Consider the following 144,179-nt stretch of genomic DNA (forward strand, 5'->3'; position numbering starts at 1 on the left):
GCAGTATTCTGGCCCATATTTATAGTGTTTTGCGCCGCATTTTTACACCAGGGTGCAGTACCAGAGGTTGTCACTAGAGGTCCCTAATCACGGCACGGCAGCCAGGCTGTACAGTGTATATACACGCTACTGGAGACTACTCCAGTCAGACTCCGCGCCCCAAGTGGACGGCGTACGATGCTGCAAGACAAAAACTGGTAAAATGGCTATTCCTGTGTTTTTTTGGCTTGGGGACGGTCTCTGAATAGCGTTTGCCAGCAATCAAGGCGACAGATTCTGAACGGACACCCTCCTACCCAGAATGCTTTGTAAATATATTCACGCCCCTCCCTTAACGAAATAACAACATTAAAAACTTCTCGTTAAGTAGACCCGAATCTAACTATTCTCTGCAAAACAAATGCAAACTTATCCCTCCAGATTTTCCTGTATTCACCGGACAATACTCGCACATATATTCACAGAAGTCTAAAACATAGGAGTTACAAACATAAACACTATTAATTGTCTGTATGTGACTATGATATGTTGTTCCTCTTCTTGAACTTAGTCGCACGTCGTGTGGTGGTTAATGAAAAGAATCAGGAATTTTTGGAAGGTTTTTTTCAATACGAAAAATCCAATATATGTTGTTAAATAAAAAAAAAATTGAACAAAGAAAGCCATTTCTCTTAGGGTGTTTGGAATGCTACAAAGACCACCCATTCAAGCCACCGTTTTATAACATGAACAAGTTATTTGATTAACTTGTTCGCTTGTTTTACTCTCAGGCCTGTTTTTTGGCTATTTGGGGCAGGGTGCGCTTAAGTCCTCAGAACGTTTTGTTCACATAAGCTACCCACGCCAAATTTACATCCTTTTTTTCCCACATCCTAGGGGTACCCAGACTTTGTGGGATCCCCTGAAGGAGATCAAGAAGTTAGCCAAAATACAGTGAAAAATTCAATTGTTTCAAAAAAATTGGAAAAAAGGACTGCAGAAGAAAGCTTGTAGTTCTTCCCTGAAAATTTCATCAACAAATGGTTTGCGGTGCTAAAATCACCATCTTCCCAGCTTTCAGGAACAGGTAGACGAAAATCAGAAAACCCAATTTTTCAAGACAATTTTTACTGGGACATATCCCATTTTTACTATCTTTTGTGCTTCCAGCCTCCTTCCAGTTAGTGACAGAAATGGGTGTGAAATCAATGCTGGATCCTGGAAAGCTCAACATTTCTGAAAAGTAGACAAAATTCTGAATTCAGCAAGGGGTAATTTGTGTAGATCCTACAAGGGTTTCTTACAGAAAATAACAGCTGAAATAAAAACAAGCATTTGCAATGCAATGGGTCTCGCATTTGCTTGAGTTAGAGTTATTGCCATTGTAAATTCATAAATGGAGTTTTCCTGCCACATAAATTGGTCAACCCTGCCTCATAATTTCTTCTTTTACTGCCATATAATTCCAGTGGACCATGCATATGACAAGCACTTCCATTTACCTTCTTCCTCTATCTGCAACAAAAAATGAAAATGTTGCCATTTAACATCGTAATTTGAATCTGCCAGGCTAATTCCAAAGGAATACCACCTTTACCACCATCATTGTTGCTGGCTCGTTAACACAATTCTCTAAAAAACAACACAAGACAGCTGCCAAGGAGAAATAAACTAAAACAGTCACCCAAACATATCAAGAGTATTCAAACAGCCAAAGTGAAATAAGGATGTTAAGTTGGCCTGAATCATGGACATAAATATAATAAGGAGAGAGTATTAAAACATACAATGATATGGCAACAATGGAGGCTCCTATTATGCTTTAGTCTTTTCTTTATATTTAACAGCAGCTGCAGTCAAGAACAAAACTACTGATCACATAAGGCTAACGAAAGTAGCTAATGAGGATCAAACGCGTCTCCTCTGTGTTAGCAGCATTTTCTGTCGCTCGCTCAGCTGTTTGAGGTGCCATGCGACACGCTTCGTTACACCGCCAACAAATAGATTTTCTCAGCGTGCTTTGAGACACGCTTCATTTCATTTTATTACTTACCGCTTCAAGCGGTCTCGCCTGCCTTCTGCCAGTGCCGGACTCCGCGTTTCTGTGAAGGTTCCGGTTTCTCTTCCTATTTCCTTTCACTCCGCCCAGAGGTGGGCCATATCCTTATCCTCACTTCAGTGAGATTTTTTAACCCTTTCCTCTCTCAGTTTTGCAGTTTTCATTTACTATTCGACAGCTGGAACCATGGACAGCTCTGCACACCCACTTTTGACACAGGAGGAGGAGGAAGACGTCCTCAAAGACAACCTTAATGACTTAATACCGTCTTCAGTGGAACAAGCAATGGCAGTTTCCTGGCAGACATTTTTTAAAAAATTGGAAAATTCTGTTGTCAATCTATTGTCAAAAACCATGCTGGCCCAATCTGCGGGGGAAGGCAGAAAGCGTCAGAATCCATCAAAAATACTAAAGCGATGCTATTAGTGAGTGACAAAAGTTCCCATGTGGCGGAGGACGTGGTTCCTCAAAGGCCTCCTTTTAAGGAGGGGTTAACGGCTAGACCGTCAAAAAAATGCATGGTAAAATCTAAACGTATCTATTCACCTATATCTATATAAAAAATTATGGACACGGATGACGAGGTGCAAGACCCTAACTCGGACTCGGATATTTCCGACAAGGATGTTGGGGATATTATCTCCCCTCCTCCTCTCAAAAAAGTTAAAATTGGGTCTCAAGACTTTACGAATTCTTGCACAATACTGGACGCTGAAGGAGTGCCTATGTTCGATCCGGCTAACATCCAGCATCCAAATTCGACTGAGTGTCTCCCTACAGACCACATAGCGGAATATGTCACAGCCAGGTTGCGCACCCCCTTAGATAAACAGGTGCAAGCAAAACTCAAATCTGAATGTCCCCATCCCGCCCTTTCCTCCAAAACCACGGCAACTCCATCTATTGACACTTCCCTAATTACCTTCTTCACCAAATATGGCAAGGACCTGCGGAAGGGTGTTGACAAAGCTTGGTCTTCTTGCCAAGATAAGCTGTTGGACATAGTAGGACCCCTAACCCACATTTTTGAGTTAGCAGAAACTGCTCGTTTGGAACAAGCTTCAGTGGACCCAGCTGAGCTCTCCTTGTGGACCAAACGGGCCATTTGTTCAATAGGAAAAGCAAACTCCTCCATCACGCACGAGCGTAGGAAGGGTCGCCTCCTGAAACTAGACCCCAAGCTGGTCAACCTGGCATGCACAGATCCCGGTGTCAAAGCAGAGGGTCTGCTTTTTGGCGACTCCTTTATCAAGGAGTTGAGCAAGTATGTGGCAACTTTTTCATCCCTTGACAAAGCGCAGCAATCTTTAAAAAAGATGTTTTCGGCACGTGTTTTTGCCAGGGCCGGCAGAGACAGAAACCGCTTTGCCGGCCGCTCCTATGCCAATCAAGGTTCCCGCGGCTACTATGGTAACACCTCAACACAAGATTACAGACCGCAATTGTACCCCCAAAGGAGCAGGGGATTCGGGAACAAGGGGAACTGTAATTCCAGATTCTCTACGCAAGTCGGTAAATCATCAGATTATTTCACCTATTCTAGGGGGTCGTATTTCAATGTGCCTGTCAAAATGGAAGGAACTCACTGTATATCCCTGGGTCCTAAATACCGTTCAGGGATATGCTATAGAGCTCTTTTCAGAGCCTTCTCAAATAATTTTTCCTCCTCCCCTCACTTCTCTCTCCAAATGACAGACTTAATTTCCTCAGAAATTCAATCCCTTTTACAAAAACAGGCGATAACTCGTTGTTCTCTAGATCCTTCAGGTTTTCTCAGTTCGGTTTTTCTGGTCCAGAAAAAGAACAAGAAAATGCACCCGATTATCAACCTAAAGCAATTCAACCAGTTTGTTCTTTATCGTCACTTCAAGATGGAAATCATTCTACGTCTCAGGGATACCTTGCTCCAAAGAGATTGGATGGTAAGGTTAGACCTGCAAGACGCATACCTTACGGTACCGATACACCCGGATTCTCAAAAATGTCTTCAATTCCAATGGGCCGGTCAGACATTCCATTTCACTTCCTTTCCTTTCGGTTTGTCTTTCGCCCCATGGTGTTTCACGAAACGACTGAAACTAGTAGCAGCCTTTCTCAGAGCGCGAGGCGTCAGATTAATCATCTATCTGGACGATCTTCTGATCATGAATCAAAATCGCTCTTCTCTTCTTTCTCAGGTGCACTTGGCGTGCAATCTTCTTTCAGATCTAGGCCTTATCAAAAACTACAAAAAATCTTACTTAGATCCAATCTAAGAGATCGAATTCTTAGGTTTCCTGTTAGATTTAGTTTCGACTACTCTTCTTCTCCCATCTTCAAAGATCAAATCAATCAAGTCAGAAATTCTGCTCATTTTATGAAACTCTCTTCTTTCCCTCTGATCCCTTGCAAGAGTCGTAGGTCTCCTCTCTTCTTCAATCCAAGCTATCTTTCTGGGTCCTCTTCACTACAGAGCATTGCAGAGACTGAAAATTCATCATCTCCAAAGAGGGCTGGCCTATTCAGATTCCATAGCTCTATACCAGGACTCTCGATCAGAACTGCAATGGTTGATCGACCATTTGGATGCCTGGAACGGCAGGACTATCTTCGCATCAGCCCCAGATCTTGTATTAGAATCAGATGCAAGTCTTCTGGGTTGGGGGGCCCGTTGTGGTCCAATCTCAACTGGAGGCTTATGGTCGCATAGGAGTCAAAACTGCACATAAACTGTTTAGAGATGTTTGCCAGCTCTTTTGCAATGAGAAGCCTCGCAAGAGACATAGTTTCCTGTTAATTTCTTCTCAGAATGGACAATATCTCCACGGTTCGTTACATCAACCGTTTGGGAGGCACAAAATCCAAACCTTTTGCGGAATTGGCGAAAGGGTTCTGGGAATTCTGTTTCCAAAACAGGATCTCCGTCCAAGCGGAGTACTTACCTGGCAATCTCAACTTCGTAGCGGATTGGTACTCACGCCATTTCCAGGACTCCAGCGACTCGATGCTCACCATGCAGGTTTTCAACAACATTCTCCACAAATGGGGCCCCTTTGACATAGATCTTTTTGCATCACGTCTCAACATACAGCTCCCGAAGTTCTTCAGCTGGCATCCAGATCCTCTAGCTCTCGCATTTGATGATTTCTCTCAAGACTGGTTATCCTCCCTCAATTATGCTTTTCCTCCCTTCATTTTGATTTACTGGCACAGGTCAGGCGGTAGCAGGCCTCGGTAGTACTCATAGTCCCCTTCTGGCACTCCCATGTGTGGTTTCCCTCCCTCCTGGAACTGTCAATAGAACCTCCGTTCTTAATCCCCTCATTCCCAGATCTCTTAACCAATCCCCAAGGGCTCTGCCACAACTTAATAATTCAGAATGTCCTCACCCTCTCAGCTTGGAAAATGTCAGGGAATCTCAGCCTGGCACTTCTATTTCGGCAGAAGCTTCAAACTTCATGGTCCTGGCAAGAGCTCCAGGAACAAGGAAAGCATATAGATCAGCTTGGTCTCTCTGGCATAGCTGGTGTGTGGGAAAACAAGTTGATCCCTTTACAGCAAATGTAACAATGATTATTAATTTTCTGGCGGCGGAAGCCTGCAAAGGGAAATCGTTCCATACGATTAACCTGTATAGATCTGCTATTTCTTGCTCACATTCTTTTTCCAGGGAAAACCTGTTGGAGAACACCCCTTTGATCTGCCGCCTTTTAAAGGGAGTAAAATTTTCTAATCCTCCAAAACCTAAATATGGTTCGTTATGGGATGTTAACGCTGTGTCAAAACTGTTTGTGTTGTGGCCAGACAATGCGTCGTTATCATTAAAACATATTTCTGCTAAACTTTCCATGCTGTTATGTTTAGTGTCTTTCAAGCGTTTATCTGATGTTAGAGCTCTAGATGTTACTGCTCGCAATTTTACTCCCTCTGGTGTTATGTTTAATGTATTTATGCGTACTAAAACTAATCTTTCTTCAGTTTTTTATCCCTTTTTTCCAGATCACCCCAAGCTGTGTGTAGGCCAATGCTTAAAAAGCTATGAACAACAGACAGCCCGTCTGAGGAATTTCTCCTCTACCATGCTCCAGATTTCTTTCCGAAAACCTTTCAAGCCTGTGTCCTCTCCAACCTTAGAACGCTGGGTCCGTTGGGTTATGTCCTTAGCTGGCATTTATGTCTCCGCCTTTAGGGCCCACTCGGCTAGGGGAGCCATGGCATCCAAAGCTTTTTGGCCTGGTTCTCGCTCGGAGGATATTCTCAGGTCGGCTGACTGGTCCAATGACAATGTTTTTAAGGTTTTCTATTGTAAGCCGATTCAACATGCCTCTTTTAATCTGATTAATACGCTTTAAAATAGCATAATAGGAGCCTCTGGTCTTGCCATAAAATGTAGATTTTCCTAGTAAATTATGAAGGAAAGTCTTAATTTTATTAAAGACACGGAGGCAAGTATTATCCCGCCGCTACAAAGATTAACACTGTTATTTTGTCTCCCTCCCTTTCAGCATCTACATCAGGACAAAAGCCAGCTTCTTAAGGATCCTTCCTTCGTTTCTTCGTACACTTCGTCCTATGCCACACCCGCCACCACGATCTCTCAACCATTGGATCAAAACACCCTTCTGGAGTTTGCTCAAAGACTGATTTTGCTTTTTCGAGAACTTTTAGCACTCTGCCTGGCTATTTGTATTTGTGGTTTCATTATTCCATTGTTCTTTACTGTTTAATCTCACACAAGAAAAGAGGGCTGTTCCCAGTCAAGATAGGTATTATTAGTATGGATTGTTAGTGATTGGTGCATTACTTCGAACTACCTTTTGATCCTCATTGGCTACTTTCGTTAGCCTTATGGGATCAGTAGTTTTGTTCTTGACTGCAGCTGCTGTTAAAAATAAGGAAAAGACTAAAGCATAATACTCGCCTCCGTGCCTTTAATAAAATTAAGACTTTCCTTCATAATTTACTAGGAAAATCTACATAACACAAATATCATTTGTACGAAACATGGTCATGTATCCATATTGTTAGCCCCTAGAGGGTATAACCCCATGAAAAAAAGAGCTATTTGTGTTGTAAATTCCAAACTGGACATTTCTTGCCACATCAATTGAAAATAAAAAGTAAAACAATAGTTTTTTCACAATCAAAACTATTATCAGCAAAAATGCAATTATCCATGTAAAAGGGTCGATGTCATGCAAAGCGCTTGACTACTGCCCAATGAGACCACGCTGTGTAGGAAACAAATAGAAAAAAGTAGTCCTGAAACCATATGTAAAACTTGGAGCCTTGAATATATTCAGTACTTGGCCAATGCGCTCGAGGCGGGCTAAACATTGGAAAAGGCATGACAAATGCATTCCTTTCACTAATGATATCAAGCGAATTTAAAAGGCAAGCCCATAAACTAACCAAACTCATGGGTGTGTGGTGGGCATAGTTACAAGCCCATAGAGAGATTACAGCAGGGACAGAGCGCTTTGCGCTCGACCCTAAAAATGAAGTAGCACTCTCAAAAAATGTGGCATAATGCTGCGTAATATGCAGCATAATTTACTCAAGCCTGCAGCATAATTTGACCCTTCCCTGCCACATAATGCCAGTGGCCCTAGGTATACGGCACACAGCTGTACTATGCAATGAAGGCTATGTTGTAGTACTCAGAAATGAAGACCACATGGGTGGGCCCTAACATGCAAGGCTGGCTGTGCTCTAACAAATGGAGCAGCAGGATGCGTGGCAGAGGGGTAACATTTAGAACTGAATTAAATACAGCTGCGTAGTTATAAGCATGGGTTTAAAAAGAAAGTTGTAAGAAAGAGTCATTGTCTCTACATGCATTTAACATGCTATGATAGGGGCGAGCTTAAGTGCAGATATAAAACTGAAGGCTGCCGACAAGGCCTCGCTGACTTAGGTACGCCAAGCTGGTGGTTACTTCCTCACCTCCAGTGCTAGCTCTTTTGGCAACAAATGGTCTGAAATAGCCCCCTCCCGTGGCATGCTAGCGTGTGCCAGAGCGCAATGAACAGCTTAAGCCAGCAGCTGAAAGTGAAAGCAGCTGCGAGGCACTGAAGCATTTGAGCTGGAGGAGAGAGTCCAGAGGCGTCAACTTTAACCGCCAGAGACAGTGTGAGGGTTTCAGGGTCAGATGAACTTGGACTCATAGTTTATTATTGTGTTTGTTTATTTTGATATTTTTCTCTAGAGCAAACATGGCCGGAGGGCACTCAAGCGCTTTATCATAGAGTGGGAGATCGGGCCACGTAGTCTCAGTCACACACCTTCAAGTGGGTTAGGGCTTGGAGTGTCGCTTCCACATGTGCCGGGCTCGTGGTCAGTAGCGTGGCTTGTCCCAGAGGCCTTTATCTGTGCTTGGCACCGAGAGTCGCGCAAAGCAGCCCTCTAGCTAGTAAGGAACAGAGTACATCACTGAGAGTGAAGGTGCATACGCACCTATTCTTCCCACTAACATACACAAACGTTTACTTAACGACACAGTGGCCAGAATGTGCCACCCATCAGATAGAATTACAGTAGACCAGGAGACACTGTCCATGAACCACTCCTTCATGGTACGAAGTGGGCGTCGAATCCGAGAGTGTTACAGTGCTAAACAAAGAGTGGAGAGACGGGGCACGAGAAAGAAAGTAAACAAGCATTTGGAATGCAATAGTCTTGTGTTTGCTCGAGTTAGAGCTCATAGCGTTGTAAATTACTGACTGGACATTTATTGCCACACAGACTGAAAATAACAAGAGGAAGAGAACGAGGGTGAGCTGGCCCTGGAAAAGCCCCCCTCTGATGTTAGTTTATGTTTACAGAGGGAGCTGGTGGGGAGGAGGGACTGAACACACACCCACAGTGCAAGGCAAACAGGCCAATACTGAAAGAAAAAGTCCGCTTCAGAAGAGATAAACAGGACATAGCGTAATTAAACAGTAGTTTGTGCTGCTCCCTAAGTGAAAAAAGGCAGGACAAAGAGGCAGAACTGACCACTAGCAAGCAAGGATTTTTGAAGGACACTGCAACTAACAAATCAAAACACTGGAACTCACTCTATTGTATACTTTAGTATACAGCAGGCCGAACGCTAACGCTCAACCTAAAAATATTGAAAGTGAGGTGAAAGAAACAGCCATTTTTCTCAATGCTTTACTCTGTAACATTTTCCTGCAAAGTCAGATTTTTTAAAGCAATATACTGTTACGTCTGCTGCACTCTTCTGGTTGTGGGGACTTGTAGGTTCATCAAGAACCCTAGGTACCCAGAGCCAATAAATGAGCTGCACCATGCAATGGATTTTCATTCTATACCGGGTATACAGCAATTCATTTGCTGAAATATAAAGAGTGAAAAATAGGTATCAAGAAAACCTTTCTATTTCCAAAATGGGCACAAGATAAGTTGTTGAGAAGCAGTGGTTATGGGGGGTGTGGCCAACATGGCGACCGGAGCGGCAGCATAAACTGCAGCTCTGATCCCTGGCCCGCATAAACATCCTGTCAGCGGCGCCTGCACCTCCTTTTAAGGGGGACAGGCGTCGCCCATCTTGCTGCCCGGAGCCCGCACCGGCGGCCGTAGCTGTACACCGGCTGCCGCAGCCGCTCTGCAGGCGGCGAGCGTTCGGCCGGGCTGCTGGGTCTGCTCCTGCGGCTGCGGCCTGCATACTCACCGCGGGAGTCGCGTTACGCCTCCTGGGACCCGGAGCCGGAGCTTGGGTCCGCGGCCGGCCCGGAGACTGTGTCGCACAGGCTCCGGCCTCATTTGATGTGCTGAGATCGGGCGCCAGCCCTTAGTGGACATTTTGGGGCGGCGGTGCTGGGCGAGGCTGTCCTGCCGCGGTGCCGCACCCCATACACTTAGGCCTGTTGGAGCAGGCCTACAATTCTATTAACCTCTGTGTGAGGTTACCGCCACTGGTGGTGGCGCCCCGCCCCCGCTTACCGGGGCCGGGGCTCGGATCCACGGCTGACCCGGAGGCCGTGTCGTGCGTGCTCTGGCCTCATTCATGGCACCGGAATAGGGCGCTAGCCCTTAAGTGTCAATTCAATTTCAATTCATAAAGCTTTATTCGGCACATATAAATGACCATAAAAGCATGAACAAAGAAGAGAAAAAAAAGACAACAGTACATATTTACAAAGACATTGCAATTAAAACTTACAGTTATTAATTATAGTTAATGGCTCATTGAGTAATACATATGGTCATTCATAAATATATAAAAAGAATAATAAAATACATTAAAAACTCATACTTTTCCTGGAATTGATGCACTGATTTAAAAAGGTGGCAGTATAAAAACAAATATCTGCCGATTGCAGATTAAAAATTAAAGCCAGGGCATGTTTAACTGTACGTGTTCCGTATTTAACAAACAGAGGTTTCAAAAATACTATACGAAAACATGTATACAGTTTACAGAACAGCAGAAGGTGCACAGTGCTCTGTGTAGATACATTATCGCACCTACATGGCCCAATCGGGTGTTTCTTAATTGTTGGATGGGCTACTAAACAATGTGCCATCCCAAATCTTAGTCTGGTTAGCACAAATGTATGTGAATTCCTAGTCACCATAGTTAGGTAAGATGGAAAACCCTCCATTAGATTGTATCTATTATAAAAAATGACGGAGGACAATGATCCGGCTATAGTTGCTCGTTTCCTTTCTGCATAAGTTAGAAATATCCTTTTCATTTCTGATTTGGAGATCGTGGTTGCTGCACTAGGATTATTTAAAATATTCAGATTAAAAATGTCTGAAAAACAGACAACAACATATTTAACCCAGGGAATATCTCGATATTTATCCAAACGTAGGCAATCCTCAACAATAGTTCTGTTAAGTAGCTTCTCATCGCCAAGCCAAAAAGACCGCCAGACCATCAATGGTTTAAGTGATATCAGATCAGTTAGATAATTAATGGCTAATTCGTGATGGCTTAATTCAGTTGAGGCAGAGATGGGCAAAAACAGGAGCTTTTTTAAAAACATATTTTCCTCCAACTGTAAGTTGTAGGTACAGCTATAACCCCATACTCCTGCCCCATACAGAGCAATAGTCACACATCTAGCTTGGTAAATCTTGAGCATATCCCTGGTTCGACGATCCCCAACTTTTGCAGCAAATCTATAAATACCATAAGCATTTTTTGCCATTTTATTCCGGATGTTATTAAATTCATTGTTCCATTTCCTGTCGTTAGAGAAGGTAATACCTAGGTAACAAAATGTATCCACCTGTTGCACCTTTTCGCCGTCTATAAAGAAGGCATTTAACGTTTTGGCTTTAGCTCCGCAGGTCATGGTATGCGTTTTTCCCTTATTAATTACTAGTTTTCTATCTTTAATAAAGGAGGAAAAACTATCCATTAGTCGTTGTAATCCGACAGGTGTTCGAGAGAGTAAAACAGCGTCGTCGGCATATAGTAACACCGGCACCGGAACACCGTTGATCTGAGGAGCATCAGCATTAACCTTTTTTAAAATATCATCAATTCCATTAATAAATAAAATAAATAAGAGAGGTGCCAAAACACAACCCTGTCTAATTCCTCGTGTAACACAGATTTTTGGAGTACATTCTCCTCTGGTTCCAAAACGTACGTTGGTTTTCAATTTATCGTATAACCTAGCGAGGAAAAAGATTATGCCTTCTGGGGCTCCTAAATTTAACAGAGTTGGCCATAAAATGGAATGATCTACCATATCGAATGCGCTGCTCAGGTCAGCAAAACAAAGATACAGGGAACCGGGTTTCGCTTCAGTATACTTCCCGATCAGTAGATCAAGATTGATGCACTGGTCGAGCGTACCTCGTCCCTTCCTAAAACCATACTGGCTATCAGCCAGTATGCTATCCTGCTCAGCCCATTCCTCTAATCTTACTAACATCACTCTACTCATAACCTTGACTGAAGAGTCAAGGAGAGAGATCGGGCGGTAATTCTTAGCATCAGATCTACTTCACTTTTTATGAATTGGCACAATGATTGATTCACCCCAAGTTACAGGGGCCTTGGCACACACGGCAACATTAAAAACAATGGTTAAAAGGGGGCCCCAGACATCTGGCGCAGCTTTATAAACGTCTATAGGTACCCCGTCCGGGCCCTGAGCTTTCCCTCCTTTGCTAGCCCGTATACCATATTTGACCTCACTAACGGATATATCCAAAGGCAGAGTAGGCCACTTATTGGGACTAGGATCATTGTCTTTATCAGAGTCAAAAATGCTGGAGAAATGTGCAATCCAACCCTCGCTAGAAACATTAGAAGTCAACTGTGGTGTTTTTTCATCCCTTAGAAAAGGCGAGTTGACCGTGGCCCAAAATAATGTACAATTTGATAATTCAGCAGTTTGGTTGAGGGAATCCCAAGCCTGTTGCTGCAGTTCACCCTTCCTCTGTTTGAGCGCACATTTATATTCCATTCTTAATTTATTTACCAGTTTTTTGTCCCTGGGCCTCGCTGCTAAAGCCTGCTTGAGGCCAGTTAGTGCGGAAGTGCAAAGGTGATTAAACCATCTCGGTCCGTTCCTACTTTGCCTACTATTGCGACTGGTAAACTTGGCATCAATAGCTTTATTAATTTGGTTAAAACAATATAAAACCCTCTCAGAGTCAGAACTATTTTTTAAAATAGAAGCAATGTCCAGCAGGCTCTCATTAATTATGGAGCTAGTTAAATCATCGGCTCTTTCACCAATCCATCTTAGCCTTACACCGTTAGTCCTATGTGGTTCTACATTAGAAATAATAATTCCCACATCCACCGAACTACCGGCCCAAAGGGTAGTGTCCAGAATAATACGGTTGTGGTCACTTAGGGTAGTTACTTCAATTCTTGGTGGATCACAGTAAGAACTAATATTAGAAGATGTGATCACATGGTCAATGACCGAGCTGGTGTGCCAATTTTTAAAAGTGGGAATGGGTAAACCATTAACATCTTTACAGCACTCCACTATTTCCAGGTCAGAGCAGCCCATGAACTTATGCAGTGCTTCCCCATAACTATTATGTCCAAAATGCGGGACATCCCAGCCGGCACTGTTAGTAACCCCACAAACCCTTTGTCATCCACAAGCCAGAGGATCTGCACAAGGTCCCCTACAGGTATATACTTTTTAACCACAATAGGACGACAGATCGTTACAAGTATAAGGAGACCGCCTTTCGCTCTACCTATACCACCTCCCAACGCCGGTAAATTGTAAGAAACAAATCCCTCATAGTTAACTTCATCTTTACACCATGTTTCTTGAAGACATAAAATGTCATGGGCATTAACAAACGTTAACCATCCCGGATCCCTCTCCTTCGATTTCAGCCCTGCCACATTCCAACAAGTAATAGTATCCTTACCCCTAACACAATTACTATCAGGCACCATACCATTGTTTCGTCCCCAATTCGCATTCTGGTTTGAATTGCTTATGTCCCCACAGTCGGACGGTGCCCTTATATCCACCGCCAATTCAATTTCTGTGTTGTTGGGCATCTCTTGGGCCATGGTATTGTCTATACCAATATCCACACAGGGAATAATAATCACCTGGGGTAAGAACTGCCCTCCCTCATTAAGTCAATCATTTGCATCCAGAGAACTTAGGGGTTGAAACCGGTTTTGCATTGAAATATCAGGGTATAGCCTGTGCGTAGCAGGGCATAATCTACTTCCTCTACTCCCATAAGGGGCATTATTATGATGGCTGTAAAAGAAAGCAAGCGAGCAGGCACACACATTATTATCAGTAATTGGTAATAAGGCAGCTCTTAATAATACAGTGGCAGCATGTTGAGGGTGTTTAAAGTTTATAATGACACAGTCACCACTAAAACTTTTCTTAGAGCTCCCTATCCAATTTACCCTTCTGGTAGTCAGAACTTGATCTGAAAGTTCAGTTGGGAATCCACAATACCTGTGCATCCAGGAAACGGTTTTATTTTTTAAAGACTCGTGGGTTTCCTGATGATTCCCCTTTGCAACAGGGGGAACATTAGCTAAAACTACCACATATGGTGCGCAGTCAGGAGGGAGATTAATGGCGCGCCTTCGCCTTACCTCAGTCCAATCCTCTTTTCTATCAGGTATTAAAACAACCTGGCTATCATTACAGGCTAAGGACTGTGCTGTCGGGTAGTTCTGTACAACACTCCTACTAATATCTAAACCTGTAACATCACCGGGAGGAGCAACTTGAGTATCATGATTGCTTATTGTTATTGGGGCTGACACACTATCTGCTTCCACCAGTGTTTTTTTGAGGAGATCGCCTAATCTATTAACCTCCGCGGTTAGCTGATCAATTTTTACCATAAGAGGTTTGACAATACCCTTAATCTTTAAGACAATAATACTTACTAAGTTTTTTGTTTTTTCTACATCTAGTTTAACGTCGTCGATATTTGCCGTATTATCCTCATCCTTATCTGGATTCTTGAGGGGGCTAACTAATGTTTTTTTTGCGGGCCGAGCACCCCCACGTTTAGTCTGGGTCTTTCTACATGCTCTAACCACTCTAGGTAGTGGGGTGGGTGGATGTTGCACTATGGGATTGATGAAGCTGAAATGAAGGTTTTACATTTATTAGCGCATAAACGTAGTGTGAAATAATCATGTATGACTTTAACCGAACTAATAAAGATTGTACGGGGACAAAATGTGCCCCCAGAGTAGTTTGCCAACATTATAAGCGTGCTTTATATAACGTGATGTATTAGAATTGCACTAATCCGACATAATCGTAAACGTGTGCTAGGATTTGCTTGTTTGAAATGCTTTAGCTTAGCATAACTTTAGTGGAGGCTTTGGCCTAGTTGCCTGGTCTCACGGTTTAGATGCTCGTATTTTTCCAATGTGCTAATAAACGTGTATTTTGCTTGAAGCTGTACTTTTCCACTGAGATCGTTCACATGCTTATCTTAAGGTTTCGTGCCAGCTTGGCATTTTTCTTTTTTGCTCCAAGGTCGATCTGCAGGTGCGGACAATGGAAGCTCTGAAAGTGAGTTAATTGGTATAAAATGTTGCAACTTGCGTACCCGTCTCCAAGGATAATGTATGCTTAAGTAAAAGCTTGAGAACTGTTGTTTTTGATTGGACAATTTGAAGCTAACCTATGAACCCTCCAATGGAAGACCCTACTGGATTTGAACTGTTGTCTATTTAAACCAGGTGCACGAGAAGAAAGTAGCCATTACCAGCCATTGCAGCCATTATTGCCGTTACCAGCCATTTTGCAGGACATTGCAGCTATTATGGCCCACCTTGCTGCGACGCCATTTTGAAAGAGACTTTGTTGCTTTCTCTAATCGAGAGAAAGAGACTTTATATGATTCTGGCCCTAGAGACTTTAACTTTGATCCCTTTGCATGAAGTAGTAGTTTTATTTTGCGGCCGTGAGGCAATTGCCCCGTCCACCCCTGCCCCTTTGCCCCGTCCCATGCTGATCGAGAAACGGTACCTGTTGGACGAAGACTTCCTTGAATGCTGATTGTAATTGGTAAATATGAAAGGAAATTGTACAATTGCATTGTGTTTCTTATAGGTAACCAACTGCTGATTTTGACAAGGGCCCTAGCTAGGAGTTTTCCAAATTAATGTTGCTAAATTGTTTTGCATGAAGTCCCACATGCCGATGCTAATTTGAGGTTAGATGAGGATTCCTTTTGTTGCACGATGCAATTTGAGACCTTGTTATGCTGACTAAATGTATGCAATTAGTTCATTACAGATAATACTATTAGTGATTTGCATTGCTATTATCGAATGCCTTGTTATTCAAATGCTGCATAGATTGCATCTGTTTCGTCGTTATGGACAGCTATTAATGTTCATTTATGTTTATCATTTGGTGTTGAGACACATCTATATTGTGCTAGCTTTGTTAATATAGGGAAATAAATTCACTAACTTTGAATAAACTGGTGTGGTTATTCCTGACTGAAAGGTCAGGGTTCGCCGAAATGTATTCTGGATTAATTGTTAAGTGTTATGTTGATCAGGGTATTGCTTATGTTCGTTATTGATTATTGATTTGATTAAATTGACCGATATAGAGTGAGGAGAGTCCCACTTAGCCAAAAGATTCATCGGCCTAAAGAGCGTCCAAATACAGGTAAATTATTAGTACGGAACGCTCTATCAGTAGATGGTAGCAGAGGACGGTTTCGCCTTTTGGGACCCCGTACTCTTAAAGTACATGGTGTTGAATTAACGGTTACACCCTTTGAGACCCCACTCGAGAAGTTGAATTAGATTTTTCTTGGATAAAACAGATTGAGAGAATGATGATGGGCTAAGTCCACCGCAACTTTCCCGGGATCTCGGAGCTTGCGAATGAAGAGAATGGAGGTGTGAGATCAGCGTTGGCGGTACTAGTGATGGTATGAGTGAAGTTAGGGTTTTGCGCTTGCACAGCTTATTGCCGCAGATTGTGTGAAAAGGTTGCGAGGATTTTAGAGGATAGCGGAGGTGCGACTCCGAGTGTAGAAGTAGGGAAGTCGTCGAACTTCATAGAAAAATAGCGGAGGTGCGACTCCGAGTGTGAGAGTAGGGAAGTCGTCGAACTTCATGTGCATGTGGCGCTTTGTGCATAAAAAGGTCCACGTGGTTGTTGTTGTTGAGACGGGCCCTGCGAGGTCAAGAGACTCCGGAGTATGTTGAAAAGTGTATGAGACACTTGTTTTATGTTGTGGTCTGGTCGGTTTAATAGGTTGATCGGGCGTGGTCAACGAGTCGGTACGTGTGTTAAGAGAGTGAAAGAAAACTTCGACTTCGGGCTTTGACAAAAATTCTAAGTGCACTAGAATAGATCATTGACAAGTTGAGAGTAGGTCTGCGGGTCAGATTTACTTGCGAAAGTGGGGACCGAGAAAGATGGAATAACTGCCGAGGCTAGTGAAAAATCCCTAAGGTCCTGAAGCGATTGTGTTACCCTTCCTGTAGTAAATCGACAGATCTGTTTTATTATAATTTTTGGTAGCTCGCGATACATGCAAGAAGTTGTTACGAGAGGAGCTGAGTGAAGGAGGACAAACCGCAAGGCTTTGTCAGCCGCAGTGTGTGACGTCACTAGGAGCCGCGCTGGGATAGGTTGGGTGTAGAAAAGGGTCGCGCACGGATTGGACGCAGTCCGTGGGGCTCGATTGGAAGGGGAAAGGCAAGCGAAGAGTATTCCGGGAATTAAAGTCACTTATTGATTACAAACTTTGTGAAATAAAAGACGAGAAAATGAAATTTTTTAAAGCATTAAGGAGTGCGATGAAGGGGGAGTCTTACATTAAAGCGAGCGTAGGAGAGGAGACGCCACCCAAAGGTACACCAGCTTACATTGTAATGGAGGAAAAAGGGGTAGCTCCGTGCCTTTGGCTAAAGCAATGGCACAAACTGACAGAGAAACATGGGAGCGTAGCGTTCCCGATCCATGGGACATTCAATATAAGGATCCTAGAGAATTTGAGATTCGCGATGTACGACATGAAGGTACCTCCAAGGCCAGCACAGTTTGAGGCTCTAGCAATTTGGGAACTGATGGCTAGACAGCAACAGCAAAATAAGTTCGAGACCAGGATAAGAAAGGTAGAAAAGACACTAGCGGACGCTAGGTGGGATAATGCACAGAAGGTGTGGAGGTCAGATGTATTGCAGGGGATAAAATTGTTTCCCGCAATTACTAAGGAAGAAGAGGAGACAGGTAAGAAAGCTACCTGTAAGACAAACAGGAGGTGTTCCAAGGATAGAGAGGACGAGGAAAAGTTGAGAAGAGAAGAGGAGTTAGAGGATGAGGAGTTAATAATGCAATTGCTGAACGACCGTCCACCACCTTATGCAGAGAGTGGACAAGGTCCAAGTACCAGTTCTGCCCCTCCGGCATCGGTACAGAACAGTGAAAGTCAGAGTTCAGGAGCATCATCGGGATCTAAGGACCCGAGTTTACTGTTCACCCCGCAGATACCGCAGGTTAGGAGAATATATCCAGATGTGCCCATGTTGAAACCAGCAGAAAATTATCAGCCGCAGGTCCCAAGGTACTACAGCAGTGACAACAGTACGGGAATGATTCTAGATCCAACCACAATGGGAGGACAGAATGATCACAACCCAACACTGGCACAAGCTGAACCAACCCAGTTTTTGATGCCTCAAAAGCAGATACAGGGGGGAAACGCACATGCTCAGATGACGGGGAGTCAGATGGGCATGCCGGCAATGATGACCCATAGTTTGGGAATGAACATGTCTCAGAACATGGGAAATGGACAGAACCCAGATGCGATATCACTACCCATTACTGTAGGTCCACCGGTACCTTTGTACAGTCAGCCTAACTTGGGTATGAGCGGCCAGGGATCAATACTGCAGAATGGGACAGAAAGGAGGTGCATAGAAAACACTCCAGGGATAACTCCGATAGCGGCTCAGCCAACTGGATCTGGGTCCTTGATGGAGTTTAGTCCCATATGTGCTCAGTCAACACTGGTGAGGTCGAGTCCCCCACTGATGATACCACTATCATCGAACACTGAAAAGTTGCCGCAACCATCGATGGCAGTCGATGTGAATGCTACACTGATGGGGTTGAATGCGCAACAGCTGACACAGTGGTTCAACAGTCTGAATTCCACACAAAGCTCAGCCAGTGGGAAGGGAGAAGACTATCTGAATAGGGTCAGGTTGAACATGGAAGCACAAGAATTGGTGGAAGGGACTATGGGTGTGAATAGGTTAGAGTCCTACTCGGAAGAAGAGCTGAGATACCTATGTCCAAGGATTACGAAAGAAGTGAATAAGGTACATAAAAGCTTGCAGGAAATAGCTGACAAAAACGGGGTTGATATAGACAAAACAAAACACTTGAGCAGGAGCTATAGGTTGGATTTCGGGACCACAGATTTTGAACACATGAGGTCAGCAGGCATGAAGGCGCACCTTAGAGAATTGCTGCAGAGTGCACAAGTGTGGAGGTGCTTAGACAAATGGGAAAGCAGATGGGTAAAGAGAAGGGAAAAGAGGAAAGACAGTGTCCCAGAGCTCAACGAGAAAAGACCACAGAGTAGTGATGCAGTAACCATGTTACCAATGAGGGAGACAGCAGGGGGAAAATTAATACATGTACCATGGCACAGAAGCGACATTCAGTCTTTTACGGATGATTTTCCCAAACTGAGAGAGAAGCCGATTGAATGGTATCAACAGACTGATAGGTTTGTGAAGCTTGCAAAATGTCTCTGGGAAGACCTGAACACTCTCTTTGAGATTGTGGTTCCGGCAGATTTGTGGGAGGATTGCAAAAGAGCTGTAGGTTGGCCGACAAGTGAACCAGAGAGAGACAGGGATACGGGTGCACCATCACCTATGGTGATGAGTTTGTACTATAAGGTAATTGAGCATTTGAAGACGAAGGTTGCCGCGAAAAATGTGGATTGGCAGAAGATCGATCGAACGGCCCAAGAGGCTAAAGAGTCGATTCATAGTTACTATGAGAGATTGTTGAAGGCGTTCAAGAACTACAGTGGCACGGAAACAATAGAGGCGAAGGACATGCTTCATTTTGTGTTTAGATTTGTGGAAGGGCTGAGACCAGAGATAAGTCAGATGATAAAGTCGCATTTGATTTGTTGGCAGTCGAAACCGATTGATGAGGTGTTGAATTATGCGAAATACTGTAGCGACGAAATTGAAGTGAAACAGAAAAAGTTGAAGGAGAAAGTGATGATGATGCAACTTAAAGCAGCTCAGACAGGTCTGCAAGGTTTGCAAGGGTTGCAAGGGTTCCAACAGCAGGTACCGCAACCGCAGCCGCAGTTGCAGGGAAATATGATGTTTCAGCCACAGGCGAGAGGCAGAGGCAGAGGAGGTTTTGGAAATAATGGTCCGGATTTGAACACTGTTGTGACTCCGAATGGTGTGCAGGCATTGAAAAAGGTGATGCCGTGTCACGTGTGCGGAATTGTCGGACATTGGAAACGCGAGTGCCCGATGGTGGTGCAGGAAGGTGCAGGTGTTGGTCAGCAAAACAATGATGTCAATGCATTTCAGACAATGAGGGGACCGAAAATGAGAGGTCCAAACCCAAATTTTCAGACCATAAATCAGTTGCAGGGACTACAACCTATGCAGCCGCAGCAGATGCAGATGCCCCGTATGCAGATGACGCAAATGCAGCCAATGCAACAGCAGTTTCCCATGGTACCTAATCAGCAAATGCAAATACCTTTGGCACCAATGAGTCAGCAGCAAGTGATGGTTCCTCCACAGGTCTCGGGTCAGGTAATGAATACAAATGGCACCGTACAACAGTTCCCATTACACAGTGAGAGTGGAATAAACAATGTGTGGGAGAGTGAAAGTTCAGGAGAGGAAGGAGATTGTGTGCTTGCAGCATCCTTGGAAGTTGATCAAAAGGGTCCGTACGTGGAGGGAAGAGCAATGGGTCATCGTGTCTCATTCTTGGTTGACACAGGAGCCACACGTTCAACTGTTAAGAGCATTGAAGTACCAAATTTGCCACTCTCAGGGAGGACAGTTCAAGTGGTGGGAGTAGCAAACAGGCACCTGACAAACCCAATTACAGATCCGGTACCAGTCAGCATTGGTAACTATCAAGGGTTACATAAATTTGTGGTATGTGACTCAAGCCCGATAGCACTGTTAGGGAGAGACCTATTGTGCAAGTTGGGATGTTCGATTATGTGTTCGAACGATGGAATTAAAATTCAGACGAGCAGTGATGGGGAAGAAGAGGACAGTGTAGAGGGGGATGAGATGGAAACTGTTGATGAAGAGTATCCTCTGATTTGTCTTTTCCCGATGATAACTGAAGAAGATATTCCAGCTGAATTACGGGAAAGGAAGTGTGGGATATGACAGGGAAAGAGGTGGGATTGATGAAAGGAGTGGAACCAGTGAAAGTGACTGTAAAACCCAATGCAACCTTTCCCCAGACCCCACAATACCACATGGCACAAGACACCCTCATGAAAGTTGCCCAACTCATTGACGAATTTGTAAAGCAGGGAGTACTGAAAGAAGTGTTAAGCAGTCCATGTAATTCACCAATCATGGGACTAATAAAGCCAAGTGGAAAGGTCCGAATTGTGCAGGACTTGAGGAAAATAAATGACATCATAGTCAAGTGTTGCCCTGTCGTACCAAATCCAGCTGTGATAATGTTTCAAGTCCCTTGCGATGCCGAGTGGTTCTCAGTCATCGACCTGTCACAAGCATTCTTTTCGGTGCCTCTTCATGAGGACAGCCAATTTCTCTTTTGTTTCAAATTCTTAGACAGAGTGTACAGTTGGTGTCGAATTCCCCAAGGGTTTTCTGAGTCACCGTCAATATTCAATCAGATTCTAAAGAAAGATTTGGAAGCATTGGAATTGCCATTCGAGTCAACCCTAGTACAGTACATTGATGACTTACTTATTGCTTCAAAGACAGAAAGTGGCTGCACAGCCGACACCATTGCTCTGTTGAACCATTTGGGAAGGAATGGACACAAGGTGTCTCCTTCCAAGTTGCAGTTCTGTCAGAAGAAAGTGAAATACTTGGGTCACCAGATAGAGAAAGGGTCACGGAGAATAATGAAGGAAAGAATAACAAGCGTACTTCAAATGAGTCCACCAAAGACAAGGAGGGAGGTGAGGAAGTTTTTGGGAATGGTGAGCTACTGTCGTCAGTGGATTCCCAACTTCTCAACTCTAGCAAAGCCTTTACTGAAACTGACCCAGAAGGATGCCTTGGATCAAATTGAGCTGAAAGGAGACGAGATGGATGCTTTTATTGAATTGAAAGAATGCATGTGCAGGGCTACAGCTTTAGGTATGCCTGACTACACAAAGCCTTTCACATTGTTTTGTCATGAACGTGATGCATGTTCTTTGTCTGTCTTGACTCAAGCCCATGGTGGCATAAATAGACCAGTAGCATATTTTTCAGCTACTTTGGATCCGGTCGCAGCAGCACTTCCAGGGTGTTTGCGCGCCGTAGCAGCAGTTGGTATCAGCCTCACTCAGAGTGAAGGAATAGTGATGGGACACCCAGTAACAGTCATGGTCCCTCACTCAGTTGAGATACTTTTGACCCGCTCCCGAACGCAACACATGACTGGAGCAAGACTCACAAGGTATGAAACGATAATTCTGGGCTCACCGAATGTGCAGCTGAAAAGGTGCACTACGTTGAATCCAGCAACCTTGCTTCCTGGTGAAAATGCTGAAGTTGAGAACGCTGAAGACGTCGAGCATGACTGCCTTCAGGTGACTGAATTTTGCACAAAACCTCGACCTGACATTAAGGATACTAAGCTTGATGAAAATGACCAAATTGTTTTCGTTGATGGTTCATGTCTAAGAGATGGGATGGGAATTTTGAAAGCAGGATATGCTGTATGTACTGTAACAGGGGTCTTGGAAGCGTCCTGGCTTCAAGGAGTCTATTCTGCACAAGTAGCAGAACTTGTAGCCCTTACAAGAGCATGTCAGCTGTCTGCATTGATGAAAGTCACCATTTACACTGATAGTCAGTACGGGTTTGGGATTGTGCACGACTTTGGACAACTATGGTCACAGAGAGGTTTCCTGACTTCTTCAGGATCCCCAGTGAAAAACGGAGAAAGAATAAGGGAATTGTTACACGCCATTCAAATGCCAGCCGAAGTTGCAGTGGTAAAGTGTAGTGCTCATACAATAGGACAGGACTATGTTTCTCTGGGAAATGCATATGCGGATCAAGTCGCAAGATTTTGTGCCTTGAATTGTATATTACTCAGAGATGAATGGAATTCGATAAGTGAACCAGAACTCGAACCAGCTGAAGCATTTGCCTTGAAGGTCGTAGATACAATAGATGAACTAAAAGCATTACAGAATAACGTCAGGGAGGACGAAAGAGATTCCTGGATTAAATCACAATGTATAAAGAGACCAGATGAGTTATGGGTTTCAAATGAGGGAAAATTTGTTTTGCCAAATGGTCTCTTATCACAGCTTGCGCGGTTCTATCATGGGCAGGCTCACCTAGGGAGAGATGCCATGATAAGATTGTTCAAAACTGATTGGTTTAACCCCAGATTTCGTCAAGCTGCAGAAGCAGTTTGCCATCGATGTGTCACTTGCCAGCAGATGAACCCAGGAAAGGGAACAGTTGTGAACGCGAGCCACATTGGCAGGGCCAGTGGCCCATTTAGTAGGATGCAGATGGACTTCATTGAGATGCCTGTGCATGGAGGTCTAAAGTATGTGTTGGTGATTGTGTGCATTTTTAGTCACTGGATTGAGGCATACCCCACACGTAGAAATGACAGCCTTACAGTTGCAAAGCTATTGTTGAGAGAGTTGATACCACGTTTTGGATTCCCGATCTCTTTCGAATCAGATAGGGGAAGCCACTTCAATAACGAGGTGATAAAGTTACTTTGCGCAGCGCTGAACATTGAGCAAAAACTGCATTGTAGCTATCGCCCTGAAGCATCAGGACTGGTGGAGCAGATGAATGGTACACTGAAATCAAGAATGGCGAAAATATGTGCATCGACAAATTTGAAATGGCCTGACGCATTGCCCTTGGTGCTAATGTCAATGAGAAACACCCCTGATAGAAAGACTGGATTGTCTCCGCACGAAATTCTCATGGGCAGGGCTATGAGACTTCCTGCAGTTCCCGCAAACGCGCTTTTGAATATTACAGATGATATGGTGTTAGACTACTGCAAGGGTCTAGCTGACGTGGTTCGCTCTTTCTCTCACCAGGTGGAAGCGACCACCTTGCCACCGATCCAAGGTCCAGGACACGCACTGAAAGCAGGTGACTGGGTCGTGGTAAAGAAGCACGTGAGGAAGTCGTGTCTGGAACCCCGTTGGAAAGGCCCATTCCAAGTGATCCTGACGACAACTACCGCTGTGAAGTGCGCGGGAGTTCCCAACTGGATTCACGCCAGTCACACAAAGAAAGTGTTGTGTCCCACAGATGAGGAAGTTGAAGCGCTGAAACTGCCAGTGCCTGATAAAACAGTGCTGAGTGCTGAGACAGAGCAAAACCGAACTGAAAGCGAACAGGCAGGAACAGAAGAGAGGGAAACATTCTCTGAGGACGAAGCAACAGACTCACTTGGGGAAGACCAAGGAGAAAGTTCAGACAGCAACGAAGCAGCTGAAGGTGACAAAGAACCTGAAGCAGCTGAGGGTAGTAAAGAGCCTGAAGCAGCTGAAGGTGACAAAGAACCGGAAGCAGCTGAGGGTAGTAAAGAGCCTGAAGCAGCTGAAGGTGACAAAGAACCTGAAGCAGCTGAAAGTGATAAAGAGCCTGACGAAAGTAACGGTGACGAAGGGCTCGAAAAAGGTGAAAAAGCAGGAGAGCCTGATCAGAGGAGGGCTTTCCCAGAAGCAGACGATACAGAAAAAGAAAAAGAGGACGTGATTGATTCCCCAGAAGGAGGGGACAAGGCAGAACAGAATGAAACAGTTCAAGCTTCCACAGAAAAGATCGCAGGTCCATCAAATGGACACGGTGCAAAGAGGAGACTAAGTATATCACCAATAAAACTAAGAACTAGAGAAAATTTGAACGACGGAGAAAGGCCAAAAGTGAAAGAGAAAAGAAAGGAAGTGTCTGTCGTGGTACCAACCTCAAGTGAAGGAAAAGACTTGGCCAAAGAGGAAAGTACCAGTGAGGCAGAATCAAAAAGAGAAGCAAAATTGAAAAGGAAAAGGATACCGAACAGGAGATATTCCGGTCCAGAATGGGCATATGCAGTCAATGACGATTGGACTGACGAATTTGTATCTCTTAGCCTCGAGAACGAAGAAGAAGAGATACCAATAGAAAAGAAAAGTTTTATGGACAGTGTTGATTGAAAGGGTGATAAATGACATTGCTTGCTACAATTTAACGTGATACAAACAACCAGCTGAGACATTGCTAAACCGGATGAGACATTTGCTGAACCGATAAAAGACTGAGTTATTGATTGAACTTTGAGAAAAAAAAAAAAAGAAAAAAAAAGTTATTGCCGAATTGAGACAAATGCTGCTAACCGATAAGTGACTGGCCTCTTGAAGAAGACTGTGTGAACGTTGCGCTCGTTCAGCTTTGTAACTGAATTGCTAAATAGTTTCCTTACAGGTGCTTCTAGCTCTCTGATTCTATACAGATCATGACTACGCAAAACAGTAGAAAGAAATATTGTAAATATGCGTGTATAGGCTTGATAATTGCATGTGTACTAATAATAATGGCAATAGTGCTTGCAATGCATGGAAAGGGTGAGAATGAGAGGATTGATGCTTCTACTTTTGCTCCTGTTACTGTCACTGAACTAACTGCACTGAAAAGACTAGAATTAGATGAGAGACACTTGCATGATAAGAAGGAACTTTCGTATAATGTTTTCTATCGCTTGCTAACAGAATATGTTGAGACTATGGATGCGAAAGATTGTTATGTGTGTACACAGATACCGACATCAGTAAAGGAAGGGGTGACTTATCACCACATGCCTCTTACATACGGGATTACATGTAGTATAGTAATGTCTAGATTTTATGGTCAAACTAACATACAGTATTTTTACTCAAATTATGATGTTACCTTTGCATATGTTCCTATAATAGCGCAACTAAGCCAGATTGCTAAAGATTGGGATGCTAAAATAATGAGGGAATTTTTCGAGCCAATGCAACCTTTTGAAACGGCTCACGCTCATAGGGAAAACCTTACCTGCTCGCTCTCTGCAGTAGAGATAACCTTTTTAGATCGCACAGATGATAGAAGGGCACAAATGAATGCGAAATTAGAAAAAGAGCTAAGTAAGAGGACTTCAGTAGATCATTATGATTTTGCCGCAATAAAAACACAAGGGAGAATAGCTTTAGATGCTTGGCATGTAGGGAAATTTTGTATATATCGAGGTGAATCTTATTATGACAACATTTTCGTAGGAGCGAGTGAGTGTAAACATACGTTTATCTTTAAGGCCAAATGGACATTCATGATGAACGGACTAGACCCTGTCATTCCAGGTGTATATTACATTTGTGGGTATAATGCCTATTATCGTCTTCCAAAGGGATGGTGGGGGAGATGTTATTTGGGTATAGTGTTCCCAAAGGTTTATCAGCTGGATGACCTATCGATGATTCAAAAGACATCTGGATCCCATCGTATCCAGAAAAGAGAGACCGCAGCTGCTGTGGTAGGAGATATATTTGGAGCCATGATTCCTTCGTTGGGAGTTGTGTTGAATTCCATCAAAATAAGAAAGTTGTCTACTATAGTGGATAACATGTTGACAAAGTTTTCAGGTGCTATAATCCTGATAGATGCTGAACTTGCAGCGGAAAGAGCTATGACTCTTCAAAATAGGCTTGCTTTAGACATTCTTTTAGCAAAGGATGGCGGCGTTTGCAAAATGCTTGGTGCGCGCCACTGTTGCACGTATATTCCCGACAACAGTGTGAAAATTAAAACTATGCTTGCTAATCTAACAAAAGAGAGTGCAGATTTGAAGGAACTGAAAGAACCAGGAGTGTGGGAGAAGGTTGGAAAAGGACTTGCTTCAGTGGGAAATTGGATTGGGGGAATTTGGAATGGAATATTACTAAAAATAATACAGGGAATATTAATTGTAATGATTTGTATATTTGGAATTTGGGGAATAAAAAGGGGAATAATAATGATTATGGAAAGAATTAAAAGAAGGAAGGAAGAGAAAATGATGAAAAGAATGGCAGAAGAATACAAAGCGAAAACTAGGGGAATTAAAAGGAAAAGAGAACTGACAGAATTTTAATGGAATAAAATTTGTGGGAATAGTTTGTGTGATGACAAGTAGTCATCAGAGGAGGGATTGATGAAGCTGAAATGAAGGTTTTACATTTATTAGCGCATAAACGTAGTGTGAAATAATCAGGTATGACTTTAACCGAACTAATAAAGATTGTACGGGGACAAAATGTGCCCCCAGAGTAGTTTGCCAACATTATAAGCGTGCTTTATATAACGTGATGTATTAGAATTGCACTAATCCGACATAATCGTAAACGTGTGCTAGGATTTGCTTGTTTGAAATGCTTTAGCTTAGCATAACTTTAGTGGAGGCTTTGGCCTAGTTGCCTGGTCTCACGGTTTAGATGCTCGTATTTTTCCAATGTGCTAATAAACGTGTATTTTGCTTGAAGCTGTACTTTTCCACTGAGATCGTTCACATGCTTATCTTAAGGTTTCGTGCCAGCTTGGCATTTTTCTTTTTTGCTCCAAGGTCGATCTGCAGGTGCGGACAATGGAAGCTCTGAAAGTGAGTTAATTGGTATAAAATGTTGCAACTTGCGTACCCGTCTCCAAGGATAATGTATGCTTAAGTAAAAGCTTGAGAACTGTTGTTTTTGATTGGACAATTTGAAGCTAACCTATGAACCCTCCAATGGAAGACCCTACTGGATTTGAACTGTTGTCTATTTAAACCAGGTGCACGAGAAGAAAGTAGCCATTACCAGCCATTGCAGCCATTATTGCCGTTACCAGCCATTTTGCAGGACATTGCAGCTATTATGGCCCACCTTGCTGCGACGCCATTTTGAAAGAGACTTTGATGCTTTCTCTAATCGAGAGAAAGAGACTTTATATGATTCTGGCCCTAGAGACTTTAACTTTGATCCCTTTGCATGAAGTAGTAGTTTTATTTTGCGGCCGTGAGGCAATTGCCCCGTCCACCCCTGCCCCTTTGCCCCGTCCCATGCTGATCGAGAAACGGTACCTGTTGGACGAAGACTTCCTTGAATGCTGATTGTAATTGGTAAATATGAAAGGAAATTGTACAATTGCATTGTGTTTCTTTTAGGTAACCAACTGCTGATTTTGACAAGAGCCCTAGCTAGGAGTTTTCCAAATTAATGTTGCTAAATTGTTTTGCATGAAGTCCCACATGCCGATGCTAATTTGAGGTTAGATGAGGATTCCTTTTGTTGCACGATGCAATTTGAGACCTTGTTATGCTGACTAAATGTATGCAATTAGTTCATTACAGATAATACTATTAGTGATTTGCATTGCTATTATCGAATGCCTTGTTATTCAAATGCTGCATAGATTGCATCTGTTTCGTCGTTATGGACAGCTATTAATGTTCATTTATGTTTATCATTTGGTGTTGAGACACATCTATATTGTGCTAGCTTTGTTAATATAGGGAAATAAATTCACTAACTTTGAATAAACTGGTGTGGTTATTCCTGACTGAAAGGTCAGGGTTCGCCGAAATGTATTCTGGATTAATTGTTAAGTGTTATGTTGATCAGGGTATTGCTTATGTTCGTTATTGATTATTGATTTGATTAAATTGACCGATATAGAGTGAGGAGAGTCCCACTTAGCCAAAAGATTCATCGGCCTAAAGAGCGTCCAAATACAGGTAAATTATTAGTACGGAACGCTCTATCAGGATCAGTAGAAACCTCTAGATCGGCTAAGGTAGAAGTATTCTGCATAATCATTTCCCTATCAGGAACACCGGAATTAGTGCAGACACTACTACTGTCATCCAGAGCCAATGGAGCAGGTGAAAGTTGCACACTAGATAATGGGGGGGGGCTGCTAAGCCCTAGGGATTGTCTCCTCTCGCAGTTAATTTTACTAACAATCTTCACTAAATAATTATCCAATGTCTGGGGTATAGAGGGGACTTTTTGCTTTGACATGCTTAACAGTCACAAATTATCACTTTAAAATCGAATAAGGCTTTTCCAAATTACACACGAATAATAAGATAATAAGGGCTGCTTGAAAACAAAATGTGATATACACAACCTACATACAGTCCCAAAAAAAAAAAACACTTAATGAACTCTCACAGTGTACAGGTATACAGGTCACAAAAGTCAGCAGCCTGTATAAACCAGAACCTCGTCACAAACTGTCCGCCCTTTATCCGGGCTTCGTCCTGGGCGCAGCTGTAGGCTACCTGCAATATAGGGAGTCAACAACCAATGGGCAGATGGACGTACACGGCTGAGACTCCCCATGCGCTCCCCATGCACTCCTGGGAGCTGTAGTCCCGTGTAGCGCTTCACCAGCTCCTTCCCAGCAGTCTCCAACAATCGCACCCCCTCTAGGGACTACGGCGACACAGGTATCGAGATGCCTCCAAAGCGCTCTGTCCTTTGCCGCCCACCTCGGCTGCTTCCTCACTCTATGCGGCTGTCTCGACGGTACACAGACACCGACAGAGCCCGCTCTCGACGGCACACAAACACCGACTGAGCCCGCCGCACAGACACCGAAAGAGCCTGGTCTCGGCAGTATACAAACACCGACAGAGCCCCTTGCTCTGCTCCGTCTTTGCTCCGTCTTTGCCTCCACACCTCGTCACTGTCTCCCTTCCCCTGCTCGGAGCCCGCGATCCTCGCAGCCGTCATTTTGGGGTGGTGGCGCCAGGCGAGGCTGATCCGCCGCGGTGCCACGCCCCACACATCGAAGCCTTCCGGAGCAGACCTACAATTTTACTAACCTCCGTGTGTGGTTGCTGCCGTTGGTGGTGGTGCCCCGGCCCTCCCGCTTACTGGGTGGGGGCTCGCCTGATATTCTGCTGTGCCCCAAGGCTTGGGGTTGCTGTGGCCTGCCTGGAGGGGGCATTTTAGCGTGGCGGCCTAGCGGAGGTCGTTTTGCAGACACGCAGTACAGCACCTGGATCTCCACTTCCACCAAAGACTCCACAAACCCGAGACCTCGCCCAGTACCTGTCCGAGCTTCACCACAGGAGTGGTGAGGCGGTAGGAATGCAGTCGGAGGTCAAGAGCACAGAGGGAAACTGGACGCGACGGAAAAGTGAGGTGAGCCTTTCAGCGACATTTATCGAGTTGCAGTGCACAAATGTGTTGACCACCTCCCCCCCGGACCAATGAACTTGGGGCAGCTATAGCCCCAACAAGGCACATGGGGCTCCGCCCCCACCCCACCAGACTCTATATATAATTTCCCACCAGCGTCACAATCCCTAAGCTGCGCAAGCAATAGCCAATACATTAGGCCATTGCTTACCATCTATCACTGGCCTACTCTCGCTTTGTTTGACCTCAGCGCCCATGCCGGACTGTACTGTGGTGCGCCTCCTAACCCGGACGTACACGTCACTTCGTGCTCATCTACTGCTGTGTCGCCCTTGTGTGGATGTTGGGCTTGGCTATTTTATGTGGTTGCAGAAGCATAACAGCCTGACCCCTCCGCTGCCTGGAATCGTGAGGCATGACGGGCACGCGACAAAGCCACTTGGAACTAGCCAGATAATCTCTTCATCACAAACCTGTACACTCGCCCGAAGGGGGAAGAGGTGTCTCTCAAATTCCGCGCACCACCCCATTGTCGCTAGTATTTCACTTCTGGCCTTCAATAGCTATCTGCGGCCCTCTGGTTCTGTACCTCTTCTTTGTCGCAGATTGCTCCTTTGCTCGCCCTGCCCACATCGCCTCCAACCGGCCCTACCCGTTAATGACCACTCGTAACCGCACTTGCCAAATGGTCAAACCAAAAACCCCACGTGCACCTCTGGGCAGAATGGACCCCGACACCCCTCCCTCCTCTGAGGCCCACGCCACCATGCAATTGGCTTTGCAGAAGTTGGAACTTACCTTACAATCTGACACGTCACAGTTTGAAAAGATATTGCAAGCCATTCTAGACACCAAGACCACCCTAGAAGCCAAAATAGGCTCGGTAACAGAAGACCTCAACATACTTCGTACTGATCAACACACATTGGCTGACAGGGTGTCCGAACTAGAAAAAGACTCTGCAACCCTCCCCCGGACTGTGAAAGATCTCCAATCGAAACTGGCTCTTTTATCAACAGAGGTGGACCTCTTAAAACGTAGAGCTGAAGATGCAGAGGGCAGGTCCCGGCGCAACAACATTCGCCTGGTGGGGTTCCCTGAGCGCGTCGAGGGTCCCAGCACAGAATTATTCATAGAACAATGGCTTACGGACACATTTCTTAAAGATAATATCCCGAAGTTCTTCTCCGTCGAACGTGCCCACAGGGTCCCCGGCAGGCCCCCTCCACCTGGCTCACAGCCTCGCCTGTTGATAGCAAGACTCCTTAACTATCGAGATAGAGACCTCATCCTACAGTTATTTCGCAAATCTGGACCGATACGCTTCGAAAACGCAGAAATTACAGCTTATCCAGACTTTACAGCAGAAGTTCAGAAGAAGCGGAGCTCTTTTTATCGTGTTAAGGTATGCCTCCGCAAACATAACATCAAGTATGCGTTGATGTTCCCAGCCAGACTCCGGGTACAAGATGACACTCGGACACATTTCTTCACTACTCCGGAAGATGCCTGGACCTGGCTGCATGCCAAGGGCCTTGCCGACCCGATAGACACAAGCACCCTGGGTGAAAATTGGTCTTCTCCCATGACAAGGCGTAGGCAACGCAAAAAACAAGGCATTAAACCCTCACCTGAACAGTCACAAACCGAACGCTCCCTGCTCCTGCAGGCCACATCTAGATTTGTTAACACGTCGCCAACAGCCCTGTCCACACAAACTGACGGGGATCCGGAACATTACGCAAACTCTGACTTAGCGGAATACACACGAGGTCCTACTCTCACTCTGCGCACAGCAGATGACATTTGTTAAGTCAATTAAGCACCACCTACTCCTGCTCCTCAGATACAACAATATGGCTTCCCCCCTCGGCTGTTCAGTAGCAGCCTGGCGGCACCACCGACCCTTTATTGCAACGCGTATCCTGCTTGTGTTCTTGGGCGGCGCACTCTGCACCATGAGTAACTCGGGCAGGGTAAATCCATGACTTTGAACTAATGCCCTTCGGCACCCCCTTGCTCCATATGGACCGTTCTTCCAAGCCGGCAATCGCTGGAATTTTTTTCTATTTTTTATTATTTCAGTTGTTATATATTGTTTTTGAGTGCATTTTTTTTGGTTGTTGGTTTTGTCACACGTTAGTTAGTCGCAAACACAGTAGCAAACGCACATGTCATATTTACCATAGTAATAGGTTTACATCTTACAACATTACGGATATTTACTGGCTAGCCTTGGTGGGTAATCGTCACAATATCTCCATAATGGGGACGGAGGACATACATCTCTCTGGTTTTGCTAAAGCTATAATAGCCTCATGGCCTCCCAAAATCAACAAGGTATCTTGAAATATAAGATACTCACATGGAATATTAAAGGTATGGCAACGCCGCGTAAGTGGCAAAGGATTCACACCTTTCTTAAGAGGCATCAGGTACACATAGTCATACTACAAGAGACACATCTCTCTAAATCCACGTTGGAAAGCACACACTCAAAATGGAAAGGTCAATTGCACGGCACCACTTCCTCGTTTTTCGCTCGGGTGGCGATCTGGATTGCTCCTGGGGTCCCATTTATCATATCTTGCACACAATGCGACCCAAATGGTAGACACGTGATACTAGAAGGCGTCCTTGACGGGTCCCCCTTAGCTTTGGTAGCGCTATACTCCCCAAATTGAAATCAACGTGATTTCCTGAGCACGCTCACCACTGGCAATCTCAGTGACCCCACACTAGAGTGCATATGGGGGGGGCGACTTTAGCAGCGTCCTAGATACTCAAATAGACCGTTCATTTTCCCCACTCGCCACGGCCTCATCCAATCGTGCCTCACAAGCACTAGCAAACTGGGCCTCTAATAGCGGCTTGAGAGTCATTTGGAGGGTGGGCCACACAACCCACCGCGGATATTCTTACTACTCCTCTGTACACAAGCTACATACCAGAACAGATATGATTTTTGTATCCGCAGCCGTAATTCAGAAAGTGTGCTCGTCCGAATACCTAGCACACACCATATCAGATCACAACCCTCTCTGTGCAATAATGGCCTGGGGCCACATGCACACTCGTATACCAACATGGCGATTGCAGTCAGAAGCTCTCTTAGACCCCCCCTTTCACGCAGAAATGTCCAAGCGACTGGCTGATTACTTCTCACTGAATAAAAATAGAACCTCATCCCGCGCTATAGAGTGGGATGCCCACAAAGCGGTAATATGCGGACATTGCCTTGCGGCCACAGTTGGGGTAAAAAGTATACTAATCAAAGAACTACAACATTTGGAGGTAAAACTCCGCAAAGCGGAGGTTGAGGTCTCCAACAACGAGTCCACACTAGCAACACTGAATTGTCTTAGAGCTGCCCATAGAGAAGTAGACACCAGACTATGGGGGTGATTTTAACCTTGGTGGACGGCGGAGGCCGTCCGCCAAGGTACCGCCGTGAAATGACCGCACCGCGGTCAAAAGACCGCGGCGGCCATTTAAACATTTCCTCTGGGCCGGCGGGCGCTCTCCGAAAGAGCGCCCGCCGGCCCAGAGGAAATGCCCCTGCAACGAGGACGCCGGCTCAGAATTGAGCCGGCGTAGTTGCAGGGGTGCGACGGGTGCAGTTGCACCCGTCGCGTATTTCAGTGTCTGCAAGGCAGACACTGAAATACTTTGCGGGGCCCTCTTACGGGGGCCCCTGCCGTGCCCATGCCATTGGCATGGGCACGGCAGGGGCCCCCAGGGGCCCCGCGGCACCCCCTACCGCCATCCTGTTCATGGCGGGTTTCCCGCCATGAACAGGATGGCGGTAGGGGCTGTCAGAATCCTCATGGCGGCGGAGCGCGCTCCGCCGCCATGAAGGATTCCCCCGAGCAGCGGTAAGTCGGCGGGAGCCCGCCGACTTGCCGCTTCTGACCGCGGCTGAACCGCCGCGGTCAGAATGCTCGTGGGAGCACCGCCAGCCTGTTGGCGGTGCTCCCGTGGTCGGTGGTTATAAGCACGACTACAGACACTACATGACAAGACAACACGCTGAAGGGGATAAATCAGGCAGACTGTTAGCGTGGCTGACCCGTCAACCCTCGCAACCATCACCCATTGGTGCGATACGTCTGAACCCCGACGTCATTGTCAACACCCAAGCAGGTATTAACGAAGTCTTCTCCACATATTATCATGCCCTTTACACGCCTCCTCCCCCCCGTCGGAGCAGCAACTAACTGACATATTATTACTCGTCTCCCAAAACCAACACATTACTGACAATACCGCCAATTTAGACGGTCCCATTAATATAGAAGAGCTGCGCTCAGCTCTGGCACAAATGGCACGTAGCAAAGCCCCTGGCTCGGATGGCCTACTGGTAGAGTATTTTAACTCCCATGCTACCCACCTCCTAAAACCACTCATAGAGGTATTTAACGAAGCGCGCAATAAATTACAACTGCCAGACTCCATGCGCAAAGCTTTAATAGTTGTCCTCCCAAAGGCGGGCCGTGATCCTCTTGACGTTAAATCATACAGGCCGCTCTCTCTCCTCAACACAGATTGCAAATTATTGGGGAAAATATTGGCAAACAGGCTATTCCCTTACTTATCAAGCTTAATACACTATGATCAGTCTGGCTTTATTCCAGGGAGAAGCACCTTCTTAAATATTAGAAGGCTGCTCCACATAATGCACAGTAATATAGAATCAGAAGCGGTGGCCCTCTCTCTAGACATTGAAAAAGCGTTTGATACATTAAGCTGGGATTATCTTCTACGCACACTCAAAGCGTTTGGTTTCGGCCCCGGTTTCATTAGATGGATCAAAATGCTCTACTCCACGCCCACAGCTCGTGTCAAAAATGGACGCACTATCTCTGAAGCATTCCCCATAGGCAGAGGTACCAGACAAGGTTGTCCATTGTCCCCTTTATTATTCGCTATAGCCATGGAACCATTAGCAATTAAACTACGTAGCTACGCACATATATAGGGCACCCCTGAATCTAACACACATCATATTATATCCTTATACGCAGATGATGCCCTGATATACCTGCGTAATCACTCCACCTCTATGGTAGAGGTGTTGAAAATGCTTGATTCCTTTGCTCTCGCCTCTGGTTTACATGTCAACTGGTCCAAGTCAAGTATGTTCCCCCTTACCCCCATACCAAATGACCTTCACATGGCATTACCGCAATATAAACTACCATGGTCACATACTACCTTTAAATATCTTGGGATACAAATGTATCACTCCATTGCCGATCTAAAAGAGGGCAATATTGACAGAGCAGTCAGTTCCACCCGCAGCTCATTGTCGTTTTGGAGCTCACTTCCTCTATCCCCTATGGATCGGGTAGCCAAGCCAAAATGCTCATCCTCCCCAGGTTCTTATATTATTTTGCTGCCCTTCCATTATGCTTACCACGCTCGTTCATTTGTCAACTGCACTCATTATTAACTGACCTGCTCTGGGGCAAAGATAGACGCAGAGTAGCGTTAGCTATAACACAATACCTGCAAGAGGCGGGCGGTCTGGGCATGCCTAACTTCGAAAGATACTATGCAGCTGCTCAGCTGTTGTGGTTATCCACATGACTTCAGGACACTCCTCCTCCCGAAGGCATAATGTTGCAGGCATATATAGCCCCGCAAACAATACTGTCCTCACTGTTATCTGGCCCTAACCGTCTACCCTCAAAACCCATATTGTTGGAAGCAACTCGCTTCTGCTGGTGTAGATACGTTCAAAGTAAGACAGCCCTCTGCTCCTTACTCCCCTTTATTACCGCTGTTTCAATTGCAGGGCACCCAAATACTTTCAACACACCATGTCACACAGGATATAAGCACACTGAATGTGGGCGATTTCTACTCCAGCTCCACAATGCATACTTTTTCGGAACTAGTGTCCGCTGGTGTTATGCACATTGGTGCCTATCTGACATATAGGGCCATATTTATACTTCTTGACGCAAAGCTGCGCCGGCGCAGCTTTGCGCCAAAAATGTTAACGCCGGCTAACGCCATTTCGATGCGCCGTGCGGGCGTCAAATTTATACTTTGATGCACAGCGGCGCAACCAACAGGTGAGAGTCATTATTTGGTGACGCACACAGCGGCGTCACGTCGTAAAGAAAACCAACGTTTACGCGACGCACATCACTGTGGGTCGATTTACGACAGCGCAACCCGGAAAGCGCTGTTTTTTTTTACGCAATAGCGTCAAATTTATCCGCGATCACTGCCCTTTCAGCAGAGGAGAGCCAAAATGGATCCCAGATGCCACAACAGACCCCAGGAAGATGACAGCAGACCAGGAACCAGCCAGGAGGACCCATACCGGATCCAAGACATTTTCAGAAAAAAAAGAAAGTGTCGCTTCAGTGCAGAGGAGCAGGAAATCCTGGTTAAAGAGGTGACGGAACACCAGCACCAATTGTTCATCACCTCTAAATTGCCAATCAGTAGGAGAGAGGCCATATGGCAAAAAATTGTGGACAAGATCAACAGTGTGGCTGAAGAACGCAGGACAGTCACCGAGTGTAAGAAACGCTGGCATGACTGCAAACGTAGGACAAAAGAAAAAATGGCCAGAAACAGGAAGGCAGCACTGCAGACTGGAGGGGGGAGTCCAGCACAAAAGGAGGCCCTGGACCACATGGAGGAGATGGTCGCAGCCGTCATCCCTGAGGAGATCGTCACAGGGATTTAAGGACAGGACAGCGCAGACTATCACGACACAACGCACATGCAGGGTAAGTCGCATAGGGAATTAAAATGCAATAATGATACATGCTACCGGAGGGGGGAATACCTACTACCCAATGCATGTAAGTCAGCATATATATGAAGTGGCATGGGTAAAGGGGCACGGCAGGGGGGCATGGCCAGCACAGACTGAAGCTGGGGCACGACAAAATACAGCACCAACAACAGTCCCATGGGGCCATCCTGTAATTACAACAATAGAGCCAAGGGAAAGCAGCGACAGGTGGGAAGGCCACTACGTCTAACTCACATCCAGGCACTCGTCTGTCAAAATGTATCCTACATCAACTAGGTCCCTATCAGTAATCCAGTAGCCAAAACAACAACTGCAATGTAACTGCGACAACAGTTGACAATAACACCTCTGATCTCTGTGCAGCTATAGTAGCAAATGGCAGGAACCTCCCCATGGAACATACACACCTAAATTAGGGGGTGAGGATGACATCTGCAACTATTTATAGAAATAAGACAAAGGCACCAGTACACTCAAATGCCAATGCCCATACTTGACACATACATAAGCCAAAGTAAACAGCAATAGGAGCCACACAGCACTAAGGACACACACATGCTGCATACGTCAGGGTCCCTCACATGCCTGGCTAACAAGGCAACATCACTAATGTCATACTGCTCAGACAACAACATTGAGGAGGGGACACATGCAACTGGTCACTGAAACACACCTGCACAGTCTGACAACCAAATAGGACTTTGATACGATAAACAGGGCAATCCAATTAAACACACATTACCCAACATCATCTCGAAACATCAACAATGTTTACATCCATACCACATCCTAACATTGCCATGCATAGGATATGCCACATTACGTGTACATTTCGGTCAATGTGAATAAAAAGTGTTTGGGGCAGGTCTTGAGAGGCAAGTGTGCTGCCAGGGCATTCACAACACCCACAGCCAGTCAAAGTGTAGTGTGGTAAGTTTTACGTATACTTTGCGCATTAGCTTCGGGCTTTAGGCCTTTGTGCACCTTGCCCTGAATGTACTTTTACTCATTTGCTTACATCTAAGAGCCTCTGAGCACTTTGCACTAAATGCTTTTTATTAGGCTTCGTATCAGTTAATTTTGCAAATAGCCAGTTCTACGGTGTTGTTTATTAGTCAAATCACACTGTTTTGCCTACTTCAGCTATGGAGTTCGCCAGAACATATTCACTCTGTGCCCCAGTCAAGGATACAGTCTGGTACATTGCCGATAGACGTGGTAGGGGTTTAGATTTGGCATTCCTGCGTAGGGACACTTTGTCATCACAATGACATGTTACTTATAAAATCACTTCCTTGTCCCAAGACACGCAAGAGGGAGTTTCCGAACAGAGAACCACAACTAGACGCTGCCTGCCTTGCTGCAGATGCTGAACCAGATCACATGCCATTGCTCAGATATGAGGGATGATGTCTCCCCAGTGATTCAGACAGGCAAGCTTGAAGCTTAACATGCTGTGCTCTAAATAGAACAAGCAGAGGGATAGTAGAAACAGTTAGGCACCATGATAGTTTTGTTCTAATATTTTACTCTCCTGCTGACTATTTCAATTCTACCATGTTGCATTGTTTGGGTTATTGTGGCTCACACCTAAATATCTACAAGTCAGTTGTTCAATGAAAATATCATATAAAACAAATACTGTCTTTGTCATTTGTGTATGAGATCATACTGGAAAAGAGAGAATTGGTTTGGATCTGAGTGACCACGACTTCCCTGAGAAGTTCCAAAGATGTCATGCGCTCGGATGTCTAATCATTCCTTTGCCGTGGGAGACATGAGGCACTGCTAGTTAGCCAGAGCAAAAAGAAAGAATCAGGGTGACAGAGTTATTTACAAGTGGGTCAAACTCAGTCCCCCACACCATTAGCTATCTTGCTGCCTAGAAAGCCAATAATCTCATGTTGGAAAATGAGAGCCCACGCAACAAAATGTCTCTCCATAAGAATAGATATACACGGAGGGACGAGTAGGACAAAAAGATGGCTATTCCTAAATTGTTATAAAGCAACACCTAGAGGCAATTAGGCAGACAAGTCTGATAACTCTATATCATACATGTGACACACAGGTGGGCCATAGGCCTATAACAATGCCCATATGAAGGACAGCAGATACCAAGACAAAAACAGAGCACAAAGTTAAGGCATCCAAAGGCTTGCATCTTATTGCAAAATTGTCACAACACAGACACACTAATTGTACCCTGTTTCATTGCAGAGGAACATGGATCTCCTGCCGATATGCCTGTCCCTGATTTCCCTGATGACATGGATGACGAGCCCATAAACATTCCACAGGAGACCATCCAAAAGGTCCTTGAAAGCCTCCAAACCCCACCTTCAGTCACAAGGAGGAGCACAGAAGAAGCAGCCATCACAGTAGAACCACCCGCCACCCCAATTGTAAGACCTGCCAGCTCCAACACAGCTGAGGACTCTGACGACACTGGCACCAGCTTTGAAAGAACCGTAGTTGGGGTACAGCGGGAGCTGGCCAAGGAGGTGGGGGTGGGGATGCAAAATATGGCAGCCAGCCTTGAGGGGGTGCGTTCGTGCATGATGTCTTCTGCAGATCAGGCAGCTGCTATGCAAGCCCTAACATCTCTCTTGCAGGAACTTGCCAAAACACAGAAGGAAATCAGCACAGCTGTCATCCAGTTGACACAACATCTACAACTGCAATCCAGTCAACGTGTGCACGAATGCAACATTGAACCCCTCAGGGCCGACCTGGCTGCCTACCATCGTGATGTGGCTGCCATTCTCAAAAACCAGCAGGCCCTCCTTGCTGCAGTAATGCCCTTAATAACTCCACAAGGAGCAGCCCCCGGGATGTCTGCCTCCACGTCTTCTAACATTGAGGTGTGTGTTGCCCCTTCACAACCAACAACAACAAGGACAAACCAGGCAACACACACATCAGAAGAAGAAGACATGGAACAGATCACATTCTCACGGAAGAGTACCCGGAAGCACTAGTCCCTGCACCATGGCCTACTTTGACCAAGGTCCTACGTTTTGTCAAATGCCAGTCTCACTACAACTAGACTCAATGACTGTTCTGCAATCCACTGTATGACTTGTCAGCATTGCCAGTGAATGTCTCTCTCCTACTATTTGCCAATTCCTGTCCCTCTGCACTGTCTGTGACATCACCCCAGCATGTCAGGAGCATCATCCACACCCCTTCTGTAGGATCACCATGTAAGAATGCACCAGAACGGACCCAGCAAACATGGACAATGTACATTTTGCACTACAGCACCTATAAATAAATAGCACTTGCACACCTATTATGTCTCTGTGTTATTTCACACTTCAACTGTGCAGTACATAACTCCAAAGTGCCTGTGTGGCAACCATGTAGATTGTCAATACAACTGTCCTGACATCATGTAGTCTGAAACATCTGTGCAGTGGCCAGGATTGCATCATAGCCTTACCATACTGAGGAGAATAACTGATGAAGGGACTAACCACACACAATCATGCTGTGTTGGACAGAATGATGCACCATCTATAGCAATTCTAGTCAACTAATGGTGGCTGAGAAATGTAGGCACCATGCAATACTAAAACATGAAATTATGCTGCAAATTGTAAGGAAACATTAACAAATAACACTGCATCAATCACCCTTTCTGAGTATACTTCCATGAAGGAAAGTCATGCTGAATTAGTACACACATGATGTAGGTCAGCAATGAAGGCAACAAGACAAGAGTGTTAACAACTCCTCATCTTCAAAGATCTCCCTGAACTTCACACTGCAGTCCGACCTATTAAATGACCCACAATAACAAGTCTGGAAGCACACTTTGTGAAGTAGAATACATACTCACCAACACAAAACCTTGGTGATCAATGCAACCTACCAATGGTGGGTCTCCCAAATGGTGGATGCTTACCAAGTTAGCACACGGGTAGCTGGCATGTTAAACCTCCATTTCCTGGGGATGGCGAGCATAGGACACTAATGTCATACAAAAACATTCACCTACACTGATGTCAAGGCCATGATAAAGTAGCACCTAACGCATCATGTAAAGGGTTAACTATATATTTATTACTATTTATTAACACAAGAGGCAACTAAGGGAAAAGTAATACCTACACTAATCTAACCTGACTACTACTAACCCACAACTGTCCCTAACTAACCTAAGCTAAACTTACTCTACACATGTAACGAAACGATCTAAACATCAACCCCCCACCCACCATTATGAGACAGGACACATGCAGGACAACACTTACTAACCTACACACATACTATACTATCCTAAACAAACATATATGTTTTTGTAATTTTTTTTTTTTTTTTTTTTTAAACTAACAGGAATCCCAACATTGCCCCCCACCCACCCACACAAAAAATAAAGATAGAAAGAATAAGGCACCCCCCACCCCCTTCCCTAACACTAACTAAGCTAATTACCTATACTAACCTAATACTAATCCCCAAAACCCAACTATCAGTAGAAAATAGGAAAGAGGAGAGAGGGGAGGGGTAAAAGTTCAACACGGCAAATGTCCTAGAGGTTCGCCCTCCGTAGGGTCCGCCTGATGGAGCGAACCCTTTTTTTATATAGGCCACATCCTGGCTCAGCTTGTCCACCTTATTGAACACCTTGTCCAATTTACGGCTCAATGCCAGGAATGCGGCTGGGTCCACAGGAGGGGCTGATGCAGTTTGTGTGCCGGCCGAGGTGAAGCTTGTGCCAGCAGTTGACTGCCCACTGGACTGTCCTGGTTGTAGAACATGGTTGGGTCCAGGTCTTGAGGATGAGCCAGGGTCTACTGTTCCTGACGTTGCTGGGGCCACTTGGGGAGACCTGGTGGATGTGGTGTTGGTGGCTGTTGTGGGCAATGTAGGCCGACCCTGTGGTGGGGCCCACCATGCCCCGGAGGCCCGATCCGATTGATATTTGCGGGCCATCCTCCGGTACCCAGACTGCACCTGCAGGATGTGCCTGTATCGCATGGCACGCCTCTCAAATTGGTGTCTATCTGCAGCACTCATGTTTGCAGCTGTGCAGAGAAATGGCAAATATTTACCTTTGGAATTGCATTGGGTGGAATAGCACAATGGGTTATTTGTACATTACTAGTAATGTATTTGTTGCAGCAATTGTCACAACATAGTTCACTTAAAGGCTCAGAGGAAGTACATGTGAAGCCTGCATACGTAAGGGCATCTCACACCTAGCATATCCATGTCTCTACATGATGGATGACATCACCCTAAACTACTCATCCAAATTATGCCTAAGGCATCTGACATTATGGCTGCACCTCTTCCACATACTGACTTCACTACATATGTCCCTCTATGTGCTAACTATCACAACCCTCACTCAATGCCATTTGTAATTTGTTGTTTGCTAATATTGAACCCATGGGCCATAACCGAATGTGTACACTAGGGGCCAGATGTATGAAGATGGAAAATTGCGACTTGCAATTTGCGACTCGCAGACGGTGTCTCCGACACCGTCTGCGAGTCGCTATGGGGTCGCAAAGTCCCACCTCATTAACATCAATGAGGTGGGTCCCAATTTGCGCCCCCTTAGCGACTATGGGCACTCACGGGGATGGAGGCCTGCTGGGAACAGCAGACCTCCATGTCCGTGACTGCTTTTAAATAAAGCAGGTTTTTTTTTCCCAAGTCTAGCCCGTTTACCTTAAAGGAAAACGAGCTGCACTTAGAAAAAAAACCAAAAACTTTTGTTTTGGATTTTTTCAGGGCAGGTAGTGGTCCCTTGGACCACTGCCTGCTTGGAAAAAAATGTTTTGGGTCCACTCACATAGGGGAAGGGTTCCTATGGGGACCCCTTCCAGTTTGCGAGTGGGTTCCCATCCACTTCAAGTGGATGGTAACTGCGACTCCCTTTGCAACCACGTACTCGGTCGCAAATGGAATTGCATACCACTGCGAGTCGCAATTAGGAAGGGAACACCCTTTCCTATTTGCAAGTCGGAAATGCATTTTGCGAGTATGTTCAGAATCACAAAATACATTTCTGCATAGCAAACAGACGTTTGCAACTCACAAAGGGCAATTTATGCCATTTGCAACTTGAAAACTGTTTGCTACATCTGGCCCTAGGTTCTAAACAAAGTTGCAAAAGGTCACAAGTACGTGTAACATACTGGTTGCTACAGTCCTAGGTACCCTGTTTCCCATTAACATGGCAGTCTTTGAGGGTGGGGTGGGAAGAACAACCAACAATCCCATGTACAATGCACACCCAGGAGTGTATAGAAAGGTCAACAAGTATGTGCCTTCACACACAACACCTATGAAGGGCTAGCAACACGTTGGAGTCAGCCAAACATTGTCATATCCAAGGTCCACACATGTCAAAATGCTCTGACGTAGGCCAACATCACATACTATCAGCGAGGCATGTTTAACAACACACACAGAGGAGCAAGAACACCCATGATCATGAGTCGACAGAACACCTAGGCCATTGCACTCTAGTCACACACACTTCTAGTTCAACTAGTGGAAGTACATGCCCCCGGAAGATCCAACCTACAGTGTACACAGTGCATCCTCAAATAGGAAGATGCACATTTCATCAAAGCCATTTGCCAAAGCTATCTGGGAGAATGTCAGTCTGATATGCAGACTCAGTTCAAGCCAAGTCCCAGAGCAACTCTTACATTAACCAGTGTATTCCACATGACTCATCCCATTCCGCATAGCGGCCCAACTGGAATGACCTACAGCCCCTAAATCTGAGAGATGGCTAAGTATTGGTCCACAGAAACAGAAGTGATATTTGAAATCCCACTAAAGCAACAATGGCAATGAACGGGCAGCGCATCAAATCATGAATTCTGTTGAACACACAGTAGTCCATCATGCATCACTAGCAAAAAAAAAATATAGCACTCAGGCCACACTCACTGTAGGTATCGGGGTCCTCAAAATGTGCCACCTCTCCCACGGTGTACGGTGCTGGTCCACCTGTAAAGCATGAAAGGAAGAATATACTCAGACTCGGTGCTCTGACAAATAATTGCAGTTACTATGACACTGTGTGAATATGACATGGTAATAATACACTTTCCCACATGCTCATACTGCATGGATGAATTTTTAAACAACATTAACATTGGATGAGTCTCCTGCTACAGTTACAGACCCTACTACACACATGCAGTGGCCAGGACAGTCAGGTGTTGTCAAAGATACCCCTCCATTAGAATGCCCCAACAATAATGGCTTGAATACATCTCATCATGTGCATCCCAGAGAGACATCCAAAAGCTGGTTACTTGAGGACTGTATGACCCCTCACAATCAAACAGGCTAGGTGGACATTTTCAAAACACAGCATCCAGACACACATGTGACATATGTGTGGACAACATAGCTGAATTCATGTGACGTGAAGGCACCACACATTTATAGCATCATCATGTGTATACAATTTTCTGTCTAGCTATGGCGTCAACATATGTAGGTATGTTGTTTCTACATGACTTTCTCACTGGCCAATATGACCTTTAGGTTTAAGATAGAGGCATTAACGTGTCGCTTGTCTGACACAAAGGCAACACTAAATTACATACAGCTACAGGCATCCGGTATGTGTTGAAAACATGAGCCATCTGACTGTTAGCATTGGTCTTCCTACACATTGTGCAACAAATACACATTAGCTTTCCCTAGCATTATACACAGTCAGCTACTTATCTAGCAGATTGGGTAACAATCATCACATGTCCCCACACAGATTTCATTTATTCACATGTAATTGATTTGTACTCACCAACATGGCCACCAATCCTGATTCCCAGGTGGTCCATCAGGTCCTGCTCCCTGGATATGAGATCAGCCCAGCGGTGCTTCAGTTGATGCTCATTCCTCATGCTCCCGTACACCCGGACCAGGTGATGGTCACCTTCCCCCACCGGACTTTCCGTGCCTCCGTGTGATACCCCTGTATCACACGGCCCCCAGCCTCCCGCATGAGTGGGAGGAAATGGCAAACAAGCCAAATGAATCCCCCAATTCCTCCTCACCCATCCTGGCAAGCCGAGGCCTACCTGACATATTTACTAATATAAAGGAGAAAAATGAGATAGACAAGTAAAAGTGGGAAATGGGGAAAGGTAGAGTAGTGAAGGAAAAATAAAACTTAAGAAAAATAGCCCAACTAACCCCAAAGTTAAACTACCCAGAACAGACTCCCACAGACAATACAAACAAAAACAGGATTGGACAAAAGTACACTAAACAGACTAAGACAATATTAGACAACAAGACTATGATCACAAAAAGACAAAATACAAGGTACACAGGACACAAAAGCAGTTAAACACAGGACTACACTTTTCACACAACCACACAGTCTAGATAAATCTGAGACTGCAAAGTGAAAGTGAAAGTTAAATCACAGTACAGATTTTGTAAACAGGATATCCTATTACATCACTTCCTGCATAAAATGGCCGCCGTTTTTATTTTCCCGTTATGCGTCATATTTTCACGCATACACATTGTGCGTCATATTTTTTTACGCATAACATTGCACATAATGCAGAGTCAAAATTAATTTCTTCATTGTTACCTTACATTATTGTGAGGCTGAGTTTACAGTTCTAGTGTAGATTTAATAAATTAATAAGGTACATGACATGTCCAACATATTGTCCATGTTGCGTCAAATTTCCACGCATACAGCATGAGCGTCATAATTTTTCCACGTACAGGAGTGCACAGAATGCAGAGTCAAAAAATATGATATGAAAAGTAATAAATTAATAAGGTACATGACATGTCCACCATATTGTCCATGTTGCGTCCAATTTCCACGCATACAGCATGGGCGTCATAATTTTTCCACGTACAGGAGTGCACAGAATGCAGAGTCAAATATAAATTTTCAAATATGTTTCTCATATTTTGCCATGAAATCATAATTTTTATATCATAATTTTTGACTCTGCATTCTGTGCACTCCTGTACGTGGAAAAATTATGACACCCATGCTGTATGCGTGGAAATTTGACGTAACATGGACAATATGTTGGACATGTCATGTACCTTATTAAATTATTAATTTTTATATCATAATTTTTTACTCTGCATTCTGTGCACTCCTGTACGTGGAAAAATTATGACGCCCATGCTGTATGCGTTGAAATTTGACGCAACATGGACAATATGGTGGACATGTCATGTACCTTATTAAATTATTAATTTTCATATCATATTTTTTGACTCTGCATTCTGTGCACTCCTGTACGTGGAAAAATTATGACGCCCATGCTGTATGCGTGGAAATTTGACGCATTATTAAATGATGTCTTCATTTTTTAAAGTTGGGGAAGGAAATTTGTCATGGCCAAACGGTGCTATGTGATACACATTTGTGGTTAGCTATGACACATGTCCCTTATTGGATGTATAGATGGCATTCACACTGTAATAATTATGATACCTTCAAAAAATGTATTAACCATATTTGTACACATATTTTGGGTAATTGCTGATGGCTATTTTGAAATGATGAATGGGATACCATGATGTATTCCTTCTCTAAAATGTGCCCAGAATTATCATGGTAATGCATTTATCTATATTCCAAACAGGGAGTGCAATAGTCACTTACATTTTTTATGGGGCTAACCATGTCCTATTATGATATTGTGTATCTGATTTGTGTTTGACTTTTGACATGTAGGCCACACATGCGCCTTATGCATGTGTTTAGTTCACAAGTACATGATTCTTGTATATTTGGGGGGCGGTAGAGGTGGACTTAGGCCCCCAGCACCCTAGGCATTGCCTTTCCAGATTTGCTGATTTATCCATGGCTTTCATTTATTCTGTTATGCAAAACCTGCAGCAGCAGGCTAATGTAAGGCCATAGGGTATGAATCACTGTTAGCCATTCCTTCATCTCATTTGCCCATTTGACGTTTGCACTATTGTTGATTTGGAGCAATCTGACATACCATTTTGCAATGACTATGTTTGCAAACTCTCAGCGTTCCTCATGTGCTGATGACAAATAGGTTGTTGATGTATGTGGCCCTTTATGCATTACCTAGTTTAGTGGCATGTTACATTTTGCCTGCTAGGTTCGAACTGGGACACTACTGTGATGGGCAGCTTGCAAATATTTGGTTGATTGTATGACATATGTTTATATGTGTGTAGGAATGTGGATCCACTATCACCTGTCTGGGTGTATGTTGTCACTGTAACTTCAAGGTCTCCTCATGAGTTAGTGGCAGCTAATGTTGTTCCAATTGGGTATTGTTTATATCAAAAACTTGAGAGAAGCCATTGAGGACATGGTCACGTACACATGGATGGTCCCACCCTGTCACTGAACACATGTAATGAGACTTTCAAATGATCTACATTTTTGGTCTGAGTGAGAGACTGTCTCAGGTGTCTGGATCAGGCATGTGTAATTGGCACATTTGTACTCCTGTTGGCCTCGGTGGATGGTAATGTATCATGTAACATCCTACCCTCTGTGCATACATTTGTGATGTTTTCTTTTTTGTGTGATGAGTGTTATGTCATTATTGCTCAATGAGACAACATTCTTCTTCAGCAATTTCGAACTAAAGGTGGTCAGAAATGAATAGGCCAAAGCATCATGTGGTGTTTGTTATCTGTGTTTATTTACAATTGTGCAATAAGTGTTGATATAAGAAATTATGAAAAAAAATTATTGACAAGCTGTTGGCGCCTACGCACTCCTGCTGCCGTGTTTTGTTGTTCCCCCTCCTGTTGCAGGCCAGCATCCTCCTCTTCGTCATCTTCAGGCATGTCTGGGTTTGGTTCAAAGAGGGGAATGTTCCTTTTTACACATATGTTGTGCAATATGGCACAAGTGAGTATGATCTTACAGACTATCTCTGGGGAATAGAGTAGGCTCCCGCCAGTGATGTCAAGGCAGCGGAACCTTGACTTTAGGATCCCAAAAGTCCGCTCAACAATGCTGCGTGTCCTCTTATGGGCGTCGTTGTATGCCCGCTCTGCAGCAGTAGTGGGGTTCCCAAATGGTGTCATTAACCAAGGCTGGATGCCACACCCCTGATCAGCTGAAATAGAAACACAGAATGGGATCAATTGGATGTAGAAAGCACTCTTGTACAGACCTTTGATTGCAGTAGTTGTCTTGTGTTGTCTGTGACTCTTTTGTGTACTAATGTGACAACCTATACTTGTAGGGTAAAAGTTTTGCATTGGGTTTTTTCCTTGGCTGAGCAAGTGTTTGTTAGCTAGCCTTTTGTCAGCAGTCTGTATTTTCTTTTTAATAACAGTGTGCCCTCCCTTGCATTGTGACTTGTGATACAGGTGTCCGTGTGTCTTCACTGGGGGTGAGGTGATAGTTCCATGCAGAGTTACAACATGAAAGTGTAGTTGAAACGTTCATATGAAAGTACCCTGGACACCCCATACCTTAAGACTTATGCAATGTGTTAATGTACAGATTATTGTGACACTTCCAATTTGCAAGGTGACATTTAGGCAACCACACTCATTAATGTCTTCACATTAAGCTGTGGAGTACATTCCAATGTGTGACAGGTTCAATGGTGACTTCTGACACATGGCTAGTGATGTGAGTACCTCAGTGTGTTCCTGGCTAGGTGTTGCTAATGTGGTGTATGTGTCGTTTGTCCTAGAGGGTTGCTGTGCAGTGTGTATATGAGTTAGATTTTTGTCCTTACCAACAAGTAGTCCATTGCCATACCGTCCATCCTGGAAGTGTTGGTTAATGGTGCTGTGACGGAAGATGAATGTGTCATGTACACTCCCAGGATATTTAGCCACGATGTTGCTGATCAATCCCTGGTGATCGACTATGGCCTGCACGTTGATTGAATGTGTGTGCTTCCTGTTGCAGTAGAGGTGTTCAGTCGCAGCAGGTGGCACAAGGCGTACGTGTGTGCAGTCGATTGCACCAAGGACGTGTGGGAAGTCACTGATGGCGTAGAACCCCTGTTTAGTTTCCTGCTGCTTCTGCAGTGTGTTAGGGAAGCAGATGTGGCGGGGTGTCAGGCGAATGATGGCATCCAGTACTTTTGGCAGGAATGCAGAGAATGATGGTTGGGATATTCCACCAACCAGGGCACCAGTTGTCTGAAACGAGCCACTTGCCAGCAGGTGAAGTACGGCAAGCAGCTTTGTTTCTGTTGGTATGGTGCGGGGTGTCACCAAAGTGGGGGCCAACTGCTGTTCGATATTTCTCAGCAGCTGCTGAATGGCCTGCCAGTTCAACCGGTACCTGTGGATGATGTCGTGTTCCCTGAGGCCATGCAGGGTTGTTCTTGGGTGGAATATCCTCTCCTGCCTTCTGCGCTGTCTTTGGGGTCCCTGCTGTTGTTGTTGTGGCTGCTGTTGTTGCTGCAGGGCTCTGCGTCTACGTGCACGCTGAAGTAAAATCACCTCCATGTCTCCCTGTTGCTGCTCTGCTGCTCTGCTGCTCTGCTGCTCTGCTGTTTGTTCTGTGTGTTCTGATTAAATACAGGTGTGTTTGCCCCATTTTAACGCCTGCCCTGACCCAGGCGTTAAATTTTGACGCACATCGGGTTTTGTGCGATTTTTTTGCTCCGCCTACCGGCCGGGAGTCATTTTTGCCCAGAAGCATAAATACGACGCGCGGCCGTGTGCGTCGTTTTTTGGACAGGAACGCCTACCCTGCATATCATTAACGCAGGGCGGGGTGCCGCTTCCAGAAAACGGTGCACACTGCGGATTTGTCTTGTGCGCGGCCTCGGGCGTCAGGGTTTAAATATGGGGCAACGTTTGCGCTGATTGTGCGTCAAAATTTTTGACGCACATTCGGCGCAAACGGAGTATAAATATGCCCCATAGTGCCATCAAATGGCTACTCAATAACCTCTGGGGTTCTTGCAACACCGAACTTCCTGAGTCCCAATTACCATTTATTTTTTATTTCCATTTATTTATTTAATTGTTGTCAGCCTATCCGGCCATAACAATAACACACAATAAATACCAATCCATCACACTAGGTAAAAATCGCATTAAATAAAACGTCTCAATAGAAAGAAAAAACTGTACTTGAATTTTTGATTTAACATGTGCCAAAATGTATCCGATTTGCCCTGCATTATCATAAAACTTGGTCTATGACCATAATTTGCATAAAACTCTTAACTTATTCTAGAAAAACATTATAAATCTAAAATTTAAATATCTTATTCTGGCACTAATCATTTGGGACCTTACGGTGCCTGCCAACAGTTTAGTAGTAGCCCAGGAGCTAGCCCAGTTTTACAACAACCTGCACCGATTTCCCAAGCTAATAATAGCTCTGGGTTAACACAAGCAATTATACTTGTGCCAACTGTGGGTGCATTGATAAACGTAACTTCCATGCTTCCAATATGTAAGTTGAAACCTTTGTCACAATGTGTTTATCGTCTGATCGCATACATAACACTTCCGCCTCATTGCACTTCCTAACTCCGTATGATCTATAAAGTGGACGTAAATATAGTTTGCGGAGTTTGAGCGTGAAGTGACATAATAACAGAAAGTGGGAAAGTGTTTCTTGGCCACCATGAAGACATGGACAACATTCTAATCTACCCAGAGGGACGGATTGCCATCTGTTGGTCACCGCCATCACTGGTAGTGTGCCCAGGCGAAATTTAAAATAGAGAACCCTTTTTTCTTCCAGATAAATACTGTCTATGAAAATTGCTGTTTTAAGCTCTTGGGTAAACAAAATGTAACTCTTAAATAAAGGGCTAAGTGTCTCACATGTACTCTGAGTCTTTTGCTCCCAGTATGCCTTTTTTATGACAGATAAACTAGGCCTTCTGATTTTTCCTGGATGGAGCCAGAGGTCTTCCTGGCCGATAGCAGCCAGGGTGGTTGAGATGTGTTTGAACCAGGGCAATTTCCGATGACTTTGTAACTTCATGATGTCCATAAGTACATCTCTATATGGTTTGAGTTCCTCTTTTGCACAAATACGAATCCAGTATCTTATTGGAGCCAGAGCAATGTAGTCCTAAACCTTTCTCATTTGTAGATCAATTCTTATTGCATTCATTGGTGTGGCATTGCCTAAACAAAGTAATCGGCGTAAAAAAATTGGTTACTTGTATTGATGGAGTCTTTCTAAATCCCCAGATCTCTGCGCTGTAAAGTGCTGCGGCCCTTGCTTTTGTTTTATATGCAAGCAGTGCAGAACTCACAGAATGGTTGCCTGTAGCTTTTGCGAATCTGAGTACCACTCCATCTTGTTGTGTTTCCATGTCTGTTTTTCGTCCAGTCTGCAACCCAGGTTGTCATAAGTAGCCACTCGGGCCAAAGGCTTGTTGTTTGCCCTAAAAGTCGATTGCATCGTCTGTTTTTGGTTAAAAATCATAAACTTTGTTTTCCCCTCATTGATTACCATGCTCCTTGAGGTGCAAAATGATTCGAAACTCCTAAGTAGTCGATGCATTGCTATCTCCGTTCTTGCCAGTAATACAGCGTCATCAGCAAAGAGCAGGATAGGTATACTTTCATTGGCTAGTTTTGGCACAGCCAGATTTAGTTTCCTCAGGTCTTGACTTACTTCATTTATATAACAATTGAATAAGGTTGGGGCCAAAACGCAGCGTTGTTTTACGCCTCGCTGGATTGGAATTTCTGCTGTGTAATCATTTCTCGTAGTATATCTGACCCTGGCAGTATTTCCTGTATGCAGTAGAATTAACAGCCTTAATATTTTTCCCTGTATACCCATTTCCGACAATAACTGCCATAATGTTTGGCGATTTACGCTGTCAAAGGCTGTTTGAAGATCCACAAAGACCAAATATAATGGACAATCTTTTAGGGTGGCATATTTAGCGCAGATCATGTTCAACTTAAAAAGTTGATCTGTTGTGCTTTGGCCTCTCCTAAAACCAGCTTGATGTGTTGATATTAAATCTCCATCCTCTAGCTATTGGTCTAGGCGCAACTGAATCAGTTTGGCAAAACAATTTCCAACACTATCAAGCAATGAGATAGGCCTGTAATTGCACACCATGTCCAGAGGCCCTTTTTTGTGAATTGGAACAATTATTGATTTCTTCCAAGAAGTAGGGATTACCTTGTGGTGCCAAACACTGTTGAATAGACGGGCTAGAGCAGGTAGCCATAACGTTAGCTGGTTACGATAAACGTCTGAAGGGATACCGTCTGGGCCTGCAGCCTTGTACGGCTTTTGGAGGAGAATAACTTATTTAATCTCTTTCTCACTGAATTCCGGTATTAACTCCATTGCACGAGGAATGGCATGGGTTACTTGCATAGAATTTGTGCTAGGGAATTCGTTAGGGACTAATTCATTCTGGGTTTCATTTATCGATCTAAAAAAACATTTTGATGGTACTACATAGGTCATTTGAAGTGGAAATACCTTACTTGATCTTTGATTACTGCCTTCCAGCCCTTGAGTAAGACTGTTTAAGTTATTAGTACTCCCGAATGCCGTCTTGACCTCTTCCTGATACAAGGCGGTAAAGTGCTTTACCCAGAGTTGTGGGTTGATATTCAGTTCTAGGTTTTTTGAAGGGCCTTCGCATCCCCACCTGACTATCTCCCAAAACCTTTTGCAGTTTCCTGCCGATATTGCCTGCAGTAGAATTTTCCAGAGTTTATGTGGGAATATCTTCCTTTTGTATCTCAGTAATTTTTTGTACTGTTGCCTGCATTCATAAAAATGTTGCTCATTAAAGTCGTTCAAATGCCGATTCTTTAGCGCTTGTGATAAGGTCTTTTTTAGTTTCAAACACTCTTCATCGAACCAGCCCTCCATCGTATTAGGATTAGTTTGAAGATGCTTGGTCCTTTCCTTTGTTGTTTGTAATAGCAGATTATTAAAATTATGCAGGAGGGGTAAAGCTTCGTTAACTGGTAGGTTTAAAAACGTGCTGAGTGATAGCAACTAGGTTTGACTAGGTACGCTCGTATAAGATTCATCCACATTTGACCTTAATATGTTTTTCCTATTTGGTCTCATGGTTATTGTTAAGCTATTTCCGTTAAATGGAGACTCAGCCTTCCCTGGGCTTGTGTCCGGATGGACTATCTCCATTAGCAATGGGTCATGGTCACTCTTGATCCTGTCCCTTATTTCCATATCGATGACATAATGCCAGGCTTTGATGTTTATTGCCATGTAATCGATTATAGTTTACCTTTTTCCAGTTCGAAAGGTAGATTAGAAAGTTCTATCTGAATTTGTTCTTCCATTTAATGTGCGGATTTCTCCTTCTATTAATGCTTCAAAGATTAATTCTCCTTTCTTGGAGTCTTGACAACATTGGATGAGGGGCGTTGGAATATTCCAAACGTGATCTTCCTCTACTACTTGTACATCCCAGAGGATAGAATGGGGTTTAGTGTTGAAATCACAGCATATCAATAAAAAGGTTTTACAAAGCTGGGGAGAGCAGTTGTTCGTATGACCTAGTGCTGGGTTCCTCCAACCCTTAGTTCTTTTGTTTAAGATATGTTCCTTAATGAGCTGCACACCTGGCATGACTTGGACCCGGCTAATAGGAGGGAAATACACATTTACTATTTCAAGTGACCACTCCTCATATTTTACTGCAAGAGTCTGTATTTCCTTGCTTAATACAGCATGAGTTACTAAGGAGTTTCCCAGTAGTGAAGTTCTGATCCAAATGATCAGGCCTCCCGATGGTCTTCCTTTTTTTTGTTTGATAGCAGGTGAATGGAAAGTGGAGAACCCATCTAGGTCAATGGCATTAGTAGACCAAGTTTCTTGGAAGCAGCTGATGTCTTGTTTTTTAATGAATTCAACCCAGTCCTTATCTACCATTTTACTTTTTAAGCCTGCAATGTTCCAGCTTAAAATTTTTAATGTGGGCCTAGTTCTATCTTTTGTGTTCAAGCCGTCCATTTTTTGCTACAAGCTTCTAGATGGTTGATCTTCATAATTCTGTAACTGTGGGGGGTTGCCCCTGCTGTTTCTAGGGGAATTGGCCAACAGGCAGAACCTCATATTGCTCAGATTTATTCGTTCAGGGAGTTGTTGTTTGGAGCTAATTGCTCCCTGGAGTATCGAGCCAGAATTGCCTTTTACCTCTTGCCTACCCGACACGTTTTGCTTTGGAGCTTTTTCAAGAAATATTGTTGGATATGGTTCCTTTTGTGGAATAGCAGTAGATATTCCCCAGGTCTTCATCATGTTAGAACATTTTAGGATCTGTTTTGCTATCCAAGATGAAGCCCAGACTGTTTCTGTTGATTCCCCGTTCTCTAATTCTTTTCTTTGTATGAATCTTACTGAGAGGAGGTCTTTAGTTTTTACGTTCTGCAAAGCTGGCAGAGAGTTGACCAAATATAGGATATTAGTCCTGTTTAGGATGTCATGACTTCCTCTTGAGGAGTACTCAGGGATAAACGTGATCGTGGCTTCAAGCTCTTTAGTTATTTCAGTGCGGATCTCGGTATGCCCGCCACCTCCCTGCGACCGTCTTCCTTGAAGTTGATTATCTTCCTTTTGTTTGTTATAAGTGGTAGCTGCCCAACTAGTCAATGTTCGTTCTACCTGGCCGTTTTCCCTCCCAAGTTGCAACTCTTTGTTCCTATGTTCTTCATAAGGTTGCCTTTTTGGAGGCCAATTATCCCTTTTTCCTTTAGTTTCGAGGTCAAGCACTGGGCGCGGAAGGGCAAGCGAATCAGTGACCCACCCAGGCTGGCTACTGAGGTTGTGGTTTCCAGGGCTAACCTGAGAGCAGTATTTTACTTTTGTCCGAGGTGCGGGAACCGGGGCTATTGTATTGTCCACGCACATGGTTGTTCTTATACTTTGTTCGCTTCCTATGCACTCCGGGCTCTCTGCCCTTCTGCTTTCACTTTTGCTGTTTTCTTGTTCTACCCCCTCAGTAATGGAGTTCGGAGGCTGCTGGCGTTTTCCATAGTGGTCTCCTACTGTATTTAAGTAATGTACCTGAGCTGAGTGTTCTCTTTTTATAGCTGGGAGGTACTTGTCGATGCTGGTACTTAATTTTGATGTCTCTGGGCTCCATTTGGGTTGTCCATTGACTAGGGAGTCGTTTGCCTCATTTGTCCCATGATTTGTACCTGGATCTTTTTCTGACCTCCTTCCTTTATCTAAGTCATGCCCAGATGCTTGGTATACCCTGGGGCCAGTGGGTATACGGTTTATATGGGAATGGTGAGTGCAGCTTTTGTCACACAGTAATCCAGGATTTTTATTTATAAAATTAATGTCTTTGTCAGTAGGTTTCTCGAGACTCTCGGACTTAATGTTTTGATCTCTATGCTGCTGTTGGGCAGACTCGTCACCTATGTTCCTCGTTTGTGCTGTTGGGCTTGTCTGTTGTGGCATATTTGGAGCCTTTTTTGCTGGTACTTTTTTATTTCCTCTAGCTTTTTTCCATGTGTTTTTCCATCTACCTATTGGTTGAGGCCTTTTGCTCGGGGTCCTTTTTTCTACTGTATTTGAGGCTTTGAGCCAAGGTACAGGACTTCCGTTGATTCTCTCCGTCTTGTCTATATGGGTTTTTGCGTCTGGGCAATCCTCTCGTCCTGGGCCAGAGGGCCCTTCTCTATCTTCTCTGTCTATTGGCCTTTCAGTTAATCTGGATTCTGTTTCTGCTTACTCGTGATTGCACACCTGTGTGCTTTTGAGGCTATATTTGCAATCTTCGATTATGTCTTTGATTACTTTCGGGACTTCCAGTAATTTTTCCAGCAGTGGGCCACAGGCTTGCCTATCCAGCTTGTCCATTTTGTCAGCCACTGCCTGGTGCAACAGGTTTTCCCTTATTACGCCCTCTACTAAGGCCATCCTGTAATCTATAGTCTGTATTGAGGTTGTAAATTGTTTAGTCAGCTCAAGTTGATCGTCGAATTTTTGAGACTGGACCATGATCGTTGTTGCAATTGAGTCCAATGTTGTACATATAACTTTCATGATGCTAAGAACTGGTTGGTCTAATGAGAGATCATCTCTGTTTCCCCAAGTTTGCCCACTTTGTTAGTTAATTATCTCGTTAATCATCTGGCCTTCTGAGTTCTTATCGTCCTCTCCTCTGTGGCCTTGTATTATACTACCTTCCAGGAAGTTTAGATCTTCTGATGTTATACTGTTTAATTGGGGCTCCATATTTCCAATTACGGAGTTGTCAGGCGAGGAAAGCTCTAGACTAAAGGAACTACTATCGAGTCTGCACAGCGTTAAATTAGTTTTTACAGTTTGGCTTTCGCAATGAAGCTGTGGTGCTGAAAGCTTATGGGTCTGTTTTGGTGGTAATTGTTCTATTTCAGGACCCTTTATGTTTTGGAGTACTATAAGTTCTGCTTGGGCACATCGTGGAGGGAATGTTAGTGGGGAGCTGCCGGAATTTAATGGTCCCATTTGGGCTTCGGGATAAGGTGATTCATTGCTTTTTCTGTGTTCTCCCGGAAAATTGCCCCACTCTGGGAAATTATTTGACTCCACTTCGCCATCCCCGAGGGAGTTATTCATTGGACAGGGTAGTCGCGATGATCGGGCAGATCGCTGCTGGAATAGGCAAGTATCCTGATGCCCGGTCTCTGAAAGCTCCAGTTCACCCCCCCCACGTTATTGCCACCTTTTTCCCCCGATGACTGTAATGGGAGGTCACTAGCTTTTGAGCTTTGCATCTGCAGCCGATCAGTGTTTAGGTTCACTTGATTATAATAGTTAGTGATGGTGTTTATCTTTGGTTTAGTTTTCCTTACTCCCCTGGTTCCACCTGGGCCTGGGTGCGTCGGTGTATACTGTTGTCTCCTACTCAGAGGACTTGCAAGGCCCCCCACAGTTTCTCCTGCATTCAGTATTACACACCCCATATCATCGGAGTCAGTACGGGCTAGCAGCAGAGGCACTGGCGCCACTTCAGGTGTTGCACCCAACTCTTCTCCTGGTTCTCTTTCGTCGCCGGGAATCCCGATTTGGACACCCTCTGCTGTGACCTCTCCTTGATTTATAAATTCCCCTTGGGATAACTGAGTGGTTGCAGGGTCCTGGTCCTGGTCTAACCCCAGATCTTGTGAACTGTTGGGTTTCTGCTCTGATCTTTGGAATTTTGCTAGGTGAACGAGTACCTCGTTGGCCTCCCGGGCCTTCTTTGTTTTTCCTCTTGTTCCAACCATCTTAGGGGGCTTCACCGTCCTCCGTGCCACCCTTGGTTCCTTACTGAATCTTTAGGAATGACTTTTATTATTCTTTTTGCTAATGTCTTGTTATATCTCTTTTTTTTTTTAACTCTTGCTGTGTGGACAGACCAGCAACTTCAGCGGCTTCAGCGGTTTCTAGTCTCTGTAGATTGTTCTCTAGGATGTAGACTGCTTTTGCGGAGGCACACAATATACACACAATATGCTGCACACAAAGGCGCAGTACACGAATGGTGTTTATCCCTCCGGCACCGTTAACATCAGCTCCTCTGGTCCTCCTCTGATCCTCTCCGCCCCCCCTCAGCTACTGGTCTCAAATGTCTTTAGTTAGATTAATAGAGAATAGCAGGTAAATAACAGGTGAATTACAGGTTGGGAAGGCCGCTTACTTGCGTTGGTTTATGCAGTCCACTCGCGATCACTCGCGATCACCGGATCCACCGGGGTCTAGAGTCACCTAGAGTCACCTCTTTTTCCAGTTCTTCATTTATTTTCCTGTCTCCAATCTCCAATCTCCTGAACACCAACTCCTTGGAGGCCACGTAGACCGGGCAACCACCAACCACCAGCCACCAACCAGACCACCAGCAGCACTGTCGCGTGGGCTCTCATTATCCTAAATGAGACTACTGGATTTCTAGGCAGCAGGATCGTTCACGGTGTGGGGGACTGAGTCGGACCCACTTAGAAGGACCTCTGTCACCCTAAACCTGGTTTGCTCCGGCTAACTAGCAGTGCCTCATTTCTCCAAAAGGGAAGAGATGATTGGGCAGCCGAGCGCATGACATCTTTGGAACTTCTCAGGGAAGTCGTGGTCACTCAGGTCCGAGGCTAGAGCTGAGGCAGGGGTGGGGCTGGGCGAGGCAAGGGCGACGAAACACCAGCACCAGGGCTGGAGCCGGAGCTGGAGCTGGAGCAGAGGACAGAAGTGGGGGATGGCCAAATACCCATAAGGTGACCCGCACAACAAGATCCGCCCAGGGTACGGCGGGAACAGCAGGAGCAGGAGCAGCGGGACCCCCCGGCTCACCCGGTCTGCGAGACAGGGCAGCAGAACTCCTTCTGGCGCTCCTTCTGGCACCCAGTCCACGCCAAAACAGCTAATCCGACGCTGGAAGGGAGCAGGGTGGGCTGCCTCAGCCGGAACACACACCGGCGAAAAAGCAGTCCTCCCCGGCTAGCGGCACCCCCAAACCGCCGCAGCAGTGCGTCTCCGCGATCCGCGGCTTGCACTCCCGCAGCCGAGCAAATCCAAGACACGGGCTACCCGGCACCAGCGTCCAACATTCTGCCGATTGAGAACTTCCTGGCTTCCCCGTCAGAGACCACTCGTTTGTTCGCAGTCATATAGGCTTGTCCCAATTACTTACCACCATCCTTACCTTAGGTAGCACAAAAGGCATCATAACTAAACTAAATAAAGAACTACTAGCAGCAGTTTGCTCTATCCTGCCGATTGCTAAGGCACACTGGGACTCCATTCTCCCTTCACCATTACCACAAAAAACCTGGGTCGCGGCTCTCACAATGATCAAGTCAATATCCCGCAATCCTCGACTGCGTTATACCCAATTCAATTATATTCACCACTCATATCTATCCCCGGCCCGCATCCAAAGAATATACCCAAGCACAAACCTGTCATGTCCCAGATGCGCTACTCCGGCAGCAGATTTTTACCATATGGTCTGGAGCTGCCACTCAATAAACTCGGCTTGGCACTGCGTTACGGACGCCACTGCAGACATTTCGTCCCACACCCTGTTGCCCACCCCAGACTCCTGTTTACTTGGCATACGCCACCGTACCAAAGAGGATAAACATTTACACAGATTTATCGATCTAGCATTTGTTATCTTCAAGCGTCTAATAGCTACGCACCGGAAAGCCCCACACGTTCCATCCCATTCTGCTTGGCTCCGCGACTTACATAGTCGCTCACAAGCCAAAGCTCAAACACTTCGCTTATTACAACACAAAGGCCTAATTCAGGATGGCCCCGAAGTTTGGGACACTTTTGTGGTAGCAATAGAAGCTAGGGATGACACATACCCCCCTAAATTGGGTACCATATATAGGTATTACCGTTTTGGTTAATATCTTTATCACGCTACTCTCAGCTGCCCCTCCATCACTCACTTTCTGTATTAACATCCTCATCTCCTCCCTTAATGCAACAACGTAACATATTAGGATGCTTCTTCTGCGGCTATGCTTATATGCAACCCATACCTAGCTTGCTTATCACTAGATTGGCTCTGCGCCCCTTCATGCCCCACAATGCATAATTCATACCTCAACTATGACTTCCTTTCCCCCCATACACAATAGCTGTATCCTTCTTTTTTTCCCCCCACCTTCCAATGGGTGTAGCCAGCACTAGGTATGACATTAGCAATGTTTAGTTGCGACTTTAACTAGTTATCGCACAGTTTCAAGTTGGATTATTTTTTTCTTTTAGCAACTCATTGAGCAACTGCGTTGTACAAGCTTATAAATGTGTGTAAACAGATCGCAAAATTATTAATAGCAAATGTACTGTTGAGTGAGTGTAATGACTAATAAACAGATTTAAAAAGAAAAAAAGAGAAGCAGTGGTTATTTGCACATCTCTGAATTCCGGGGTGCCCATACTAGCATGTGAATTACAGAGCATTTCTCAAATAGCTGTCTTTTTTACACACTGTCTTATATTTGGAAGGAAAAAATGTAAAGAAAGACAAGAGGCAATAACACTTGTTTTGCTACTCTGTGTTCCCCCAGGTCTTCCAATAAAAATGGTACCTCACTTGCGTGGGTAGGCCTAATGCTCACGACAGGAAATGCAACATGGACACATCACATTTTCCCAAAGAAAACCTATCTGTTTTTTGCAAAGTGCCTAGCTGTGGATTTTGACCTCTAGCTCAGCCAGCACCTAAGGAAACCTACCAAACCTGCGCATTTTTGAAAACTAGACACCTAGGGGAATCCAAAATGAGGTGACTTGTGGGGCTCTCACCAGGTTCTGTTACCCAGAATCCTTTGCAAACCTCACAATTTGGCCAATAAAACACTTTTTCCTCACATTTCGGTGATATCTGAGAGGAGCCACACATTTCCTTTCACCCAGCTTTTCCCCAAGTCTCCCGATAAAAATGGTACCTCACTTGTGTGGGTAGGCCTAGTGTCCGCGACAGGAAATGCCTCAAAACACAACACATTTTCCCAAAGAAAACAGAGCTGTTTTTTGCAAAGTGCCTAGCTGTGGATTTTGGTCTCTAGCTCAGCTGGGACCCAAGGAAACTTACCAAACCTGTGCATTTTTTAAAAATAGATACCTAGGGGAATCCAAGATGGGGTGAATTGCGGGGCTCTCACCACGTTCTGTTACCCAGAATCCTGTACAAACCTAAAACATTTGGCTAAAAAAACACTTTCCCCTCACATTTCAGTGACAGAAAATTCTGGAATCTGAGAGGAACCACAAATTTCCTTCTACCCAGCATTCCCCCAAGTCACCTGATAAAAATGGTCCCGCACTTATGTGGGTAGGCCTAGTGCCTGCAGAAGGAAATGCCCCCAAAACACCATGTGGACACATCAAAATTATCAAATACAAAACTAACTGTTTTTGCAGCGAGGGGCACCTGCGTTTTTGGTCCTGGGCTCAGCAGCCATATAGGGACACCTACCATACCCAAACATTTCTGAAAACTAGACACCTGAGGGAGTCCAGGGCGGTGTGACTTGCATGGATCGCCTAGTGTTTTCTTACCCAGAATCATCAGCAGACCTCAAATTTAGCTAATAAATCACATTATTCCCACATTTCTTGTTTTGCTACTCCCTGTTCCTCCAAAACCCCCGATAAAAATGGTACCTCACATGAGTAGGTAGGCCTAATGCTTGCGACAACAAACACAACATGGACACATCACATTTTTTCATTGAAATCTGACATGTTTTTTGCAAAGTGCCTAGATGTAGATTTTGGCCTCTAGCTCACCCGGCACCTAGGGAAATCTACCAAACCTGCACATTTTAAAAAACTAGACATCTGGGGGAATCCAAGATGAGGTGACTTGTGGGGCTCTCACCAGGTTCTGTTACCCAGAATCCTTTGCAAACCTCAAAATTTGGCCAAACAAACACTTATTCCTCTCATTTCAGTGAGTGTCTGACTATGGGGGCTTATATAATCTTCTGTTGAGAGAGCATATTTTGAATAAGTGTGTGTCCGACTTGTTGCACCAATACCTTGTAGACTCAGATCTGACCTCTCCCCAAGAATTGGGAAAGAAGGCAGACAAATTGGTCAGAACAAGAGCGAGTGAGCAGAAAAGCTCATACAGGGGTGACAAGGAAAGAAGAAAGATGGTGGTAAGGCTCAGGACAAGGTTGGGGACAAAGACAAAATTAAAGGTAAACAAAACCCCTCTGGGGTGGTAATAAAATCTCTTCTTCTTCTGCACACACTAAACAGCCTTGGTGCTATGTGTGCAGAAATAAAGGCCATAGGCCAGGAGTCAAGTCCTGCCCAGGTAAAGCCCCTGAGCCTACACCCACTTCCACTTCTAGTGCCCCTATTAGTAGTAGTAATAGTGGTCGGACTACTGGCAGTAGTCAAAGCAAGGGTGTAGTTGGGTTCACATTTGGGTCCATAATAGAAAGTGTGGTAGGTATAGAAACCCCCAAGCCAGTTTCTGTCTCACCAAGTGGCACTTAATATGAATAAGTACAAGCAGCACATTCAGATGAATGGTGTTGAGGCCCAGGCCTATAGGGACACAGGTGCCAGTATCATTTTAGTTACTGAAAACCTGGTGTCACCTGCACAGCACCTCTTTGAACAGAAGTACCAAGTTACTGGCCCTAAGCAGGTGGTGGGGTCACCTAGCTTATCTGTAGACTGTCTTTTAGGAAATGACCTAGAAGCCTCAGATTGGGCTGAAGTAGAGTTCATACCCATGCATCCCTATGGGCATACTCAAGGAATTATCTCCTTTAATCTCAAAATAGATTAAAAATTAAAGAAGGGAAGGAGCCCTGAAGCCTCAGGATACTTCTAAAACACAGGCATGCAGGATGTCAAAGTATCTCTGCCCACCCTAGCACTAAGGATATCATTACTGTTAGGGGGGATACCACCGCCTAAAGTGGAACATGTACCAAAGGAGTCAATAGCTAACACAACTAGACTCCCAGAGGTAAAAGTACCTCTCTGTGTGAAAACTAAAACAGAAAAGCATCTCTGCCCTGCCTTAAAAAACTTGGAACAACCTTCCAACCCACCAAGAGAAGTGGCAGAAGAGATATAGTAATTCTGCTGGTCACTATTGATTAACAAATAACGCCATTATATTGTAATTTCAAAAGTTTTCTTTAAATCCGATCATTCACAGGCATTCAATTTCATTTGTACCAAAAGGGTGTTGGGAGAGCGTTGATAGGACACCGTCCTGCACAAGAACAATCACAAGAGGCATTTTCCTCTTTCTATGTGCACTGCAGAATGCAGGAAACATAGAAAAAAGAAAAAATGAGGCAAAATAAATGTATTTCTCCTTGTGTCTCCGTTACGCCTCCCCTGAGGAGGCGTAGGCTTTTGACGCATACCGAGGTTGCCAGGGAACACCCACGGTAACACCTATGACACGCTTCTTTATCACAGGGTGAGGCAATGCAGTGACTTACATCGTGAAAGGGCAGCAATGCATCTTATTTACCAATATACGGAGCATTCCTGTCCTTTCCTAGCACTGGTGCACTTTTGGTTGCCTAGTGCCCATGCAAGCATCTTTGGCTCATGGTGCAGGGGTGCGTGAGTTGTAAGCAGAATTGATTTTGTGCAGAAAGGGACACCTTCTCACACAGAAAAATCCAGAGAGGTATTTTCCAATATCTATATGAGCACATATAAAAAGAGGAAAACAACAAAGAGGCCAGTAATGACAAGGCGAGCAGACAACAACAAGCACAAAGCCCTGACCTTCTGATTGGGACGAGGGCCACATCCTGGCTGGAAGTTTAGGGCCCATATGAACCCGAGGTGGGGGAGGTAGTGGAGTTTGATGGAACAATGGTCACGGTTCGTGAGGAAGTCTCTCAGCTGTGAGAAACTATTGTGGTTCCAAAACGTGGACGGAACAGAGAGCCCTGGAGGAGATGACTGGAGGAAGATGTCAGAGCTGATGTAGAATACCCTGCAGCACCTTCACCCCAAGGAAGGGGCAGGGCCCTCACACCCAGTGAGGATCAACAGAGAACTGCCAGTCACCCCGGCTGGGGAGCGGCAATGAAAACACATCCGGAAGCCAGCAATATGGACTTAGGCCAAATTCCGCTTCCAGTCAGAGGCTGAAAGAATTTGTTTGCCTTGTGCACATTGGGTAAACAACTGTTTGTCAACTAATAAAAGATGGGAGGGATGTAGACTGCCACCCAGCCTCTGGCATAAAATGTATCCATTTCTCCCTCCAAGGGCCAGGCACAGTCTGAGGGGAAAAATACACGGGTAGGTGGTCACTGGGGGGTATGCAGTATTCTGACCCATATTTAGGCCCATATTTATAATTTTTGACGCAAAACTGCGCTAACGAAGTTTTGTGTCAAAAAAAATTAGCACCGGCTAACGCCATTCTGAAGCGCCATGCGGGCGCCGTATTTATTGAATGATGTTAGCCGGCGGTGTGCGTTAAAAAAAACGACGTACACCAGGCAGCGCCAGCGTAGGGGGATATGGGGCTTAGGCGTCAAGAAATGGGGCAAGTCAGGTTGAGGCAATTTTTTCGCCTCAACCCGATTTGCGCCATTTTTTTTTCACTCCCAACCCCCTTAGCAAAGACAGGAGTCATGCCCCCTTGCCCAATGGCCATGCCCAGGGGACTTCTGTCCCCTGGGCATGGTCATTGGGCATAGTGGCATGTAGGGGGGCACAAACCAGGCCCCCCTATGCCACAAAATTAATAAAAAAATACACTTACCTGAACTTACCTTAATGTCCCTGGGATGGGTCCCTCCAGCCTTGGGTGTCCTCCTGGGGTGGGCAAGGGTGACAGTGGGTGTCCCTGGGGGCATGGGAGGGCACCTCTGGGCTCCTTCAGAGCCCACAGGTCCCTTAACGCCTGCCTTTTGCAGGCGCTAAAAAACGGTGCAAAAGCAGCCGTACGTCATTTTTTTTGACCCGCCCACTCCCGGGCGTGAATTTTGCCCGGGAGTATAAATCCGACGCACATGCCTTGGAGTCGATTTTTTAGACGGGAACGCCTACCTTGCATATAATGAACGCAAAGTAGGTGTCCACGCTAAAAAATTACGCTAACTCCATGGACTTTGGCGCTAGACGCGTCTAACGCCAAAGTATAAATATGGAGTTAGTTTTGCGTCGGAATTGCGTCAAAAAAAACGACGCAATTCCGGCGCAAACGGAGTATAAATATGCCCCTTATTGTGTTTTGCGCCGCATTTTTACAATACACCAGGGTGCAGTACCAGAGGTTGTCACTAGAGGTCCCTAATCACGGCACGGCAGCCAGGCTGTACAGTGTATATACCCGCTACTGGAGACTACTCCAGTCAGACTTCGCGCCCTAAGTGGACGGCGTACGATGCTGCAAGACAAAAACTGGTAAAATGGCTATGCCTGTGTTTTTTTGGCTTCAGGGACGGTCTTTGAATAGCGTTTGCCAGCAATCAAGGCGACAGATTCTGAAAGGACACCCTCCTACCCAGAATGCTTTGTAAATATATTCACGCCCCTCCCTGAACGAAATACCAACATTAAAAACTTCTCGTTAAGTAGACCTTAGTCTAATGATTCTGTGCAAAATAAATACAAACTTATCCCTACAGATTTTGTTGTATTCACCGGACAATTCTCGCACTAATATTCACAGAGGTCTTAATCATAGGACTTGCAAATAGAAATATTAATAATAAACCTATACGTGACGATTACATGTCTCTCCGTTTCTTGAACTTAGTCGCACTTTGTGTGGCGGCTAAAGAAAAGAATCAGGAATTTTTGGAAGGTTTTCTTCAATAAGAAAACCTATTATATACTAGTTGAATAAAAGAAATTTGATCAAAAAAAGCCAAATCGTTTAGCGTGTCTGATATGCTACAAAGACCAACCATTCAAGCCAATGTTTTATAACATAAACAAGTTATTTGATTAACCCGTTTACTGCCAGCCAGTTTACTCTCAGGCCTGTTTTTTGGCTATTTGGGGCAGGTTGCGCTTAGGCCCTCAGAATGTTTTGTTCACATAAGCTACCCACGCCAAATTTGCATCCTTTTTTTCCAACATCCTAGGGGTACCTAGACTTTGTGGGATCCCCTGAAGGAGATCAAGAAATTAGCCAAAATACAGTGAAAAGTTCAATTGTTTAAAAAAAACTTGGAAGAAAGGACTGCAGAAGAAAGCTTGTAGTTCTTCCCTGAAAATGGCATCAACAAATGGTTTGCGGTGCTAAAATCACCATCTTCCCAGCTTTCAGGAACAGGTAGACGAAAATCAGAAAACCCAATTTTTCAAGACAATTTTGGCATTTTACTAGGACATATCGCATTTTTACTATCTTTTGTGCTTCCAGCCTCCTTCCAGTTAGTGACAGAAATGGGTGTGAAACCAATGCTGGATCCTGGAAAGCTGAACATTTCTGGGAAGTAGACAAAATTCTGAATTCAGCAAGGGGTAATTTGTATAGATCCTACAAGGGTTTCTTACAGAAAATAACAGCTGAAATAAAAACAAGCATTTGCAATGCAATGGGTCTCGCATTTGCTTGAGTTAGAGTTATTGCCATTGTAAATTCATAAATGGAGTTTTCCTGCCACATAAATTGGTCAACCCTGCCTCATAATTTCTTCTTTTACTGCCATATAATTCCAGTGGAGCATGCATATGACAAGCTCTTCCATTTACCTTCTTCCTCTATCTGCAGCAAAAAATGAAAATGTTGCCATTTAGCATCGTAATTTGAATCTGCCAGGCTAATTCCAAAGGAATACTACCTTCACCACCATCATTGTTGCTGGCTCGTTAACACAATTCTCTAAAAAACAACACAAGACAGCTACCAAGGAGAAATAAACTAAAACCGTCACCCAAACATATCAAGAGTATTCAAACAGCCAAAGTGAAATAAGGATGTTAAGTTGGCCTGAATCATGGACATAAATATAATAAGGAGAGAGTATTAAAACATACAATTTTATGGCAACAATGGAGGCTCCTATTATGCTTTAGTCTTTTCTTTATTTTTAACAGCAGCTGCAGTCAAGAACAAAACTACTGATCACATAAGGCTAACGAAAGTAGCTAATGAGGATCAAACGCGTCTCCTCTGAGTGTTAGCAGCATTTTCTGTCGCTCGCTCAGCTGTTTGAGGTGCCATGCGACACGCTTCGTTACACCGCCAACAATTAGATTTTCTCAGCGTGCTTTGAGACACGCTTCATTTCATTTTATTACTTACCGCTTCAAGCGGTCTCGCCTGCCTTCTGCCAGTGCCGGACTCCGCGTTTCTGTGGAGGTTCCGTTTTCTCTTCCTATTCCCTTTCACTCCACCCAGAGGCGGGCCATATCCTTATCCTCACTTCAGTGAGATTTTTTAACCCTTTCCTCTCTCAGTTTTGCAGTTTTCATTTACTATTCGACTGCTGGAACCATGGACAGCTCTGCACACCCACTTTTGACACAGGAGGAGGAAGACCTCCTCAAAGATAACCTTAATGACTTTATACCGTCTTCTGTGGAACAAGCCATGGCAGTTTCCTGGCAGAAATTTTCAAACAATTTGGAAAATTCTGTCGTCAATCCTTTGTCAAAAACCATGCTGGCCCAATCTGCGGGGGAAGGCAGAAAGCGTCAGAATCCATCAAAAATACGAAAGCGACGCTATTAGTGAGTGACAAAAGTTCCCATGTGGCGAAGGACGTGGTTCCTCAAAGGCCTCCTTTTAAGGAGGGGTTAACGGCTAGACCGTCAAAAAAATGCATGGTAAAATCTAAACATATCTATTCAGCTATATCTATATAAAAAATTATGGACACGGATGACGAGGTGCAAGACCCTAACTCGGACTCGGATATTTCCGACAAGGATGTTGGAGATATTATCTCCCCTCCTCCTCTCAAAAAAGTTAAAATTGGGTCTCAAGACTTTAAGAATTCTTGCACAATACTGGACGCTGAAGGAGTGCCTATGTTCGATCCGGCTAACATCCAGCATCCAAATTCAACTGAATGGCTCCCTACGGACCACATAGCGGAATATGTCACAGCCAGGTTGCGCACCCCCTTAGATAAACAGGTGCGAGCAAAACTCAAATCTGAATGTCCCTGTCCCGCCTTTTCCTCCAAAATCACGGCAACTCCATCTATTGACACTTCCCCAATTACCTTCTTCACCAAATATGGCAAGGACCTTCGGAAGGATGTTGACAAAGCTTGGTCTTCTTGCCAAGATAAGCTGTTGGACATAGTAGGACCCCTAACCCACATTTTTGATTTAGCAGAAACTGCTCGTTTGGAGCAAGCTTCAGTGGACCCAGCTGAGCTCTCCTTGTGGACCCAATGGACCATTTGTTCAATAGGAAATGCAAACTCCTCTATCATGCACGAGCGTAGGAAGGGTCTCCTCCTGAAAATAGACCCCAACGTGGTCAACCTGGCATGCACAGATCCCGGTGTCAAAGCAGAGGGTCTGCTTTTTGGAGACTCCTTTATCAAGGAGTTGAGCAAGTATGTGGCAACTTTTTCATCCCTTGACAAAGCGCAGCAATCTTTAAAAAAGATGTTTTCGGCACGTGTTTTTGCCAGGGCCGGCAGAGACAGGAACGGCTTTGCCGGCCGCTCCTATGCCAATCAAGGTTCCCGCGGCTACTATGGTAACACTTCAACACAAGGTTACAGACTGCAATTGTACCCCCAAAGGAGCAGGGGATTCGGGAACAAGGGGAACTGTAATTCCAGATTCTCTACGCAAGTCGGTAAATCATCAGATTATTTCACCTATTCTAGGGGGTCGTATTTCCATCTGCCTGTCAAAATGGAAGGAACTCACAGTATATCCCTGGGTCCTAAATACCGTTCAGGGATATGCTATAGAGCTCTTTTCAGAGCCTTCTTAAGTAATTTTTCCTCCTCCCCTCACTTCTCTCTCCAAATGACAGACTTAATTTCCTCAGAAATTCAATCCCTTTTACAAAAACAGGCGATAACTCGTTCTCTAGATCCTTCAGGTTTTCTAAGTTCGGTTTTTCTGGTCCAGAAAAAGAACAAGAAAATGCGCCCGGTTATCAACCTAAGGCAATTCAACCAGTTTGTTCTTTATCGTCACTTCAAGATGGAAACCATTCTACATCTCAGGGATACCTTGCTCCAAAGAGATTGGATGGTAAGGTTAGACCTGCAAGACGCATACCTTACGGTACCGATACACCCGGATTCTCAAAAATGTCTTCAACTCCAATGGGCCGGTCAGACATTCCATTTCACTTCCCTTCCTTTCGGTTTGTCTTTCGCCCCATGGTGTTTCACAAAACGACTGAAACTAGTAGCAGCCTGTCTCAGAGCTCGAGGCGTCAGATTAATCATCTATCTGGACGATCTTCTGATCATGAATCAAAATCGCTCTTCTCTTCTTTCTCAGGTGCACTTGGCGTGCAATCTTCTTTCAGATCTAGGCCTTATCAAAAACTATGAAAAATCTTCCTTAGATCCATTCTAAGAGATCAAATTCTTAGGTTTCCTGGTAGATTTAGTTTCGACTACTCTTCTTCTCCCATCTTCAAAGATCAAATCAATCAAGTCAGAAATTCTGCTCATTTTACGCAACTCTCTTCTTTCCCTCTGATCCCTTGCAAGAGTCGTAGGTCTCCTCTCTTCTTCAATCCAAGCTATCTTTCCGGGTCCTCTTCACTGCCGAGCATTGCAGAGACTGAAAATTCGTCATCTCCAAAGAGGGCTGGCCTATTCAGATTCCATAGCTCTAGACCAGGACTCTCGATCAGAACTGCAATGGTTGATCGACCATTTGGATGCCTGGAACGGCAGGACTATCTTCACATCAGCCCCAGATCTTGTATTAGAATCAGATGCAAGTCTTCTGGGTTGGGGGGCCCGTTGTGGTCCAATCTCAACTGGAGGCTTATGGTCGCATAGGAGTCAAAACTGAACATAAACTGTTTAGAGATGTTTGCCGGCTCCTTTGCAATGAGAAGCCTCGCAAGAGACAGAGTTTCCTGTTAATTTCTTCTCAGAATGGACAATATCTCCACGGTTCGTTACATCAACCGTTTGGGAGGCACAAAATCCAAACCTTTCACGGAATTGGCGAAAGGGTTCTGGGAATTCTGTTTCCAAAACAGGATCTCCGTCCAAGCGGAGTACTTACCTGGCAATCTCAACTTCGTAGCGGATTGGTACTCACGCCATTTCCAGGACTCCAGCGACTCGATGCTCACCGTGCAGGTTTTCAACAACATTCTCCACAAATGGGGCCCCTTTGACATAGATCTTTTTGCATCACGTCTCAACATACAGCTCCTGAAGTTCTTCAGCTGGCATCCAGATCCTCTAGCTCTCGCATTTGATGCTTTCTCTCAAGACTGGTCATCCTCCCTCAATTATGCTTTTCCTCCCTTCATTTTGATTTACTGGCACAGGTCAGGCGGCAGCAGGCCTCGGTAGTACTCATAGTCCCCTTCTGGCACTCCCAGGTGTGGTTTCCCTCCCTCCTGGAACTGTCAATAGAACCTCCGTTCTTAATCCCCTCATTCCCAGATCTCTTAACCAATCCCCAAGGGCTCTGCCACAACTTAATACTTCAGAATGTCCTCACCCTCTCAGCTTGGAAAATTTCAGGGAATCCCAGCCTGGCACTTCTATTTCGGCAGAAGCTTCAAACTTCATGGTCCTGGCAAGAGCTCCAGGAACAAGGAAAGCATATAGATCAGCTTGGTCTCTCTGGCATAGCTGGTGTGTGGGAAAACAAGTTGATCCCTTTACAGCAAATGTAACAATGATTATTAATTTTCTGGCGGCAGAAGCCTGCAAAGGGAAATCGTTCCGTACGATTAACCTGTATAGATCTGCTATTTCTTGCTCACATTCTTTTTCCAGGGAAAACCTGTTGGAAAACACCTCTTTGATCTGCTGCCTTTTAAAGGGAGTAAAATTTTCTAGTCCTCCAAAACCTAAATATAGTTTGTTATGGGATGTTAACGCTGTGTTAAAACTGTTTGTGTTGTGGCCAGACAATACGCCCTTATCATTAAAACAGCTTTCTGCTAAACTTTCCATGCTGTTATGTTTAGTGTCTTTCAAGCGTTTATCTGATGTTAGAGCTCTAGATGTTACTGCTCGCAATTTTACTCCCTCTGGTGTTATGTTTAATGTATTTATGCGTACTAAAACTAATCTTTCTTCAGTTTTTTATCCTTTTTTTCCAGATCACCCCAAGCTTTGTGTAGGCCAATGCTTAAAAAGCTATGAACAACAGACAGCCGGTCTGAGGAATTTCTCCTCTACCATGCTCCAGATTTCTTTCCGAAAACCTTTCAAGCCTGTGTCCTCTCCAACCTTAGAACGCTGAGTCCGTTGGGTTATGTCCTTAGCTGGCATTTATGTCTCTGCCTTTAGGGCCCACTCGGCTAGGGGAGCCATGGCATCCAAAGCTTTTTGGCCTGGTTCTCGCTCGGAGGATATTCTCAGGTCGGCTGACTGGTCCAATGACAATGTTTTTAAGGTTTTCTATTGTAAACCGATTCAACATGCCTCTTTTAATCTGATTAATACGCTTTAAAATAGCATAATAGGAGCCTCTGGTCTTGCCATAAAATGTAGATTTTCCTAATAAATTATGAAGGAAAGTCTTAATTTTATTAAAGACACGGAGGCGAGTATTATCCCGCCGCTACAAAGAATAACACTGTTATTTTGTCTCCCTCCCTTTCAGCATCTACATCAGGACAAAAGTCGGATTCTTAAGGATCCTTCCTTCGTTTCTTCGTACACTTCGTCCTATGCCACACCCGCCTCCACGATCTCTCAACCATTGGATCAAAACACCCTTCTGGAGTTTGCTCAAAGACTGATTTTCATTTTTCAAGACCTTTTAGCACTTTGCCTGGCTATTTGTATTTGTGGTTTCATTATTCCATTGTTCGTTACTGTTTAATCTCGCACAAGAAAAGAGGGCTGTTCCCAGTCAAGATAGGTATTATTAGTATGGATTGTTAGTGATTGGTGCATTACTTCGAACTACCTTTTGATCCTCATTGGCTACTTTGGTTAGCCTTATGGGATCAGTAGTTTTGTTCTTGACTGCAGCAGCTGTTAAAAATAAGGAAAAGACTAAAGCATAATACTCCCCTCCGCGTCTTTAATAAAATTAAGACTTTCCTTCATAATTTACTAGGAAAATCTACATAACACAAATATCGTTTGTACGAAACATGGTCATGTATCCATATTGTTAGCCCCTAGATGGTATAACCCCATGAAAAAAAGAGCTATTTGTGTTGTAAATTCCAAACTGGACATTTCTTGCCACATAAATTGAAAATAAAAAGTAAAACAATAGTTTGTTCACAATCAAAACTATTATCAGCAAAAATGAAATTATCAATGTAAAAGGGTCGATGTCATGCAAAGCGCTTGACTACTGCCCAGTGAGACCACGCTGTGTAGGAAACAAATAGAAAAAAGTAGTCCTGAAACCATATGTAAAACTTGGAGCCTTGAATGTATTCAGTACTTGGCCAATGCGCTCGAGGCGGGCTAAACATTGGAAAAGGCATGACAAATGCATTCCTTTCACTAATGAAATCAAGCGAATTTTAAAAGGCAAGCCCATAAACTAACCAAACTCATGGGTGTGCGGTGGGCATGGTTACAAGCCCATAGAGAGATTACAGCAGGGACAGAGCGCTTTGCGCTCGACCCTAAAAATGAAGTAGCACTCTCAATTTTTTTTGCATAATGCTGCGTAATGTGCCGCATAATTTAATCAAGCCTGCAGCATAATTTGACCCTTCCCTGCCACATAATGCCAGTGGCCCTAGGTATACGGCACACAGATGTACTATGCAATGAAGGCTGTGTTGTAGTATTCAGAAATGAAGACCACATGGGTGTGCCCTAATATGCAAGGCTGGCTGTGCTCTAACAAATGGAGCAGCAGGATGCGTGGCCGAGCGGTAACATTTAGAACTGAATTAAATACAGCTGCGTAGTTATAAGCATGGGTTTAAAAAGGAACAATAGAAAGTTGTAAGTAAGAGTCATTGGGCCTGATTCTAACTTTGGAGGACGGTGTTAAACCGTCCCAAAAGTGGCGGATATACCACCTACCGTATTACGAGTCCATTATATCCTATGGAACTCGTAATACGGTAGGTGGTATATCCGCCACTTTTGGGACGGTTTAACACCGTCCTCCAAAGTTAGAATCAGGCCCATTGTCTCTACATGCATTTAACATCCTACGATAGGGGCGAGCTTAAGGGCAGATATAAAACTGACGGCTGCCGACAAGGCCTCGCTGACTTAGGTGCGCCAAGCTGGTGGTTACTTCCTCACTTCCAGTGCTAGCTCTTTTGGCAACAAATGGTCTGAAATAGCCCCGTCCTGTGGCATGCTAGCGTGTGCCAGAGCGCAGTGAACAGCTTAAGCCAGCAGCTGAATGTGAAAGCAGCTGCGAGGCACTGAAGCATTTGAGCTGGAGGAGAGAGTCCAGAGGCGTCAACTTTAACCGCCAGAGACAGTGTGAGGGTTTCAGGGTCAGATGAACTTGGACTCATAGTTTATTATTGTGTTTGTTTATTTTCATATTTTTCTATAGAGCAAACATGGCCGGAGGGCACTCAAGCGCTTTATCATAGAGTGGGAGATCGGGCCACGTAGTCTCAGTCACACACCTTCAAGTGGGTTAGGGCTCGGAGTGTCGCTTCCACATGTGCCGGGCTCGTGGTCAGCAGTGTGGCTTGTCCCAGAGGCCTTTATCTGTGCTTGGCACCGAGAGTAGCGCAAAGCAGCCCTCTAGCTGGTAAGGAACACAGTACATCACTGAGAGTGAAGGTGCATACGCACCTATTCTTCCCTCTAACATACACAAACGTTTACTTAACGACACAGTGGCCAGATTGCGCCACCCATCAGATAGAATTACAGTAGACTAGGAGACACTGTCCATGAACCACTCCTTCATGGTACGAAGTGGGCGTCGAATCTGAGAGTGTTACAGTGCTAAACAAAGAGTGGAGAGACGGGGCACGAGAAAGAAAGTAAACAAGCATTTGGAATGCAATAGTCTTGTGTTTGCTCGAGTTAGAGCTCATAGCGTTGTAAATTACTGACTGGACATTTATTGCCACACAGACTGAAAATAACAAGAGGAAGAGAACGAGGGTGAGCTGGCCCTGGAAAAGCACCCCTCTGATATTGGTTTATGTTTACAGAGGGAGCTGGTGGGGAGGAGGGACTGAACACACACCCACAGTGCAAGGCAAACAGGCCAATACTGAAAGAAAAAGTATATTTCAGAAGAGATAAACAGGACATAGCGTAATTAAACAGTACTTTGTGCTGCTCCCTAAGTGAAAAAAGGCAGGACAAAGAGGCAGAACTGACCACTAGCAAGCAAGGATTTTTGAAGGACACTGCAACTAACAAATCAAAACACTGGAACTCACTCTATTGTATACTTTAGTATACAGCAGGCCGAACGCTAACACTCAATCTAAAAATATTGAAAGTGAGGTGAAAGAAACAGCCATTTTTCTCAATGTTTTACTCTGTAACATTTTCCTGCAAAGTCAGATTTTTTAAAGCAATATACTGTTACGTCTGCTGCACTCTTCTGGTTGTGGGGACTTGTAGGTTCATCAAGAACCCTAGGTACCCAGAGCCAATAAATGAGCTGCACCATGCAATGGATTTTCATTCTATACCGGGTATACAGCAATTCATTTGCTGAAATATAAAGAGTGAAAAATAGGTATCAAGAAAACCTTTGTATTTCCAAAATGGGCACAAGATAAGGTGTTGAGAAGCAGTGGTTATGGGGGGTGTGGCCAACATGGCGACCGGAGCGGCAGCATAAACTGCAGCTCTGATCCCTCGCCCGCATAAACATCCAGTCAGCGGCACCTGCACCTCCTTTTAAGGGGGACAGGCATCGCCCATCTTGCTGCCCGAAGCCCGCACCGGCGGCCGTAGCTGTACACCGGCTGCCGCAGCCGCTCTGCAGGCGGCGAGCGTTCGTCCGGGCTGCTGGGTCTGCTCCCGCGGCTGCGGCCTGCATACTCACCGCGGGAGTCGCGTTACACCTCCTGGGACCTGGAGCCGGAGCTTGGGTCCACGGCCGGCCCGGAGACTGTGTCGCACGGGCTCCGGCCTCATTTGAGGTTCTGGGATCCGGCGCCAGCCCTTAGTGGACATTTTGGGGCGGCGGCGCCGGGCGAGACTGTCCTGCTGCGGTGCCGCGCCCCATACACTGATGCCTGTTGGAGCAGGCCTACAATTCTATTAACCTCTGTGTGAGGTTACCGCCGCTGGTGGTGGTGCCCCGCCCCCCCGCTTACCGGGGCCGGGGCTCGGATCCGCGGCCGGCCCGGAGGCCGTGTCGTGCGTGCTCTGGCCTCATTCATGGCACCGGAATAGGGCGCTAGCCCTTAAGTGTCATTTTGGGGTGGTGGCGCCAGGCGAGGCTGATCCGCCACGGTGCCACGCCCCACACATCGAAGCCTGCCGGAGCAGGCCTACAATTTTACTAACCTCCGTGTGTGGTTGCTACCGTTGGTGGTGGCACCCCGGCCCTCCCGCTTACTGGGTGGGGGCGCCTGATATTCTGCTGTGCCCCAAGGCTTGGGGTTGCTGTGGCCTGCCTGGAGGGGGCATTTTAGCATGGCGGCCTAGCGGAGGTCGTTTTGCAGACACGCAGTGCAGCACCTGGATCTCCACTTCCACCGAAGACTCCACAAACCCGAGACCTCGCCCAGTACCTGTCCGAGCTTCACCACAGGAGTGGTGAGGCGGTAGGAATGCAGTCGGAGGTCAAGAGCGCAGAGGGAAACTGGACGCGACGGAAAAGTGAGGTGAGCCTTTCGGCGACATTTATCGAGTCGCAGTGCACAAATGTGTTCACCACCTCCCCCCCGGACCAATGAACTTGGGGCAGCTATAGCCCCAACAAGGCCCCCACCCCACCAGACTCTATATATAATTTCCCACCAGCGTCACAATCCCTAAGCTGCACAAGCAATAGCCAATACATTAGGCCATTGCTTACCATCTATCACTGGCCTACTCTTGCTTTGTTTGACCTCAGCGCCCATGCCGGACTGTACTGTGGTGCGCCTCCTAACCCGGAGGTACACGTCACTTTGTGCTCATCTATTGCTGCGTCGGCCATGTATGGCTGTTGGGCTTGGCTATTTTATGTGGTTGCAGAAGCATAACACGCCTGACCCCTCCACTGCCTGGAATCGTGAGGCATGACGGGCACGCGACAAAGCGCTGAAGTACTCTGCTAGCCACTGGGAACTAGCCAGATAATCTCTTCATCACAAACCTGTACACTCGCCCCGAAGGCGGAAGAGGCGTCTCTCAAATTTCGCGTACCCCCCCATTGTCGCTGGTATTTCACTTCTGGCCTTCAATAGCTATCTGCAGCCCTCTGGTTCTGTACCTCTTCTATGTCGCAGATTGCTCCTTTGCTCGCCCTGCCCGCATCGCCTCCAACCGACCCTACTCGTTAATGACCACTCGTAACCGCACTTGCCAAATGGTCAAACCAAAAACCCCACGTGCACCTCTGGGCAGAATGGACCCTGACACCCCTCCCTCCTCTGAGGCCCACGCCACCATGCAATTGGCTTTGCAGAGGTTGGAACTTACCTTACAATCTCAGACGTCACAGTTTGAAAAGATATTGCAAGCCATTCTAGACACCAAGACCACCCTAGAAGCCAAAATAGGCTCGGTAACAGAAGACCTCAACATACTTCGTACTGATCAACACACATTGGCTGACAGGGTGTCCGAACTAGAAAAAGACTCTGCAGCCCTCCCCCGGACTGTGAAAGATCTCCAATCGCAACTGGCTCTTTTAACAACGGAGGTGGACCTCTCAAAACAGAGCTGAAGATGCAGATGACAGGTCCCGCGCCTGGTGGGGTTCCCTGAGCGCGTCGAGGGTCCCAGCACAGAATTATTCATAGAACAATGGCTTACGGACACAATTCTTAAAGAGAATATCCCGAAGTTCTTCTCCGTCGAACGTGCCCACACAGTCCCCGGCAGGCCCCCTCCACCTGGCTCACAGCCTCGCCTGTTGATAGCAAGACTCCTTAACTATCGAGATAGAGACCTCATCTTACAGTTATTTCGCAAATCTGGACCGATACGCTTCGAAAACGCAGAGATTACAGTTTATCCAGACTTTACAGCAGAAGTTCAGAAGAAGCGGAGCTCTTTTTATCGTGTTAAGGTATGCCTCCGCAAAAATAACATAAAGTATGCGTTGATGTTCTCAGCCAGACTCCGGTACAAGATGACACTCGGACACTTTTCTTCACTACTCTGGAAGATGCCTGGACCTGGCTGCATGCCAAGGGCCTTGCCGACCTGATAGACACAAGCACCCTGGGTGAAAATTGGTCTTATCCCATGACAAGGCGTAGTCAACGCAAAAACAAGGCATTAAACCCTCACCTGAACAGTCACAAACCGAACGCTCCCTGCTCCTGCAGGCCACATCTAGATTTGTTAAGACGTCGCTAACAGCCCTGTCCACACAAACTGACGGGGATCCGGAACATGACGCAAACTCTGACTCAGCAGAATCCACACAAGGTCCTACTCTCACTCTGCGCACAGCAGATGACATTTGCTAACTCAATTAAGCACCACCTACTCCTGCTCCTCAGATACAACAATATGGCTTCCCCCCTCGTCTGTTCAGTAGCGGCCTGGCGGCACCACCGATCCTTTATTGCGGCGCGTATCCCGCTTGTGTTCTTGGGCGGCGCACTCTGCACCATGAGTAACTCGGGCAGGGTAAATCCATGACTTTGAACTAATGCCCTTCGGCACCCCCCTGCTCCATATGGACTGTTCTTCCAAGCCGGCAATCGCTGGAATTTTTTTCTATTTTTTATTATTTCAGTTGTTATATATTGTTTTTGAGTGCATTATTTTTGGTTGTTGGTTTTGTCACACGTTAGTTAGTCGCAAACACAGTAGCAAACGCGCATGTCATATTTACCATAGTAATAGGTTTACATCTTACAACATTACGGATATTTACTGGCTAGCCTTGGTGGGTAATCGTCACAATATCTCCATAATGGGGACGGAGGACATACATCTCTCTGGTTTTGCTAAAGCTATAATAGCCTCATGGCCTCCCAAAATCAACAAGGTATCTTGAAATATAAGATACTCACATGGAATATTAAAGGTATGGCAACGCCGCGTAAGTGGCAAAGGATTCACACCTTTCTTAAGAGGCATCAGGTACACATAGTCATACTACAAGAGACACATCTCTCTAAATCCACGTTGGAAAGCACATGCTCAAAATGGAAAGGTCAATTGCACGGCACCACTTCCTCATTTTTCGCTCGGGTGGCGATCTGGATTGCTCCTGGGGTCCCATTTATCATATCTCTCACACAATGCGACCCAAATGGTAGACACGTAATAGTAGAAGGCGTCCTTGACGGGTCCCCCTTAGCTTTGGTAGCGCTATACTCCCCAAATTGAAATCAACGTGATTTCCTGAGCACGCTCACCACTGGCAATCTCAGTGACCCCACACTAGAGTGCATATGGGGGGGCGACTTTAGCAGCGTCCTAGATACTCAAATAGACCGTTCATTTCCCCCACTCACCACGGCCTCATCCAATCGTGCCTCACAAGCACTGGCAAACTGGGCCTCTAATAACGGCTTGAGAGACATTTGGAGGATGGGCCACCCCACCCACCGCGCACCCCACCCACCGTGCATATTCTTACTACTCCTCTGTACACAAGCTACATACCAGAATAGATATGATTTTTGTATCCGCAGCCGTAATTCAGAAAGTGTGCTCGTCCGAATACCTAGCGCGCACCATATCAGATCACAACCCTCTCTGTGCAATAATGGCCTGGGGCCACATGCACACTCGTATACCAACATGGCGATTGCAGTCAGAAGCTCTCTTAGACATCCCCCTTTCACGCAGAAATGTCCAAGCGACTGGTTGATTACTTCTCACTGAATAAAAATAGAACCTCATCCCGCGCTATAGAGTGGGATGCCCACAAAGCGGTAATACGCGGACATTGCCTTGTGGCCACAGTGGGGGTAAGAAGGATACTAACCAAAGAACTACAAGATTTGGAGGTAAAACTCCGGAAAGCAGAGGTTGAGGTCTCCAACAACGAGTCCACACTAGCAACACTGAATTCGCTTAGAGTTGCCCATAGAGAAGTAGACACCAGACTATATAAGCACAACTACAGACACTACATGACAAGACAACACGCTGAAGGGGATAGATCAGGCAGACTGTTAGCGTGGCTGACCCGTCAACCCTCGCAACCATCACCCATTGGTGCGATACGTCTGAACCCCGACGTCATTGTCAACACCCAAGCAGGTATTAACAAAGTCTTCTCCACATATTATCGTGCCCTTAACACGCCTCCTCCCCCCGTCGGAGCAGCAACTAACTGACATATTATTACTCGTCTCCCAAAACCAACACATTACTGACAATATTGCCACTTTAGACGGTCCCATTACTATAGAAGAGCTGCGCTCAGCTCTGGCACAAATAGCACGTAGCAAAACCCCTGGCTCGGATGGCCTACCGGTAGAGTATTTTAACTCCCATGCTACCCACCTCCTAAAACCACTCATAGAGGTATTTAACGAAGCGCGCAATAAATTACAACTGCCAGACTCCATGCGCGAAGCTCTAATAGTTGTCCTCCCAAAGGCGGGCCGTGATCCTCTTGACGTTAAATCATACAGGCCGCTCTCTCTCCTCAACACAGATTGCAAATTATTGGGGAAAATATTGGCAAACAGGCTATTCCCTTACTTATCAAGCTTAATACACTATGATCAGTCTGGCTTTATTCCAGGGAGAAGCACCATCTTAAATATTAGAAGGCTGCTCCACATAATGCACAGTAATACAGAATCAGAAGTGGTGGCCCTCTCTCTAGACATTGAAAAAGCGTTTGATACGTTAAGATGGGATTATCTTCTACGCACACTCAAAGCGTTTGGTTTCGGCCCCGGTTTCATTAGTTGGATCAAAACGCTCTACTCCACGCCCACAGCTCGTGTCAAAAATGGACGCACTATCTCTGAAGCATTCCCCATAGGCAGAGGTACCAGACAAGGTTGTCCATTGTCTCCTTTATTATTCGCTATAGCCATGGAACCATTAACAATTAAACTACCTAGCTACGCACATATATGGGGCACCCCTGAATCTAACACACATCATATTATATCCTTATACGCAGATGATGCCCTGATATACCTGCGTAATCACTCCCCCTTATGGTAGAGGTGTTGCAAATGCTTGAACCCTTTGCTCTAGCCTCTGGTTTACATGTCAACTGGTCCAAGTCAAGTATCTTCCCCCTTACCCCCATACCAAATGACCTTCACATGGCATTACCGCAATATAAACTACCATGGTCACATACTACCTTTAAATATCTCGGGATACAAATTTATAACTCCATTGCCGATCTAAAAGAGGGCAATATTGACAGAGCACTCAGTTCCACCCGCAACTCATTGTCGTTTTGGAGCTCACTTCCTCTATCCCCTATGGGTCGAGTAGTAATAGCCAAAATGCTCATCCTCCCCAGGTTCTTATATTATTTTACTGCCCTTCCACTATGCTTTCCACGCTCGTTCTTTTGTAAACTGCACTCATTATTAACTGACCTGCTCTGGGGCAAAGATAGACGCAGAGTAGCGTTAGCTATAACACAATACCTGCAAGAGGCGGGCAGTCTGGGCATGCCTAACTTCGAAAGATACTATGCAGCTGCTCAGCTGTTGTGGTTATCCACATGGCTTCAGGACACCCTCCTCCCGAAGGCATAATGTTGCAAACATATATAGCCCCGCAAACAATACTGTCCTCACTGTTATCTGGCCCTAACCTCCTACCCTCAAAACCCATATTGTTGGAAGCAGCTCGCTTCTGCTGGCGTAGATACGTTCAAAGTAAGACCCCCTCTCTTCCTTACTCCCCTTTATTACCGCTGTTTCAATTGCCAGGCACCCAAATACTTTTATCACACCATGACACACAGAATATAAGCACACTGAATGTGGGCGATTTCTACTCCAGCTCCACAATGCATACCTTTGCGGAACTAGTGTCCGCTGGTGTTATGCACATTGCCTTTCTGACATATAGTGCCATCAAGCGGCTACTCAATAACCTCTGGGGTTCTTGCAACACCGAACCTGCTGAGTCCCAATTACCATTTATTTTTTATTTCCATTTATATATTTAATTGTTGTCAGCCTATCCGGCCATAACAATAACACACAATAAATACCAATCCATCACACTCTGTAAAAATCGCATTAAATAAAACGTCTCAATAGAAAGAAAAAAACTGTACTTGAATTTTTGATTTAACATGTGCCAAAATGTATCCGATTTGCCCTGCATTATCATAAAACTTGGTCTATGACCATAATTTGCATAAAACTCTTAACTTATTCTAGAAAAACATTATAAATCTAAAATTTAAATATCTTATTCTGGCACTAATCATTTGGGACCTTACGGTGCCTACCAACAGTTTAGTAGTAGCCCAGGACCTAGCCCAGATTTACAACAACCTGCACCAATTTCCCAAGCTAATAATAGCTATGGGATAACACAAGCAATTATACTTGTGCCAACTGTGGGTGCATTGATAAACGTAACTTCCATGCTTCCAATATGTAAGTTGAAACCTTTGTCACAATGTGTTTCTCGTCTGATCGCATACATAACACTTCCGCCTCATTGCACTTCCTAACTCCGTATGATCTAAAAAGTGGACGTAAATATAGTTTGCGGAGTTTGAGCGTGAAGTGACATAATAAAAGAAAGTGGGAAAGTGAAGACATGGACAACATTCTAATCTACCCGGAGGGACGGATTGCCATCTGTTGGTCACCGCCCATGCGAAATTTAAAATAGAGAACCCTTTTTACTTCCGGATATATACTGTCTATGAAAATTGCTGTTTTAAGCTCCTGGTTAAACAAAATGTAACCCTTAAATAAAGGGCTAAGTGTCTCACACATACTCTGAGTCTTTTGCTCCCAGTATGCCTTTTTTATGACAGATAAACTAGGCCTTCTGATTTTTCCTGGATGGAGCCAGAGGTCTTCCTGGCCGATAGCAGCCAGGGTGGTTGAGATGCGTTTGAACCAGGGCAATTTCCGATGACTTTGTAGCTTCATGATGTCCATAAGTACATCTCTATATGGTTTGAGTTTCTCTTTTGCCCAAATACGGATCCAGTATCTTATTGGAGCCAGAGCAATGTAGTCCTCAACCTTTCTCATTTGTAGGTCAATTCTTATTGCATTCATTGGTGTGGCATTGCCTAAACAAAGTAATCGGCGTAACAAATTATTCTCGGTTACTTGTATTGATGGAGTCTTTCTAAATCCCCAGATCTCTGCGCTGTAAAGTGCTGCGGCCCTTGCTTTTGTTTTATATGCAAGCAGTGCAGAACCCACAGAATGGTTGCCTGTAGCTTTTGCGAATCTGAGTACCGCTCCAGCTTGTTGGACCAAGGAGATGTTACTTTTATAAATTTGTGGTTTCCATGTCTGTTTTTCGTCCAGTCTGCAACCCAGGTAGTGATAAGTAGCCACTCGGGCCAAAGGCTTGTTGTTTGCCCTAAAAGTCGATTGCATTGTCTGTTTTTGGTTAAGAATCATAAACTTTGTTTTCCCCTCATTGATTACCATGCTCCTTAAGGTGCAAAATGATTTGAAACCCCTAAGTAGTTAATGCATTGCTATCTCCGTTCTTGCCAGTAATACAGCGTCATCAGCAAAGAGCAGGATAGGTATACTTTCATTGGCTAGTTTTGGCACATCCAGATTTAGGGCCATATTTATACTTTTTGAAGCAAAACTGCGCTAACGCAGTTTTGCGTCAAAAAATTTAGCGCCGTCTAAAGCCATTCTGAAGCGCCATGCGGGCGCCGTATTTATTGAATGGCGTTAGCCGGCGTTAGCCGACCGGCGCTGCCTGGTGTGCGTGAAAAAAAACGACGTACACCAGGCAGCGCCGGCGTAGGGGAAAATGGCGTATGGGCGTCTAAAAAATGGGGCAAGTCAGGTTGAGGCAAAAAAATCGTCTTAACCCGATTTGCGCCATTTTTTTACGACGCCCATCCCCCATCAACATGACTCCTGTCTTAGCAAAGACAGGAGTCATGCCCCCTTGCCCAATGGCCATGCCCAGGGGACTTATGTCCCCTGGGCATGGTCATTGGGCATAGTGGCATGTAGGGGGGCACAAATCAGGCCCCCCTTTGCCACAATTTTTTTTTAAAAAAAATACTTACCACAACTTACCTTTTCTTCCCTGGGATGGGTCCCTCCATCCTTGGGTGTCCTCCTGGGGTGGGCAAGGGTGGCAGGGGGTGTCCCTGGGGGCAGGGGAGGGCACCTCTGGGCTCCTTCAGAGCCCACAGGTCCCTTAACGCCTGCCCTGACCCAGGCGTTAAAAAGAGGCGCAAATGCGGGGTTTTTTGCCCCGCCCACTCCCGGGCGTCATTTTTGCCCGGGAGTATAAATACCACGCACATGCCTCGGAGTAATTTTTTAAGACGGGAACGCCTCCCTTGCATATCATTAACGCAAGGGAGGTGTTCACGACAAAAAATGACGCTAACTCCATGAACTTTGGCGCTAGACGCGTCTAACGCCAAAGTCTAAATATGGAGTTAGTTTTGCGTCGAATTTGCGTCGAAAAAAACGACGCAAATTCGGCGCAAACAGAGTATAAATATGCCCCTTAATTTCCTCAGGTCTTGACTTACTTCATTTATATAGCAATTGAATAAGGTTGGGGCCAAAACGCAGCCTTGTTTTACGCCTCGCTGTATTGGAATTTCTGCCGTGTAATCATTTCACGTAGTATATCTGACCCTGGCAGTATTTCCTGTATGCAGTAGAATTAACAGCCTTAAAAGTTTTCCCTGTATACCCATTTCCGACAATAACTGCCATAATGTTTGGCGATTTACGCTGTCAAAGGCTGTTTGAAGGTCCACAAAGACCAAATATAATGGACAATCTTTTAGGGTGGCGTATTTAGCGCAGATCATGTTCAACTTAAAAAGTTGATCTGTTGTGCTTTGGCCTCTCCTAAAACCAGCTTGATGTGTTGATATTAAGGCCCGTATTTATACTTTTTGACGCTAAACTGCGCTAACGCAGTTTAGCGTCAAAAAGTTTTGCGCCGGCTAATGCCATTCTGAAGCGCCATGCGGGCGCCGTATTTATTGAATGGCGTTAGCCGGCGCAAGCAGACCGGTGCTGCCTGGTGTGCGTGGAAAAAAAACACGTACACCAGGCAGCGCCGGCGTTGGGAAAAATGGCGCTAGGGCGTCTTAAAAATGGTGCAAGTCAGGTTGACGCAAAAAATCGCCTCCACCCGATTTGCGCCATTTTTAACGACGCCCAGACGCCATTTACATGACTCCTGTCTTAGTAAAGACAGGAGTCATGCCCCCTTGCCCAATGGCCATGTCCCCTGGGCATGGTCATTGGGCATTGAGGCATGTAGGGTGGCACAAATCAGGCCCCCCTATGCCAAAAAAAAATATATAAAAAAAAAAAATTCTACTTACCTGAACTTACCTGAATGTCCCTGGGGTGGGTCCCTCCATCCTTGGGTGTCCTCCTAGGGTGGGCAAGGGTGGCAGGGGGGGGTCCCTGGGGGCATGGGAGGGCAGCTGTGGGCTCATTTTGAGCCCACAGGTCCCTTAACGCCTGCCCTGACCCAGGCGCTAAAATCCGGCGCAAATGCGGGGTTTTTTGCCCCGCCCACTCCCGGGCGTCATTTTTGCCCGGGAGTATAAATACGACGCATTTGCGGCGCACTCATTTTTTTAGACGGGAACGCCTACCTTGCATCTCATTAACGCAAGGAAGGCGTTCACGCAAAAAAATGACGCTCTTTCCTCATACTTTGGCGCTAGACGCGTCTAACGCCAAAGTATAAATATGGCGTTAGTTTTGCGCCGAATTTGCGTCGAAAAAAACGACGCTAATTCGGCGCAAACGGAGTATAAATATGCCCCTAAATCTCCATCCCCTAGCCAATGGTCTAGGCGCAACTGAATCAGTTTGGCAAAAAAATGCCAACACTATCAAGCAATGAGATAGGCCTGTAATTGCAGACCATGTTCTGAGGCCCTTTTTTGTGAATTGGAACAATTATTGATTTCTTCCAAGAAGTAGGGATTACCTCGTGGTGCCAAACACTGTTGAATAGACGGGCTAGAGCAGGTAGCCATAACGTTAGCTGGTTACGATAAACGTTTGAAGGGATACCGTCTGGGCCTGCAGCCTTGTACGGCTTTTGGAGGAGAATAACTTGTTTAATCTCTTTCTCACTGAATTCCGGTATTAACTCCATTGCACGTGGAATGGCATGGTTTACTTGCATAGAATTTGTGCTAGGGAATTCGTTAGGGACTAATTCATTCTGGGTTTCATTTATCGATCTAACAAGCCATTATGATGGTACTACATAGGTCATTTGAAGTGGAAGTACCTTACTTGATCTTTGATTACTGCCTTCCAGCCCTTGAGTAAGACTGTTTAAGTTATTAGTACTCCCGGGTGCTGTCTTGACCTCTTCCTAATACAAGGCGGTAAAGTGCTTTACCCAGAGTTGTGGGTTGATATTCAGTTCTAGGTTTTTCGAAGGACCTTCGCATCCCCACCTGACTATCTCCCAAAACTTTTTGCAGTTTCCTGCCGATATTGCCTGCAGTAGAATTTTCCAGAGCTAATGTGGGAATATCTTCCTTTTGTATCTCAGTAATTTTTTGTACTGTTACCTGCATTCATAAAAATGTTGCTCATTAAAGTCGTTCAAATGCCGAGGTCTTTTTTAGTTTCAAACACTCTTCATCGAACCAGCCCTCCATCGTATTAGGATTAGTTTGAAGATGCTTGGTCCTTTCCTTTGTTGTTTGTAATAGCAGATTATTAAAATTATGCAGGAGTGGTAAAGCTTAGTTAACTGGTAGGTTTAAAAACATGCTGAGTGATAGCAACTAGGTTTGACTAGGTACGCTCATATAAGATTCATCCAGATTTGACCTTAATATGTTTTTCCTATTTGGTCTCATGGTTATTGTTAAGCTATTTCCGTTAAATGGAGACTCAGCCTTCCCTGGGCTCGTGTCCGGATGGACTATCTCCATTAGCAATGGGTCATGGTCACTCTCGATCCTGTCCCTTATTTCCATATCGATGACATAATGCCATGCTTCGATGTTTATTGCCATGTAATCGATTATACTTTGCCTTTTTCCAGTTCGAAAGGTAGATTAGAAAGTTCTATCTGAATTTGTTCTTCCGTTTAATGTGCGGATTCCTCCTTCTATTAATGCTTCAAAGATTAATTCTCGTTTCTTGGAGTCTTGACAACGTTGGATGAGGGGCGTTGGAATATTCCAAACGTGATCTTCCTCTACTACTTGTTCATCCCAGAGGATAGAATGGGGTTTAGTGTTGAAATCACTGCATATCAGTAAAAAGGTACAAAGCTGGGGAGAGCGGTTGTTCGTATGACCTAGTGCTGGGTTCCTCCAACCCTTAGTTCTTTTGTTTAAGATATGTTCCTTAATGAGCCGCACACCTGGCATGACTTGGACCCAGCTAATAGGAGGGAAATACACATTTACTCTTTCGAGTGACCACTCCTCATATTTTACTGCAAGCGTCTGGATTTCCTTGCTTAATACAGCATGAGTTACTACGGAGTTTCCCAGTAGTGAAGTTCTGATCCAAATGATCAGGCCTCCCGATGGTCTTCCTTTTTTTTGTTTGATAGCAGGTGAATGGAAAGTGGAGAACCCTTCTAGGTCAATGGCATTAGTAGACCAAGTTTCTTGGAAGCAGCTGATGTCTTGTTTTTTAATGGATTCAACCCAGTCCTTATCTTCCATTTTACTTTTTAAGCCTGCAATGTTCCAGCTTAAAATGTTTAATGTGGGCCTAGTTCTATCTTTTGTGTTCAAGCCGTCCATTTTTTGCTACAAGCTTCTAGATGGTTGATCTTCATAATTCTGCAACTGTGGGGGGTTGCCCCTACTGTTTCTAGGGGAATTGGCCAACAGGCAGAACCTCATATTGCTCAGATTTATTCGTTCAGGGAGTTGTTTGGAGCTAATTGCTCCCTCGAGTATCTAGCCAGAATTGCCTTTTACCTCTTGCCTACCCGACATGTTTTGCTTTGGAGATTTTTCAAGAAATATTGTTGGATATGGTTCCTTTTGTGGAATAGCAGTAAATATTCCCCAGCTCTTCATCATGTTAGAACATTTTAGGATCTGTTCTGCTATCCAAGGTGAAGCCCAGACTGTTTCTGTTGATTCCCCATTCTCTAAATCTTTTCTTTGTATGAATCTTACTGAGAGGAGGTCTTTAGTTGTTACGTTCTGCAAAGCTGGCAAAGCTGGCAGGACTAATATAGGATATTAGTCCTGTTCAGGATGTCATGACTTCCTCTTGAGGAGTACTCAGGGATAAACGTGATCGTGGCTTCAAGCTCTTTAGTTATTTCAGTGCGGATCTCGGTATGCCCGCCACCTCCCTGCGACCGTCTTCCTTGAAGTTGATTATCTTCCTTCTGTTTGTTATAAGTGGTAGCTGCCCAACTAGTCAATGTTCGTTCTACCTGGCCTTTTTCCCTCCCAAGTTGCAACTCTTTGTTCCTATTTTCTTCATAAGGTTGCCTTTTTGGAGGCCAATTATCCCTTTTTCCTTTAGTTTCCAGGTCAAGCACTGGGCGCGGAAGGGCAAGCGAATCAGTGACCCACCCAGGCTGGCTACTGAGGTTGTGGTTTCCAGGGCTAACCTGAGAGCAGTATTTTACTTTTGTCCGAGGTGCGAGAACCGGGGCTATTGTATTGTCCACGCACATGGTTGTTCTTATACTTTGTTCGATTCCTATGCACTCCGGGCTCTCTGCCCTTCTGCTTTCACTTTTGCTGTTTTCTTGTTCTACCCCCTCAGTAATGGAGGTAGAACATATATATATATTTTTTTTTTAACTCCTGCTGTGTGGACAGACCAGCAACTTCAGCGGCTTCAGCGGTTTCTAGTCTCTGTAGATTGTTCTCTAGGATGTAGAATGCTTTTGCGGAGGCACACAATATACACACAATATGCTGCACACAAAGGCGCAGTACACGAATGGTGTTTATCCCTCCGGCACCGTTAACATCAGCTCCTCTGGTCCTCCTCTGATCCTCTCCGCCCCCCTTCAGCTACTGGTCTCAAATGTCTTTAGTTAGATTAGTAGAGAAATAGCAGGTAAATAACAGGTGAATGACAGGTTGGTAAGGCCGCTTACTTGCGTTGGTTTATGCAGGGCACTCGCAATCACTCGCGATCACCGGATCCACCGGGGTCTAAAGTCACCTAGAGTCACCTCTTTTTCCAGTTCTTCATTTATTTTCCTGTCTCCAATCTCCAATCTCCTGAACACCAACTCCTCGGAGGCCACGTAGACCAGGCAACCACCAACCACCAGCCACCAACCGGACCAACCGGACCACCAGCAGCACTGTCGCGTGGGCTCTCATTATCCTAAATGAGACTACTGGATTTCTAGGCAGCAGGATCGTTCACGGTGTGGAGGACTGAGTCGGACCCACTTAGAAGGACCACTGTCACCCTAAACCCGGTTTGCTCCGGCTAACTAGCAGTGCCTCATTTCTCCAAAAGGGAAGAGATGATTGGGCAGCCGAGCGCATGACATCTTTGGAACTTCTCAGGGAAGTCGTGGTCACTCAGGTCCGAGGCTAGAGCTGAGGCAGGGGTGGGGCTGGGCGAGGCAAGGGCGACGAAACACCAGCACCAGGGCTGGAGCCGGAGCTGGAGCAGAGGACAGAAGCGGGGGATGGCCAAGTGCCCAAAAGGTGACCCGCACAACAAGATCCGGCCAGGGTACGGTGGGAACAGCAGGAGCAGCGAGACCCCCGGCTCACCCGGTCTGCGAGACAGGGCAGCAGAACTCCTTCTGGCGCTCCTTCTGGCACCCAGTCCGCCCAGTCCGCACCAAAACAGCTAAAGTGGCACTGGAAGGGAGCAGGATGGGCTGCCTCAGCCGGAACACACACCGGCGAAAAAGCAGTCCTCCCCAGCTAGCGGCACCCCCAAACCGCCGCAGCAGCACGTGTCCGCGGTCCGCGGCTCGCACTTCCGCAGCCGAGCAAATCCAAGACACGAGCCACCCGGCACCAGCGTCCAACGTTCTGCCGATTGAGAACTTCCTGGCTTCCCTGTCAGCGTCCACTCATTCGCGGTCATAGAGGCTTGTCCCAATTACTTACCACCATTCTTACCATAGGTAGCCCAAAAGGCATCATAACTAAACTATATAAAGAACTACTAGCAGCAGTTTGCTCTACCCTGCCGATTGCTAAGGCACGCTGGGACTCCGTCCTCCCTTCACCATTACCACAAAAAACCTGGGTCGCGGCTCTCACAATGATCAAGTCAATATCCCGCAATCTTCGACTGCGTAATACCCAATTCAATTATATTCACCACTCATATCTATCCCCGGCCTGCATCCAAAGAATATACCCAAGCACAAACCCGTCATGTCCCAGATGCGCTACTCCGGCAGCAGACTTTTACCATATGGTCTGGAGCTGCCACTCAATAAACTCGGCTTGGCACTGCGTTATGGACGCCACTGCAGACATTTCGTCCCACACCCTGTTGCCGACCCCATACTCCGGTTTACTTGGCATACGCCACCGTACCAAAGAGGATAAACATTTACACAGATTTATCGATCTAGCATTTGTTGTCTTCAAGCGCCTAATAGCTACGCACCGGAAAGCCCCACACGTTCCATCCCATTCTGCTTGGCTCCGCGACTTACATAGTCACTCAAAAGCCGAAGCTCAGACACTTCGCTTATTACAACACAAAGGCCTAATTCAGGATGGCCCCGAAGTTTGGGACACTTTTGAGGTAGCAATAGAAGCTAGGGATGACACATACCCCCCTAAATTGGGTACCATATATAGGTATTACCGTTTTGGTTAATATCTTTATCACGCTACTCTCAGCTGCCCCTCCATCACTCACTTTCTGTATTAACATCCTCATCTCCTCCCTTAATGGAACAACGTAACATATTAGGATGCTTTTTCTGCGGCTATGCTTATATGCAACCCATACCTAACTTGCTTATCACTAGATTGGCTCTGCGCCCCTTCATGCCCCGCAATGCATAATTGATAGCTCCACTATGACTTCCTGTCCCCCCATACACAATAGCTGTATCCTTCTTGTCTTCCCCCCACCCTCCAATGGGTGTAGCCAGCACTAGGTATGACATTAGCAATGTTTAGTTGCAACTTTAACTAGTTATTGCACAGTTTCAAGTTGGATTTTTTTTTCTTTTAGCAACTCATTGCGCAACTGCGTTGTACAAGCTTATAAATGTGTGTAAACAGATCGCAAAATTATTAATAGCGAATGTACTGTTGAGTGAGTGTAATGACTAATAAACAGATTTAAAAAGAAAAAAAGAGAAGCAGTGGTTATTTGCACATCTCTGAATTCCGGGGTGCCCATACTAGCATGTGAATTACAGAGCATTTCTCAAATAGCTGTCTTTTTTACACACTGTCTTATATTTGGAAGGAAAAAATGTAGAGAAAGACAAGGGGCAATAACATTTGTTTTGCTACTCTGTGTTCCCCCAGGTCTGTCAATAAAAATGGTACCTCACTTGCGTGGGTAGGCCTAATGCTCACGACAGGAAATGCAACATAGACATATCACATTTTCCCAAAGAAAACCTATCTGTTTTTTGCAAAGTGCCTAGCTGTGGATTTTGACCTCTAGCTCAGCCAGCACCTAAGGAAACCTACCAAACCTGCGCATTTTTGAAAACTAGACACCTAGGAGAATCCAAAATGAGGTGACTTGTTGGGCTCTCACCTGGTTCTGTTACCCAGAATCCTTTGCAAACCTCACAATTTGGCCAATAAAACACTTTTTCCTCACATTTCGGTGACAGAAAATTCTGGAATCTGAGAGGAGCCACACATTTCCTTTCACCCAGCTTTTCCCCGAATCTCCCGATAAAAATGGTACTTCACTTGTGTGGGTAGGCCTAGTGTCCGCGAGAGGAAATGCCTCAAAACACAACACATTTTCCCAAAGAAAACAGAGCTGTTTTTTGCAAAGTGCCTCGTTGTGGATTTTGGTCTCTAGCTCAGCTGGGACCCAAGGAAACCTACCAAACCTGTGCATTTTTTAAAAATAGATACCTAGGGGAATCCAAGATGGGGTAAATTGCGGGGCTCTCACCACGTTCTGTTACCCAGATTCCTGTGCAAACCTAAAGAATTTGGCTAAAAATACACTTTTCCCTCACATTTCAGTGACAGAAAATTCTGGAATCTGAGAGGAGCGACAAATTTCGTTCCACCCAGCATTCCCCCAAGTCACCTGATAAAAATGGTCCCGCACTTGTGTGGGTAGGCCTAGTGCCTGCGGAAGGAAATGCCCCCAAAACACCATGTGGACACATCAAAATTATCAGATACAAAACTAACTGTTTTTTCAGCGAGGGGCACCTGCGTTTTTGGTTCTGGGCTCAGCAGCCATATAGGGAAACCAACCATACCCAAAGATTTCTGAAAACTAGACACCCGAGGGAGTCCAGGGCGGTGTCACTAGCATGGATCGCCTAGTGGTTTCTTACCCAGAATCATCTGCAAACCTCAAATTTAGCTAATAAATCACATTATTCCCACATTTCTTGTTTTGCTCTTCCCTGTTCCTCCAAAACCCCGATAAAAATGGTACCTCACATGCGTAGGTAGGCCTAATGCTTGCGACAACTAACACAACATGGCACATCACATTTTTACATTGAAATCTGACATGTTTTTTGCAAAGTGCCTAGCTGTAGATTTTGGCCTCTAGCTCACCCGGCACCTAGGGAAACCTACCAAACCTGCACATTTTAAAAAACCAGACACCTGGGGGAATCCAAGATGGGGTGACTTGTGGGGCTCTCACCAGGTTCTGTTACCCAGAATCCTTTGCAAACCTCAAAATTTGGCCAAAGAAACACTTATTCCTCTCATTTCAGTGACAGTGTCTGACTATGGGGGCTTATATAATCTGTTGAGAGAGCATATTTTGAATAAGTGTGTGTCCGACTTGTTGCACCAATACCTTGTAGACTCAGATCTGACCTCTCCCCAAGAATTGGGAAAGAAGGCAAACAAATTGGTCAGAACAAGAGCGAGTGAGTGAACAGAAAAGCTCATACAGGGGGTGACAAGGAAAGAAGAAAGATGGTGGTAAGCCTCAGGACAAGGTTGGGGACAAAGACAAAAGTAAAGGTAAACAAAACCCCTCTGGGGTGGTAATAAAATCTCTTCTTCTTCTTCTGCACACACTAAAAAGCCTTGGTGCTATGTGTGCAGAAATAAAGGCCATAGGCCAGGAGTCAAGTCCTGCCCAGGTAAAGCCCTTGAGCCTACCACCACTACTACATCCACTTCCACTTCTAGTGCCCCTAGTAATCGTGACCGGACTACTGGCAGTAGTCAAAGCAAGGGTGTATTTGGGTTCACATTTGGGTCCATAATAGAAAGTGTGGTAGGTATAGAGACCCCCAAGACAGTTTCTGTCTCACCAGGTGGCACTTAATATGAATAAGTACAAGTAGCACATTCAGATGAATGGTGTTGAGGCCCAGGCCTATAAGGACACAGGTGCCAGTATCACTTTAGTTACTGAAAACTTGGTTTCACCTGCACAGCACCTCTTTGGACAGAAGTACCAAGTTACTGAAGTCAATAACTTCACTCAGTCTCTCCCCTTAGCTGTAGTGTAACTTTGTTGGGATGGAGTTACTGGCCCTCAGCAGGTGGTGGGGTCACCTAGCTTATCTGTAGACTGTCTTTTAGGAAATGACCTAGAAGCTTCAGATTGGGCTGAAGTAGAGTTCATAACCCATGCATCCCTATGGGCATACTCAAGGAATTATCTCCTTTAATCTCAAAATAGATTAAAAATTAAAGAAGGGAAAGAGCCCTGAAGCCTCAGGATACTCCTAAAACACAGGCATGCAGGATGTCAAAGTATCTCTGCCCACCCAAGCACTAAGGATATCATTACTGTTAGGGGGGATACCACCCCCTAAAGTGGAACATGTACCAAAGGAGTCAATAGCTAACACAACTGGACTCCAGAGGTAAAAGTACCTCTCTGTGTGAAAACTAAAACAGAAAAGCATCTCTGCCCTGCCTTAAAAAACTTGGAACAACCTTCCAACCCACCAAGAGAAGTGGCAGAAGAGATATAGTAATTCTGCTCGTCACTATTGATTAACAAATAACGCCATTATATTGTAATTTCAAAAGTTTTCTTTAAATCAGACCATTCACAGGCATTCAATTTCATTTGTACCAAAAGGGTGTTGGGAGAGCGTTGGACACCGTCCTGCACAAGAACAATCACAAGAGGCATTTTCCTCTTTCTATGTGCGCTGCAGAATGCAGCAAACATAGAAAAAGGAAAAAATGAGACAAAATGAATGTATTTCTCCTCATGTCTCCGTTACGCCTCCCCTGCAATGCATCTTATTTACCAATATACGGCTTTCCGGGCACTGGTGCACTTTTGGTTGCCTAGTGCCCATGCAAGCATCTTTGGCTCATGGTGCAGGGGTGCCTGAGTTGTAAGCAGAATTGATTTTGTGCAGAAAGGGACACCTTCTCACGCAGAAAAATCCAGACAGGTATTTTCCAATATCTATATGCAGCACATATAAAAAGAGGAAAAAAACAAAGAGGCCAGTAATGACAGGGCGAACAGACAACAAGCACAAAGCCCTGACCTTCTGATTGGGACAAGGGCCACATCCTGGCTGGAAGTTTAGGGCCCATATGAACCCGAGGTGGGGGAGGTAGTGGAGTTTGATGGAACAATGGTCACGGTTGGTGAGGAAGTCTCTCAGCTGTGAGAAACTATTGTGGTTCCAAAGCGTGAACGGAACAGAGAGCCCTGGAGGAGATGACTGGAGGAAGATGTCAGAGCTGATGTAGAATACCCTGCAGCACCTTCACCCCAAGGAAGGGGCAGGGCCCTCACACCCAGTGAGGATCAACAGAGAACAGCCAGCCACCCCGGCTGGGGAGCGGCAATGAAAACACATCCAGAAGCCAGCAGTGTGGACTTAGGCCAAATTCCGCTTCCAGTCAGAGGCTGAAAGAATTTGTTTGCCTTGTGCACATTGGGTAAACAACTGTTTGTCAACTAATAAAAGATGGGAGGGATGTAGACTGCCACCCAGCCTCTGGCATAAAATGTATCCATTTCTCCCTCCAAAGACCAGGCACGGTCTGAGGGGAAAAATACATGGGTAGGTGGTCACTGGGGGGTATGCAGTATTCTGGCCCATATTTATAGGCCCATATTTATACTTTTTGACGCTAAACTGCGCTAACGCAGTTTAGCGTCAAAAAGTTTTGCGCCGTCTAACGCCATTCTGAAGCGCCATGCGGGCGCCGTATTTATGGAATGGCGTTAGACGGCGCAATCAGACCGGCGCTGCCTGGTTTGCGTGGGAAAAAACCACGTAGACCAGACAGCGCCGGCGTAGGGGGAAAATGGCGCATGGGCGTCTTAAAATGGGGCAAGTCAGGTTACGTCGAAAAAATCGTCTTAACCCGACTTGCGCCATTTATTTTCGACGCCCATCCCCCATCAACATGACTCCTATCATTGTAAAGATAGGAGTCATGCCCCCTTGCCCAATGGCCATGCCCAGGGGACTTCTGTCCCCTGGGCATGGTCATTGGGCATAGTGGCATGTAGGGGGGCACAAATAAGGCCCCCCTATGCCACCAAAAAAATATATAAAAAATAAAAAATTATACTTACCTGAACTTACCTGAATGTCCCTGGGGTGGGTCCCTCCATCCTTAGGGGTCCTCCTGGGGTGGGCAAGGGTGGCAGGGGGGGTCCCTGGGGGCATGGGAGGGCACCTGTGGGCTCATTTTGAGCCCACAGGCCCCTTAACGCCTGCCCTGAGCAGGCGTTAAAAAGTGGCGCAAATGCGCCGTTTTTAGCCACGCCAACTCCCGGGCGTCTCTTTTGCCCGGGAGTATAAATACCACGTAAAGGCCTGGGAGTCATTTTTTAGACGGGAACGCCTCCCTTGCATATCATTAACGCAAGGAAGGGGTTCACGCTAAAAAATGACGCACATTCCGGGAACTTTGGCGCTATTCGCCTCTAACGCCATAGTATAAATATGGCGTTAGTTGGCGTTAGTTTTGCGTCGAAATTGCGTCAAAAAAAACGACGCAATTTCGGCGCAAAAGGAGTATAAATATGGCCCATAGTGTTTTGTGCCGCATTTTTACACCAGGGTGCAGTACCAGAGGTTGTCACTAGAGGTTATTCACGGCACGGCAGCCAGCCTGTACAGTGTATATACCCGCTACTGGAGACTACTTCAGTCAGACTCCGCGCCCTAAGTGGACGGCGTACGATGCTGCAAGACAAAAACTGGTAAAATGGCTATGCCTGTGTTTTTTTGGCTTGAGGGACGGTCTCTGAATAGCGTTTGCCAGCAATCAAGGCGACAGATTCTGAACGGACACCCTCCTACCCAGAATGCTTTGTAAATATATTCACGCCCCTCCCTTAACTAAATACCAACATTAAAAACTTCTCGTTAAGTAGACCTGAATCTAACTATTCTCTGCAAAACAAATTTAAACTTATCCCTCCAGATTTTTGCTGTGCTCATCGGACAATTCTCGCGCTAATATTCACAGAAGTCTAAAACATAGGACTTGCAAATACAAACAACTTTATTTAGTCGGTATTTGTCATATATTTCTTCCGTTTCTTGAACTTAGTCGCACTTTGTGTGGCGGCTAAAGAAGAGAATCAGGAATTTTTGGAAGGTTTTCTTCAATAAGAAAGCCTGATGTATACTTGTTGATTAAAAAAAAGTCTGATCAAATAAAGTTCTCTGGTTTATTTAGCGTGTTTGAAATGCTATGAACATCACGTTATGACATTGATAAACCATTCAAACCAACGTTTTTTAACATAAACAAGTTATTTTATTAACTCCTTCGCTGCCATGCATTTTACTCTCAGGCATTTTTTTAGGCTATTTGGGGCAGGGTGCAGGTAGGCTCTCAGAACTTTTTGTCCACATAAGCTACCCCCGCCAAATTTGCATCCTTTTCCCCCAACATCCTAGGAGTACCCAGACTTTGTGGGATCCCCTGAAGGAGATCAAGATATTAGCCAAAATACAGTGAAAAGTTAAATTTTTTCAAAGAATTTGGAAAAAAGGGCTGCAGAAGAAGGCTTGTAGTTTCCCCCTGAAAATGGCATGAACAAAGGGTTTGTGGTGCTAAAATCACCATCTTCCCAGCTTTCAGGAACAGGTAGACGAAAATCAGAAAACCCAATTTTTCAACACAATTTTGGCATTTTACTGGGACATATCCCATTTTTACTATCTTTTGTGCTTCCAGCCTCCTTCCAGTTAGTGACAGAAGTGGGTGTGATACCAATGCTGGATCCTGGACAGCTGAACATTTCTGAAAAGTAGACAAAATTCTGAATTCAGCAAGGGGTAATTTGTGTAGATCCTACAAGGGTTTCTTACAGAAAATAACAGCTGAAATAAAAACAAGCATTTGCAATGCAATGGGTCTCGCATTTGCTTGAGTTAGAGTTATTGCCATTGTAAATTAATAAATGGAGTTTTCCTGCCACATAAATTGGTCAACCCTGCCTCATAATTTCTTCTTTTACTGCCATATAATTCCAGTGGCCATGCATATGACAAGCACTTCCATTTACCTTCTTCCTCTATCTGCAACAAAAAATGAAAATGTTGCCATTTAGCATCGTAATTTGAATCTGCCAGGCTAATTCTAAAGGAATACCACCTTCCCCACCATCATTGTTGCTGGCTCGTTAACACAATTCTCCAAAAAAACAACACAAGTCAGCTACAAAGGAAAAATAAACTAAAACGGTCACCCAAACATATCAAGAGTATTCAAACAGCCAAAGTGAAATAAGGATATTAAGTTGGCCTGAATCATGGACATAAATATAATAAGGAGAGATTATTAAAACATACAATGATATGGCAACGATGGAGGCTCCTATTATGCTTTAGTCTTTTATTTATTTTTAACAGCAGCTGCAGTCAAGAACAAAACTACTGATCTCATAAGGCTAACGAAAGTAGCTAAAGAGGATCAAAAGGTAGTTTGAAGTAATGCACCAATCACTAACAATCCATACTAATAATACCTATCTTGACTAGGAACAGCCCTCTTTTCTTGCTGCTCGCAGTCAAGATAAGTACTATTTCCTCTTAGGTGCACTTATTAATTATAACGTTATAGCATTTGTATGTATTTTTATACATATTATTGGTTGTGATATTTGCTCTTATTTAGCATTTCTTAGCTCTTCGTTGTTTATCTATCAGTCGGCTTGTAGCTGCATACCATTTGTTCTGGTTGCGGCACACGCCGCTCATTTCTGTTGTTTATACGTTGTTCTCCTCAGCGCGCGTCGTTTTCCTTTGGCCGCCCGCTGAGGAGAATTTTCAGTGCCGAGCAAGAACGCTTCCCTCACGCGTCTCCTCTGAGTGTGAGCAGCATTTTCTGTTGCTCGCTCAGCTGTTTGAGGTGCCGTGCGACACGCTTCGTTACACCGCCAACAAATAGATTTTCTCAGCGTGCTTTGAGACACGCTTCATTTCATTTTATTACTTACCGTTTCAAGTGGTCTCGCCTGCCTTCTGCCAGTGCTGGACTCCACGTTTCTGTGGAGGTTCCGGTTTCTCTTCCTATTCCCTTTCTCTCCGCCCAGAGGCGGGGCCATATCCTTATTCTCACTTCGGTGAAATTTTTTAACCCTTTCCTGTCTCAGTTTTGCAGTTTTCATTTACTATTCGACTGCTGGCACCATGGACACCTCTGCACACCCACTTTTGACACAGGAGGAGGAGGAAGACGTCCTCAAAGACAACCTTACTGACTTTATACAGTCTTCTGGGGAACAAGCCATGGCAGTTTCCTGGCAGAAATTATCAAAAAATTGGCCCAATCTGCGGGGGAAGGCAGAAAGCGTCAGAATCCATCAAAAGTACTAAAGCGACACTATTAGTGAGTGACAAAAGTTCACATGTGGCGGAGGACGTGGTTCCTCAAAGGCCTCCTTTTAAGGAGGGGTTAACGGCTAGACCGTCAAAAAATGCATGGTAAAATCTAAACATATCTATTCACCTATATCTATATAAAAAATTATGGACACGGATGACCAGGTGCAAGACCCTAACTCGGACTCGGATATTTCCGACAAGGATGTTGGAGATATTATCTCCCCTCCTCCTCTCAAAAAAGTTAAAATTGGGTCTCAAGACTTTACGAATTCTTGCACAATACTGGACGCTGAAGGAGTGCCTATGTTCGATCCGGCTAACATCCAGCATCCAAATTCGACTGAGTGGCTCCCTACGGACCACTTAGCGGAATATGTCAGAGCCAGGTTGCGCACCCCCTTAGATAAACAGGTGTGAGCAAAACTCAAATCTGAATGTCCCCGTCCCGCCCTTTCCTCCAAAATCACGGCAACTCCGTCTATTGACACTTCCCTAATTACCTTCTTCACCAAATATGGCAAGGACCTGTGGAAGGGTGTTGACAAAGCTTGGTCTTCTTGCCAAAATAAGCTGTTGGACATAGTAGGACCCCTAACCCGCATTTTTGATGCAGCAGAAACTGCTCGTTTGGAACAAGCTTCAGTGGACCCAGCAGAGCTCTACTTGTGGACCCAACGGGCCATTTGTTTATTAGGAAATGCGAACTCCTCCATCACGCACGAGCGTAGGAATGGTCTCCTCCTGAAACTAGAACCCAAGCTGGTCAACCTGGCAGCCACAGATCCCGGTGTCAAAGCAGAAGGTCTGCTTTTTGGCGACTCCTTTATCAAGGAGTTGAGCAAGTATGTGGCAACTTTTTCATCCCTTGACAAAGCGCAGCAATCTTTAAAAAAGAAGTTTTCGGCACGTGTTTTTGCCAGGGCCGGCAGAGACAGGAACCGCTTTGCCGGCCGCTCCTATGCCAATCAAGGTTCCCGCGGCTACTATGGTAACACCTCAACACAAGATTACAGACTGCAATTGTACCCCCAAAGGAGCAGGGGATTCGGGAACAAGGGGAACTGTAATTCCAGATTCTCTACGCAAGCCGGTAAGTCATCAGATTATTTCACCTGTTCTAGGGGGTCGTATTTCAATGTGCCTGTCAAAATCGAAGGAACTCACGGTAGATCCCTGGGTCCTAAATACCATTCAGGGATATGCTATAGAGCTCTTTTCAGAGCTTTTTCAAGTAATGTTTCCTCCTCCCCTCACTTCTCCCACCAATGACCCCCAGAGACACCCCCTGCCACCCTTGCCCACCCCAGGAGGACACCAAAGGATGGAGGGACCCATCCCAGGGAAGTTGAGGTAAGTTGGGGTAAGTATTTTTTTTCGTTTTTTTTTTGTGGCATAGGGGGGCCTGATTTGGGCCCCCCTACATGCCACTATGCCCAATGACCATGCCCAGGGGGCATGACTCCTGTCTTTGCTAAGACAGGAGTCATGTCAATGGAGGTTGGGCGTAAAAAAAAATAGAGCAAATCAGATTGAGGCCTGAATTTTGCCTCAGACCTGACTTGCCCCATTTTTTGACGCCCAACCTCCATTTTCCCCTACGCCGGTGCTGCCTAGTGTGAGTCATTATTTTTGACGCACACCAGTCCGCAGCGCCGGCTAACGTCATTCAATAAATAAGGCGTCCGCATGGCGCTTTGGAATGGCGTTCGCCGGCGGTAAACTTTTTTGACTCACAACTGCGTTGGCGCAGTTGTGTGTCAAAAAGTATAAATATGGGCCTTAATTTCCTCAGAAATTGAATCCCTTTTACATAAACAGGCGATTCTCTAGATCCTTCAGGTTTTCTCAGTTCGGTTTTTCTGGTCCAGAAAAAGAACAAGAAAATGCGCCCGGTTATCAACCTAAGGCAATTCAACCAGTTTGTTCTTTATCGTCACTTCAAGATGGAAACCATTCTACATCTCAGGGATACCTTGCTCCAAAGAGATTGGATGGTAAGGTTAGACCTGCAAGACGCACACCTCACGGTATCGATACACCCGGATTCTCAAAAATGTCTTCAATTCCAATGGGCCGGTCAGACATTCCATTTCACTTCCCTTCCTTTCGGTTTGTCTTCTGCCCCATGGTGTTTCACGAAATGACTGAAACCAGTAGCAGCCTTTCTCAGAGCTCGAGGCGTCAGATTAATCATCTATCTGGACGATCTTCTGATCATGAATCAAAATCGCTCTTCTCTTCTTTCTCAGGTGCACTTGGCGTGCAATCTTCTTTCAGATCTAGGCTTTAACATAAACTACTTAAAATCTTCCTTAGATCCGATCTAAGAGATCGGATTCTTAGGTTTCTTGGTAGATTCAGTTTCGACTACTCTTCTTCTCCCATCTTCAAAGATCAAATCAATCAAGTCAGAAATTCTGCTCATTTTACGCAACTCTCTTCTTTCCCTCAGATCCCTTGCAAGAGTCGTAGGTCTCCTCTCTTCTTCAATCCAAGCTATCTTTCCTGGTCCTCTTCACTACCGAGCGTTGCAGAGACTGAAAATTCGTCATCTCCAAAGAGGGCTGGCCTATTCAGATTCCATAGCTCTAGACCAGGACTTTCAAGCAGAACTGTAATGGTTGATCGACCATTTAGATGCTTTGAACAACAGGACTGTCTTCGCATCAGCCCCATATCTTGTATTAGAATCAGATGCAAGTCTTCTGGGTTGGTGGGCCCGTTGTGGTCCAATCTCAACTGGAGGCTTATGGTCGCGAGATGAGTCAAAACTGCACATAAAGGGGCATATTTATACTCCGTTTGCGCCGAAATTGCGTCGTTTTTTTTGACGCAATTTCGACGCAAAACTAACGCCAACTAACGCCATATTTATACTATGGCGTTAGAGGCGAATAGCGCCAAAGTTCCCGGAATGTGCGTCATTTTTTAGCGTGAACCCCTTCCTTGCGTTAATGATATGCAAGGGAGGCGTTCCCGTCTAAAAAATGACTCCCAGGCCTTTACGTGGTATTTATACTCCCGGGCAAAAGTGACGCCCGGGAGTGGGCGTGGCTAAAAACGGCGCATTTGCGCCGCTTTTTAACGCCTGGGTCAGGCATGGCGTTAAGGGACAAGTGGGCTCAAAATGAGCCCAGAGTGCCCTCCCCTGCCCCCAGGGACCCCCCCTGCCACCCTTGCCCACCCCAGGAGGACACCCAAGGCTGGAGGGACCCACCCCAGGGACATTCAGGTAAGTTCAGGTACGTTTTTTTTTTTTTTTTTTTTAATAATATTTTGTGGCATAGGGGGGCCTGATTTGTGCCCCCCTACATGCCACTATGCCCAATGACCATGCCCAGGGGACAGAAGTCCCCTGGGCATGGCCATTGGGCAAGGGGGCATGACTCCTATCTTTACAATGATAGGAGTCATGTTGATGGGGGATGGGCGTCGTTAAAAAATGGCGCAAGTCGGGTTAAGACGATTTTTTCGACGTAACCTGACTTGCCCCATTTTAAGACGCCCATGCGCCATTTTCCCCCTACGCCGGCGCTGTCTGGTCTACGTGGTTTTTTCCCACGCAAACCAGGCAGCGCCGGTCTGATTGCGCCGTCTAACGCCATTCCATAAATACGGCGCCCGCATGGCGCTTCAGAATGGCGTTAGACGGCGCAAAACTTTTTGACGCTAAACTGCGTTAGCGCAGTTTAGCGTCAAAAAGTATAAATATGGGCCAAACTGTTTAGAGATGCTTGCCGGCTCCTTTGCAATGAGAAGCCTCACAAGAGACAGAGTTTCCTGTTCTTTTCTTCTCAGAATGGACAATATCTCCACGGTTCGTTACATCAACCGTTTGGGAGGCACAAAATCCAAGCCTTTCGCGGAACTGGCAAAAGGGTTCTTGCAATTCTGTCTCCAAAACAGGATCTCCGTCCAAGCGGAGTACTTACCAGGCAATCTCAACTTCGTAGCGGATTGGTACTCACGCCATTTTCAGTACTCCAGCGACTGGATGCTCACCGTGCAGGTTTTCAACAACATTCTCCACAAATGGGGCCCCTTTGACATAGATCTTTTTGCATCACGTCTCAACACACAGCTCCCGAAGTTCTTCAGCTAGCATCCAGATCCTCTAGCTCTCGCATTCGATGCGTTCTCTCAAGACTGGTCATCCTCCCTCAATTAGCTTTTCCTCCCTTCATTTTGATTTCCATAGTACTGGCACAGGTCAGGGGGCAGCAGGCCTCGGTAGTACTCATAGTCCCCTTCTGGTACTCCCAGGTGTGGTTTCCCTCCCTCCTGGAACTGTCAATAGAACCTCCGTTCTTAATCTCCTCGTTCCCAGATCTCTTAACCAATCCCCAAGGGCTCTGCCACAACTTAATACTTCAGAATGTCCTCACCCTCTCAGCTTGGAAAATTTCAGGGAATCCCAGCCTGGCACTTCTATTTCGGCAGAAGCTTCAAACTTCATGGTCCTGGCAAGAGCTCCAGGAACAAGGAAAGCATATAGATCAGCTTGGTCTCTCTGGCATAGCTGGTATATGTTGGAAAACAAGTTGATCCCTTTACAGCAAATGTAACAATGATTATAAATTTTCTGGCGGCGGAAGCCTGCAAAGGAAAATCGTTCCGTACGATTAACCTGTATAGAACTGCTATTTCTTGCTCACATTCTTTTTTCCAGGGAAAACCTGTTGGAGAACACCTCTTTGATCTGTCGCCTTTTAAAGGGAGTAAAATTTTCTAATCCTCCAAAGCATAAATATAGTTTGTTATGGGATGTTAACCCTGTGTTAAAACTGTTTGTGTTGTGGCCAGACAATACGTCGTTATCATTAAAACAGGTTTCTGCTAAACCTTCCATGCTGTTATGTTTAGTGTCTTTCAAGCGTTTATCTGATGTTAGAGCTCTAGATGTTACTGCTCGCAATTTTACTCCCTCTGGTGTTATGTTTAATGTGTTTAGGCGTACTAAAACTAATCTTTCTTCATTTTTTTATCCCTTTTTTCCAGCTTTGTGTAGGCCAATGCTTAAAAAGCTATGAACAACAGACAGCCGGTCTGAGGAATTTCTCCTCTACCCAGCTCCTGATTTCTTTCCGAAAACCTTTCAAGCCTGTGTCCTCTCCAACCTTAGAACGCTGGGTCCGTTGGGTTATGTCCTTAGCTGGCATTTATGTCTCCGCCTTTAGGGCCCACTCGGCTAGGGGAGCCATGGCATCCAAAGCTTTTTGGCCTGGTTCTCGCTTGGAGGATATTCTCAGGTCGGCTGACTGGTCCAATGACAATGTTTTTAAGGTTTTCTATTGTAAACCGATTCAACATGCCTCTTTTAATCTGCTTAATACGCTTTAAAATAGCATAATAGGAGCCTCTGGTCTTGCCATAAAATGTAGATTTTCCTAGTAAATTATGAAGGAAAGTCTTAATTTTATTAAAGACACGGAGGCGAGTATTATCCCGCCGCTACCAAGATTAACACTGTTATTTTGTCTCCCTCCCTTTCAGCATCTACATCAGGACAAAAGTCGGCTTCTTAAGGATCCTTCCTTCGTTTCTTCGTACACTTCGTCTTTTGCCACACCCGCCTCCACGATCTCTCAACCATTGGATCAAAACACCCTTCTGGAGTTTGCTCAAAGACTGAATTTCCTTTTTCAAGAACTTTTAGCACTTTGCCTGGCTATTTGTATTTGTGGTTTCATTATTCCATTGTTCGTTACTGTTTAATCTCGTACAAGATATGTATTATTAGTATGGATTGTTAGTGATTGGTGCATTACTTCGAACTACCTTTTGATCCTCATTGGCTACTTTCGTTAGCCTTATGGGATCAGTAGTTTTGTTCTTGACTGCAGCTGCTGTTAAAAATAAGGAAAAGACTAAAGCATAATACTTGCCTCTGTGTCTTTTGAATAAAATTAAGACTTTCCTTCATAATTTACTAGGAAGATCTACATTATCATATAAAACTTTATTGGAAATCAACTTTTGGCATTAGACTGTAATGCTCAAAACAGCGCCTAGAGGGCACCATAACACAAATATCATTTGTACGAAACATGGTCATGTATCCATATTGTTAGCCCCTAGAGGGTATAGCCCCATGAAAAAAATAGCTATTTGTGTTGTAAATTCCGAACTGGACATTTCTTGCCACATAAATTGAAAATAAAAAGTAAAACAATAGTTTGTTCACAATCAAAACTATTATCAGCAAAAATGCAATTATCCATGTAAAAGGGTCGATGTCATGCAAAGCGCTTGACTACTGCCCAGTGAGACCATGCTGTGTAGGAAACAAATAGAAAAAAGTAGTCCCAAAACCATATGTAACACTTGGAGCCTTGTATGTATTCAGTACTTGGCCAATGCGCTCCAGGCGGGCTAAACATTGGAAAAGGCATGACAAATGTATTCCTTTCACTAATGAAATTAAGCGAATTTTAAAAGGCAAGCCCATAAACTAACCAAACTCATGGGTGTGTGGTGGGCATGGTTACAAGCCCATAGAGAGATTACAGCAGGGACAGAGCGCTTTGCGTTCGACCCTAAAAATGAAGTAGCACTCTCAAAAATGTTTGCATAATGCTGCGTAATGTGCCACATAATTTACTCAGGCCTGCAGCATAATTTGACCCTTCCCTGCCGCATAATGCCAGTGGCCCTAGGTATACGGCACACAGCTGTACTATGCAATGAAGGCTGTGCTGTAGTATTCAGAAATGAAGACCACATGGGTGTGCCCTAACATGCAAGGCTGGCTGTGCTCCAACAAATGGAGCAGCAGGATGCGTGGCCGAGCGGTAACATTTAGAACTGAATTCAATACAGCTGCGTAGTTATAAGCATGAGTTTAAAAAGAAACCAATAGAAAGTTGTAAGAAAGAGTCATCGTCGCTACATGCATTTAACATCCTATGATCGGGGCGAGCTGAAGGGCAGATATAAAACCGAGGGCTGCCGACAAGGCATGGCTGACCTAGGTACGCCAAGCTGGTGGTTACTCCCTCACCTCCAGTGCTAGCTCTTTTGTCAACAAATGGTCTGAAATACTCCACTCTGTGGCATGCTAGCATGTGCCAGAGCGCAGTGAACAGCTTAAGCCAGAAGCTGTAAGTGAAAGCAGCTGCGAGGCACTGAAGCATTTGAGCTGGAGGAGAGAGTCCAGAGGCGTCAACTTTAACCGCCAGAGACAGTGTGAGGGTTTCAGGGTCAGATGAACTTGGACTCATAGTTTATTATTGTGTTTGTTTATTTTCACATTTTTCTGTAGAGCAAACATGGCCAGAGGACACTCGAGCGCTTTACCATAGAGTGGGAGATCCGGCCACGTATTCTCAGTCAAACACCTTCAAGTGGGTTAGGGCTCGGAGTGTCGCTTCCACATGTGCCGGGCACGTGGTCAGCAGCGTGGCTTGTCCCGGAGGCCTTTATCTGTGCTTGGCACCAAGAGTCGTGCAAAGCAGCCCTCTAGATGGTAAGGAACAGAGTACATCACTGAGAGTGAAGGTGCATACATGCCTATTCTTCCCACTAACAGACACAAACGTTTACTAAACAACGCAGTGGCCAGATTGCGCCACCCATCAGACAGAATTACAGTAGACCAGGAGACACTGTCCATGAACGTAGGAGGCTGGCCTGGCTTGTAGTGGGTACCAATGGTACTTACACCTTGTGCCAGGTCCAGGTATCCCTTATTAGTAGAAGAGAGGTGTTTCTAGCAGCTTAGGCTGATAGAAGGTAGCTATGGCAAAGCAGCTTAGGCTGAACTAGGATACATGCAAAGCTCCTACTATGCCACTTATATCATATGCACAATATCATAAGAAAACACAATACACAGAGTTACTAAAAATAAAGGTACTTTATTTTTATGACAACATGCCACAAGTATGTCAGTGAGTACCCTCAGTAAGAAGGTAAGTAATATACACAAGTCATGTGTACACAAACTCAAAATAGGTAAGTAAGAGAAACAAGTAATGCAAGTAATGTAGAAAAGTAATGCAAACAGTGTAGAATTACAATAGCTTGCAATAAGCAAGCATAGGTATACGGGCAACACAAACCATATACTCCAAAAGTGGAATGCGAATCACAAATGGACCCCAGACCTATGTGAGCTTGTAGAGGGTTGCTGGGACTGTTAGAAAACAGTCAAGGTGTCCAAGATACCCTGCCCCAAGACCCTGAATAGTAGGAGTAAATTACACCTACTACCCTAAAAGAGCACAATAGTCGTGATAGGTGGATTCTGCAAGAACAACAAGCACCAGCAGTGCACTGACAATGGATTTCCAGACCTGAGGACCTGCAAGGCAAGGGGACCAAGTCCAATAGTCGCGACAGTGTCCAGGGGAGGCAGGAGCCCAGGAAACCCCGGATGAAGGTGCAAGGAAGCTGCCTCTGGATGGAAGAAGCTTGGAGTTCTGCAGGAAAGAAGAGGACTAGGAACTTCTCCTTTGGAAGACAGATGTCCCACATCGCGGTAAAGCTTGCAGAGGTGTTCCCATGCAGAAATACTGCAAACAAGCCTTGCTAGCTGCAAGGGTCGTGGTAGAGGTTTTTAGGTGCTGCTGAGGACCAGGAAGGACCAGGATGTTGGCCTTTGGAGGAGGAGACAGAGGGGGCGCTCAGCAACTCAGAGAACCCTCACAGAAGCAGGCAGCACTGGCAGAAGTACCCCAACAGGCACTTAGAAGAAGAGTGAACCGGAGTCCACGCGAAGTTACAAAGAAGGGTTCCACGACGTCGGAGGACAACTCAGCAGTTTGTGCACTGCAGGACGGAGTGCTGGGGACCCAGGCTAGGCTGTGCACAAAGGAAATCCTGGAAGAGTGCACAGGAGCCGGAGCAGCTGCAAATCATACAGTGCACAGCTTTGCAGTTTGGCATGGGGAGGCAAGGAATTACCTCCACCAAACTTGGACTGAAGAGTCACTGGACTGTGGGAGTCACTTGGACAGAGTTGCTGTGTTCCAGGGAACACGCTCGTCAGGATGAGAGGGGACCCAGAGGACCGGTGATGCAGTCTTTTGGTGCCTGCGTTAGCAGGGGGAAGATTCCGTCGACCCACAGGAGATTTCTTTGGAGCTTCTGGTGCAGGGTGAAGGCAGGCTACCCCCAGAGCATGCACCACCTGGAAACAGTCGAGAAAACCGGCAGGATTAAGTACTACAATGTTGCTGGTAGTCGTCTTGCTACTTTGTTGTGGTTTTGCAGGCGTCCTGGAGCAGTCAGTGGTCGATCCTTGGTAGAAGGCGAAGAGGGAGATGCAGAGGAACTCTGGTGAGCTCTTGCATTCGTTATCTGAAGAATTCCCCAAAGCAGAGACCCTAAATAGCCAGAAAAGGAGGTTTGGCTACCAAGAAAGGAGGATTGGCTACCAAGACAGTAGAAGCCTATCAGAAGGAGTCTCTGACGTCACCAGCCGGCACTGGCCACTCAGAGCAGTCCAGTGTGCCCCCAGCACCTCTGTTTCCAAGATGGCAGAGGTCTGGGACACACTGGAGGAGCTCTGGGCACCTCCCCTGGGAGGTACTGGTCAGGGGAGTGGTCACTCCCCTTTCCTTTGTCCAGTTTCACACCAGAGCAGGGATAGGGGATCCCTGAACCGGTGTAGACTGGCTTATGCAGAGATGGGCACGTTCTGTGCCCATCAAAGCATTTACAGAGGCTGGGGGAGGCTACTCCTCCCCAGCCCTTCACACCTATTTCCAAAGGGAGAGGGTGTAACACCCTCTCTCAGAGGAAATCTTTTCTTCTGCCTTCCTGGGCCAGGGCTGGCTGGACCCCAGGAGGGCAGAATCCTGTCTGAGGGGTTGGCAGCAACTGCAGTGGAAACCCCAGAAAGGCAGTTTGGCAGTACCCGGGTTTTGTGCTAGAGACCCGGGGTATCATGGAATTGTCCTCCCAATACCAGAATGGTATTGGGGTGACAATTCCATGATCTTAGATATGTTACATGGCCATGTTCGGAGTTACCATTGTGACGCCACACATAGGTAGTGTCCTATGTATAGTGCACGCATGTAATGGTGTCCCCGCACTCACAAAGTTAGGGGAATTTGCCCTGAACGATGTGGGGGCACCTTGGCCAGTGCCAGGGTGCCCACATACTAAGTAACTTGGCACCCAACCTTCACCAGGTGAAGGCTAGACATATAGGTGACTTATAAGTTACTTATGTGCAGTGGTAAATGGCTGTGAAATAACGTGGACGTTATTTCACGCAGGCTGCAGTGGCAGGCCTGTGTAAGACTTGTCAGAGCTCCCTATGGGTGGCAAAAGAAATGCTGCAGCCCATAGGGATCTCCTGGAACCCCAATACCCTGGGTACCTCCGTATTATATACAAGGGAATTATATGGGTGTACCAGTATGCCAATGTGAATTGGTAAATTTAGTCACTAGCCTGTAGTGACAAATTTGGAAAGCAGAGAGAGCATAAACACTGAGGTTCTGGTTAGCAGAGTCTCAGTGATACAATTAAGCATCACACAGGGAACACATATAGGCCACAAACTTATGAGCACTGGGGTACTGGCTAGCAGGATCCCAGTGACACATAACAAACACATTGACAACATAGGGTGTTCACTATGAGCACTGGGCCCTGGCTAGCAGGATCCCAGTGAGACAGTGAAAACACCCTGACAGATACTCACAAACAGGCCAAAAGTTGGGGTAACAAGGCTAGAAAGAGGCTACCTTCCTACACAACCCCCCCACAAACGAAGGACAATAAGGCTAACCTTGGCCAGTTGAGTCTTTATTGTCTGTGGGTATGCAAACCTCCCTGTTTGAAGTTTTTTAGCTAGCCAACAACATGAAGTTATATTCTCAGAGTTCCTATTAGTATGTTTTATTTTAGAGCAGTGGGAATTGTCCACTGGACCTATATCAAGTGATGAGAATGCCAGACAGGGATGCTGTCTCAGTAAAGCCATAGCTGGGAAAGAACTTTGACCATATGGCTGTAGGAGAGAACACGGGTGCTGTTTCTCTTGAGTTGGAGCAGGGCAGGGATGCTGTCCTCCGAGCTCCACACTAGGTTAGGGCTGCTGTCCTAAGTGTTGTGAGGCAGTGCAGGATTTCTGCACTAAGGTTTCTCTGGGAGGGTTGGAGGGATGCTCCATGTTAACTAAAATGGTGCACATTTCCTCACCAATATTAGTTATCCCACAGAGAGGTACTTTTACCTCAGGGAGTTCAGCTGTGCCAGCTGATGGTTCCCTTGGTACAGGTGCCACCCCAGGAGAGGTTTCTCCTACCACAGGAATGGTATCCTGAATGGCAGGGTGGGTAGGGGATACTGTGATGTCCTTTTTACCAGTTGTTGTAGAAGGATCCTGGGTTTTCAGGCCTTTTTCTCTCCTTTGCTTTTTCATTTCATCTGAAATGAGAGGAAGCAATTCCTCAGGGATACCCAGCATGGCTGCATGGGTATGAAACTCTACCTCAGCCCAACCTGAGGCCTCTACGTCATTATCTAAGAGACAGTCTACAGGTAAGCTAGGTGATACTACCACCTGCTTAGGGCCAGTAACTCCACCCCAACTAAGCTGAACTATAGCTAAGGGAAGAAACTTAGTGCAGTTATGGACATCAATAATCTTGTACTGTTGTCCAATGAAGTGTTGTTCAGGAGACACTAGGGCCCGTATTTATACTTTTTTTAGCGCCGCATTTGCGCCGCTTTTTGACGCAAAACGGCGCAAACCTACAAAATACAATGGCATTTTGCAAGTTTGCGCCGTTTTTGCGTTAAAAAACGACGCAAATGCGGCGCAAAAAAAGTATAAATACGGGCCTTAGTGCAGTTATGGACATCAATAATCTTGTACTGTTGTCCAATGAAGTGTTGTTCAGGAGACACTAGGGCCCGTATTTATACTTTTTTTGCGCCGCTTTTGCGTCGCTTTTTGATGCAAAAACGGCGCAAACTTGCAAAATACCATTGTATTTTGTAGGTTTGCGCCGTTTTGCGTCAAAAAGCGGCGCAAATGCGGCGCTAAAAAAAGTATAAATACGGGCCTAGGTTTTCAGTCACCAAAGTGATACTGGCACCTGTGTCCCTGTAGGCCTGACGCTCAACACCATTTATTAAAACTGTCTGCCTGTTCTTATCCATTGTAAGGGGACAAGCAGCCAGTGTGGCAAGGCCAATGTCACTAAGTGTGACAGAAACTGTCTTGGGACTGACTATCCCAGTTTCTATGATGGACCCACAAGGGAACCCAACTACACCCTTACTTTGACTGTTGCCAGCAGTCCCACCACTATTACCACTACTGTTAGGGGCACTAGAGTTTGATGTATTAGTGGTGGTAGGCTCAGGGGGTTTACCTGGACAGGACTTATCCCCTGGCCCATGGCCCTTATTTTTACACACAAAGCACCAAGGCTTTTTGATGTGTGTGTGCTGTGAAGAAGAGGAAGAATTTGTTTTATCCCCACCCCCTGAAGAGAGTTTAGGATTTGAAGAAGGATCTTTGGTTTTACCCTTATCCCCATGCTTCTCCTGGGATTTCTCACCATCTTTCTTCTTGCCATCCTTGTCACCTCCTGTATGAACTTTTCTGTTCACTCTTGTTCTGACCCATTTGTCTGCCTTCTTTCCCAATTCTTGGGGAGAGGTCAGATCTGAGTCTATCAAGTACTGGTGTAGCAAATCAGACACACAATTGTTAAGAATATGCTCTCTCAGAATGAGATTGTACAGATACCTTACTGCCATGCAACCACCCTTCCAAGGCCTTCACTGAACTGTCCACAAAATCTGTCCAGTCTTGAGAGGACTCTTTTCTGGTGTCTCTGAACTTAATCCTGTATTGTTCAGTGGTTAAGCCAAATCCATCCAAGAGTGCATCTTTCAAAACTTTGTAGTTGTTGGCTTCACTTTCTCTAACAGTAAGGAGCCTATGCCTACCCTTTCCAGTGAAAGATAGCCACAAAATAGCAGTCCACTGCCTTTGAGGGACCAAATGTACCATACAGGCCCTCTCAAGTGCAGCAAACCACTGGTTGATGTCTTCCCCCTCCTTGTACGGGGGAATATCTTGTGTAGACTCCTGGGATCATGCTCTCTAACAGGATTACTATCAGGAATACTGCTGCTGCCACCATGGGGTCCTAACCCCAACCTCTGTCTTTCCTTCTCAATGTCTAGGGATTCCCTATCTAAGGCCAGCTGTTGCTGTTTAAGCTTCAGTCTGGTCTCTTCAACCCTCAACTTTTTGAGTTCCCTTTCTAACAAGTTATCCTCAGGGTGGGTGGGTTGGGAATGCTTTGACACAGATGACAAATTGGAAACTTCAGAGGGGGACCTGTCCCTAACTATCTGGACCCTGGTAACCTGGCCTCTAGGAATAAAGGATGCCCTACTGTGATGGGAACCTCTATCACTACCAGCATTACTAGGTGTCCTGCTAGGGGGCAGACCTTTGTCAGAACCCTTCCCAGCTTCCTCAGGGGGTTCCTCTGAATCAGACTGGGAAGCTTCTACTAACGTTTCATTGGATGGGCCAGACTGGTTCTGGTCATCCACCATAAGCATGTTCAACAGAAACTCTTTTGTAGGGTTATTTCCTATAACTAAACCTCTATCTAAGCAGAGACTCCTTCAGCTCTTGTAATTCAAAATGTCATAAGTAGCATTGACAGTTTTGAGAGTGAAATCTACCACAGACATGATAGCAAAAGGTTTAGAGATAGGGAGAAGAGAGAAAAAGGTTTAGAACTTTTGAAAGCAAAATATGCCAATGTGAATTGGTAAATTTAGAACACCCTGACATATACTCACAAACAGGCCAAAAGTGGGGGTAACAAGGCCAGAAAGAGGCTACCTTCCTACAATCAACCACTCCCTCATGGTACGAAGTGGGCATCAAATCTGAGAGTGTTACAGTGCTGAACAAAGAGTGGAGGGACGGGACACAAGAGAGAAAATGAACAAGCATTTGGAATGCAATAGTCTTGTGTATGCTCGAGTTAGAGCTCATAGCGTTGTAAATTACTGACTGGACATTTATTGCCACACAGACTGAAAATAACAAGAGAGAGAAAGAGAGCGAGGGTGAGCTGGCCATGGAAAAGCCCCCCTCTGATGTTGGTTTATGTTTACAGAGGGAGCGGGTGGGGAGGAGGGACTGAACACACACCCATATTGCAAGGCAAACAGGCCAATACTGAAAGAAAAAGTCCCCTTCAGAAGAGATAAACAGGACATGGTGTAATTACACAGTACTTTGTGCTGCTCCCTAAGTGAAAAAAGGCAGGACAAAGAGACAGAACTGACCACTAGCAAGCAAGGATTTTTGAAGGACACTGCAACTAACAAATCAAAACGCTGGAACTCACTCTATTGTATACTTTAGTATGCAGCAGGCCGAACGTTAACGCTCGACCTAAAAATATTGAAAGTGAGGTGAAAAAAACAGCAATTTTTCTCAACGTTTTACTATGTAACATTTTCCTGCAATTTCACATTTTTAAAGCAATATATTGTTACGTCTGCTGCACTCTTCTGGTTGCGGAAATATATAGGACTTGTAGGTTCATCAAGAACCCTAGGTACCCAGAGCCAATAAATGAGCTGCACCTTGCAATGGATTTTCATTCTATACCGGGTATACAGCAATTAATTTGCTGAAATATAAAGAGTGAAAAATAGGTATCAAGAAAACCTTTGTATTTCCAAAATGGGCACAAGATAAGGTGTTGAGAAGCAGTGGTTATTTGCACATCTCTGAATTCCAGGGTGCCCATACTAGCATGTGAATTACAGAGCATTTCTCAAATAGCCGTCTTTTTTACACACTGTCTTATATTTGAAAGGAAAAAATGTAGAGAAAGACAAGGGGCAATAACACTTGTTTTGCTACTCAGTGTTCCCCCAGGTCTTCCAATAAAAATGGTACCTCACTTGAGTGGGTATTCCGAATGCTCACGACAGGAAATTAAACATGGACACATGACATTTTCCCAAAGAAAACAGACCTGTTTTTTGCAAAGTGCCTAGCTGTGGATTTTGACCTCTAGCTCAGCCAGCACGTAAGGAAACCTACCAAACCTGTGCATTTTTGAAAACTAGACACCTAGGGGAATTCAAAATGAGGTGACTTGTGGGGCTCTCACCTGGTTCTGCTACCCAGAATCCTTTGCAAACCTCACAATTTGGCCAATAAAACACTTTTTCCTCACATTTGGGTGACAGAAAGTTCTGGAATCTGAGAGAAGTTACACATTTCCTTTCACCCAGATTTTCCCCAAGTCTCCCAATAAAAATGGTACCTCACTTGTGTGGGTAGGTCTAGTGTCCGCAACAGGAAATGCCCCCAAAACACAACATGGACACATCAAAATTATCAAATACAAAACTAAGGGCCATATTTATACTCCGTTTGCGCCGAAATTGCGTCGTTTTTTTTGACGCAATTTCGACGCAAAACTAACGCCAACTAACGCCATATTTATACTATGGCGTTAGAGGCGAATAGCGCCAAAGTTCCCGGAATGTGCGTCATTTTTTAGCGTGAACCCCTTCCTTGCGTTAATGATATGCAAGGGAGGCGTTCCCGTCTAAAAAATGACTCCCAGGCCTTTACGTGGTATTTATACTCCCGGGCAAAAGAGACGCCCGGGAGTTGGCGTGGCAAAAAACGGCGCATTTGCGCCACTTTTTAACGCCTGCTCAGGGCAGGCGTTAAGGGGCCTGTGGGCTCAAAATGAGCCCACAGGTGCCCTCCCATGCCCCCAGGGACCCCCCCTGCCACCCTTGCCCACCCCAGGAGGACCCCCAAGGATGGAGGGACCCACCCCAGGGACATTCAGGTAAGTTCAGGTAAGTTTTATTTTTTATTTTTTATATTTTATTTTGGTGGCATAGGGGGGCCTTATTTGTGCCCCCCTACATGCCACTATGCCCAATGACCATGCCCAGGGGACAGAAGTCCCCTGGGCATGGCCATTGGGCAAGGGGGCATGACTCCTATCTTTACAATGATAGGAGTCATGTTGATGGGGGATGGGCGTCGTTAAAAAATGGCGCAAGTCGGGTTAAGACGATTTTTTCGACGTAACCTGACTTGCCCCATTTTAAGACGCCCATGCGCCATTTTCCCCCTACGCCGGCGCTGTCTGGTCTACGTGGTTTCTTCCCACGCAAACCAGGCAGCGCCGGTCTGATTGCGCCGTCTAACGCCATTCCATAAATACGGCGCCCGCATGGCGCTTCAGAATGGCGTTAGACGGCGCAAAACTTTTTGACGCTAAACTGCGTTAGCGCAGTTTAGCGTCAAAAAGTATAAATATGGGCCTAACTGTTTTTGCAGCGAGGGACACCTGTGTTTTTGGTCCTGGGCTCAGCAGCCATATAGGGAAACCTACCATGCCCAAACATTTCTGAAAACTAGACACCCGAGGGAGTCCAGGGAGGTGTGACATGCATGGATCCCCCAGTGTTTTCTTACCCAGAATCCTCAGCAAACCTCAAATTTAGCTAATAAATCACATTATTCCCAGATTTCTTGTTTTGCTACTTTGTGTTCCTCCAAATCCCCCAGTAAAAATGATACCTCACATGCGTGGGTAGGCCTAATGCTCACGACAGCAAACACAACATGGACACATCACATTTTTACATTGAAATCTGACATGTTTTTTGCAAAGTGCCTAGCTGTAGATTTTGGCCTCTAGCTCAGCCGGCACCTAGGGAAACCTACCAAACCTGCACATTTTTAAAAACTAGACACCTACGGGAATCCAAGATGGGGTGACTTGTGGGGTTCTGACCCGGTTCTGTTACCCAGAATCCTTTGCAAACCTCAACATTTGGCCAAAGAAACACTTGTTCCTATCATTTCAGTGACAGTGTCTGACTATGGGGGCTTATATAATCTTCTGTTGAGAGAGCATATTTTTAATAAGTGTGTGTCTGACTTGTTGCACCAATGCTTGGTAGACTCAGATCTGGCCTCTCCCCAAGATTTGGGAAAGAAGGCAGACAAAATGTTCAGGACAAGAGCGAGTGAGCAGAAAAGCTCATACAGGGTGGTGACAAGTAAAGAAGAAAGATGGCGGTAAGCCTCAGGACAAGGTTGGGGACAAAGACAAAAGTAAAGGTAAACAAAACCCCTCTGGGGTGGTAATAAAATCTCTTCTTCTTCTGCACACACTAAAAAGCTTTGGTGCTATGTGTGCAGAAATAAAGGCCATAGGCCAGGGGACAAGTCCTGCCCAGGTAAAGCCCCTGAGCCTACCACCACTGCTACATCCACTTCCACTTCTAGTGCCCCTATTAGTAGTAGTAATAGTCATCGGACCACTGGCAGTAGTCAAAGCAAAGGTGTAGTTGGGTTCACATTTGGGTCCATAATAGAAAGTGTGGTAGGTATAGAAACCCCCAAGACAGTTTCTGTCTCACCAGGAGGCACTGGCCTTGCCATCATACCTGCTTTTCCCCTTAATATGAATAAGTACAAGCAGCACATTCAGATGAATGTTGTTGAGGCCCAGGCCTATAGGGACACAGATGCCAGTATCACTTTACTTACTGAAAACTTGGGGCCATATTTATACTTTTTGACGCACAACTTCCCCGGCGCAGTTTTGTGTAAAAAATAATATCGCCGACTAACACCATTTTGGTGCGTTGTGCGGGCGTCAAATTTATACTTTGACGCACGGTGGCGCAAACCACAGGTGGGATTCATTTATTTTGACGCACACTGCAGCGTCAAGTCATAAAGCAAAATGACGTTAACGCGGCGGAAATGACTGTAGCATCAAAAAAAAAAAACACGAACACTGCCATGTCACCAGAGGAGAGCCAAAATGGATCCCAGATGCCACAACAGACCCCAGGAAGATGACAACAGACCAGGAACCAGCCAGGAGGACCCACACAAGAACCAGGACACTTATAAGAAGAAAAGAAAGTGTTGTTTCAGTGCAGAGGAGCAGGAAATTCTGGTTAAAGAGGTGACGGAACATCAGCACCAACTGTTTGTCACCTCAAAATTGCCAATTAGTAGGAGAGAGGCTATATGGCAACAAATTGTTGCCAAGATCAACAGTGTGGCAGAAGTACGCAGAACAGTCATCGAGTGCAAGAAACGCTGGCATGACTGCAAGCGCAGGACCAAGGAAAAGATGGCCAGGAACAGGAAGGCAGCACTGCAGACTGGAGGTGGGAGTCCAGCACACCAGGAGGCCCTGGACCACATGGAGGAGATGGTCGCAGCCATCATCCCTTAGGAGATAGTCACAGGGATTCAAGGACAGGACAGCGCAGACTACCAGGAGACAATGCACATACAGGGTAAGTCGCATGGGGAATTGAAATGCACTAATGTCAACTGCAACCTGGAGGGAATACCTACTACACATTGCATGTAAGTCATCATATACATGGAGTGGCATGGGTAAAGGGGCACGGCATGGGGGCATGGCCTGCGCAGACAGAAGCTGGGGCACACCATTATGCTACACCAACAACAGTCCCATGGGGGTATGCTGCCATGCCAATGATGGAGCAAAGGGAAAGCCACGCCAGGAGGGAAGGGCACAACGTCAAACTGACATCCCGGCACACGTCAGCCACCATACCCCCCACATTAACCAGGGCCCTATTAACAACCTCTAGCCATACCGACAACTGGAATGTAAATGCAACAACAGTTGCCACTACCACCTCCGCTCTGTGTGCAGCTCAAGTAGCCAATAGCAGTAACCTCCCCATGGATCATACACACCTAAATTAGAGGGTTGAGGATGACAACTTCAACAATCCCCTGAAAAAGACAAAGGCCCCTGTACTGTCAATTGTCAATGCCCATAGTTGTTGCAAACATCAGCCAATGTAAACAACAATAGGAGCTACACAGCACTAAGGACATACCCATGCTGCATATGTCAGGGTCCATCCTGTGCCTGGGTCACAATGTAACATCCCAAATGTCATACTGCTCAGACAACAGCATTTAGGGGGGGACACATGTAACTGGTCACTGACATACACCTGCACAGTCAGAGGAGGAAATAGGACACTGATACGATTATCAGGACAATCCAATGTGCCACACATTCCCAACATCAGCTGTAAACATTACCAGTGCCAACATCCATATCGTGCCCTTACATTGCTATGCATAGGATATGCTACATGTCAAATACATTTAAGTGGATGTGAAAGATCAGAGACTGGGGCAGGTCCAGATTGTTAAGTGTGCTGCTAGTGCCATCAGAACACCCACAGCCAGTGAAAGGTCTCACCATGAGAATGTATGTAGACGGAGGGTTGAGTAGGACAAGAAGGTGGCAATTCACTATTTGGCCAAAACCAACACCTAGAAGAGATGATGCCGGCAAGTCTAATAACTTAATAACATACATGTGACATGCAGGTGGGCCATAGGCCTGGGAGAATGCCCATCTGAAAGACTGGAGCAATAAACACGAAACAAGATCACAATGTGAATTCATCACAAGGCAGGCATGTCACATCACTAATGCCACAACACAGACACACTAATTGTAGCCTGTTTCATTGCCGAGGAAGATGGATCTCCTGCGGATATGCCTGTCCCAGATTACCCTGATGACATGGATGACGAGCTGATAAACATTCCCCAGGAGACCATCCAAAAGGTGCTTGAAACCCTCCAGACCCCACCTTCAGTCACAAGGAGGAGCACAGAACAAGCAGCCATCGCAGAGGGTCCACCCACCACCCCAATTGTAAGACCTGCCAGCTCCAATACAGCTGAGGACTCAGACGACACAGGCACCAGCTTTGAGAGAACTGTAGTTGGGGTACAGCGGGAGCTGGCCAAGGAGGTGCAGGTGGGGATGCAAACTATGGCAGCCAGCCTAGAGGGTGTGCGTTCGTGCATGATGCCATCTGCAGATCAGGCAGCAGCAATCCAAACCCTAACATCTATCTTCCACTAACAGCAAAAAAAACAGAAGGAAATCAGCACAGCTGTAATACAGTTGACCCAACACCTACAACAGCAATCCTGTCAATGCGTGCACGAATGCAACATTGAACCCCTCAGGGCCGACCTGGCTGCCTACCATCGTGATGTGGCTGCTATTCTTAAGAATAGAAGCAGATCCTCCTTGCTGCAGTACTGCGCTTAAGATCTTCACAGGTAGCAGCGACCAGGATGTCTGACTCTACGTCTTCTAACACTGAGGTGTGTGTTGCCCCTTCACATCCACCACCAACAAGAACAGAGGAGGCAACACACACATCAGAAGAAGAAGACATGGAACAGATCACCTTCACATGGAAAAGTACCCGGAAGCACTAGTCCCTGCCACATGGCCAAAAATTACCAAGGTCGTGCGCTTTGTAACATGCCAGTCTTACAACAATTCTACTTAATGACTGTTCTGCTTACCACTGTATATCTTGTCAGCCTGCCCAGTGATTGTCTCTCTCTTACTCATTGGCAAATCCCTCTGCACTGTCTGAAACATCACCCCAGCATGTCAAAAGCATTTTCGTAACCCCTTGTGTAGGATCACAATGTAAGATGTCACTCTAATGGACTCACAATCATGGACAATGTACAGATAGCACTACAGCACTTTTCAATAAATAGCACTTACACAACAAATCTGTCTCTGTGTAATGTGACATATCAACTGTGCAGTAGATAACTGAAATGTGCCTACTGTCAAATTACGTAGCTTGTCAATACAACTGTCCTGATAATATGTAGTCAGATAAATCTGCACAGTGCCCATGATTGCATCATACTCTGCCCATCCTGAGGGGCATATCTGATGAAGTGAGAAACCATACACCATTATGCTGCGTTGGACCTTGATTTCAACATGTATGTGTGAAATAGGTGTGGTCCTCTGCTATTGGCCTTCAAAGGAGAAATATACATGATATATGTCACTTACAGTGTGTGTGTATGTGACCATTGTATGCTACGCACCACATTAGCTCTGGGATTTTCAGTGTCCTAATCGGTATATCAGCAATGCTCCATGAGGCAACACTCTTATTCTGATGGTTAGAGATGAAGGTGTGCAAAAATGAATAGCCAAACGATGATATGTTGATTATTATAGGTGTTTATTTAAAGTAGTTCATAAAGTGGTGATGGTGATTATAGTTAAAAGAAATTGTTCACGATATGTTGCCGCCTGCGTATACCAGCGGCCGTGTTCTGTAGTTCTCTCTCATGTTGCAGGCCACCATCCTCCTCTTCCTCCTCTTCAGGCATTTGTGGCTCGGGTTTCAGGAGGGGAATGTTCCTTTTGATGCAAATATTGTGCAGAATAGCACATGTTAGGATGATCTTATATCCATCTCCGGGGAATATAGGAGGCTACCACCAGTGATGTCGAGGCACCAGAACCTTGACTTGAGGATGCCGAAGGTCCTCGCGACTATGGTTCGTGTCCTCCTATGTGCGTCATTGTAGGCACGCTCTGCTGCAGTACTCGGGTTGCCAATAGGTGTCATTATCCATGGCTGGATTCCATACCCCTGATCAGCTGCAAGAGAAAATGAAGGGGATCATGTTGATGTAGCTAGCCCCATTGAAATCACCTTTCATGGCAATAGTTGTCTTTGACTCTTTTGTGTTATTATGTCGCATCCTAGGCTTGTAGGATTGTTTCCTTGGCTGAACGAGTGTTTGGCTGCTGACCGTTTGTCAGGAGTATGTTTTGGGATTTGCAGTACAGTGTGCCCTCCCTAGCATTGTGACTTGTGATACAGGTGTCCGTGTGTCTTCACAGGGGGTGAGATGATAGTTACATACACAGATTCATTTTGACAGTGTTGTTAACACGTTCATATCAATGTACCCTGGACATCCCATACCTTTAGACTTATGCAATGGATTAATGTAAACGTCATTGGGACACTTACAATTTGCAAGGTAACGTTTAGGCAACCCACTCCACACGTTGTGATATTTCAGGTCTTAACATTAGACTGTACACTAATTTCCGATGTGTGACAGGTTCAATGGTGACCTAAGAAACATGCCTAGTGGTGTCACAACCTCAGTGTGTTTCTGTCGACATGTTGCTGTTCTGGAGAATGTGTTTTGTGTCCTAGAAGGTTGCTGTGCAGTGTGTATATAAATAGGTTTTTGTACTTACCAACAAGTAGTCCATTTCCGTACCGTCCATCCTGGAAGTGTTCATTGATGGTGCAGTGACGGAAGATGAATGAGTTATGGACACTCCCAGGATATTTAGCCACAATGTTGATGATCAATCCTTGGTGATCGACAATGGCCTGCACATTGATAGAGTGTGTGTGCTTCCTGTTGCGGTAGAGGTGTTCAGTTGCAGCAGTTGGCACAAGGTGTACATGTGTGCAGTCGATTGCACCAAGGACGTGTGGGAAGCCACTGATGAGGTAGAACCCCTGTTTTGTTTCCTGCTGCTTCTGCAGTGTGTTAGGGAAGCAGATGTGGCAGGGTGTAAGTCCAATGATGGCATCCAGTACTTTAGGCAGAGAATGATGGTTGTGATATTCCGGCAACCAGGGCACCAGTTCTTTGAAAAGAGCCACTTGCCAGCATGTAAAGTACGGCAAGCAGCTTGGTTTCTGTTGGGATGGTGCGGGGTGTCAGCAAAGTGGGTGCCAACTGTGGCTCAATGTTTCGCAGCAGCTGCTGAATGGCCTGCCAGTTCAACCTGTACCTCTGGATGATGCCATGTTCCCTGGGGCCATGAAGGGTTTTTCTGGGGCGGAAAATCCTCTCCTGCCTTCTGCACTGCCTTTGGGGTCCCTGCTGGTGTTGTGGTTGCTGCTGTTGTAGCTGCTGGGCTCTGCGTCTGCGTGCACGCTGGATAAGAATCACCTGCATGTCTCCCTTTTGCTGCTCTGCTGTTGCTTCTGTGTGTTCTGATTAAAAACAGGTGTGTTTGCCCCATTTTAATGCCTGCCCTGACCCAGGCGTTAATTTTTAATGCAAATCAGGCTGTGCGTCATTTCCCGGCTCCGCCTCCAAGCCGTGCTTCATTTTTGCCCGATGCACAGCTGTTTAAGTCATTTTTTGGACGGTAACGCCTACCTTGCATATCTTTAACGCAAGGCGGGTTGCCGCATCCAAAAAATGATCCACACGGCGGACTTTTGTCGTCTGCGGGCTCGGGCGTCAAAGTTTAAATATGGGGCAACGTTTGCGCTGAATGTGCGTCAAAATTTTTGACGCACATTCGGTGCAGACGGAGTATAAATATGCCCCTTGGTGTCACCTGCACATCAGCTCTTTGGACAGAAGTACCAAGTTACTGAAGTCAATAACTCCACTCAGTCTCTCCCCTTAGCTGTAGTGCAACTTTGTTGGGATGGAGTTACTGGCCCTCAGCAGGTGGTGGGGTCACCTAGCTTATCTGTAGACTGTCTTTTAGGAAATGACCTAGAAGCCTCAGCTTGGGCTGAAGTAGAGTTCATGACCCATGCATCCTTATGGGCATACACAAGGAATTATTTCCTTTAATCTCAAAATAGATTAAAAATTAAAGAAGGGAAGGAGCCCTGAAGCCAGGCATGTATCCCTGCCCACCCTACCACTAAGGATATAATTCCAGTTAGGGGCCATACCACCCCTAAAGTGGCACCTGTATCAAAGGAGTCAATAGTTAACACAACTGGACTGCCAGAGTTAAAAGTACCTCTCTGTGGGAAAACAAAAACAGAAAAGCATCTCTGGCCTGCCTTACAAAACTTGGAGCAACCTTCCAGCCCACCAAGAGAAGTGGCAGAAGAGATATAGTAATTCTGCTGGTTACTATTGATTAACAAATAACGCCATTAAGTTGTAATGTTAAAAGCTTTCTTTAAATCAGATCATTCACAAGCATTCAATTTCATTTGTACCAAAAGGGTGTTTGGAGAGAGTTGATAGGACACCGTCCTGCAAAAGAACTATCATAAGAGGCATTTTCCTCTTTCTATGTGCGCTGCAGAATGCAGCAAAAAATAGAAAAAAGAAAAAACAAGACAAAATAACTGTATTTCTCCTTGTGTCTCCGTTACGCCTCCCCTGAGGAGGCGTAGGCTTTTGATGCATACCGAGGTTTACAAAACCTTATAAATCTGGGAATGTGTCAAATGCCAATGGTTTTACCAGGGAATACCCACGGTAACACCCATGACACGCTTCTTTATCGCAGGGTGAGGCAACGCAGTGACTTAGGGCCATATTTATACTCCGTTTGCGCCGAAATTGCGTCGTTTTTTTTGACGCAATTTCGACGCAAAACTAACGCCAACTAACGCCATATTTATACTATGGCGTTAGAGGCGAATAGCGCCAAAGTTCCCGGAATGTGCGTCATTTTTTAGCGTGAACCCCTTCCTTGCGTTAATGATATGCAAGGGAGGCGTTCCCGTCTAAAAAATGACTCCCAGGACTTTACGTGGTATTTATACTCCCGGGCAAAAGAGACGCCCGGGAGTTGGCGTGGCTAAAAACGGCGCATTTGCGCCACTTTTTAACGCCTGCTCAGGGCAGGCGTTAAGGGGCCTGTGGGCTCAAAATGAGCCCACAGGTGCCCTCCCATGCCCCCAGGGACCCCCCCTGCCACCCTTGCCCACCCCAGGAGGACCCCCAAGGATGGAGGGACCCACCCCAGGGACATTCAGGTAAGTTCAGGTAAGTATAATTTTTTATTTTTTATATATTTTTTTGGTGGCATAGGGGGGCCTTATTTGTGCCCCCCTACATGCCACTATGCCCAATGACCATGCCCAGGGGACAGAAGTCCCCTGGGCATGGCCATTGGGCAAGGGGGCATGACTCCTATCTTTACAATGATAGGAGTCATGTTGATGGGGGATGGGCGTCGTTAAAAAATGGCGCAAGTCGGGTTAAGACGATTTTTTCGACGTAACCTGACTTGCCCCATTTTAAGACGCCCATGCGCCATTTTCCCCCTACGCCGGCGCTGTCTGGTCTACGTGGTTTTTTCCCACGCAAACCAGGCAGCGCCGGTCTGATTGCGCCGTCTAACGCCATTCCATAAATACGGCGCCCGCTTGGCGCTTCAGAATGGCGTTAGACGGCGCAAAACTTTTTGACGCTAAACTGCGTTAGCGCAGTTTAGCGTCGAAAAGTATAAATATGGGCCTAACTGCGTGAAACCTTTTACCTGCAGGAAGTGCCAAGCCATGGGACACAAAGGAATTGACTGCCCAGAGAGGTACTGCAGGATATGCAGACGAACCGGACACGAGACGAACAGATGCACAGGGAAAAAGGTGTGCAACCTCTGTGGAGGAGACGGCCACACCTACTACCAGTGCCCAAAGTCTGAAAGACCCAGAACCTACGCAGCGGCAGCTGCAGGAGCCCCAGCCCAGAAGATCACCAGACCAAAGCTGGACCCCACTGCCAATGCAAAGGTGAATGCCCTCCTGAAGGCATCGAGGGAAGAAGCCCAGAAGATACCGGAGCCAACCAGGGGAAGCAACCCGAAGGGACAAGCCCCGAAGGACCACAAGTCCCCAGGACCCGACCCAGATGTGGAACCACCCACAGCAACAGACCCGGCGACACCACTGGAGACTACCGTCCCAGTGGTACCCATCCACCCCGAAGGATCCCCCGAGAATGGTGCACAAACCAATACACCACCACTGGAGGCCCAAGGGGAGCCGGAACCGACACCAGGAACCAAGGCCGAGGAGGGAAAGGAGTCTACGGCTGCCGCCGGGACCCCGACCCAAACCTCAGCCCCTGTAAAAGCAAAAAAGAAAAAACACTTAAAGAAGAAAGTGGACAACAGCAGCGGGGACGAGGAGGTGATCGAGAAGGCCTGGAAACAGGTAAAATCCCAGACGCTGCGGGAAAAGTGCAGGAAAGAGAAAGAGGAAAGAGATGAAAGGAGGCGGGCCCGGATCAATGGGAAACAATCACCGCCCCGAAAAGAACCACAGACGGAACCCCTGAAAGACGAAGAGATGGAGAGGGATGAGATAGCTACCCAACCCCCCCAGAAATCAGGAAGAAAGAGGCAACGGCAAAGGAAGGAGGACTTCTACACCACAAAGAAGAAGCATATCACTTCCCAAACCGAGGACCAAAATGATGGCTACACCACCATCGACTCAGACGAGGAGACCATAGAGGACACAGGAGGGACCCCGAGCGAGCCAAACCAGTTGATCCAAATGGTCCTCCAAGAGCTGCATCAACAGCTGGCCCTGATCGATACCACCGGGGCCCCAAAAGAACAGGCCCAGTGGACGAAAGTCCCAGAGGCAGTAGCCGAAATAGTAATTTCGGATGAAAGTGAGGAAGAGAGCAAGGGAAAGCGAGACCAACAAGAGTCCCAGCACCCCCAGTAGAACAGCTTAGGGCCCAACCCAGTAGCGGTTCTCCCTTACCCAGAAACTGACAGCTATCGCTGAGACAATGGCCATATCATTGCTCACCATAAACGTCAGGAGTGTGAAGGACCAGGTTAGGCGAGTTGGCACGTTGTCCTTCCTGGCCGCCCAGAACCATGATGTCTGCTTTCTGCAGGAATGCGGGATTCCGTACGCCCAGTCGTACAGCCAGCTTGAGCGGCAGTGGACGCACGGGCCATCGTTTTGGTCCGGAGGAAACGACTGCAAATCATCTGGAGTCGCCATTCTGATCAAGGGGAGGCATTTCACCACCGACAGGGTCACTGAGCAGGTCAACGGCAGAGTGCTAGTCGTGGACGGCTCGTGGTCAGGTGAGCCCGTTAGGCTCATCAATGTCTACGCCCCCCCAGAGAAGAATGAACGGCTCGAGATGTTCAGGGTGCTCAGGATGCAGCTTGTGACCTCCAGGACCATCCTGATGGGTGGTGATTTCAACTGCACAGTAGAGTTGGACGGACGCACTGGGTCAGACTCTGCAGGGATGGACGTGACGTCCAGGCTGTTGGTGGAGATGACAGGCGAGGCATCCCTGCAGGATGTCGTAGGAAGTATGGGGCCGAACGCCAGGAATTATTCCTGGAGTAGGCCGGATGGGTCCGTGCGTTCACGGATCGACTTCCTCTTCACCTCCCCAACGGTAAAGCCTGGGCGGAACTCCATGGTCGCCGTCCACTTCTCGAACCACAGAGCAGTCAGTTTTGAGGGGGAACTTACAGGGAAGTTCCCCGCTGGCCCCGGATCGTGGAAACTGAACTGCTCACTGCTGGAAAACGAGGAGTTAGTGGCGAACCTCAGAGTCGCGTATGTAGAGTGGAGGGACATGAGGGACCTCTTTCACTCCGCCGGCGAGTGGTGGGAATGGGTGAAGGACAGGTTCCGGAGCTTCTTCCAGGATGCAAGCAGAGCTGCTGCACGGGAAAAGAAGAGGGATTTCAGGCAGCTGCAAAGCAAACTGCAGCGCCTGTTTGAACTCGAGCTCAGGGGATGGGACGTGGATGACGAACTGGAGGAAACCCGAAAAGGGCTCGCAGAGCACTTCAGGGAAGAATCCAGGAAAATCATCTTCCGGACCAGAACCGAGAACCTCGAGAAGGATGAGAAATGCAACTCTTTCTTCTTCAAGAAACTTCACTCGGCCCACACCCCGCTGGTAGAGCTTCGGGACTCGGAGGGCAACCTCCAGAGTGGGAAAGAGCACGTCATGAGGGTCGTCACCGACTTTTATGGCGAGCTTTACTCACCGAAGTCGTCAGAGAGATCCCAGGTGGACAGTTTCCTAAAGGGCATCTCAAAGACACTGAGTCCGGAAGAGAGAGAGGGCCTGAACGCGCCCTTCACCCTGGAAGAGCTGCACTTGGCCGCCACGACCTCCAAGAGAGGCAAGACCCCCGGAAGTGATGGTCTCCCAGTGGAACTTTATGCCGAACTGTGGGACCTGATCGGGCCAGACTTGCTGGAACTCTACGGGGAAGTGGTGGGCAAGGGCAGTTTGCCGCAGTCCCTGCGTGAGGGCATGATAACGCTTTTGTACAAACAGAAGGGAGAGAGGGAGGACCTAAAAAACTGGAGGCCCATCTCTCTGCTCAATGTGGACTACAAACTCCTAGCGAAGGCAATGGCCAACCGCCTAAAGAAAGTGATAGAGAAGATAGTCCACCCTGACCAGACCTGTGGGATACCGGGCAGGCAGATCGCGGACAGCCTGGCCCTGGTCCGAGACACGATCGAGTACGTCAAGAGCCGAAAGGTTCCGACGGCCTTGGTCAGTCTGGACCAGGAAAAGGCCTTTGACCACGTCTCCCATGAGTTCATGGACCGGACGCTCCGAGCACTGGGACTGGGTGACTTCTTCTGTGACGTGGTGACCGCAATGTATAGAGACACCTCTAGCACAGCGTTGGTCAATGGATGGAGAACCAACCCCTTCCCCGTCCTGTCAGGGGTTAGGCAGGGCTGTCCACTCTCACCTCTTCTGTTCATTTGTGTTATAGAGCTCCTCGCCGAACGCATCAGACAGAACAGGGACATCAGAGGAGTGATAGTACCAGGAAGCAGCGGGAAGGGCGAAGTGAAGTGCTCCCTCTACATGGACGACGTCTCAGTGTTCTGTGCGGACGGGCACTCCATAAAGGAACTTGAGAAGACTTGTATCGAGTTTGGGAAGGCGTCAGGAGCAAAGATAAACAGCGCCAAGTCAGAAACCCTACTCTTCGGCCACTGGACCCCCACCAGAGACCCACTGCCATTCCCCATCAAGCAGGATTTCCTGAAGATCCTTGGAGTCTGGTTCGGCGGAAAAGGCGCGGCAGAGAAATCATGGGAAGAAAGACTGGCAAAGACGAAGCAGAAGCTGGGACTCTGGAGCCTCCGGAAGCTGACGATCGAAGGGAAGTCTTTGGTCCTGCGGAACGAGACCCTGCCAGTGCTCCTGTACATCGCACAAGTATGGCCAGTGCAGCCTCGAACGGCCAAGGCCATCACGAGAATGATCTTCTACTTCATCTGGAACTCCAAGATGGATAGAGTGAAGAGGGAGGTGATGTTCAAAACCCACGACAAAGGAGGCAAAGGAGTGCCGGACATCGCCACCATCCTGAGGGGAACCTTCGTATGCCACTGCGTGAGGAACACCCTGAGGGCAAAAGATGAAAGCCACGCCGGCTTCCTGATGGCACGGTTCTTTCTGTTACCGACGTGGAGGAGACTTGGTTGGGCAGAATGGGACAGCTCAGTCCCCTACAACTGGGAAACCCCATGGTTTTACAAAGAAGTGGAGAAGTTCATCAAGGAGCACGGTCCGGCGGCACCAGCCCCGACGCAGTGGACTCCAAAGATCATCCACCGACAGATCCGTGCGAGGGACGTCAGCGAACCAATCGGTGCCCTCCCCTCTGCCACAGCGGACCACGTCTGGAGAAACGTGGCCTCCAAACGCCTGACCAACCAACACAAGGACATTGCGTGGATGGCCATCCAGGGAGGCCTGCCAGTGAGAGCCTTCATGCACGCAAGAGGGCTCAACCGATACAAGTCCTGCCCAAGAGGATGCACCGCAGATGAGACGACCTACCATCTCTTCTGGGAATGCGCCTACGCCCAGGACCTTCTGAAGGCCCTAAGCACGGAGCTTGGGGCCTGGATACCAACAACATGCATCACCGCAGACTCGGTAATGTATGGTTTGTTCCCCGGTTCCCACGCACTCGGAGACCTCCAGGGCTGCTGGAGGCTCCTGTGCTGCCTTAAAGATGTTCTCCTATTTTCCAGAAACCGCCTGGTAGTAGGGAAGAAGGAGACATCGACCCTGGTCTGCCGGAAGATGATCCACAGCCTCCTGCGTGACTACGCAGCACTGGACGGATCAGACGACGACAGCGACGACGAAACCTGAAGGGGTCCGCCCCAGAGGGTCCACTAACCTGTTGTCTACTTTTTTCTCTTCAGGACCCGAAAGGCGAACGGAGAGGACTCAGATGAAGACAGGTGTAGTAAATGTAAAGTGATGTAATGTAATGTTTTCTTTTGATTAACGTGACCTTTTTCCTTAACAGGTAAAAGGTCAAAGGGATAGCTTGTGCACATGTTGTCAAGCTTGTTACCTACAACTTACGATCAAATAGGTATTTGTGTACGGTGACGATTGTATGTATCTGAACCAAAGCACAAATTCCTGACATTTGGAAAAAAGTGTCTGTTCTTATCAGTTTGAAACCACTACCCAGTGGAAGTAAACTTGATATTTATTGGGTCTACGACTTTGACTTGGAAGTGAAGTAAATTTGCATTGTACTCTCTAAAGGAGAGAGAGGAAGGACACCAGCGTGCTGGTGTCAGTTTGCCTACTAGGGGTGCAAAATAGAATCCCCCAAGGACTCTTAGAGCTCGGAATTGCGCTCCCTACTCACTCTATCTTTCCTGGCGTTTGGGTGGACTAATGCTGGAGGCTTAAAACCCCTCCTAACATCCTTCACAGGCCTGCCAGCACTTAGATCTCTGGAGAGGGGATCCATGCTTAGGTGGTAACACCTATAACCCTCACCTTAGCTCTTGGGAGTGACTGTGCAGTGTTTCTTGCACTACAGGCAGTTTTCTGTCTGTTTGGTTGGCACAGGACAGGTGACCCCCAGAAGTACACCCGAACCAGCGGCTACCCAGACAGACCAGTGGCTGAAGGTGGAACCAGGTGGAACCATGGCATCTATCTCTGAAGAGATGGAGATTGGCGCCCCAGGGCCCATAGTAGACGGCATCCCCCGCGAAACCCAACCCCAAACCCCCAGGGGCTGGCAGCAAGGAGGTCAGTAAGGTGGACCCCCCAACAGCAGGCACCAGCGCAGGGAAGGCTGGTGAGCTGAAGGCCCCAGGGCCAAAGCAGGGGAACCCTGAAAACCCCACAGCTGCCAAACCAGGTGGTGGAGGGAAAGGTGAGGAGGGGACCAGGCAAGGGACAGCCCCTGAACCCTTCAATGGGTACAACCTCTCCCGTAGACATGCCCAAGTCATGCGGTGGGAGGTGAAAGACAAGGCGGGACCCAAGCTAGACAGGGACCTCTTCCTAGATAAGGTCATGAAGCCAGCAGGGATCCCAGTGGAGGAGGTGCTGAGCTGCCAAGCATCAGCATCAGGGTGGATTTTCCTCTTGAGTTTCATCACTCACACCCTATACAGGAAGTATTGGGAATTCTTCCAAGGGAAGAAAGGGGAGAAACCATTTAACTCCTTTAACATTTCAACCGGATGGGAGCCAGCATCAACGGAGAAGAGGATCACGGTGGAGATGACAAACCCCCACATCCCAGACCGGGACATCGCATCGCTACTCCAGAGATACGGCACCATTGCAAGTGGACCCAACAAGGTCAGAGACAAAAGAGGCATATGGAACACGACTTGGCAAGCCATCATCAACCTCCACAAAGACCCAGCAGGAAGAGACGGACTGAAGCACCCCCCAGCGAGCTTCTACCTAGGAGGCGACGAGGGCAGGATCCGTTACCCAGGCCAACCTTTTACCTGCAGGAAGTGCCAAGCCGTGGGACACAAAGGAATTGACTGCCCAGAGATGTACTGCAGGATATGCAGACAAACCGGACACGAGATGAACAGATGCACAGGGAAAAAGGTGTGCAACCTCTGTGGAGGAGACGGCCACACCTACTACCAGTGCCCAAAGTCTGAAAGACCCAGAACCTACGCAGCGGCAGCTGCAGGAGCCCCAGCCCAGAAGATCACCAGACCAAAGCTGGACCCCACTGCCAATGCAAAGGTGAATGCCCTTCTGAAGGCATCGAGGGAAGAAGCCCAGAAGATACCGGAGCCAACCAGGGGAAGCAACCCGAAGGGACAAGCCCCGAAGGACCACAAGTACCCAGGACCCGACCCAGATGTGGAACCACCCACAGCAACAGACCCGGCGACACCACTGGACACTACCGTCCCAGTGGTACCCATCCACCCCGAAGGATCCCCCGAGAATGGTGCACAAACCAATACACCACCACTGGAGGCCCAAGGGGAGCCGGAACCGACACCAGGAACCAAGGCCGAGGAGGGAAAGGAGTCTACGGCTGCCGCCGGGACCCCGACCCAAACCTCAGCCCCTGTAAAAGCAAAAAAGAAAAAACACTTAAAGAAGAAAGTGGACAACAGCAGCGGGGACGAGGAGGTGATCGAGAAGGCCTGGAAACAGGTAAAATCCCAGACGCTGCGGGAAAAGTGCAGGAAAGAGAAAGAGGAAAGAGATGAAAGGAGGCGGGCCCGGATCAATGGGAAACAATCACTGCCCCGAAAAGAACCACAGACGGAACCCCTGAAAGACGAAGAGATGGAGAGGGATGAGATAGCTACCCAACCCCCCCAGAAATCAGGAAGAAAGAGGCAACGGCAAAGGAAGGAGGACTTCTACACCACAAAGAAGAAGCATATCACTTCCCAAACCGAGGACCAAAATGATGGCTACACCACCATCGACTCAGACGAGGAGACCATAGAGGACACAGGAGGGACCCCGAGCGAGCTAAACCAGTTGATCCAAATGGTCCTCCAAGAGCTGCATCAACAGCTGGCCCTGATCGATACCACCGGGGCCCCAAAAGAACAGGCCCAGTGGACGAAAGTCCCAGAGGCAGTAGCCGAAATAGTAATTTCGGATGAAAGCGAGGAAGAGAGCAAGGGAAAGGGAGACCAACAAGAGTCCCAGCACCCCCAGTAGAACAGCTTAGGGCCCAACCCAGTAGCGGTTCTCCCTTACCCAGAAACTGACAGCTATCGCTGAGACAATGGCCATATCATTGCTCACCCTAAACGTCAGGAGTGTGAAGGACCAGGTTAGGCGAGTTGGCACGTTGTCCTTCCTGGCCGCCCAGAACCATGATGTCTGCTTTCTGCAGGAATGCGGGATTCCGTACGCCCAGTCGTACAGCCAGCTTGAGCGGCAGTGGACGCACGGGCCATCGTTTTGGTCCGGAGGAAACAACTGCAAATCATCTGGAGTCGCCATTCTGATCAAGGGGAGGCATTTCACCACCGACAGGGTCACTGAGCAGGTCAACGGCAGAGTGCTAGTCGTGGACGACTCGTGGTCAGGTGAGCCCGTTAGGCTCATCAATGTCTACGCCCCCCCAGAGAAGAATGAACGGCACGAGATGTTCAGGGTGCTCAGGATGCAGCTTGTGACCTCCAGGACCATCCTGATGGGTGGTGATTTCAACTGCACAGTAGAGTTGGACGGACGCACTGGGTCAGACTCTGCAGGGATGGACGTGACGTCCAGGCTGTTGGTGGAGATGACAGGCGAGGCATCCCAGCAGGATGTCGTAGGAAGTATGGGGCCGAACGCCAGGAATTATTCCTGGAGTAGGCCGGATGGGTCCGTGCGTTCACGGATCGACTTCCTCTTCACCTCCCCAACGGTAAAGCCTGGGCGGAACTCCATGGTCGCCGTCCACTTCTCGGACCACAGAGCAGTCAGTTTCGAGGGGGAACTTACAGGGAAGTTCCCCGCTGGCCCCGGATCGTGGAAACTGAACTGCTCACTGCTGGAAAATGAGGAGTTAGTGGCGAACCTCAGAGTCGCGTATGTAGAGTGGAGGGACATGAGGGACCTCTTTCACTCCCCCGGCGAGTGGTGGGAATGGGTGAAGGACAGGTTCCGGAGCTTCTTCCAGGATGCAAGCAGAGCTGCTGCACGGGAAAAGAAGAGGGATTTCAGGCAGCTGCAAAGCAAACTGCAGCGCCTGTTTGAACTCGAGCTCAGGGGATGGGACGTGGATGACGAACTGGAGGAAAGCCGAAAAGGGCTCGCAGAGCACTTCAGGGAGGAATCCAGGAAAATCATCTTCCGGACCAGAACCGAGAACCTCGAGAAGGATGAGAAATGCAACTCTTTCTTCTTCAAGAAACTTCACTCGGCCCACACCCCGCTGGTAGAGCTTCGGGACTCGGAGGGCAACCTCCAGAGTGGGAAAGAGCACGTCATGAGGGTCGTCACCGACTTTTATGGCGAGCTTTACTCACCGAAGTCGTCAGAGAGACCCCAGGCGGACAGTTTCCTAAAGGGCATCTCAAAGACACTGAGTCCGGAAGAGAGAGGGGGCCTGAACGCGCCCTTCACCCTGGAAGAGCTGCACTTGGCCGCCACGACCTCCAAGAGAGGCAAGACCCCCGGAAGTGATGGTCTCCCAGTGGAACTTTATGTCGAACTGTGGGACCTGATCGGGCCAGACTTGCTGGAACTCTACGGGGAAGTGGTGGGCAAGGGCAGTTTGCCGCAGTCCCTGCGTGAGGGCATGATAACGCTTTTGTACAAACAGAAGGGAGAGAGGGAGGACCTCAAAAACTAGAAGCCCATCTCTCTCCTCAATGTGGACTACAAACTCCTAGCGAAGGCAATGGCCAACCGCCTAAAGAAAGTGATAGAGAAGATAGTCCACCCTGACCAGACCTGTGGGATACCGGGCCGGCAGATCGCGGACAGCCTGGCCCTGGTCCGAGACACGATTGAGTACGTCAAGAGCCGAAAGGTTCCGACGGCCTTGGTCAGTCTGGACCAGGAAAAGGCCTTTGACGGCGTCTCCCATGAGTTCATGGACCGGACACTCCGAGCACTGGGACTGGGTGACTTCTGTGACGTGGTGACCGCAATGTATAGAGACACCTCTAGCACAGCGTTGGTCAATGGATGGAGAACCGACCCCTTCCCCGTCCTGTCAGGGGTTAGGCAGGGCTGTCCACTCTCACCTCTTCTGTTCATTTGTGTTATAGAGCTCCTCGCCGAACGCATCAGACAGAACAGGGACATCAGAGGAGTGATAGTACCAGGAAGCAGCGGGAAGGGCGAAGTGAAGTGCTCCCTCTACATGGACGACGTCTCAGTGTTCTGTGCGGACGGGCACTCCATAAAGGAACTTGAGAAGACTTGTATCGAGTTTGGGAAGGCGTCAGGAGCAAAGATAAACAGCGCCAAGTCAGAAACCCTACTCTTCGGCCACTGGATCCCCACCAGAGACCCACTGCCATTCCCCATCAAGCAGGATTTCCTGAAGATCCTTGGAGTCTGGTTCGGCGGAAAAGGCGCGGCAGAGAAATCATGGGAAGAAAGACTGGCAAAGACGAAGCAGAAGCTGGGAATCTGGAGCCTCCGGAAGCTAACGATCGAAGGGAAGTCTTTGGTCCTGCGGAACGAGACCCTGCCAGTGCTCCTGTACATCGCACAAGTATGGCCAGTGCAGCCTCGAACGGCCAAGGCCATCACGAGAATGATCTTCTACTTCATCTGGAACTCCAAGATGGATAGAGTGAAGAGGGAGGTGATGTTCAAAACCCACGACAAAGGAGGCAAAGGAGTGCCGGACATCGCCACCATCCTGATGGGAACCTTCGTATGCCACTGCGTGAGGAACACCCTGAGGGCAAAAGATGAAAGCCACGCCGGCTTCCTGATGGCACGGTTCTTTCTGTTACCGACGTGGAGGAGACTTGGTTGGGCAGAATGGGACAGCTCAGTCCCCTACAACTGGGAAACCCCATGGTTTTACAAAGAAGTGGAGAAGTTCATCAAGGAGCACGGTCCGGCGGCACCAGCCCCGACGCAGTGGACTCCAAAGATCATCCACCGACAGATCCGTGCGAGGGACGTCAGCGAACCAATCGGTGCCCTCCCCTCTGCCACAGCGGACCACGTCTGGAGAAACGTGGCCTCCAAACGCCTGACCAACCAACACAAGGACATTGCGTGGATGGCCATCCAGGGAGGCCTGCCAGTGAGAGCCTTCATGCACGCAAGAGGGCTCAACCGATACAAGTCCTGCCCAAGAGGATGCACCGCAGATGAGACGACCTACCATCTCTTCTGGGAATACGCCTACGCCCAGGACCTTCTGAAGGCCCTAAGCACGGAGCTTGGGGCCTGGATACCAACAACATGCATCACCGCAGACTCGGTAATGTATGGTTTGTTCCCCGGTTCCCACGCACTCGGAGACCTCCAGGGCTGCTGGAGGCTCCTGTGCTGCCTTAAAGATGTTCTCCTATTTTCCAGAAACCGCCTGGTAGTAGGGAAGAAGGAGACATCGACCCTGGTCTGCCGGAAGATGATCCACAGCCTCCTGCGTGACTACGCAGCACTGGACGGATCAGACGACGACAGCGACGACGAAACCTGAAGGTGTCCGCCCCGGAGGGTCCACTAACCTGTTGTCTACTTTTTTCTCTTCAGGACCCGAAAGGCGAACGGAGAGGACTCAGATGAAGACAGGTGTAGTAAATGTAAAGTGATGTAATGTAATGTTTTCTTTTGATTAACGTGACCTTTTTCCTTAACAGGTAAAAGGTCAAAGGGATAGCTTGTGCACATGTTGTCAAGCTTGTTACCTACGACTTACGATCAAATAGGTATTTGTGTACGGTGACGATTGTATATATCTGAACCAAAGCACAAATTCCTGACATTTGGAAAAAAAAAAAAAAAAAAAAAATCTGTTCTTATCAGTTTGAAACCACTACCCAGTGGAAGTAAACTTGATATTTATTGGATCTACGACTTGGAAGTGAAGTAAATTTGCATTGTATATGCAAATTTATGCAAATTAACCGGAAAAGGCCCACTCGTCTCTAAAGGAGAGAGAGGAAGGGCACTAGCGTGCTGGTGTCAGTTTGCCTACTAGGGGCGCAAAATAGAATCCCCCAAGGACCGTGTGGTCAGCTCTTAGAGCTCGGAATTGCGCTCTCTACTCACTCTATCTTTCCTGGCGTTTGGGTGGACTAATGCTGGAGGCTTAAAACCTCTCCTAACATCCTTCACAGGCCTGCCAGCACTCAGATCTTTGGAGAGGGGATCCATGCTTAGGTGGTAACACCTATAACTCTCACCTTAGCCCTTGGGAGTTACTGTGCAGTGTTTCTTGCACTACAGACAGTTTTCTGTCTGTTTGGTTGGCACAGGACAGGTGACACCCAGAAGTACACCTACCCAGATAGACCAGTGGCTGAAGGTGGAACCAGGTGGAACCATGGTATCTATCTCTGAAGGGATGGAGATTGGTGCCCCAGGTCCCATAGTAGATGGCATCCCCCCAGTGGATGCCCTGAAACCCGACCCCAAACCCCCAGGGGTGGGCAGCAGGCACCAGCGCAGGGACAGCTGGTGAGCTGAAGGCCCCAGGGCCAAAGCAGGGGAACCCTGAAAACCCCACAGGTGATGAGGGGACCAGGCAAGGGACAGCCCCTGAACCCGGATTTTCCTCTTGAGTTTCATCACTCACACCCTATACAGGAAGTATTGGGAATTCTTCCAAGGGGAGAAACCATTTAACTCCTTTAACATTTCAACCGGATGGGAGCCAGCATCAACGGAGAAGAGGATCACGGTGGAGATGACAAACCCCCACATCCCAGACCGGGACATTGCATCGCTACTCCAGAGATACGCCACCATTGCAAGTGGACCCAACAAGGTCAGAGACAAAAGAGGCATATGGAACACGACTTGGCAAGCCATCATCAACCTCCACAAAGACCCAGCAGGAAGAGACGGACTGAAGCACCCCCCAGTGAGCTTCTACCTAGGAGGCGACGAGGGCAGGATCCGTTACCCAGGCCAACCTTTTTCCTGCAGGAAGTGCCAAGCCGTGGGACACAAAGGAATTGACTGCCCAGAGATGTACTGCAGGATATGCAGACAAACCGGACACGAGACGAACAGATGCACAGGGAAAAAGGTGTGCAACCTCTGTGGAGGAGACGGCCACACCTACTACCAGTGCCCAAAGTCTGAAAGACCCAGAACCTACGCAGCGGCAGCTGCAGGAGCCCCAGCCCAGAAGATCACCAGACCAAAGCTGGACCCCACTGCCAATGCAAAGGTGAATGCCCTCCTGAAGGCATCGAGGGAAGAAGCCCAGAAGATACCGGAGCCAACCAGGGGAAGCAACCCGAAGGGACAAGCCCCGAAGGACCACAAGTCCCCAGGACCCGACCCAGATGTGGAACCAACCACAGCAACAGACCCGGCGACACCACTGGAGACTACCGTCCCAGTGGTACCCATCCACCCCGAAGGATCCCCCGAGAATGGTGCACAAACCAATACACCACCACTGGAGGCCCAAGGGGAGCCGGAACCGACACCAGGAACCAAGGCCGAGGAGGGAAAGGAGTCTACGGCTGCCGCCGGAACCCCGACCCAAACCTCAGCCCCTGTAAAAGCAAAAAAGAAAAAACACTTAAAGAAGAAAGTGGACAACAGCAGCGGGGACGAGGTGGTGATCGAGAAGGCCTGGAAACAGGTAAAATCCCAGACGCTGCGGGAAAAGTGCAGGAAAGAGAAAGAGGAAAGAGATGAAAGGAGGCGGGCCCGGATCAATGGGAAACAATCACCGCCCTGAAAAGAACCACAGACGGAACCCCTGAAAGACGAAGAGATGGAGAGGGATCAGATAGCTACCGAACCCCCCCAGAAATCAGGAAGAAAGAGGCAACGGCAAAGGAAAGAGGACTTCTACACCACAAAGAAGAAGCATATCACTTCCCAAACCGAGGACCAAAATGATGGCTACACCACCATTGACTCAGACGAGGAGACCATAGAGGACACAGGAGGGACCCCGAGCGAGCCAAACCAGTTGATCCAAACGGTCCTCCAAGAGCTGCATCAACAGCTGGCCCTGATCGATACCACCGGGGCCCCAAAAGAACAGGCCCAGTGGACGAAAGTCCCAGAGGCAGTAGCCGAAATAGTAATTTCGGATGAAAGTGAGGAAGAGAGCAAGGGAAAGGGAGACCAACAAGAGTCCCAGCACCCCCAGTAGAACAGCTTAGGGCCCAACCCAGTAGCGGTTCTCCCTTACCCAGAAACTGACAGCTACCGCTGAGACAATGGCCATATCATTGCTCACCCTAAACGTCAGGAGTGTGAAGGACCAGGTTAGGCGAGTTGGCACGTTGTCCTTCCTGGCCGCCCAGAACCATGATGTCTGCTTTCTGCAGGAATGCGGGATTCCGTACGCCCAGTCGTACAGCCAGCTTGAGCGGCAGTGGACGCACGGGCCATCGTTTTGGTCCGGAGGAAACGACTGCAAATCATCTGGAGTCGCCATTCTGATCAAGGGGAGGCATTTCACCACCGACAGGGTCACTGAGCAGGTCAACGGCAGAGTGCTAGTCGTGGACGGCTCGTGGTCAGGTGAGCCCGTTAGGCTCATCAATGTCTACGCCCCCCCAGGGAAGAATGAACGGCTCGAGATGTTCAGGCTGCTCAGGATGCAGCTTGTGACCTCCAGGACCATCCTGATGGGTGGTGATTTCAACTGCACAGTAGAGTTGGACGGACGCACTGGGTCAGACTCTGCAGGGATGGACGTGACGTCCAGGCTGTTGGTGGAGATGACAGGCGAGGCATCCCTGCAGGATGTCGTAGGAAGTATGGGGCCGAACGCCAGGAATTATTCCTGGAGTAGGCCGGATGGGTCCGTGCGTTCACGGATCGACTTCCTCTTCACCTCCCCAACGGTAAAGTCTGGGCGGAACTCCATGGTCGCCGTCCACTTCTCGGACCACAGAGCAGTCAGTTTCGAGGGGGAACTTACAGGGAAGTTCCCCGCTGGCCCCGGATCGTGGAAACTGAACTGCTCACTGCTGGAAAACGAGGAGTTAGTGGCGAACCTCAGAGTCGCGTATGTAGAGTGGAGGGACATGAGGGACCTCTTTCACTCCGCCGGCGAGTGGTGGGAATGGGTGAAGGACAGGTTCCGGAGCTTCTTCCAGGATGCAAGCAGAGCTGCTGCACGGGAAAAGAAGAGGGATTTCAGGCAGCTGCAAAGCAAACTGCAGCGCCTGTTTGAACTCGAGCTCAGGGGATGGGACGTGGATGACGAACTGGAGGAAACCCGAAAAGGGCTCGCAGAGCACTTCAGGGAGGAATCCAGGAAAATCATCTTCCGGACCAGAACCGAGAACCTCGAGAAGGATGAGAAATGCAACTCTTTCTTCTTCAAGAAACTTCACTCGGCCCGCACCCCGCTGGTAGAGCTTCAGGACTGGGAGGGCAACCTCCAGAGTGGGAAAGAGCACGTCATGAGGGTCGTCACCGACTTTTATGGCGAGCTTTACTCACCAAAGTCGTCAGAGAGACCCCAGGCGGACAGTTTCCTAAAGGGCATCTCAAAGACACTGAGTCCGGAAGAGAGAGGGGGCCTGAACGCGCCCTTCACCCTGGAAGAGCTGCACTTGGCCGCCATGACCTCCAAGAGAGGCAAGACCCCCGGAAGTGATGGTCTCCCAGTGGAACTTTATGTCGAACTGTGGGACCTGATCGGGCCAGACTTGCTAGAACTCTACGAGGAAGTGGTGGGCAAGGGCAGTATGCCGCAGTCCCTGCGTGAAGGCATGATAACGCTTTTGTACAAACAGAAGGGAGAGAAGGAGGACCTCAAAAACTGGAGGCCCATCTCTCTCCTCAATGTGGACTACAAACTCCTAGCGAAGGCGATGGCCAACCGCCTAAAGAAAGTGATAGAGAAGATAGTCCACCCTGACCAGACCTGTGGGATACCGGGCCGGCAGATCGCGGACAGCCTGGCCCTGGTCCGAGACACGATCGAGTACGTCAAGAGCCGAAAGATTCCGACGGCCTTGGTCAGTCTGGACCAGGAAAAGGCCTTTGACCGCGTCTCCCATGAGTTCATGGACCGGACACTCTGAGCACTGGGACTGGGTGACTTCTTCTGTGACGTGGTGACCGCAATGTATAGAGACACCTCTAGCACAGCGTTGGTCAATGGATGGAGAACCGACCCCTTCCCCGTCCTTTCAGGGGTTAGGCAGGGCTGTCCACTCTCACCTCTTCTGTTCATTTGTGTTATAGAGCTCCTCGCCGAACGCATCAGACAGAACAAGGACATCAGAGGAGTGATAGTACCAGGAAGCGGCGGGAAGGGCAAAGTGAAGTGCTCCCTCTACATGGACGACGTCTCAGTGTTCTGTGCGGACGGGCACTCCATAAAAGAACTTGAGAAGACTTGTATCGAGTTTGGGAAGGCATCGGGAGCAAAGATAAACAGCGCCAAGTCAGAAACCCTACTCTTCGGCCACTGGACCCCCACCAGAGACCCACTGCCATTCCCCATCAAGCAGGATTTCCTGAAGATCCTTGGAGTCTGGTTCGGCGGAAAAGGCGCTGCAGAGAAATCATGGGAAGAAAGACTGGCAAAGACGAAACAGAAGCTGGGACTCTGGAGCCTCCGGAAGCTGACGATCGAAGGGAAGTCTTTGGTCCTGCGGAACGAGACCCTGCCAGTGCTCCTGTACGTCACACAAGTATGGCCAGTGCAGCCTCGAACGGCCAAGGCCATCACGAGAATGATCTTCTACTTCATCTGGAACTCCAAGATGGATAGAGTGAAGAGGGAGGTGATGTTCAAAACCCACGACAAAGGAGGCAAAGGAGTGCCAGACATCGCCACCATCCTGAGGGCAACCTTCGTATGCCACTGCGTGAGGAACACCCTGAGGGCAAAAGATGAAAGCCACGCCGGCTTCCTGATGGCACGGTTTTTCCTGTTACCGACGTGGAGGCGACGTGGTTGGGCAGAATGGGACAGCGCAGTCCCCTACAACTGGGAAACCCCATGGTTTTACAAAGAAGTGGAGAAGTTCATCAAGGAGCACGGTCCGGCGGCACCAGCCCCGACGCAGTGGACTCCAAAGATCATCCACAGACAGATTCGTGCGAAGGACGTCAGCGAACCGATCGGTGCCCTCCCCTCTGCCACAGCGGACCACGTCTGGAAAAACGTAGCCTCCAAACGCCTGACCAACCAACACAAGGACATTGCGTGGATGGCCATCCAGGGAGGCCTGCCAGTGAGAGCCTTCATGCACGCAAGAGGGCTCAACCGATACAAGTCCTGCCCAAGAGGATGCACCGCAGATGAGACGACCTACCATCTCTTCTGGGAATGCGCCTACGCCCAGGACCTTCTGAAGGCCCTAAGCACGGAGCTTGGGGCCTGGATACCAATAACATGCATCACCGCAGACTCGGTAATGTATGGTTTGTTCCCCGGTTCACATGCACTCAGAGACCTCCAGGGCTGCTGGAGGCTCCTGTGCTGCCTTAAAGATGTTCTTCTATTTTCCAGAAACCGCCTGGTAGTAGGGAAGAAGGAGACATCGACCCTGGTCTGCCGGAAGATGATCCACAGCCTCCTGCGTGACTACGCAGCACTGGACGGATCAGACGACGACAGCGACGACGAAACCTGAAGGGGTCCGCCCCGGAGGGTCCACTAACCTGTTGTCTACTTTTTTTCCTCAGGACCCGAAAGGCGAACGGAGAGGACTCAGATGAAGACAGGTGTAGTAAATGTAAAGTGATGTAATGTAATGTTTTTCTTTTGATTAACGTGACCTTTTTCCTTAACAGGTAAAAGGTCAAAGGGATAGCTTGTGCACATGTTGTCAAGCTTGTTACCTACGACTTGCGATCAAATAGGTATTTGTGTACGGTGACGATTGTATGTATCTGAACCAACGCACGAATTCCTGACATTTGGAAAAAAAAAAAAAAAAAGATGTCTTATCATGTACTTGATGAATCAAAGAAGTTTAAATTAAAAGAAGCCTATTAGTTTTCAATGCTTTAATTGCTACAAAGACCGTGTTTTGACGTTGATAAACCATTCAAGCCAATGTTTTGTGTAATATAAGCATGTTATTTTGTTAACGCGTTCGCTGCCAGGCATTTTACCCCCAGGGCTGTTTTTGGCTAATTGGGGCAAGGTACGCTTAGGCCCTCAGAACATTTTGTCCACATAAGCTACCCCAGACAAATTTGCATCTTTTTTTTTCCAACATCCTAGGGGTACCCATAGGTTGTGGGATCCCCTGAAGGAGATCAAGAAATTAGCCAAAATACAGTGAAAAGTTAAATTGTTTCAAAAAAATTGGAAAAAGGGCTGCAGAAGAAGGCTTGTAGTTTTTCCCTGAAAATGGCATCAACAAAGGGTTTGCGGTGCTAAAATCACCATCTTCCCAGCTTTCAGGAACAGGTAGACAAAAATCAGAAAACCAATTTTTCAAGAGAATTTTGGCATTTTACTGGGACATATCCCATTTTTACTATCTTTTGTGCTTTCAGCCTCCTTCCAGTTAGTGACAGAAATGGGTGTGAAACCAATGCTGGATCCTGGAAAGCTGAACATTCCTGAAAAGTAGACAAAATGTAGATTTTCCTAGTTTATGACGGAAAGTCTTAATTTTATTAAAGACACGGAGGCGAGTATTATGCGTTTCTCTTCTCGGTTTAATAATACAGCAGTCAAGAAGAAACTACAAATCCCATGTGGCTAACACAGACAGCCAGTGGGATTAAAAACGTAGTACCGAACATGTTAACCAATAGCAGAACCCCTCATGCCATTGTGACGTCACTTGACTGCCCTCTTTTCTTGCAAACAAAGTCAATGGTTGAATAATAGTGGGAATAGAGAACAAAGAATAAACAAAGCCATTACGAAGCAAAAACGCCAGAAGAAAAGTCCAAAATCCTACAAATAAAGGAGTGTTCCATCAAATCAGGAGAAAACGATCCTGAACTTGCAATGAACGAAGGGTTCCAATGATGTGAGGAAATCCTACTAGGACGCTGATTGAGTGGCCGGAACTGGCGCTGGAAGAAAGGGAGGGAGAAAAAACAGCGTTTATACCAGAGGTGGGATAATACTCGCCTCCGTGTCTTTAATAAAATTAAGACTCTCCGCCATAAACTAGGAAAATCTAAATTTTATGACAAGACCGGAGGCTCCTATTATGCAAGTTTAAAGCATATTAATTACATTCAGTGAAACATCATCAACAGGTTTGCAATAAAAGACTCTAAAGGTATTGTCATTAGACCAGTCTGCAGATTTTAGAATACATAAATCATCTTGGAGGCACACAATCCAAACCTCTAGCGGATTTGGCCAAGAGTTTTTGGGAGTTTTGCCTTTCAAACCATCTTTCGGTTCATGCAGAGTACCTTCCAGGAGCTCTCAATTCAGTCGCAGATTGCCATTCTCGTCATCTCCGAGACTCCAGCGATTGTTGAATTCATCCTTCAGTTTTCCACAAGATTCATTCCTTATGGGGTCCGTTCTCCATAGACCTGTTCGCATCTCGACTGAACACACAACTTCCCCAATTTTACAGTTGGCGTCCAGATCCCTTAGCCTTGGCATCAGGTGCTTTCTTACAAGATTGGTCTCGTTCCCTCAATTACGCCTTTCCTCCCTTTATCATGATCAACAGGGTCTTAGCACACGCCAGACGTCAGAATGCCTCCCTTATTCACATTGTCCCGTTTTGGCAATCCCAAGTATGGTTCCCTATCCTACTGGAACTCTCAGTGGATTTTCCCTTGTTAATTCCGTCCTTCCCAGACTTACTGTTGGACCCTTTTCAGCGTCCTCACCCCCTCATTGTGGACAACATCCTCACTCTATCTGCCTGGAAAATCTCAGGAATCCCCAATCTTGCCCTGTCATTTTGTCAGAAGCTTCCCAATACATCTCAAATTCCTGGGCCCCTGGTAACACGAAAGCCTACAAGGCAGCCTGGTCTTTATGGGACGGCTGGTGTTTGGGAAGTCAGATTGATCCCTTTTCAGCAGATGTAATTTTTGTAATTCATTTTTTAGCCGCAGAAGCCAGTAAAGGTAAGGCTTTCCGTATTATCAACCTTTATAGGTCGGCTATTTCTTCTAATCATATCCATGTCAATGGGAAACCAATAGGCGAAAATCCGCTGGTATGCAGATTACTAAAGGGAGTAAAATTTTCTAAACCACCTCAACCGAAATACAATCAATTATGGGATGTTAATGTTGTTCTAAAGTTTCTGATTTCATTGCTGGACAATCCGTTGTTATCACTAAAAATGTTATCTGCTAAGTTAACAATGTTATTATGTCTTTTGCTATTTTCGGTTGTTCGACGTACCAAAACCAATTTATCGTCAGTTTTTTATCCTTATTTCCCGCAACATCCAAAATTGTGTGTGGGCCAATGTCTTAAAGTTTATGAACAAAAGACTGCAGATTTAAGAACATCCTCCTCCCAACTTCTTATTTCATTTAGGAAACCCTATCACCCGGTTTCGTCTGCCACCTTAGCTCGTTGGGTTAAATCGATTATGTCCTTAGCTGGTATCGATATTTCCAGATTTGGAGCTCATTCTGCCAGAGGGGCTATGGCCTCCAAAGCCTTCTGGGCGGGCTCCGGTTTAGAGGATATTCCAGTGGTCCATGCATATGACAAGCACTTCCATTTACCTTCTTCCTCTATCTGCAGCAAAAAATGAAAATGTTGCCATTTAGCATCGTAATTATAATAAGGAGAGATTATTAAAACATACAATTTTATGGTAAGACCGGAGGCTCCTATTATGCTTTAGTCTTTTCTTTATTTTTAACAGCAGCTGCAGTCAAGAACAAAACTACTGATCTCATAAGGCTAACGAAAGTAGCTATTGAGGATCAAAAGGTAGTTCGAAGTAATGCACCAATCACTAACAATCCATACTAATAATACCTATCTTGACTGGGAACAGCCCTCTTTTCTTGCTGCTCGCAGTCAAGATAAGTACTATTTCAACTTAGGTTCACTTATTAATTATAACGTTATAGCATTTGTATGTGTTTATATACATATTCTTGGTTGTGATATTTACTCTTATTTAGCATTTCCTAGCTCTTCGTTGTTTATCTATCAGTCGGCTTGTAGCTGCATTCCATTTGTTCTGGTTGCGGCGCGCGCCGCTTATTTCTGTTGTTTATACGCTGTTCTCCTCAGCGCACGTCGTTTTCCTTCGGCAGCCCGCTGAGGAGAATTTTCAGTGCTGAGCAAGAACGCTTCTCACACGCGTCTCCTCTGAGTGTTAGCAGCATTTTCTGCTGCTCGCTCAGCTGTTTGAGGTGCCTTGCGACACGCTGATTTTCTCAGCGTGTTTTGAGACACGCTTCATTTCATTTTATTACTTACCGCTTCAAGCGGTCTCGTCTGCCTTCTGCCAGTGCCGGACTCCGCGTTTCTGTGGAGGTTCCGGTTTCTCTTCCTATTCCCTTTCACTCCGCCCAGAGGTGGGCCATATCCTTATTCTCACTTCGGTGAGATTATTTAACCCTTTCCTCTCTCAGTTTTGCAGTTTTCATTTACTATTCGACTGCTGGCACCATGGACATCTCTGCACACCCACTTTTGACACAGGAGGAGGAGGAAGACGTCCTCAAAGACAACCTTAATGACTTTATACAGTCTTCTGTGGAACAAGCCATGGCAGTTTACTGGCAGAAATGATCAAAGAATTTGGAAAATTCTGTTGTCAATCTAGTGTCAAAAATCATGCAGGCCCAATCTGCGGGGGAAGGCAGAAAGCGTCAGAATCCATCAAAAATACTAAAGTGACACTATTAGTGAGTGACAGAAGTTCACATGTGGCAGAGGACGTGGTTCCTCAAAGGCCTCCTTTTAAGGAGGGGTTAACAGCTAGACCGTCAAAAAAATGCATGGTAAAATCTAAACATATCTATTCACCTATATCTATATCAAAAATTATGGACACGGATGACGAGGTGCAAGACCCTAACTCGGACTCGGATATTTCCGACAAGGAGGTTGGAGATATTATCTCCCCTCCTCCTCTCAAAAAAGTTAAAATTGGGTCTCAAGACTTTAAGAATTCTTGCACAATACTGAACGCTGAAGGAGTGCCTATGTTCGATCCGGCTAACATCCAGCATTCAAATTCGACTGAGTGGTTCCGTACGGACCACGTATCGGAATATGTCACAGCCAGGTTGCGCACCCCCTTAGATAAACAGGTGCGATTGAAACTCAAATCTGAATGTCCCCGTCCCGCCCTTTCCTCCAAAATCACGGCAACTCCGTCTATTGACACTTCCCTAATTACCTTTTTCACCAAATATGGCAAGAACCTGCGGAAGGGTGTTAACAA

Source organism: Pleurodeles waltl, chromosome 4_2 (assembly GCF_031143425.1).
Source record: "Pleurodeles waltl isolate 20211129_DDA chromosome 4_2, aPleWal1.hap1.20221129, whole genome shotgun sequence".
Classification (NCBI taxonomy): Eukaryota; Metazoa; Chordata; class Amphibia; order Caudata; family Salamandridae; genus Pleurodeles; species Pleurodeles waltl.